The following is a 144,179-nucleotide window of genomic DNA, read 5'->3' as shown; positions in this document are numbered from 1 at the left end:
ATCCTGAATGGAAGCTTCCATGGGACACCAACTGATTGGGTGTTTATGTTCTGCTCCTGGAACATAAGATCCGTATTTCCTGACAGCAGTGGGAGGGGTGGAGGAGCCTGCCCCTTAGTCCCAGCTGTCTTTCACCTTGCTGTGAAATGTGTGGAAATCTTCCCCACCCTTTCTCTCTCAGAATAGGCCCCTTCAGACCTACCAACTGAAGAGAAGGTAGGAAGCCAGGCTGTATTTGTTCAGGTGGATAGAATAGTATCAGACTAGCTTGGAGCTCAAATATTGAATCATAATTCTTCAGGCATCTTTGTATTTAAATCATATCCCTGTCAAACTCACATTTGATATGCACTAATTAATGCTCCCCATGAATTGTACCAGCTTCTCTGGGGTGTGTGTGTGTGTGTGTGTGTGTGTGTGTGTGTAGAGACAGAGAGATTCCTATAAATTGGAGTGATCAAATATCAGCATCTGTCAGAGTCAAATTCAGCAAAGTTGGCTCTTTGTTGCTGATGGGTGCCTTCTGGATGAGAGGGGTGGATACAAGTTATTAGACAAATATGAATCATTTATGAATAAATCACCTACAGCAAATGAAGCTATTTTTTTAATTGTTATTATCCCTCAAAGTAGGATCTCAAGCTGGATTGAAGAGGTAAAGCCAAATTCCCAGTGTGGAATTCCAGATTCCAATTCCAGTAATTCCAATCCTATTGCCCCCTCCCATTCAAAATGGTAGGGACATTACTGGCAAGATATGGCTGGGATTTGGCTGAGGGAGGAGGCAGATGTTGGGTCATTTCAGGTGGGATATTCATAGTTTCCACTGTAAAGAGAATTTTTAAGTACCCCTTTGTGCAATATGGAAAAATGGTTTTGAATAGGGGAGTCGATGAAAGTGGACAACCAGTAGACTGTGCTTATAATTATACCTAGGGGTGAGATGTACAATACATTGCCAGCAGAAGTGGGAATTAAAACCACTTGCAAACTTATTATCCCTAGAGGAAAAGGAATTTGTGAAAGTTTGACTAATTGGAGGAGAAAGCAGATCAGTGGTGAGGACTAAACTAGTTAAACTCGGAGGCTCCTCTTACATTCACATCTGGAGGAAGAGAGGACCTTGGCTTTATAGTTAGAGCAGCCCAGGTTTGAGTCTGAGCCCTGCAGTTTTATATAACATGAAGTTGGGCAAGCCATGCCTCCTCTCTGAGCCTGTTTCCTTGCTTCCTGAATGGGGGATAGGTTATCCCTACAGGGTTCATGGGAAGCTTATATGATATGTTGTATGTATAAAATACCTTCTCCTAGCTCTACTTAGTTCTTTCTTCTTTCCCTCTATAATTCTCTTCTGTTCCTGACACATTATATATTCTACTTTTGCCTCCATCATAAAATTTATTTGAAATTTTTATGAGTTATGCCACATGGTATATAATATGTTAGAGCTGCCCGTGTTTAAATTAAAACCTTTCTTCCAGGACTGTGCAAATCATAGCAAACAAAATACAGATGACAGTAGCCTTATCAGTTATGAAGGATATGTCTAGCTGACCATCAAAATTCAAGCTCAGCCTTTCATAGAAGTAGAATAGAGTATAAACTTGGAAATAGTTTTCGAGTCATCTAGCAGTTATATTTGCCAGCACCCCTGTATTTAGGAAATGCCATATGATTAGTTTTCACCAATGGAATGTAAGAATAAATGTGTTACTTCCACATCAAGGTAATCAGTGGATATGGTTTCTTCATTCTTTTTCCTTTTCTAATGACTTAATGTAAACAAGCTTGGTGTTCTTGGAAACCAAGTGTCAAAGACAGAGGTAACCTATATCCCCAACTCACCAGTTGAAAGAAAGCCACTCACCAATCAGGAACTTGAATAAGAAATAAACTCTCATCCTGTCTGAGGCGTATATACTTCAGATTTCTTTGTTATAGCAGCTACGGTTACCCTTACCAATACATCAGGATAGACCAGGATGACAGATTATATCTACTTATGGAAATATGGTGGTGAAAGCCAACACATCAATGACAGGATCTGGTTACCCAGCAGTGTGAACCGATTTGGGGTTAAACTAGAACGCCTCTAAGTTGTCATAATACCCTAACCTAGTAACACCAATATCTATTTAATAAGTTTGCTATGTTCCAGGCCCAGTGATAAGCACTTCACATCAATTTTCTTCTTCAGACCTTGCAGCAACCCTATGAGATAGCCCCATTTAAGATAAGAATGTTGATGGCTGCTGGTGAATATAAGAGAGTTATATGGTCAGACAGGCCACAAGGAGTGGATTTGTATCTGGATCTTTCAGACTACGGAGCCTGAATTCCTCACCACTGAACCATGCTGCCTACTGAAATCCATGACCTCACATTTTTAAGTGCTTGCCATATGTATCATGCCTTTGTTCCAGGAATTACTCATAAGTTTGGCTGTGGGGAATTAGTTGGAAGACCAATGTGAATAGCTCAGTTTGTATTGCAGCATTTGGTAATTTTTTTGCTCTGTTTAAGAAGGAGAAGGGAGATAAAGGATGGGAGTGAACACTAATAGAGCTTCTACAATGTACCAGGTACACTCACATTCAAATGTTAACTTGTTAAAATCTTCTGAGATTAGTATCACAATCACCGTCTTACAGACGAGGAAGCTAAAAACTAGTTATCAAAAAGTTTGTCTATTTGGTCATTCATTTCTTTAATACATATTTATGAACTTTCCACTATGTTGCCAGGTACTGTGTTGGCCATAGGAAATTCCAAAATGAACAAGGCAAACCTGGTCCCTGACGTGTTAAAACTTATGGTCTAGCTTCTGCCGTAAAAGGGAGCAAGCAAACTGTCACTGAGAGTGATTTAGCAAAATTTGAATGCCTACATATCGGGGAAATAAAGTTCTAGAGGGAACTCTGACATGGAGTAGAAACTGTACTGGGTGATTTCTGGGGCTCCTTCTTGTACTAATTGTCCAGATATACAAGATCTGTTTGGTCAAAAAGAATCACCAGAAATAATCACGGGAGAGAGAAAACAAATGACAGAGAAAAGAAGCAAACAGGCACAAGGGCTTTTTGTCTATCTGAATTCTGGCTTGTAGTAACTGTTCAATAAATGTTAACTATCTTCAGTCACAACTAAAATAATTCCTGTATTCTATAAACAACTTCGAATGCTTCCTTTCAGCTGAGCATCATTGTTTACAGCTCCCAACATATAAAATGAATGATCATTTCTTAAGTTATTTCTGTTTTCCATATTATGTTATTCTTGATGCTATAATACATATTTTCTCATGTAACTCTCACAGTAATTTTACAAGTAGCTCATCAGTAAGGGTAGGGTAGGTTATGGTTCAGTCACCAGCTTTTCTAAAATCTTTGTGGCTTAAAACAACAATTTATCTCTTACTCATGCTACATGTCCGTCATAGGTTGGTGACTCTCTTCAGTGTTTTATTTAATTTTGACCCCGAGACTCACAGTGATAGGACAGCCACTGTAGACACTGAGGCTGTTACAGCAGAGGGAAAAGAGAACATGGTGAAGCACACGCTGGCTCCCAAAGCTCCCTCCTGGAAGTGCCGCCCATCACTTCTCTCCATATTTCATTGAACAAAATAAGTCGGAAGGCCTTGCTGAGCTTATTTGGGATGACAAAGTATGATCCTAACATATGCCCAGAGTAAGAGGATCAAATATTTGTTCACAGCCCTGATGACTGCTTTAGGAAGGTATTATTTATTATACCCAGTTTGCAGAGGAAATTGAGTTTGGGGGAGGAGAGAGAATGCTAAATAACTTGTTGGAGTTTAGAGCACTGGACAGTAGAGTGCAATCCCATCTACTTGATTCTAAATCCGTGTTCCCAAATTCTTCATCTGTACTCCAGAGCTCATCTTCCTGCCTCCTCAGGACCTTGCCCCACCCAGTGTCACCTCTCTCTACATACTCATCTTTCCTTTTTCTCCTGGTTTCTTCCCCTCAGCATGCAGAAGTATCTTTATATTTTAACAAAAGAAAGATTTGCTTCCTGAACTTAGCCTGTACCTCCAGCCACTGCCCTACGTTCCACCTTCCTCCCTACCACACTTTTGGAAAATGCACTACAGTATTGCTCATCTCCCAATCGTCCCCTGCATTCTGGACTCTGCTCTTATCACCCCACTAAAATGACTCTTCATTGACCTACGCACTTGACATCCGATGGTCTTTTGTCAATGTTTATTTCAAGCTTGATCTCTCAATAGCTTGTGGACTGATGACCACTCCCTCCTCCTTAAATCTCCCTTTCCTTTGACTCGCAAACCCTATCCTTCTCCAGGCTTTCCCCTTGCATCTCTGGCTGTGCCTCAGTGCCCTCTCTAAGGCTCTTCCTCTTTTCCTACCCCTTAACTGTTGGTGTTCTAGAGGGCTGAGTTTTAGACTCTTTTCTATTCTTACTCCATCCACTCTCTGAGAAGTCTCATAACTCTCATATATTTAATTACTTCTACAGGTTGATGACTCCTACAATGATAGCTTATGCCCAGAACTAACTCTGGAGCTATAGGCATACAGACCTATTTGCCACTCAGACATCATTGCTTAAATGGTTCATAGTGACCTCAAAATCAACATTTTGGGGAAGTGATGACTCCATGGATGGTTTTGGTAAATTTCATCTGGGGGATGTCTGGGGTATTTAACCTCACTTTAAATTGGGTTTGGAAGCTTGTCTGTGGGTTGTTGTTAGAGTCAGATAGGCATCTTTTTCTTACTCCTGTTTTATAAGAGGAAAATTTTGTCTTTGCATGCACCTGGCCTTTCTTTGCCTTTCTCTGGAAGAAATAAAGTAATTTTTTTTGAATATGAATTTAAGAATAATATCTAGGCATGTTCAGCTCAGATCCTTCTTCCTTCTCTCTCTTAAGAGAGGGTGTCTTCAGAAAGCACTGGTTTCCCTTTGCTCACTCATTCCTCAGGTTTTATCTAGCCAGACATCTAAGGTAAGATAGTTCAGCTCTGCTTTGGACTGGGAGCCATGACTGCCCAGTTTTGGGGTTGAAAATTTACAAGCCTCTTCCACAAGGAGCTTCCCATGAAAGCCTGCCCTCTCTCCCAATGTGCCAAATCACATAAACACATTTCCATCTCTGGATCCTTTGTCTCCGTTCCAGTTTGTTTAAGCTTTTTGCAGTTTTATATTGTACCTCTTCAAGGAAAGAGAAAAGGGGAAGAAAAATAGTACTTTTTAATGCCTACTATGGGCTAGTTTAATCATCTCATTTTCACATCAATTTCACAATCCTGTTAGACCAGCATTGTTATTATCCCATTTAACAATGGAGGAAACCACAGCTCAGAGAAATTAAGCAATTTGTCCAAGGACACACAGTGAGTTTGTTCATTCAGAAACTATTTATTGAGTGTTGGGGCAGAGTCAAAAATTGAACCCAGAATATTTTTCTTTCAAAGTCCTTATCCTGTTAACACAGGACATTGCTGCTTCTCTATCTAGAGGGTTAGATCCCCATGGGCATAACCCTTTCCACAGATCCCCCGGCGCATATGAACTTGCATTAACTAAAAACATCCTTAGACCTGTAAATGTAAAAAGCAGGAATTCAATTAATGCCATCAGAGTTGACAGGGTTTGAGATCTGGGCTCCTTATCTAACTACCAAATCTTCCTCTCTACTGAGTGGCCAGTCCTCTTTCAATACCTGGTGCTCTCCCTGAGTCCAGTTTTGCCGAGAATCATTAAACCAGAGACCACAGAACTTCCAGGAGCTTCAGAATCCACCTAGTCTAATGCCCCATGTTTATGAAGAAGGATCTGATCCCAGAAAGGGCAAGTGCTTGGCCCACAGCCACACAGCGATTTAATAGCAGAGTTCGGAAGGAGAGCCCTGGCTAACTGGTGGCCTTGGAAACCATATTCTGTTCATTTTGCTAGGAAGCCCTTAGCTAGACCTGCAGAATATCTTGGCCAGTTGGTTTAAAGGATTTCTTTTTCACTCTTCTCACTGACTGAACTCCTGAAACAGATTGGACTGAACAACTGAGCAGTAGGGAGGCAAAGTAAACAGAATGGGTCCTTGTGCCCCCGGCATGTCTGTTGTCTGCAGCGACTTGTCACTGCCTGTGAGGCTGACAGACACAGCTGCTCCTTCGCGGGGTTCTCAGACTCCTCCTGGTGTGTGAAGAGACCCACAGTCGCAATGCCAGGACAGGAGAGAGCCTGCACGTCCCTTGCCTGGGGATCCCCTGCATTGTCCTTGGATGCGTGTGTGTGAATGGAGGCGTGTTGGGGTGAGGCCTTCCTGTGACAACAGCATACGTTTAAAATCTGAATCGGCAAATCTTCCCTGGCCCCAGCTAAGCACCACACAGATTCGTGGAGGCCTGGCCAAGCTCCACACTCAAGCAGAAGGGGCCCATGACCTGTTACTTTTCAGAAGCGGAGTTCCAGTTAGCATTGACTTCACCTGTTTGAGTCTTACATTCTAAACTGTCACCTCACATTTGTCACTTCAACTCTCTGAAGTCTAGCTGTCCCCATTGTAAGATTAAGTGGCTAATGTCTATTTTGTAGCATTGTTTAGAGTCAGTCAGAAACTAAAGTTCCTCCAAGTGGAATATGTTTTACAGAGGGATTCCAGTTGGGTAACAATCTATTTAATTGAATTTTAATGCCAACACATACCACAAATAGCTAGGCTGTCCCTTAGCATATGCAATGTTTTTGTGAAAATTTGAAAAAAAAATAGCCCTTTTGGTCAGTCATAGCCTCAGGTGCAGACTTGGCAAGTCGAGGTGCCTTCCAGTGAAAGGAAAATTGTTTCTGCCTACAGCTAGACCTTGCCCTATGCCTGAACGCTCAGCTTGGTGAACACAGGATGGGCAGGACTTCAGCCCATCCTCACTCTCTCATCTGGGCATCTGTGTGTGGGGCACAAGAGGTACAGCCACACGCAGATGCCCTGTCCAAACACATTCACCCCCTCTTAGCAATCAACTCCTTCACCTGTCGCACTTCCTAATGTAGCCCTTAAAGGCATTTGAGTTTGATTTCTTTTGGGACCAATGATATTCCACACTGAGCACAGTGCCTGTGACACACAGCAGGGTCCAAATGAATATCTTCTGGGAGCGGCACCTGGATGGCTCAGTCAGTTAAGCATCTGATTCTTGGTTTCAGCTCAGGTCATGATCTCAGGGTTCGTGAGTTTGAGCCCGGCATCGGGCAGTGCAGAGCTTGCTTGGGATTCTGTCTCATTCCTTTTCTCTCTCCCCCTCCCATGGAGTGCATGCGCTCTCTCTCTCTCTCTCTCTCTCTCTCAAGATGAATAAATAAACTTTAAAAAAATATATCTTTATGGAAAAGGAGGGGAGGTTAAATATGATAACCTATGTAACAATGCCCCATGCATAATTCAAGGAATGCTTATTGCATGAGTGAACGAGCTTACAGCCTAGTTATGAAAACAAGACATAAATCCCCATGTGAAATGTTTGATAACAATAAAAATTTCAAATCATAGCACAACAACTCAAGAGATGGTGCAAGGCAGCATATGAGTGTCAAATTAATTGCGAGGCAATAATTTTTATAGGAGTTCACGAAGGTGGGGGAGATCAATTTGTGGACTCGGAGTCAGAAAACCTGGGTGGGTTCTTGTTTGTGCACTTATAAGGCATGTTTGTTCGCTCATCAAATGTGTCCCAGGCCCATATTAGTGCCAGCCTGTCTGCCAGAGTCTGGGGATGCACAGAGGAACAACACCAACTCTGTAGCCTCAGGGAGCTCACAGGTGGGGGACGACAGCCCGGCACACACACAATATAAATATGATCCTAAAATAGCGTACTGTGGAGACGAGAGGGGAGGGTTCCAGGAGCTAATGCACACAGTAGGTGTGTCATAAATTGCAGCATTGTAGTGGATCCCTCTCGCTACCATCTGAGCGCATTTCTGAATAAATCTCCGCAATTCAACACCTAGTTAAGTGTCTAAAGTTCCCACCTTTTCTCCTCCCCATTTTGCTGCCTCTTTCCTTCGGTCTGCCATTAGCCTTTAAGGGTGCAGCATGCTGGCCCTTGGAGAGGGGACATTCGGCACACAGACTGCAACCAGAGGCTCACAGTTGCAAGGGCTGGCCCACAGCATCTTCAGAACTCTCTGGAGCTTCTGTGGAGCCTGTCCTGCCGAGTCCATCCTCGTGGCAGCCTCTCTAATCACCCTGGCAACCGTGCACCCGTAGATTCTTTGGCATCAATGCCAGTGAGGGTGAAGGGTGTTCTGTTAAACCTTCACTAAACGGGGAGAGAAATGCATGTTCTCCGAACGGTAGCACCTGGCTCTCAGTCCCCTCTCACCTCAGGGAAGGGCCAAGTGGGAAGGGACACCCTTTCCAAAGACCCTGTAGCTGAGCTCTGTGGCCCAAGACCCTGGAGAAGGAGCAGTGATGCAATGGGAAGAGCATGGTCATTGGGGCCAAGAAGTCCCAAAATTGACTCCTACCTGTGTTACCTTTAAACACGGGAGCTTAGACACTTTAATTTAATCTCCTTGGGTCTCAATTCCTCTGTTTGTAAAATGGACATAATAGTACCTACCTTACAGGCTTGTTTTAAGAATGGCATGAAAGTGGAATAAGCATTTGATGAACATTAGCTGAGTACAAAACAGAGGCCCAAATGCAGTTGCCAAGATCACTGAGCAAGTTACCAATCAAAAGTGAACTGGAACCACTCTTGTCTTCTGACTCCCAATTTGGCAACCTCCCCCCACCCCCCGCCGCCCCTCACCTTCCCCCAGCCCTTCGTTTTATGGAGTATTTACCTGCCAGTTGTTGCCATCGGGCATAATGAAGACAAGTACGAGCGAGTGTGAATGGCCCAAGGTAGACTCTGCCTGCATTAGGTTGAGAATGGCAGCCTGCTAGAGGTGGATCAATGCCACTAGGCCACTATGAATTGCACCATGTCCTCTGGCATAGCTGGAAATGCAGTATTCTAAGGAATGACACTTGGTATAAAGCAGCAACATTATGAGGTTACCGGAAGTGATGATCCTGCCGTGTTGAGCCTTGATTAGAGAGCAGGGTCTTCAAACCTGCAGTAAATACAGCCACGATCCACATCCTCCCATGGCCTCCACTGGTCATCAATCCCAGCACTATTTTCTACTGATTCCTGTCCTACCAGGACATCCTTCCATGTCCTGTCAATCAGCTGGTGTTGTCATTCATTCGATAAACATTCACCGGGTGCCTAAAATGTGCTAGGTACTGAAAAATACGTCAGACATTGCCGTGACGTATAAAGCTTATATCATATCATTCGAGATGCAATCTGCTTGCCATGCCAGGCTTCTAATCCTGCTGTGCTCCGTGCTTGGAATCAGTGCAGGATGACACAATAGGCAAAGGCTTTGAAATTAAGGAAGCCAGTGTCTGAATTTGCCTCTGCCACCACAGAAGATGCCTGTTAATGTTGTGTCCCCGGTATTCATTTTTATCTGGTAACGGGATCTTCCTGCTGTAGGGGAACTGCCTCTTCCCTGCTCCATGATGTTTGGCCCTAGGGTTGAGTCTGTGTCAGGCCTGGCTAATCATGGTACGCCTTTACCTTTACCTTTTTACCAGAGTAGAAATTAGACATGTGATCCAATCTGGGACAGGAAGTAACTTTTTTTTTTTTTTTTGGTAGGATTTGTATGCTTGAAACTGGGAGATAGAATATCTCTTTCTTAAGATGACATAAAACGGGAGCTCTCAGTGGCCATTTTCCCACCCTCCACCCCACCCCCACCCCCAGGAAAGCAGCTTTCTGCAGTATGGCAAATGCAGGGAAGGCAAGCTACAGAGGAAAGCAAAGCGGAGAGAGAGAGAGATAGAGAGAGGGAGATAGAGGTAGATCACAGACACAGTGATAGCACTGGAATCAATGAAGACCCTAGGCTGGTTGCACCCTGGACTGCCAGGTGACAACCAGCCAATAAATTCTCTCTGCCGTAAGCTGGTGATCCTGACCTCTCAGACAGAGGCGAGTGGGGTAGAGGGCAGCACTGGAGTAAGGAATAAGCATATTTCTGTACAGAGCAAGAAGCAAAAGCCAAAAGACTTCTGGAGAACAATTCGAACCGTCTCTGTACCAATAAACATTTAAAAGGAGACTGAGCGTACATCTTGTCGCATGTTTTCTTTTGAGCGTCGATCTGAAGGGAGTGTGTTCGGGATGGTCCTGCCTCCCCTGTGATACGCAAGTCCCCACAGGGCCTGGGATTTGTTGCTCCCATATTTTTCCTCCAGCTACTGACTGTAATATTCATCCTTTTATCTTTGTAGGGTGCATTGTGCTTTGAAAAACACTTTCATCTGCATTATCTCATTTGATTCTCAGGGCATCTGTGAAGAAGGCAGGGCTGGGATTACTATTCTTGCCTGTCAGATTGAAAAACGGAGGTTTAGGCTCTGGCATCTCAGCACCTAAAAAGAAAGACACACAGTGATCTCACAGGGAATGAGTGGCACAGATGTGGAAGGATCCCGGGATTTGGAGCCAGAAGGGTCCAGGCATGGGTCCTGGCTCTTTTACTTCCTAGTTGTCTGACTGTGGGCAAATCACTCGGTTCCTCCCAGTCTCAGTTTCCCTGTCTGTCAGATATATAGGGATGACATTTCCCTTCAAGGATTCTTGTGACTGTCTCGGGAGATGATATAGAATAAAGGGTTCGTGAGCTATAAAGTGCTCCTCACCTGTCCGGGGTAGGGTTTTATGGGCAGTGGTGTGCTTAATTCAGCCGGTCTAGGCTCACAAGGACTGTGGGGCACACCTCCCCCAACTCCACATTCAGTGACATCATTTTACTAACTCGAAATCAGACATGGTGAGAATATTTACACCGAGGAAATTGGCAAATGCCACAAATCAGGGCTTCGTTTATTCCTTTGAGAGTTCTTTGTTAACCAGCACAGGGACAGTGGTGGGATGGAAAGGAGGGAGAAGAGAAGGGTGTAAATATTTAAGGTGCATTATGTATTTTGAGTACACCCTTACAGCAGCTCCTATAGTATGCACAACAACTTCTGGGGGCAGATACTGACCCTACTTTATTTGTAGTTTTTTTTTTTAAATGTTTATTTAGTTTTGAGAGAGAGAGAAAGGAGGGGAGGGGCAGAGGGAGAGAGAGAGGGAGACTGAGTCTCCAAAGCAGTCTCTGTGCTATCAGCTCAGATCCGGACAGGGGGTTTGATCTCATGAAACATGATCATGACCCGAGCCGAAATCAAGAGTAGGACGCTTAAACAACTGAGCCATCCATGTGCCCCCTGACTCTACTTTATAGATGAGGTAATTAAAACAGTGCTCATAACAACTTACTCAAGAACACACAATAAATGACAAAGCAGGGACTCAAAGCCAGGTCTCACATTCTTTCTTACAGCCATGCAGCATGTCAAAGATGCACCCGTTATCATCTGTTCTTTCCTTGGTCTCCAACCTGAAATAGTGAGAGAGTACGTCCATTTCTAGGGCCACTTAACATTTGAAATCCGTGTTTGGACTTAAGTATCCTAGTCCCTAAAGAAAACTGTCCTGGAGAATGATGAGGATACAATACATTGAGCTGGGTGCAAGGGAATGAGTTGACTATCTCTGAGACCTACAGTTCTGGGTCTCAGTTGGGTAAATGCTTGAGAGTATTAGAAGCTAGGCAACATTGTTAGGTTGGGGCCACTTAAAGCATTTAGGCATGGAGAGGGAGAAAGTCAAGAGCACCTGGGGCCAAGTGCCAGCTCTGTCACCACCTAGCTGGGGCTCACCTCCTTCGTCTGTCAAAAGGGTAATACCAAAACGTTCCTGTTCCTTTCTGTGTGGTATTGATGGAGAAAAGGATTCTGAAGGCCTCTGGAATCTATTACAATGCATGGATGCAAGAGAATTTTCACGTGTCTCAGCTGAGAACCTTTCCTCCTGTTGCTAAGAGAGAAAGGACTGTTTTCCTTTCCTACCATCTCTTGCTCGACACCCCATCCCAGCCCAGCGCCCCCCTTTTCCCCTTTCTATTTTTATATCTCGAGTGCTTCATATGATGATGTCCTGCATGTTTAAAACTAGATGAGGGTGTCAGGCAGGGAAACAAAAATCAAAAGGACCTAAACAAAATGAAAATTGGTTTCCTGCTTGCAAAGATGATGGATGATGGGTGCAGGGGCCGGTGTTATCAATGCAAGCCTTTCTGCAGGTGTTGAGGGGAACTCTTTCTAGACCCAGCAGGTTACCACTGCAGGCCCTGGGCAAGACAGTTCCAGGATAGGGATGGCCAACCTTCCTTTACCCCAGATGGAGCAGAGGTATTGTAGGAGCACTCTGGAGGCCCCTGGAAGAACCCTCTGGAGGTTCTAGACATGATGGATATAGTGAAGATGAAATTAACACTTATTTAACACCTTAGGTGCCTTTGTCCTCTCATTTAATACAATAATTTAATAAGAATATATATTATTATTTACATTTTCCAGTTGAGGAAAAGGATACTCAGAGTGGTGGGAGAAATTCACATTCAAGCTCCCAGGGTACCTGCCAAGGGGCCCTTCCCCCTACCAGACCTAGTGGAAGAGGAGAGGGCACTGTGGTTGTACTGGCCAAGGAACGGAAGGGGACTTTTATTCACCACTGTAGGAGCCTCTAATTGGTTCACCTGCTTCCACCCATGTCCCTTCCAGTCCATTGTCTGCATAACAGCCCAGGTGAGCCTTTACAAATGCAAGTGGTACTATCTCTAATCCCAGAACAATCACCTCCCTCTGAACTCCAAACTTCTGAGTCTAATCACCTTACTAAATTCCTCCCATAAGACCAGCCTCTTTCTCTACCTCTCCACCTTATCTGATACCACTAATCCCCACTCTTGCTATATTCCAGCCACAGTTGGTTTCCTTCTGCTGCTCAAATGTATTCAATTCACTCCTGCCTCAGGGCCTTTGCACTTGCTCTTCTCTGTCTTTAATGTTTTCCCCTTCAGATCTTTTATGCCTGGCCCCTTATCATATAGGTCTCAGGTCAGTTGCCATCTTTCAGACAGTCCTTTCCTAACTGCCAACCTGATGTCTTATCCTGGTCATTTCCTATCACATGCCACCATCTGACATTAAATTATTGCCATTTATAGTGTCATAGTCGTTATTACTATCTGCTGGTGTCTTGTTAATTTACTGGTTTATTTACTGTGTCCCTGTACTAGAGAGAAAGTGTCAAGAGAGTAAGGATCACTTGCCTATCTTGTTGAAAGTCCTACCCCGACTCCACAAAATAGAGATTGGCACTTAATAAGTAAGCACACAATAAATACTTTTGAATGGGTGAATCGTGACTGATACATGATCATCCCAGGAAAGGTGGATCTGCACTGGATGAAGGAAGAACCCCATCACTCAATGTATGTTAAGCTCCCTGCTTATCTCATTCGATTCTCACAACAATCCTGAGACAGCTCATCTGATTCCCATTTTGCAGATGACGAAATGGAGGCTCCATCATTTAGCAGTTTGCTGATGGTCGCACAACTGAGACTGGAACCCTTGTCTGCCTGCTCCGAGCCCACACCCTGGATCTTGGGGAGAGCAGAAGGGTGTCTCTGGGACACGGAGAGCGTGTGTCTGTTGCTGCAAAGCCTCGTGTGTGTGTGTGTGTGTGTGTGTGTGTGTGTGTGTGTGTGTGTGAAGACTAACGCGAGAAGGAGGCCATGTAGAGCCACGTGCTGCCCAAGACTCCAGCGGCAGCAAGGAGGGCTCCCCCAAAGAGATCGTCATTGCCTGGCCTGAAGTCCAGGCCTCCCTGGGGAAGAGCCATTCCCAGAACGTCTGCAAGTCGTAGGCTTTCCTGTGATCGGAGAGGGGAGGGAGTCTGCCAGTGGGTACTGAGGACCTTCTCCCTCACGGTGCTCACACCCTGGCCGGGTCGGCTTTGCCACTGCTGCGGGCTCCTGCATTCTGCGCTAGGTGGCGAAATGCTGTGGGGCTCCCCTATTCGGGGGAATGCGGTAGTGATGTATAAGGTATGAAAGATGTGGCCTGCAGAGAGCCAGCACTATCTCTACTGCTGCTGCTGCCGCTGCTGCTGCTGCTGCTGCTGCTGCCGCCGCCGCTGCTGCTGCCGCCGCCGCTACTGCTGCCGGCAGAGCTGCTGGGAGTGAGCTGAGCATCCCCCGTCCGGGATACCCAGCTCGGGCGGCAGCTCCCGCGCCCTGGCCCGACACGGACCTGCCAGCCCCAGGGAACAAAAGCGGAGCCCGGTCGCCCTCTCCTGCAGCCAGAGGATGAGTCGAGAGGGCTGAGCGGAGAGTGTGGTCCTCAGCGGCTGGAAGGTAGGAGAAGGTGTTGCGCTCGCCTGCCTCGGAGTGGGAGGCGCGGGGTGGGCGCGCCAGGGTGGGGATGGCCGGGGGACCAGCCTGTCCCGCGGGTGCTACCGGACCCGGCGAGGTGGTCTTCCGGAACACCGCACCCGCACTGCCAGCCCACCGCGGGCAGGGCGCCGTGCTCCCCGCAGCCGCGAGGGAGCCCCCTGGGTGGGAATTGGAGGCAGCGAGGGAAAAGTCTGGAGCCCGACACCGGGCAGCGGCAGCGGCGGCTGCGGAGGGGCTGCCACGGCACTTGGAGGCGTGCGACTCGCTGCGAAAAGCGGGCGGGCGGCGGCTGCAGTGTGCGCAAAGTTTTGGGTGGCGCGCAAAGACGCAGGCGAGGGCCGCCGCGCAGAGCCGCGCAAGTTGTGGCCAGAACAGGAGGGCGACCCCCGGGGGCCCCCACGCGGACTCGCCGACACTGGGACAGGTGGCTTTCGCTCCCCCCACGCTAGCCTCGGCTGGGTTGACGTGCAGCCACTTAACCCTTCCCAGCCCGGGGGAAACAACTTCATCCTGTTGGAGGCGGCTGCACTCAGGCTGGCTGGGGTAGCGTCGAGGTTCCCCGCGCTGTCCTTTTGTGGTCTCGCGCATTTCCCCCCTCATTCTGGGTTTTCTGCGATTTTCCGTCCACTACTGTGTCCAGAAACCAGGCAGAGTGGCTGCGGGTCTTTTCCCCCAGTCTGTAATTTTACCCCTCGCGCCACCTGGACACATGTTTTCTCTCTCCCCCCTCAGTTTGGCTCTTTGATGCTGCCTTGAAAAATGAGATGATTAATCAATTAGGTTAGTGGCCAATTAGGCATAACCTTGTAGCAAAATAATTATGCCCGGCTCTCCGGGCTTTCACTGGAGATGAGATGGGAATCCAGCCCAGGTGGAGGGGCTGTTCCGAAAAGATATGGCTGATCAGGGAATTTCTGGGAATTTAAGATTAAAAAAATCCAAATGTGTGGTAGCGGCAGAGGTTGTGGGGGCTCAGTAGGGGTGTGTGTGCGTATAAATCGCCCCCCCCCCGCCCCTGAGGAAATTAACCCTTGGCTGCACAGTCTGGGTAGACTTTGCAGGCAGCGTGTTTCCAACGGCCCAGAAAAGGTGTGTCCCCTGCCTGCCAGCCCCATCCCCCTCGTCTCTGAGGGGCTCTCGCCTGTAAATCGCCTCACAGTGGCTTTTCTGCTGTTTGGGGAGGCTGAGTTCCGATGAATGCATTTTAGTTTCATGTCCGAGGAATCGCGTCGTTGCAGAAGGAGGTTCTTGTGCTGTGCCTTCCGAGGATGCACATTTCCCCTGCTCTTGTTAAATAAAGCGGTTATTAAATGGGTGCAAATGGGAGACAGTCTGTTTCCAGGGTTGGGAAGTTCTGCCGCTAAGCGGGGCTTCCTTTTTCTTTTTTTGGAATGACTGGCGGGGTTTGGCACTGCGGTATTACAATACAGCCATATTAAAAAGGTCTTCGGAGCTTAGAGCCCTCTACTACCGCAGCCCCATCTTCAACAGACTTCCTTTCTCAAATCCTTCTTGCCAGCAGCTTACAGGGGATTTCTAATGTGTGCCCCGTGCATTTTAATCCCTTTCTGTCTCTATTTTAAGCTTATTCTATCTGTTTATACATCTGGACCCTATATAGTGGATTTCTTTTCAGAAGGCAAACACCTAGAGCCGTTCTCAGGGCAGAGGGATTTTTTGCAACAGGTCCTAGGTCTGGGATTTCTAATAACGAGTCCCCCTGGCATTTGGTGAGCCGGGGCCCTAGTCTCTCTCCCAGTGATGTGACCACGTTGGACCAGGTGGTCTCTGACATCCCCTGCAGTGCTGGCATTAGCTGGTTCTGAATTTTATGGCTTTGCTTCCTTTCTGAGTGGAGAAAGCTGGCTAGGGCTTATGAGCAAATAGGAATCGCCCAGCTGGAAGACTGCCTCATGATACTCGTGTTCAGGGACAACTGGGAGCCATAGGCTCCGCCCGCCTTCCTCAAAACGAAGGGCCACCATTCGGCCCTCTCTCTTTTCCAAGATTTATTTTTTTCTTAAAGCTGGGCTCAGCCATTCACCTTACTGTGATCATATGTGTTGCTCAGATTCTCGTGCTTAGCAAAGGCATTCCTCCTCTTCTGAAATTGAAGCTTTTTCATTATTTTTTTAATTTTCTATTTAAAAATGTTCATTTACTTATTTTGAGAGAGAGAGAACAAGCAGGGGAGGAGCAGAGAGAAAGGGAGAGAGAGAATCCCAAACAGGTTTCATGCTGTCCGTGCAGAGTCCGACAGGGGGCCTGAACCTACAAACCTTTGAGATCATGACCTCATGCTGAAATCAAGAGTCAGATGCTTAACCAACTGAGCCACCCAGGTGCCTTGAAGGTTTTTAACATAGTAGGAAGGGATATGGGAGGAGAAGGAAGGGAGAGAGGAAAGAGGGATACAGAGACAGTTTAAGGCTTCGAACACAGGCAGGCAGTGGGAAAGAGGTAGGAAATATAGAGAATGGAGGAAGAAGAGGAGGGAGAAACACAGGCAGGGGAGGAAATACAGAGAGGAGGAATTCTAGTTCAGAGGAGAGAGAAATGCCCACATAAACCAGTCTTGTTTCATTACATGGCTTGAAAAAATATAGAGGAAAACCCTGAAATGCAAGAGAGTCATTCCAGATAGACTCCCTTGGAACTCAGCTTTGACGTAAGCAGATAATTACTTATGACATAAACATTGCACCACAGAGAGGCATTAACTCTTAGTTCTTGTTTCTTCCTGGACAGGGGGCTGCATTTGTAGGTGCAGGGTGGGAGCTGGCCAGGGATTTGTTTGCTTAGCAGATGTACTTTGCGTAGCCCCCATAGCATACTCTTATTTGGGTCAGATTGGGGTACTTCGTTTGGACAGGCTGGGTGTCCAAACAACTTTGGAGGGGAGGTATTCCTTTGTTTTTAAATCTGTCCTTCATAGAATGGACAACTTTTTAAAAAGTGTATTTCTCATTTATTTAAAGTTGGAAGAAAAAAGATCGTAAACACTTTTTTTTTTACCTGCCATCTAAAACTAAGAGTGATAGGAAAATACTTCCAATTAATTTTCTCTTCTCCAGCCTCCTTGTCCCCAGTCCACACCATCCTCAGAGCCTCTGACTCATCTCCTGGCCTCCAGTGTGGGCCCTCCCCAAAGTTATGACTTGATCTTTCTAAAACATAGCTTTGATCATGTTATTCCCCAGATCAAAAAACAGAAAAGTTTCCATGTTGCCTAAAGCATATTATTCAAATATCTGACCATAGACTTCAGAGCCTTTCATAACCTGGCTTTCTGGTTTTCTTCTACACACACACACACACACACACACACAAATACACACACAAATACACACCCTAACACACAACATCACACACATACACATAGTCTCTCACACATGCACCCTTATACAACCTCACACATATACACACACCTTCTCACACACACACCCTTATAGAGCATCACACACATATACATTCCCTCTCTCACACACTCATATACAGCATTACACACACACATACACCCACCCTCTCTCTCTCTCACACACACACACACCCGTATACAGCATCACACATATATACACAGCCTCTCTCACACACACACACACCCTCATACATCACACACTTACACACACCCTCTCACACATACACTCCTATACAACATCACACATATACACACACCTTCTCTCTCTCTCACATATATATAACCTTATACAGCATCACACAGTCTCACACACACAGCCTTGTACAGCATCACCATCTACATACACACATGCACACATTACTCACATCACATACACACGCTGCAAACATGCCTTCCATATTTTTGCTGGCACATTCTTTATTCCTTGTCTAGTAAATATATTCCTACTCCTTTCCGTGGTGAACTCTCAGAAGGGTCACCTGAAGACTGCGTCTCTTTCAGTTTCCTGGAAATGGAATAACAATATTAACTGCTGTACTTCTTAATATGCTGGTGGGAATAGGAATGTTGGGTTCCTCATAGTTTTAAGCCCCATTTTCAGAGAGTGAGAAGCACCTTGTAAAAGAGAGAATGGAGTGTTTCTCAGGTTGAAATCAACTTAGCTTGGGGTGCCGTGTGACACTGGTTGGTTTGTGAAAGGAGTGACCGTCACCTGGTGACATTTAGACTCTCTCCTTGTTAGTAAGAGCGCAGGAATCCTGTACCATTAATAGTTGCTCACTTGCTGCTTTATGAAACAGCCTTATTGTGGAGGACAGGAGACCCAGTGACACTAGACAACCTTTCAATTTATCTAGCAAAGCACATGAAGTTCCTGTCTCAAAGGGACAAGAATTAAACAAGAATGAATACCAAATAAAGAATTCATTTGTATTCATAGGCTTTTAATAAATAAAAAACGATTTTTTTTCCTGAAATGAACTCTGAGCCATAGGTCTTGAGACTTCTTGTTTAATTAACGTGCAGAATATGACTTCTTCTTGTTTCAAAATGACCATTTTTTTTTTTTTTTGGAAGCTTGAGCTCAGATCTTTAGTGACATTTTTTCTCCAAGCAAATATTTACAGCCGAGCTGGAAACTGACAGGAAGGAGGGTTTAAAATGAAAATGTTACCAAACTGAAGTTTACATCTGAGCGAAACACATGGTGTCACCATGGACAGAGTCCTAAGAACTCAAAATATTTGTCAATCTGTAGAACTTGAAGAAGGCAAGCTGTTTCCTTTGTTAATGTGAACTCTAAAAATGACATTTTTGTGCATGCGTTGTGGTGGCCATTTCTACCTGTCTGTTTGGTTTCTTTATGGTCATGGGACTCCAGCCATTTGTTCCTTTTCTTTATCTTCTATTCAGGATAGGGCAGACTGCCTGAGGGTTAGTCCTCATGTTTATCTCAATGTCCCTACTTGTACTTCTGCTGCTCTTCCTGCCTGGAACACCCTCCTTTTTCAAATCTCTTCCCCACCCAATTGTCTTTTAAAGCTGAGGTCAGGTGCCAAGTTCTGCATGAAGTTTTCTTAGTTAACTCTGCTGAATATTGACCAGCACCGACAGTGGTAGTTTTTCAAATCACTTTATTAATTTTTCAAGTCATATGAATAATACAAGTTACCTAGAAAAATGGGAAAATATAGAAAAATATAAGGAATTAGTAAAGATCATTTGAAATTCCCACCATGTTATCAATAATTTGTGTCTCCTTAGATCTATATCCTAGCATATATAGATGGATATAATTAAAAAAATATATTTTTTAACATTTATTTATTGTTGAGGGACAGAGACAGACAGAGCATGAGCAAGAGAGGGGCAGAGAGAGAGAAAGACAGAATCCCAAGCAGGCTCCTGGCTCTGAGCTGTCAGCATAGAGCCCCATGCGGGGCTCAAACCTATGAACCGTGAAATCATGACCTGAGCCAAAGTCGGACGCTCAACTGACTGAGCCACCCAGGTGCCCCTGGATATAATTTTATATTCTCTGCCTTATTGTGAAAGCCATTTGCTTTTAATACGGTTTTTTGTTTGCTTATTTACTGCCCTTATCCCATAAACTAATCTAATAATTTAGATACCTTATATTTCCTAGGCTCCCATAATATTTATACACATATATTCACACACTGTATATACACGCATATGGGATTTTTGTCATTGACTTAAAAGATGAGATCATATATGTATTCCTTGGCATATTACATTTCTCACTTAAAACACTATGGGAAACTGTCTTCTGCCCCCCGCACCCACCAGTCCTACCTCAATCAGTTGGTATCGATATGTCACTCTTTTCAATGGCTTAGTAAGTTTCAATGATATGTATACACCACAGATTTTTCAAGCACTTCCCTACTGATGAGCATTTACTTTTGTTCCCCCAATTTTTATACACAATGCTGAAATAAGCATCCTGTACATTTATCATTATCTATTGATATACTTGAACTTCTATGAGTAGATTCACAAAATGAAGATTTCTAAGTCAAAGGATATACAGTATTTAAAGTATTAGGAGATGGAAAGTGGATGATGGGCATTGAGGAGGGCACTTGTTGGGATGAGCGCTGAGTGTTGTATGGAAGCCAATTTGATAATAAATTCTATTAAACAAGTAAAGTATTAGGAGATGGTGCCATATATCTTTCCAAAGAGAATGCAACAATTCACATTTCCATCAACATGTACAAAGTAGTCTTTTTCTTACATCTTTGCCTGGAGCAGTGTTATCGTTCACTTTTGCTAACCTGGTTAGATAGCGAGTGATAGCTTATTGCTATGTACTTTGTATTTTTTGTATGTCTACCAAGGAGGAGCATCATTTCATGTTCAATGGGCATTTAGATTTGCTTCTCAGTGGACAGCTAATTCATCTTTGTCCATTTTTCTTTTTGATGGTTTGTCTTTTTCTTATTTTGTAAGGGTTTCTTTCATATTCTAGAAAGCAATCTTTTTTCTTTCATCTACACTGTATATGATTTTCTTTCCTTAGAGGTTTGATCTAGTGTTGTGATGATCTCTTTATTTGTCTGTGCCCAAACTAAACCATGAGTTACTAGACATCAATGATGTGTCTGATTCACTTCTAGGACATCACATCTAGGGCAAGACCTGAAAAAGTGTAGGTTCAGAGAACATGGTTGTAACATTGACTACACGTGTGATCTTCAAATGTATTTCATTTACCATTGAATTGTATGAAATAACATATATGTGGCATTAATAGACTGGAATGTTTCAAATGAGCTAAGCTGCAAGGTCACTAATGTTTTGGAAATATTTGTAAATAAATTACACGTTTCCCTTCTTTTTGAAATGAGTGTGACTTTAGAAATATCATAAGCATCAATTATTGTGGTGGGCTCTATGCTTCGTAATCTTAAGGACTGCTTAGTGATGCAGAACTGTTTGTCCCTGTATACAAGTGGCCTGAGACCTACAGATGTGTGGATTTTAGATTCTAATATCTTTTTAAAAATACCTTTGCAATATTTTTCCTCCGTGTCAGATTGGGCCACTATGTCTTGGTACCGTCAGTTTATCTGCCTCTAAAAGTAGTCCCCTTCCCTTTCTACCCATCTGTGTGTTGGCTGTGAACTAGTATGTCAGGGATCATGCTCATTGGAAATGTGGGTATGATAAGGGTCATTAAGCACCAACCAAGTCTTGGCCTGGGTGCCATTACTAAGAACAAAGTGCATCAGCCTCCAGTGAAAGTGCAACTGTGGCTGCTTAGGGATCTTTTTTGTTTCTTCTTTTAAAAAATTTTAATGTAATTTATTGTCCGATTGGCTCCCATACAGCACCCAGTGCTCATCCCAACAAGGGAATCCCTCCTCAGTGCCCATCACCCACTTTCCCCTCTCCCCCACACCCCCCTTCAACCCTCAGTTTGTTCTCCGTGTTTAAGAGTCTCTAATGGTTTGCCTCCCTCCCTCTCTATGTGTAACTTTTTCCCTCCCTTCCCTTCCCCCGTGCTATACTGTTAAATTTCTCAAGATTAGGGATTTTTTGTTTCTTTGTTTCCACCTGTTTTCTGGGAAGGTGAGATTGCTGGATAAGCAAAGCGGTGGCCTGTCACCTTAATCAATTAGGATGTAGGTATGTAGCCAAGACCCTAAATATGGATTAAAAGATCTTTCGAATGGTAGAAATGGAGGTTTCAGTCTTGTAAAAGTCTGAGTGAATAGGGCAGCTCTATACTGCGAAGTCATGTGGTGTCCAGGCTCCTTCTAGGTTGCTGCTTCTCCATCCCTAAGACATTGCTGTCATCTTCATGACCCATGATGGTATGTCACCACATCCTCATTCAAACTGGAGGGCTGGAAGAGAGAAAAGAGGTCAGAGGAGAACCTGCCATTTCTTTTAAGGGTGTGGCCAGAACTTGCACCCATAATTTCTTTTTGCATCTTCACTCCTGGGAGAAGGGAGGCTAAGGAGTACTGTTTTTATTCTGAGTGACCGTGTGCCAGAATCAGCATGCTGTGTTAGAATATAGAATGGATGTTGGTGGATGCACTAGCAGTGTCTGTCACACCTACTCTCATCAGTCCCCGTGTCCTCTCAGCTTTCTTGCCAGATTGCCAACTCTTGAGTGCAGTTGCCTACTTTTTTCCTCACTACCTGCTGTTGTGTGGCATGTAAAATAGTTGCTCAATAAAGACAGCTGTATTTGTAATCTTTCCTCTCCTTGTTTTAGTGGTGAGAAAATGCAGGGAGGATTGTCGAGCTGGCTGATGCCACAGAGCCCAGGGACTAGAGACGTTGGGGTGTTCTGGTTGCTTTTCTTTAATTTCGCACATGCCCCATGTAGTCCTCTGTGGCCCCACTCAAGGCTAATTATTCCTATTTCTTATCCTTCATTCTCAGCTCTAAGAGGTCCAGGTGAGGAGACCAAATGCTCTGGAAGCAGGTGTGTTGGCAACTCAGTGAGAGTCAAGGGGAAAATCAACCCCCCGCAAATAAGACGAGTGAACTGCCAATAATACAAGTTTGAGACTGTGACCTCCTTTGCAAAAAGGGTCTCCTGGTAATCAACAGATTGCGTCTCAGCCGAAGTTTCTGCACCCCATGGGATCCCATTGCCTCTCTGATTAACACAGAAGCATCTCCTTCCTTATTCCGGACTCACTCTGGAATTGGGTTTATTTCAGCCTAATGGCTATTTCTAATGGGTTTCCCCGCTTCCGAGGCACAAATGTGATTGATCTCTTTTATTTCACTTGGGGGAGGGTTTTGATGGGTGGGGGTAATATTTAAAGATGCCATTTCTCCTTCTGGGTTAAAAACCAAATGGGAGACGAACACTGGGGTTAGACAAAGATGAAGACCGGGTCTTATTTCTGTTAAAGCTTGCTTGGGGATTGTTTGGGTTGTGTAGCCACATGAGGTCTCCTGAACTTTCTTTTTCATTTGGTCTGAGCTGGATATATGCAGGTCTCCGTTTCCGCCTGTAGGGGCTCGAGTGGCCTCGTAGGCTTGTTTCTTGGGTGAGCAGTGCATGACTATCTCTGAGGCCAGGCAGCTTTAAAAGAGAAGGAAAGGAGCTGTTGTATCAATTAGGTTCTTAGTGAGAGATGACACAGTGTAAGCGGAAAGGGACATATTAATGGGTATTGGGTAGCCTACCGCATTCTAGGAGGGACCTGGGAGCCAAGCTTGGATGTGAGGACAGTTACTCAACCACACCATGGAACTGTTAGGGTGGAGATGACACATTGCTAGGGACTCATGGGAGGATCTTTGTCTGAGCTGCCCCAGAAGAGTTACTCTCTGTGCACATGGCAGACGCCGGCTATCTTTCAGATTCTGTCTCCAAGTCTCATGCACGTGTGCCTGCTTGCTGTCCCAGAGCACCCTGTAGTCACTCCTGGGTCTCACGCAGAGTGTAAGGGGCACAGACGTGCAGCTGGGATTGTGCTGACAGGGTGTATGGCCTATCGGCTGTAGCCACATACGATTGAGCTCCTCTCTGGATTTCACCCGAAAGATAAATCGGCTCCTTTCCTTTAAGGAGAGGTGAAGGAAGTGTGGCTGCCCTGCTCTTCCCTTCTGGCACTGGAGGGCAAGTGGGCAGTAAGCCTTCCCCTTGAACACCACGCACTTGCTTACAAACCCTCAGGGGCCACCGTGGCCTTCAGGATAAAACTCAAACTCCTTAGCGTGGCAGAGAAGCCCCTCCTCGGTTTGTACCCTGTCTTTTGGCCTCATTCCTCTCCTGTCCTCTTTCTGTTTGCTATCTGGCTTTCTGTTCTGGGTGCAATCCATTCTGGATTGCTGGGAAGACTCTTGAGCAGTCCTGTGCTCTCCCATGTCTCCACATCTCTCTGCCTGCTGTGTTCCTCTCCCCGCACCATGAGTACAGGGTCCTTCATGCCCCCCTTCATTTAGCAGACTTCTCCCTACTCTACAAGACTGAGGCACCATTTCCTCTGGGAAATCTTTTTTGTCTCCTAGATTGGATGAGGTATCCTTGCTGGATATGCCCAAAGCACCCAGCAAGCACTTCTGTCACTGCACCTAATATGTGGCCCCTCATTTATCTGTCTGCTCATGTGAGTGCAAGCTGCCCAGGAGAATGATCTTTATCTTTTATCTCTGTATCCTAGTAGCTGGCACAAGGCCTGGTACATAGTGGTCATGCAAATGAATAAAAGAACGAAGGATCCCTGTCTGGTGAGGGACATGGGCTTCAAAGTTGTAATCTGACTTTGCCACCGTGTAGTTACGTAGCTTTATTATTACTTTTTTTAACGTTTATTTATTTTTGAGACAGAGAGAGACAGAGCATGAACGGGGGAGGGTCAGAGAGAGGGAGACACAGAATCTGAAACAGGCTCCAGGCTCTGAGCTGTCAGCACAGAACCCGACGCGGGGCTCGAACTCACGGACCGCGAGATCATGACCTGAGCCGAAGTCGGACGCTTAACCGACTGAGCCACCCAGGCGCCCCAGGTAGCTTTAGACAAATTAAACATCACAGAGTTGTTGTACAAAGGCTAAATAAACTAATGCATGTGAGGTGCTTAGAATGAAACACATAGTAGACACTCAATAAAATTTGGCTGTCCTTTTGGTTATATGATAATCATTATAATTGCAGGTGTTCAGTGACCGGTAGTGATCACTAGCACACTTTGTAGACCAAAGTGTAAAGTGGTGATCTGTGACATTTCCTGCCTCCTGTAGAGCAATGCGCCCCCCCCCCCCCCCGCAATACTTTGAAACCTCCAGTGGATTGAGAGGAAGAGTGAAACTAGACAGAAATTAACAGAAGTTACCATCAGGGAGAGTCACTTACAGAGCAGTTCAGTGACAGTGTGAGAGAATGTCTCCTGACAACAGGTTTCAGCAATTGCACTGCCACTAGGATTTTACTAACAGTTCCTCCTCCTTTACATACTTTGCTCTAGAATTTTTTCCTAAAACAAAAAAGACACTGAGGTGACACTGAAAACAGTGTCAAAGCTTCAGTGAAGGTCAAACATTTTCCAAGGGATTGCCTGGAAGCACGCATCCCGCTGTGTTCTCTCTGTGAGTGTGCAGTGTTAAGACAGTCGGAGCATCAAGCTGATGTCGAAAACCAGCTTGGAATATGGCAAATGTCTTCTTTGTGCAAAACTCCTGGCACAGTGTCTTTCTTACACAGAGTAGATACCTTTCCATCTATGTGTGTGCAAAATACCTTCTCTTTCTCTCTTTTCCTTGTGGGTCCACACTCATTCCACACTAAATACAACCCAGCAAACATTTATAGAACCCCTACTGCATGCAGGGAATTCTACTGATTCCCTCTTGCACTTGTTTTATTATTAATATTATTGATTTATTAGGAATAAAGACTTGTGTCAAAAGGAAATGTTTGTCATTGACATCTACTGTTTTTAACAGGACAGCATAAAAGAAAATATTTGTATTGCTCGTTTCTATAGAAATATTTCTTGTAACTGGGCCTGAATGGAAGCAAAGTCAGAAGAACTTTGACCAGGAAGGAGTATGGAGACCAAGGACCTGTCCTACTTTGATGTTTGACCTTGAGTATGTTTTTTTCTGTCTTTGGGTTCTGGGTTTCCAGTGATTATTAAGAACCTTTCCAGCCCTAATACAATACGATTTCTTAAAAAGTGTAAAAGGAACATAACAAAATTTGGATTTGCTGTCCAAATATGGAAAGTGTAGTAGATTTGGAATTAGAAGACTTGGTTTGAACTGTGACATTGACATTTGACTTGTGTGACTTTGAGCTTAATCTCTCAGCCTCCCCAAATTCTTCTCTGTGAAGTGGGGTGCTGTCTCTCACCTTTCTTGCTTCATAGAATTGCCACGAGGCTTCAAAGAGGTGACGCATGTGAAAGAGAATTATGAATGACAAGGGACTGGACGTACACATATAAGCTATTATTACCGTTAATAATCATTTTGATTTCAGTATTTTACTCCAACCAACACTTTTGCATTTTGCCTTCTGGGTTGTTTGAAGGGAACATCATCTTTCATCTTTTTTACCCCCGAAGCAATCAGGGGATTTTTCAAAGGAGTGGGTGCTGTGTCCTCTGCGTGTCTTTCTGACCAACACCCGTCTTGGGCCCCAGAGCTTGTCTGAGTGCATAATGTTTCCTTTATTGGCCTGAAAGGAGGCCATTTGTTCCCTGCTAAATGAGCTGTTACTGTGTGCCTCTGTCCCCTAGACACCTGGGGCTGTGTTCATGGGAGAATCCAGCCGTGGATCTCAGGAGCCTTTTTGAAAAGTTTATTAGAAGAAGGGAGAAAACATTTCTCAGCAGGTTGTACCCTCCGTCACAGGATTCGGCTCATTAGTCAGAGCAGAGTGGGTTACCTGGAGGTGGGAGGGCAGGTCTGCCGGCCTTGGCTCCTGCAGGCACTGCCAGGTTGGGGGGGGGGGTGGTTGGTGGAGCAAAGGGAGGCACAGGCCTCCCGACAGCCCCTCTCTGGCCTTTCTGCCTCCCCTACCCCACAGGTGGCTGATTAGCTCTAATTGGACAGTATACTGCTGTCCGTGGTTTGGAGCAGCTTAACTAAGCTTGCCTCCAGGGGCACTTTGGTCCCAGGTCTGACCCAATCTCTTGACCTCTAAGGCAGAGATCCCTGTCTCAGACTGGCTTTCTGGGTGCTGTCCACCATGAGTGGCCTGGCTCTGAGAGCTGTAGGGACACCTTCTATCCAGACTGTGGTGGCTGGATCCGCTCAATAGGGACCCAGCTGCCCCATCAGTCCTTTATTTGGGTGTCTGGCTGACTCAGGTTAAGTTCACTGGGAGGATGCTGCTGTTTGAACTGTGCCAGGTGTTGCCCATCTCAGTCCTGGGTCGTCTGTGACATCCCATGGGCACAGACTTATTCCCCAGTAAGGGGGGAGGAGTGGGGGGGAGACTGAGAGAGGATTTTGTCACACCCACCTCATCCACCCCTCTGTCTATACACACCCCGCACACTCTCTATGTGGAGGCACGGTTAATGACCCAGGGGGGACTAGAATTCAGGGCCCCCACCCTGGGAAAGAATATGTGTCTGTCCCTGAAGGAACCCTGCCTCCTTATCTCTTCACCCTCACAGCCTAGGTGCTCAGAAAATCCTTGCAAAAAAAAAAAAAAAAAAAATTGACGAGGGCCTCAAAATAGGATGTTTTCATGGCCAAGCCCTTGACATGCTGGGTTCGAATCCTGGTTCTACAAGTTGCTTAAACTATCCAACTCTCATCAGGCTGTGAAGCGTCTCCAAAGTTCAGTTTGCGCTGCCGTAAAATGAGGATGGTCGTAACTGGAACCACTTCACAGGGTGCTTGTGGGCATTGAATCAAGTGAGCACTTAGCCCAGGGTAACATTTCATTGAATGTGGGTGATTGTCGTTTGTAATTAGCTGCCTAACCCTCCAACCCTCACAGAGATGTAGTTGCGGAGGCTTGGGGGAGGGGGCGTAGGCTGGTCCACCAGTAAACAGCTAATTATGGAGACAAGGCCGTCCTTGCTGTCTTCCTATTCCCCTGAGATCCAGATCTGAGAAGCAAGTCTTAGAGTTTTCCTTCAGTCAGATAAACACCTCTTGTCCATTTCTTCGAGGTCTTGGCCCTACAGATTCCAGGAACCCCACAAATATGGGACTTGGTTAAGGTCAGAGGCTCTGGAGTGAGTCATTCAGAGCTCAGGGCCCCGCCTCTGTATCTCACTCTCAGAATGGTACCTGGCAAATCTCCAATCTGAGTGTGTTACTTCCTCTGCCTCAAGCCCTCAGTGGCTCCCCGTTGCCTCGGGATGAAGCGCAAACCTTTCCCATCCCTGGCCTTCTTTGATCAGCCTGGGCCACCGAGGCCCAGGGAATCACTTGCAGGTCCTTGTGTGTGCTATGCTCTTGTGTCCTCCTGAACCGTTGCATATCTGGGACATGTTTTGTTGAATGAATGGTGCTGAGACACTTGAACTTCTTCCAGCTTTCCAGAGCTGTAATTCTAGCACTCCCGGGGAATAGACAGATGGGCCCAGCAGGATGAGGGCCCCTGCCTTCCATGGCTGCCCGGCCCCTGCCCTGACCACCCTTGGCCTTCTCCTGATGGCTGAGCCTGCAGCCTGCTGGGTAGGCTTTTCTGCCCCTTCAGGACTGTTTTCCCCTCAGTGTGAAATTTCAGTTTTTCGGTCCTGTGTCTGTGCCATGCCTCTGAGCACCCTGCATTATCTCCATTATGTCACCTATCACAGGGTACTGCGGCCCTGTTTACTTGTCTGGAAGCAGCAGGAGGCGTGACCGCATCCGTTTTGCTCCCCATTGTAGCTCCAGTCCTTGGCAGTAGGGAACCAATATATATTTGGTACAGGAACGAAAGAGTGAATAGCTGTGGGGTTGGAGCAGTGGCACAGAGGCAGACAGGGAGAATGTGTGGGCCTGAGTCCTGGCACATCTGACGTTTCTAGCTCGGCTGATGGTAAACATCAGCCTAGCCTTTATTTTTCTCATTATGTTTAAAACCCACCAGTTGCCCAATAGTATAATTTTCTAAGTGGTTTCATTTCAGCTCTGCTAATTGAAGAGAACCAAGCTCTTTTTGAAGGCTTACTTTGTGTGTGGCTGTCACTGGTGAGAGTCGAGACTGGTTGTCAATCACTGACAATAGCGTGCCTTTCTGGAATAATTTAAGTTTAGGTCTTTCTTTCACTCAGGCATTCATACCCTGTTACATGTTTTCATACTGAGCTGAGAACAATCTGGGGTGAGAAACTGTCATGTGTTCCAGGAACTGAAATGGAGATTTCTTTTGAGATTTCAAATTCCTCTGGTCTGTGGCTCACAGTAGCTTGGGGGGAAGATCACAGGTTTGGGAGTCAGACCTCCTGGAAGCCAGGTTCCAATATGCTGCTTCCCTACCCGCTTCGCCAGCCAGGTGAAGTGACTCAGTTCCAGAAACTATCTCCTGACACAATTAAAGGGGGTGTGAATACTTTGCACCAGAGATTATTGAGAGAATTAGTGAGATAATGAAAAGACCTGGATAAGAGCAGGCACTTTGGAAGCAGGGGAACTTCCTGCCAGGTCCTCATACTGCACACAGCTTACAGTATCTCATTGCAGACAGGGTTCCAGAGGGGGTTCCGTATGGTCACTGGGCACGCCCCGAGGGATTAGGCAGACGTGTGTTCAAACCCCAGCCCTGCCTCTTCCCTCGGCAGCAGCTGGGAGAATGAGTAAATCACATGCAGCTAGAATTTCTTTACTATAAATTAGGGAGAGCGATACCTACTCAGAAGTTGTTAACGGAGACTGAAATTATGTGAACTATCACCATAGTCAGTACTCAGTAAATGTCAGCTCCTTTCTCCTCCTCCTCTCCACACTTCAATCCATGTATTTTATGTTAGGAGGATGGGGAGAGAAAGAGAGACGTGATTAAGAAAATGGTCCCTTAGGAGCACCTGGGTGGCACAGTCAGTTAAGTGTCCAACTTGGTTTCAACTCAGTTCACAATCTTACAGCTTTGTGGGGTTGAGCCCACATCAGGCTCTGTGGTGGCAGTGCATTGCCTGCTTGAGATTCTCTCTCCCTCTCTCTCTCTCTGCCCCTCCCCCACTTGTGCTGTGTCTGTCTCAATATAAATAAAACTTAAAAAAAAAAAGAGGGGCACCTGGGTGGCTCAGTCAGTTAAGCGGCCGACTTCGGCTCAGGTCATGATCTCGTGGTCCGTGAGTTCGAGCCCCGCATCGGGCTCTGTGCTCACAGCTCAGAGCCTGGAGCCTGTTTCAGATTCTGTGTCTCCCTTTCTCTGACCCTCCCCCGTTCATTCTCTGTCTCTCTCTGTCTCAAAAATAAATAAACGTTAAAAAAAATTTAAAAAAAGAAAAAAGAAAATGGTCCCTAAATCCTGCTTCACATTAAAGATGCAAGAATACAAGCATTTGCATGGCGTTCTTAGCCACACCTACCTACAACTTGCTCATTTGTTCCATAGATATTTATTGAGTACCCACTGGGTGCCACGTATGGTTGTAGGCAGTGGGGTACAGAAACACAGAAAACAGTAAGTCTGCTTTGATGGTGCTTGTATCCAGTGAGAGATGGATAATAAACAAGTAGACGATATAATGTCATAAATAGTATAGGCGAAGAGAAATAAAGCAGGGAACAAAGAATTTGTTATTATATATGAATGGTCGGGGGCAGCTGCTCTGAGGAGGAAACATTTGTGCAGAGCCTTTGTTCGTGCTGTTCCCTGCACCAAATGTAGTGCCATCCCCGTCACTTGTTACTCTCCATCTTTCAGGACCATCCTATTCATCAACATTCCACTCAGACATCACCTTCTCTGAGTGCCGCTTCTGCTCACCTACTGAGGCAGAGTTAGGCTCTCTCTTCTGTGCTCCCGCAACACCTTATACTTCATCAGGCTATACTTCCCATGTTCAACATGCTTCTCCTCCATTGGACTCAAGCTCTTCAGGGTCACAGGCTCTTCTTCCTTTCAGCTTTGATGTGGGGCACAGTGCAGAATGAGTTCCTTGATGGTTCACAAGGGAGTCATGGGGGCAGTGGGTCGACTCAGATGTCAGCACATCTGGCCACGCTCAGGAGTGGCAGGTAGGAGGCTGCAGTTTGTCCTGGGGAAGCCCACTCAGCAAGGGGATGTGCCCTTTGCTCTCCAAGCTAAGCATGCTCTTTCTCAGACAGGGTGGTCATCACATAGCACAAAGTAAACTCTTTCAAACCTTGTGGTTGGAAATCATCTTGCTCAATAATATAATCGTTATACAGTGCCGGTGTAGGACCTCGAGCTCATGGTTTGCACCTCCATCCAGCCTTCCTCTCCTCACACCTCCGTTGCCAAGTCTGCCGTCTTGTTTCTCACCCACTTAACTTGCCCAGTCCCACTCTGCTTCTCCCTTCCCCTCCCTGCTGTGTGGTGGATGGGTGAGCTCTCCTAAGACCCAAGTTCAGTATCTGGCTTTGCCAGTTGTCATATATATGGCCTGGGCCCAATCAGCTCCCTTTGCTAAATCTCAAGTTCATTACCTTTGAAATAGAACTAATCCTCCTGTGCTCTGCCAAAGATACATGATGTTACGGTAATAACGTTATAAATTAAAATATCCTAAGGCAAGGGTGACTGGATAGCTCAGTTGGTTAAGCCTCGGACTCTTGGTTTCAGCTCAAGTCACGGTCTCACAGTTCCTGAGATCGAGTCCCACATCGAATGCAGAGCCTGCTTGGGTCTCTCTCTCTCTCTCTCTCTCTCTCTCTCTCTCTCCATTTCTCTCTGCCCCTCCCCCACTCTCACGCTCTCAAAATAAGTAAAGTAAAACAAATAAAAATATTCTAAGGCAATATATGAGCTGAGCTACAGGTGAAAACCACCCAAATTTCACTTCTAGCCTCTCCAACCAACTGGCTATAGCAGTTCACTCACTGTCTCTGGACTGTTTCCCCAAATACACGATAGAGTTGACAAAGACAACTAACACCTACTGAATCATTGCACGTGCCAGGCACTCTTCTGAGTGTTTGACCCTCCTCACTATAATCCTGTGAACTTGCTACTATAGTCACCCCTGTTACATAGCTGAGGACACACTGGCACAGAGGTTACGTGACTTGCTCACGGTCACACGCTTAATAAGGGACCGAAGTGGGATTCAAACCCAGTCTGTCTGGCTCTGGAGCCCACAGTTTTAACCATCACATCATATTGCCAACCATGATGCTGTAATTCCTACCTGGCAGAGCTGTTGGGAGATGCAGAGAGATTATATGGAGAGGATCTATGCTATTGTAGACATCCAATCAATATTAGCATGATTGTGTCATACCTCTTTGGAGCTTAGCGCAGCCTAAGTTTAATAAACACTTTGTTGCTACATTTGGTTGTATGTCTGCTTCCCATTCAGCTGTGATTCTCAGGATCAGGCACTTACGTGGAGATGCTGCCTTCCTGCAAACCTGGGTGTCATAACATACCAGGACCTTCTTAAGAATCCTTCTAAGAGGGTGCTGCTTTGTCCTTTGTATTGGTTCTTTGTCAGTGGTTGAGGCTTTGGAGGGAGCTGAACGTTAAATAAGGAGTTGGGTTTTGTTGTAGAGGTCAGTCCATTCTGAGCACAAGGAAGGTGGGGTCGGGTCTGCAATTTTCTCTGGCTCCGGGAACAAATACCCCGCCTGCTCCTCTAAGCTGGAGAGTCTCGAGAGATGTGGGGATTGGTGGTGACCTCCAGCCCGCTGGCGATTACACAGAAAGCTGAGAGCAATTTTTAAAGTCTTCTCGCCATTTTGCTCTCCCTTTAAAAATTAAATGCCTGACACCGAGGTGTTTTATTCCCAGTCCAGCTGGCCTTTAAGTGGATGGCTTGGAAGTGAGAATGCCTGATGACCTTCTGACCTTGGGAGTTTCCAAGGGTGGGAAATGGCACCAGAAGGGAGAGTGACCTCATTCTTTTTGTCAACTTAATGAAAAAGAAATGAAAGCATCAGTCTTGATGACTGAGTTCCACAGTGAGGGAGCCACGGGAAGGCTCCAGGAGCAAGGATATGGTGGGGAATTCTGGACCCGGCAGGACTGGGAGGTGTGTAGAGTCTGAACAGCACCACGAAATGGGCCCTGGACCCGGAAGGGGAAGACCTGGGCTCTAATCTCAAGTCTGCCACTAACTGACTCTGTGGTTGTGGGTAAGTTACTGACCCTTTAAATGAAGGTATTATACTCCATGTTTCATATGTAAAGAGTGTAATGAAGTTGTTAAAAGCAAGCCTTGGAGTGAATGCTAGTTGTACCGCTTACTGCCTGGGTGATTTGAATAAGTTAACTTACCTCTCTGAGCCTCGGTTTTCACATCTGTGAAATAAAGATCTCGGAGTCCATGCCGTTGTTCATCCTGTGCTTAATATGCCCCCATAGCTCCCTTTCCACCCTGATCTCTCATCTCTGCCTGGTCACATCCTCCTTTGGAATTCAGTCCTAATTTCCTTTCCAGAGGAAAGCTTTTCTTGATGCCCTGGCTGGTGGAGCTGCCCCCCAGGCCCATCCTGCATTCCTGTCACCTCCAGTGCCTCCCCTGTCCCTGCCCTGATCACCGCCTGTGGAGTCCTCAGGGGCCTGGGGCTGGTTCTTCTCCACCTCCCCAGAGCCCACACAGGGCCCGATTCCCAGATGCAGGCTCTAAATGCCTGCTGATGGAATGAATGAATTTCTTTCCAGCTCTGAAATTCTATGCTTCTAAGTCTATTTGTCCTTATATATGCCTAATTTCCAAAAACAGACATAAAATACGTTTCTTTCCTTTCACAAAAAGGTAATAAATACAATCCTTTACACTGATATAGAAATCTGCACTCGACAAAACATTTTTCACATTTATTACCCAGTAGCCCGCTACCTAGCGGCTTATCAACACTCGAGTTTCAAAGCAATTCAAAGCTACTGTTGGAGCTCATACAAACAGATCTAGCTTTTGAACTATTGGAACCATCTCCTTGCCTTGAACTGACCACACACCCAGGACCGCTGCCCCCCCCCCCCCAGATGGTCTCTTCGCCAAGCCCTGAGGTCTCGGTGACTCCCAGGTAATGAACCAAGTAGGTCTGCAGTTCTCCCTGATCTCAGGAGTCCACTTTCTTAGTCTGGTTTGTATCATTGCAACAATGTCTGTATCAAGTACATGATTTCCAAATTCACAGCCTCACAGAGGAGCCTGCTGTTGACAGAGTTGTCAGCAGGGGGAAAAAAAAGAATGCAAGATTGTCCAACAGAAATAAATCTTGGAGAGTGTTTTGCCAACCCATCCAAGCATTCATACATTTGCTGCTGCATGCAGGAAAAGGGGGAGGGAAGGGAAAAGAAGGGGGAGGGATGAGCAAAGGAAGAACTGAGGCTGGCTGGTGCTTCTCCCTCTCCCTGCCCTGCTTCTCCCATCCTTCCTGAAGGCCCACATGAGATGTGTGTGTTATCTTTTCCTTCTTGGTTTATTTTCTTCCTGTGCCTTTTTTCCATTGCCACTCCTGGTGGGCTGCATGCTAAAGGAGAACAAAGAGATTTCAGTTTGCTGTGGGCGTGGGGCTTAAACACTGTGTTGGACACAAGCTTTAACCCTACAAAATAGGCCTCCTCCACCATTTGCAAATTGCTGTGGCTCCCCTTTGCTACTTGGATCTATTTCTGGACCCCTAACTTCAATTTTTAATATGCTTTTCTGGGATACCTTGCCCATCCAAATCTCCTCCAGGCCTCAAGGCCCACTTGGAGTTCTGCTTCCTCCACAGAGCCTTTCCAGACAAATCCAGTCTTTTGCAAACTCTACTGATTTTGGAGAGCTGTGCAGTTAGAATGCTACAGGCCTTTGGCTCTGTTGCCTCCAGTTTCCTTCTTCGCACCTTTCTCCTTTGTGTATTTCAGATTACTTACTTTTAGGAGGTTTCAGAGTTGTTGAAGGAAGAATGAACATTTCCCCGGGTGTTTCTGTGCTTGAAAATGCTTCTGCTTTTAGCAGGTTCTGCAATCTTAGGCAAACCGTCAACATCTCTTGGCCACGGTTATCCTCCTCTGTAAAATGGGGCAGTAATGTCTACCTTATAGAATGCTTATGAGGATTTAATGAGTAAATATAACTAGCTTTTGAGGGCTGTGTCTGGCAGTTAGTGGCGGTCAGTGAACAATGGGTTTCTCCATAAGACACTGGTCGGAGATTGTGCCGATGATTAAACAAAGGATACTATCGTTAGTGCCTGTGGGGGCCACACTGCCTGAGTTCAAATCCAAACTACACCACCCTGTTCCCAGAGCAAGTTAGTTCACCTCTCGAAGTCTGTTTGTAAAGTAAAGCTGATCATGGAGCCCACCTGTTAAGGATGATACAAAATAGTCCGTGGAAAGCATTTGGCAAAGTGCCTTTGACGGAGCAGGCATTCAATGCATGTCAACTATTTTTGAGGAGGAGATGGAGGGCATTTTCATTTATTCTCTTAACTGTTCACTGCATTCCAGAGTGCTCTGATGAGGGAACTATCGCCCACTGTGTAGATTCTGAGGATTCACATCATACCTGTGATGAGTCAGATGACCGCATGTCAGTAAGAAGAGCCCAAGGCTTGGACTTCTAGACAGCTGCCTTGAGCCTGGCCTCTGTGCTTTACTTCATTTGTGAGTTTGAGAAAGTAAACTTCTCAGAACCTCCTTTTCATCCCCTGTGACATGGGATAATAACATCTACTTTTAACAGTAAAACACACACACACACACACACACACACATATTCACTAGTGTTGGCACATAGGAGAGCACTGTTCGAACTAAAAATTGTGCTACAAAGGAAGGATATTATATATCTGTTGTTATCATCCTTATTATAATCAGCCAAGTAACACTAGGATAGCATGTCTCATATGCCACTCTGGGCTGGGTCTGAGAAGTCTCCAACATTTTTGAACAGAATAATCGTGGGCAGTGGAAATGTCATGAATTCTGAGAGGGCCAGAGCTGGTGTTCTGATCACAGGCCAAGCCAGAGCCATCCCAGAGTGGTTCAGGCCCGAGGACTGGAAATGAGCATTTAGAAGACCTGCTCAACTCTGACTCTGCCTCACGTACGAATTTAGCCAATCCACCCCATCTCTCTGGGCTGCTTCTTCTATCTTGTTTTTTTGTTGTGTTTTGTTGCCTACTAAGTGGGGATTAACAACGCATGTCTTGCCTACTTTGTGCAGTTCCTGGGAGGGTCAAATGAGGTGACTGATGTTAAATTGCTGGGGACATGGTATCATGCACCGTGTGCCGTGACATTGCTCAGTTTCCCCACTGGTCTACAAGGTTTTGGAAGGGAGCGACTGGGCTCCCTTATAAGCATTTTCTCGATGCTTATAACAATGCTTATAACGTCACATTCAGCGGATACTCGGGAGCTGGTAATAGATAAAGTACTGTTGCTGTTCATCTTATTAATAAGCTTCAATGCTTTCAATCCCTAAACTCCTTGCCAAAAGAGAGCTCTTCCTCTAAGAGGTTGCCTTTAAGCTTTTAGCTAACAGAAGCTGCTCGTACCACTGCTGCTGATTGTTATTGCCAGTGAAACACCTCCTGTGTTGTGCTAGGCACTTCATATGCGGTATCTTTAACACACAGGGCACTTCTGTAAGGGGCGTGAGGAATCGTGCTTAGAGAAACATGGGGCAATCTGCTCAAGGAGACATAGCTTATAAATGGAAGAATGAGGATTTGAACCTAGCGTGTGTGATTGCAAATCCTCCGTGTGTTCCCCTGGACCCCATGGCTACTGGGAAGCCCACAAGCAGCCCACTTGTTCCGTAATAGCCCACACTTGGGTGAGGCAGTGATTTCTCCTGTGAGTGGATTAGAAGTAATTCCCACTTTGAGAACGCAGGGGTGGGAGGAGCAGACAGGCCAAGGGAAAAAAGCCAGAGAAGCAATTCTTCTTGCGATGAAAAAAAAAAAAATCTGTATTTGGATTCTTTTTTACACATCCAACCCAGCAGAAAATTGGTTTGCGGAAGATGTAGGTCGTGGCTCTGGCCCCGGCATCTGGACGCCTTATATTGTACACTATATTACCGGAGTAATATCGTGCACTTTATTAGCACCAGCAGGATTTGGGATTCCCATGGGGACTGTTCTTTGCTGTCAGATGTATAAGGCCATTTAATCTCCTTTATCAGATCTGGTTCTGCTCCCCCCCATCCCCACCTCCTCTTGCAGACCAATAAAGAGAATTTCTTCAGATTCATTGGTCTGAAAACTAGCTTTTAAATACTCCTTCATCCTCCTCAACCCCTGTATCTAATAAGCAAGCATACCAGGGAGGTGTCAATGCCTTGAAAATCACTCTGTGCATTTGAGTAGCGATTTTCTCAGCACATTTGTAATTGGAACTTCCTTTTCCTAATGCAGAGACTGGAGGAAGAATTTGCTAATTATTCCTAGCCAGCTCTGGTCTCACCCAGGTACTGTGATCTTTGGGGACAGAGTTGGCATTCTCTTGTTAGAAGGCCAGCTACACCTTTAGGTCTGGTTAGAGAAATGGCTAGAGTCACTTTGGAAAGAAGGACAGTTTTCTCAGGACAGAATCTGGGTTTATGCCTGGCCTGTTTGGGGGCCGTTTTTGATAGAACCAAATAAGATATTCAGGGATCAGAAAGACTTGTGTTCAAAATCCAGTTCTGGGCATATTCTCTGAGCTCTATGATACTTATACACACACATAGTGTGTGTGAGCCCTGGGATTGTTGCAAGCGACCTTGGGATCAGACATAGCTCTGCATTTGGAGAGACCACAGTCGTGGACAGGACACGTGTCTGAACAACTGCTGTCAACACAGTGTGATAGTGCTGTGGGGTCACAAAGCAGATCCTTGGTGCAGACATACCTGTCAACAGCAGGAATCAGGGAGGAGAGGATGTCTAAACCGACGGCAGTTTTGGGTAAGTCTCTTCACCTCTGAGCTTCAGTGTTTTTAGCTGTAAAATGGGGCAGTAATACTAACCTTGAAGGGTTGTTTGGGAAATAAGCTATATACTATATGTAAAATGATTAGCTCAGTATCTACCACATAATAACTAGTAGTGTTTAAAACAGATGAAGGGTTGAGCATCAGCACTAATAGTTCTTTTTATTTGTGGGGCAGAAGTGGAGAGAACTGTAGCTATAGATCTGGGAGACTTGGATTTAACTCAAGTCCCTTCTTGGCTGTGTGACCTCAGGCAAGTTGCTTCGCCCCTCTGAGTCACAAGCTCCTTACTGTCAGATGGGGATAAGGTGGTGAGGATCAAATAAAATAGTTACATGGGAAGGGGTTTCACCAATGGTGAGGTATTGTGTGTCTAGAAGGTATTCATCTTGTTACCATTGTTATTATAACTAATAGGTAGAGACCATGTGGGAAAGTCAGCTCTGCAGACTGGAGGATGTTTGATGCTCAGGAGTTGAACTGGAGGTTAAATAAGCCAGGCTTAGTTCACCGGGTGTCTATATGGAGCGCATAATTTTATTTTTTAAATAATTTTGTTTCAGTTTTTTCATCATGATAAGTGTACTCTTTAATCCCCATCCCCTACTTCCCCCATCCTCCCTCCCCTCTGGCAACCACCAGTTTGTTCTCTATAGTTAAGGGTTTGTTTCTTGGTTTGCCTCTCTCTTTTGCTTTTCTTGCTCACTTGTTTTGTTTCTCACATTCCACGTGAGTAAAATCATATGGTATTTGTCTTTCTCTGACTTATTTTGCTTAGCATTATACTCTCTAGCTCCATCCATGTCATTGCAAAGGGCAAGATTTCATTGTTTTTAAAAAATTTTTCTTTTATATTATACTATTATAATAATAGTATTATATTAGTATTATGTATGTGTTATTATATATACTATATATAATACTCTTTCATTTATGTCACTTCTTTATCCATTCATCGGTTGATGGATACTTGGGCTACTTCCCTAGTATGTAAATAATGTATATGTAAATAATGTGGAGCATATGATGTTAAGCAGGAGTTCTCAACCATGGAGGGATTGGAGGAGAGAGACAATGTAACAATTACCCAGGACATTTTTCCAAAATGCATAAGTACATACACACAGTTCTTCTCCCCAGCATCCCACCCGAATGCCCGAGGCATATCAGAATCTGCAGTAGGCATCAGTGGTTCGCATTTGTCAAAAGCTGATAGCCCCTTCTTCCCTAAAATTGAGCTCTATACTTGTAAAGAGCATTATAAAGCCCACTTTGTGTTAAACCCACATCTCTTGTCATCACCATTTTTTAAAAATTTTAAAATGTTTTTATTTATTTTTGAGACAGAGAGAGACAGAGCACCAGCAGGGAAGGGGCAGAGAGAGAGGGAGACACAGAATCAGAAGCGGGATCTAGGCTCTGAGCTGTCAGCACAGAGCCTGACGTGGGGCTCGAACTCATGGACTGTGAGATCATGACCTGAGCCGAAGTTGGACGCTTAACCGACTAAGCCACCCAGGTGCCCCTTGTCATCACCATTATAACACATTAGCCTGTTTCTATGCCTAAACTGTTCCAGCGGATTAAACACTTGTTCTCTATATTTGGCTTCTTCATTACCACCCTATCTGGTGTATCCAGCCCCCTGGACAGTTTTAAAACCTAGGAAGATTAGATGTTTGAATTATAGGGCTATGGAATGTGTAGGACTAACAAAACAGGGATGTCTTCATGAGGAAACCAGGATTTTGAGAGTCCTGTTAGAACTGAAGATTCCTTGGGGTGCCTGAGTGGCTCAGTAGGTTAAGTAACCAACTGTTGATTTTGGCTCAGGTGATGATCTCTTGGTTCCTGAGATAGAGTCTATATATATATATGCTATATATATATATATATATATATATATATATATATGTGTGTGTGTGTATATATACACACATATACTTGTGTGTATATATATGCTATATATATAGTGTATATATATATGCTATATATATATATAAATGCTATATATATAGCATATATTTATGTGTCTATATATGCTATATATATATGCTATATATATGTGTATATATATGCTATATATATGTGTATATATATATGCTATATATATGTATATATATATTGCTATATATATGTATATATATGCTATATATATGTGTATATATATATGCTATATATATGTATATATAGCAATTCCTTAATGAGGACTTACCTTGTGCTTGGGATTCTCTCTCTCCCTCTCTCTCTCTCTCTGCCCTATCCTGCTCTTGCATGCACTCTCTCAAAATAAATAAACTTAAAAAAAAGGAACTGAAGGTTCCTTAAGACCCCAATGTGTTCAGTCATCATTGGCAATCCTAGCCATCCTTGGCTTGCAATGCCAAAAAAGCATTTGCCTGGAGTCTGTGCTCGTGACCCTCAGGCAGCTTGGGGCGGGGTGGGGGGGCGGTCACCAGAACAAGTATGACTGCTGCATTTCACAGAGTAAGTGCGGGGTTCCAGAAAGGCCAGGGGGCCTGCCTGTAGTCACAGATAGTGAGGGGTGCAGCCAGGCTCAGCTGGTGAGGAGACTCCCTGCGTTGGGCTTGTTTCCTGTGCTGGAGGCTGTGTCAGTGTGGGGAAATGTGACCTGGCTTGCTTGTATGTGTCAGTGACCATTCTTTCAGACAGGACATGCTCAGGAACTGGCATCCTTTTACAAGCCGATACTGAGAATGTGTTTAAAATTTCATTCCTTGCAATGCCGACCCTTGAATCTTTCCCTCCATTGTTTAGGGTCAGGTGTTCAGTTCTGTAAGGACCCTGAGAGCAACGAGTGGGTGGATCATTTCTAGCAATATATATGTGACCCCACACCCTGGAGGAGAGTAGCACAACACCATAAATTCTGATTCATATTTTCTCAGGCATGCTGTCATTCAGTGGGGACTCAGAAAAAAGGAAAAATATATGTATGTGTGTGTGTATGTGTATACACGTGTATGTGTGTGAGTGTGTGTGTGTGTGTGTGTGTGTGTGTGTGTTATTAAGAAGACTTAACCAATACCAGTACACGAGAGAAAACCACAGCCCTCTAAGAATGTTTCTGGGCTAAAAAAAACAGAAAGAAAGAAAGAAAAAATCAATTCCATAGCTTTCCACCTGGGCTGGCCAGTAATCACAACAATAATGCCTTATAACTGCATGTAGGCTTACATAATGTATTCACATCGATAATAAAAGATATATATATACACACACACATATCAATTCCTTACCGAGAACTTACCTTGTGCTAACACTTTCGGGACCCTTTTGTATATCTTACTTTATTGAATTCTTGCAGAATCTCTAATAAGGTTATCCTTATCTCCATTTTAAACTGGGAAAACAAGTTCAGTGAGGCAAGTGATTTACTCTAAATTGCAAGGCTAGAAAGGCCCCAAATTCTTCACTAGAGAGGATCTGAGACTCCAAAGCCAGTGCTCTTTAAATTGCCTTGTGGTTGACTCTAGAATCATACACCTATAGGTTTTTAATTTTTAAATTAAAAACAAAAATGTACTCTGCTGAAGCGTTCTTTTCCTTCTTCTTCCCCTCTCCTCTTTTCTCTCCTTCCCCCTCCTTCTTCCCCTCCCTTTCTCTTGTCCTCCTCCCCCACCTCTTCCTTCCTCACCCTCCTTCTTTCCCTCTCTCAGAAGAAACAGTGGTCTTTTTGCTTTCCTGGAGTGACAGCCTCTCATGGTTAGAAGAAAATTTAAAGATCATCTATTTTAAACCAGTGGTTAGCAAAATGGTTCACATTAGAATTGTCTGGGTTAAAAAATATTCCTGCTTGGATCCCATCCCAGACCAATTAAATCAGGATCTCTGGGGTCATCAGTCATTTTTTTTTGTCTTAATTTTCCAGTTGATTGTAATGTGAAGCCAAGATTGTGCACCACTCATCTAGACTCACTGATCATTCCTTCTACAATATCCCTGCAAAATTTTCATCCATATTAGGTTCAAAGGCCCCTAATGGCAGAAAACTTACAATCCTGGGAGGCAGCTGATTTCATTTTTGAGCTTCTCTATCTAGAAAACAACCAAAAAACAAAAACAAAATCTTATTATGGGTCAGGCAGTGTCACGTCTGTTATCTCATTTAATCCTCATAGGGTTTTTGTTACCTCTACAGATGAGGAAACTAAGGCTCATTTATCCCTTCATTCAACAAATACTTAATTGCATTTATATCTACTAAATGACAAGCCTTTTACAAGCACTGGACACGCGCAAATGTGTAAGACAGGCATGGCCCTCAGGACGCTTTCCTAAGCTGGGGAAGATGGTCATGAAAAACCAGGTTGCATAGCCAACTAATTCCAGGTGCAGTGAGAGTTTGCAAAAGGTGCATCTGGCCTTGTGTGGGTGCAAGGAGATCAGTGGACCACCTCTGAGCTGAGCCCTGAAGGACAAGTAGGAATTGCCTAAGGACAGGGGACAACTTTGTGCAGAAGGCCACAAGGCAGGAAAGTGCTTGATGTTTTTGAGGAGCTAGAAGGTGGCCAGCATGTCATTAACACAGACAGAGGGACCCCAGAAGAATGCAGGAATGGAGGGAGGGCAGACTTGGCTGTATCCACTCATTTAGATCAGGAGATGCCTTTGGAGAATATTAACCCCAGGAGACACATAGACAGGTGTGTGTGTGTGTGTGTGTGTGTGTGTGTGTGTGTGTGTGAGAAAGATCATGTCTAGCTGGGGTCGGGGGAGGGGCGAGATGGATGAGTCTTCTTCCATTACCACATAATTTCCTGCTTTCCTACATGTAAAAAGGATTACAATCCTTTCTTCCTTTATCGATATGCTCTGAGAAGGGAGCTAGAACCAGAGACAGTGCTTCAATAGATTCTAGTGGGTGAAACCTATGTGAGGAGGGAAGGGAATGAGTCTACATAGAAACCCAGAGAAGGAGCCTTTGGGAATCTGAGCCAGGGGTTCAGAGCCTACCTCTCTTGACTCTAGTGGTCATGTTACTGTGTTCTTAAGAATAGTGTGTGTGTGTGTGTGTGTGTGTGTGTGTGTGTGTGTGTGTGTTTAATTTTAACTGAAACAGAGAGAGAATATCCCAGATATAAGTAAAAATGGAATGACCAGGATTATGCGAGCCCAGGGAGAGAAGAACCAACAGATACAGGTACCTGTAGAGACGAAAACACAACACACTCGTGTACAGAAAGTCACTGGCCTCTCTCTTCTGCACATACACATGCACATAAACATACCAAACACCCAAAACTTTGACCTTCAGGAAGGAAAACATGCCTCCTCTGGGCTGCAGGATGGGAGGAGCATGGGCTTTGGAGCCACACGGCCTTGAGTTCAAATCCCTGCCCATCACCTTGATTTGAACCAGTTGTTTCAACCCCCATTTTTTTTTTCATTTGTAATATGCAGACAGGAACATTTAGGGTTGTTCTAAGAATTAAAGGAATTTATATAAAGTACCTGAAAAATATAAGATGCTTATTCTAATTGTTATGTGCTGTTGAAAAACTTGCCATAATAAAACTACTCAGATCACACTTTAGTTCAGGTGATCGAGAATTGAATCCCAATTCTGGAAACCCTGGGAGAATCCATATGAATTTAGTCCCTTTATGTTGTATTATAGAAACCATGAAGGCTTCTGATTTTCTCTCCATCGGATATCCCAAATATCTCTTCAGCCCTTGTTCCTCCTGTGGTCTCTGTCTAGAAAGTCCACAATGAGCATAATCCTCTGTTTCCTTCCTTTTGTGTTGGTTGGCCTATAAGAATTATAGTCCATCCATCTATCCATCCATCCATCCTTCCATCCCAGCATACAGCAAGGTTGGAGTTGTCATAGTAGGATCTATGAGGTATGAGGGGTGTAGGGGCTAAACTATAGAACTGTGTTTTCCAAGAGTGGTTTGCTAGTTTCATCAGGCTCTCCTGCAGAGTACAGAGCCACATTCCAAGCTTTTGATATAGAGTATCTGGGGGGAAGGCCCTGAAACCTAGTATTTTAAACTAGTACCCCGGTATTTCTAATGCAGCCCACATTTGAGAACCACTCACTGGATTATATTCTTTTTTAAATTTTTTTTTCAACGTTTTTTTATTTATTTTTGGGACAGAGAGAGACAGAGCATGAACGGGGGAGGGGCAGAGAGAGAGGGAGACACAGAATCGGAAACAGGCTCCAGGCTCTGAGCCATCAGCCCAGAGCCCGACGCGGGGCTCGAACCCACGGACCGTGAGATCGTGACCTGGCTGAAGTCGGACGCTTAACCGACTGCGCCACCCAGGCGCCCCTGGATTATATTCTTCAGAGGGACAAAGATGCTAGCTTTTTGGAAGCTTTAAGGAGTAATCGAGAGGCCTGATGTGGAGATATGAAGAACTTGGCTTATGCATGAAGATTTGTGGTCATTTGAAAGCCTTCATTCATGCATTCATTTAACAGAGTGCCTAATGTGTTGGGTGCCATTTGGTTCAAGAAGACGTGTCAGTATAGCACTGATCAGCCCCCTGCCTTCAGGAGGCTCACAGTTTAACAGAGATAGACAGTGACCACTCACACACATACAGATCAATGAGGCTATCTCTTGAACATACTAATGCTGTAAAGAAAATACTATGAGTGGGCGGGCCAGAGGTCAACTGGAGTTGAGGGTACCTTGACCATGGTGGTTACAGAAGGTCTGTCTGAGGAAGAGCGCATTTGAGTTGCGATCTGAAGGACAAAAAGGAGGCAGACTTGCAAGGATCTTGGAGAAGAATTTTAGGCAAATGGAACAGCAAGGGCAGAGGCCCAGAGATGCTTAGAGTATTTAAGGGGCACAGAGAAAGCTAGGATGGTTTAGCCTATAGAACCAGGAAGAGGATGACAGGAGAAGAGAGAAGAGAGCAGTCAGCCTCATAGACTCCAGTAAGGCATGCCGTTTTTATGTTAGTGGTCTCAGTAAGACCCATTTCTTCAGCTGTATCAAGGAGCAGAGGGAAACAGAGAATCTGTCTGTTTCAATGGTCTTTGATATATTGGCTTCCCCAACAGAGGCTCTCTGAAACCTGCCCTTGCTGCAAATTTTACTGCTGGAAAGAAAACCCCCATTCTGACTCCCTGCCTATTGTAATTAGATTTTCTATGATCATTTGCTCCAGCTAGAAGCCAAAGAAGCCCTGTTGTGGCCACAGTGGCCTGCCCTGAGAGCAGTCACTTTGAATCTGCTTGTCTGGAAAGGGTGATCTCAGTCAAAAACAGCCTCGCTCCAACATAAGGCATTATCTCACCCTTTATAAAAACTTGCCAACATTTTGCTTCTACAAACCTGTAACTTCTGAAGGCTAGCAAGCTCATAAGCAAGAATTAAGATTAGTTAGGAAATAATCCACACGTTCATTGGTTATTCATCCAAAAACCTGTTTCTAAGAGCACCAAGGATTTCTATGTTGCTCATTCCAACAGAACTCATTTCACTGGATGTTCAAACAGAATTTTATACAGGAGACTAACTCCATGTTTATTTTTTTTCCATTTTTTAATTGTGGTAAAATGCAGCATAAAATTTACAACGTTAATCATTTTTAAGTGCAGAGTTCAGTGGCATAAGTACATTCATGTTATTATGCAAGCATCACCAGCATCTGTCTCCAGAGCTCTTTTCATCTTGTAAAACCGAAACTTTGTACCCATGAAACACAAACTCCCTATTCCCCCTTCCATCAGCCCCTGGCAATCACTAGTTACTTTCTTTCCCTGTGATTTTTACTACTTAGGTACCTTTATAACAGGAATCATATAGTATTAATATTAGGCTTATTTCACTTAGCATAATGAACTTAAGGTTCATCCATGTTGCACTATGTGTCAGAATCTCCTTCTTTTTTAGGGCTAATGTTCCACTGTCTGGGTAGACTACATTTCCTTTTATCCATTTATCCATTGGTGGACACTTAGGTTGCTTCCATGTTTTAGCTATTATGAATAATCTTGCTATGAACAAATCTCTGAGTCCTTGTTTTCATTTCTTTGGATAGATGCCAGAAGTGGAATTTCTGGGTCGTATAGTATTTTTTTTTTTTTTTTTTTTTTAGGAACTGCCATGCTGTTCCTTACAGCAGCAACACCAATTTACATTCCCAGAAACAGTGTACAGGGTTCCAGTTTCTCCACGTTCTCACCAACATTTGTTATTTATTTATTTTTTTGTTACTCTGGTAACACCCATCCTAATGGATATGAGGGGATATCTCATGGGAGTTTTGATTTGCATTTCCCTGACAATAAGTGAGATTGAGCATCTTTTCATGTGCTTATTGGCCCTTTATATATCTTCTTGAGAGAAACGTCTATTCAAGTCCTTTGCCCATTTTTGAATTGCATCATTTGGGGTTTTTTTGTTGTTGTTGAGTGTTAGGAGTTCTTTATATTTTCCCATCTTTCTTAAATCTCTTGTTTTCTTTTGGCTTTTCTACTACCACTATCTCCTGGTCTGCTCATCCTCCCTCATTTATCCTTCTGAGTGTCTGTCACCAGCCCTTATTCTTAGATGTAGCCTCTAAATACTGATGCTACTTATGGCTTACAGATGATTCAGCCAGTAATAAGCAAAAGGTATGCAAAGAATATTACGGAAGCACAAGGTATGGGACTTGTTCCAAACAGGGGGTCATGAAGTCAGCTGGCTCAGAGCGTTTATGAGTAAGAGCCACGGATCTGAAAGAGGAGTGCCGTACATCCCTGGCAGAGAGAACAGCCAAAGCAAAAGCCCAGAGGACTTAGTGCCATGGCACGGCAAGAAGTTAGATGGAAGGCAGTGGAAAGTAAGGCTGGAAATGTAAGCAGAAGCAGGTTGGCAAGGTCTTTTTCTTGTATTTCTTTGGACTGTGATGAGACGTTGACACGGTTTAAACGGGGAAGTGACATGTTTTGCATTTCAGAATGATTCCTTGGGCTGCAGTGTAAAGGATGGAGTTAAGTGGGTGCAAGACTCAGGTAGGGTTACAGTTAACAGGCCCTTGGAATGATCCAGGTAAGGGATGATGGTGGCTCGGTCTAACGTGGTAGCTACAGGAACAGAGGGGGGCATTTGGATTGCGGTGGATGTACATGAGTAACGGTGTGGGGGGTGAAATCATCAGATAGAGAGACTGTTGGAGGAGAGCAGGGGTTGCAGCTTTGATTCAGGAATGGACTCCAGAATACAGACTCTTCAGCAGTTCGACAGAGTAACTTGGCTGTAGCCAAACTTATATGGCCTTTCCCTTTGATCCTCAGCCTTAGAGTTTCTCTCTGTGAAACGTCTGGGTGAGGAAAGGCCTCAATGGTTCTTTAAATTCCTCCTCTTAGACATATGGAAATTGAGACTGACAACACGGTAACTCACTGCCTTATCAATTCTCGCCTCTAAAAACGTCCAGATCACTGCAGGTTCTTCTTGCCTAACATCAGATACTTACCTGAGGATACTGATATTAAAAATAATTTCAGCGATACGTAAATTTTGTGTGTTTTTTCCTTTTTCTGTAATTGACTCCAGGAGCCATCGTTCAAAAGCAACAAAAATACCAGGTGAGGTCTGAGGTTTTCTTAACCATGTTGGATCTGAAACAGCAATAATCCTACTACCTCTAAGCAGCTTTGTTTCTCTTATTTGACTAAGAGTTTTCAACAACTAGCTGATGTGTACCTGAATGGAACTTGAATCAGTGGAGTTCAGAAATCATTCGAATGCAAGTACTCTGGCTCACTCCTTCTATCTTCATGATGAAGTTTCCTTCCTAATTTGTGGGCACGATGGGAAGAAATAAAAGCCTTGAGGTGTTGTACTCCAGTAAATTAAAATTAGGTGGGATGGGTTTAAGTTTCTGCTCACCAGCTGCATTTATCTCAATTTTAAGGAGTTGCAAGAGTGGGGGAGATGGTATTTCTGTAACCCTTGATGTACCTAAGAGAAGAGGCAATAAACGTAGTAAGGGTTTTGCAGTCTTCTCAGGGCAAACCAACCAAATGACCTCAGTGTCAGGGCTTAAAGCAGAATTGCCTAAGGGTGTCAATACTGGTGGTTACAAATGTGAGTCTTGAAGTTCATGCCCATGGATTCAAATCCTGGCTCTTTTATTTACTAACTGTATGGTCTTTGCCTATCAGCTTACCCTGACTCACTTTGCTCATCTGTAAAATGGGGACAATACTGGCTACACCACAGGACAATTTTCAGATTAAGTGAGCTGTCAACAAGATAATGCATACAAAGCACACACTCCAGTGCTTCGCACCTAGTGGGTGTCTCAGTCTGCTCTCTGGCTCTAAAACATGATGCTGCTGTGAAAGACATACATTGGAACCAGAGAACGAAGAAGTGGTTCATTAACAACTGGCCTAGGGAGACTACACTCCACAGGAAACTGCAGGGTCGTTAAGCACCAATGGTGGTAACAAGGCCATTAATGTCCCAGGGTTTTCTTTATCGAGCCACACAGTGAGGTGATGCTTAACCCAGCAGGAGGGAAGGGGTTCAGTGGGATCTGGGGGTGGGAGATCATAGCTATTTTGTAAGGTAGACCAGCTGTGAGATGCCAGAAGGATTGTGCACTCGCTGTGTCTGCACTGTGGAGCATCCCAAAGGACAGAGCATCTGAAAATCATTTCTGTGTGTTCATTGCAGGCGGTGAGGTTTAAAGAGCATTGACTTTGGTGTCTTAGACCTGACTGGGAATCCCATTTCCATCACAACTAGCAATGAGACCACAGGCAAGTTACTCTCATCTTTCATTGCCTCAGTTTCCTCATCCACAAAATGGGGAGAATCCTGAGCCGCAATGAGGCAAAACTAGTGAAGTACCAGAAAACATATGGAGAGTATTTTTTAAACCTCAAAGTCGTAGGCAATGGGAAGTATTATCTTATTACAATTGTAGTGATTTAAACTTGTGTCTTTTCTCACTTCCTTGTATTAACCTTCCCTTTCCTCTTCATTTGGTTGCTTGGGCTAGTAGACATATGACTTATTTCTAGCAATGTCAACTACTCATGCTTGGGCTACAATCCATCGCAAAACTCACAAAGAGCAGGTGCAGCATGGGCTTCAGAGTAAGTTATTTCATTAGAATGAATTTCTGAATGTGAAAAATCGGCATCACTTCAGAAGAAATTTCTGGAAGAACCGAATAGACCCACATATCACCGTATCGATTTGAATGGAATGTCTAAAATAATTTTAGCTCTGATTTTTTTAGCAACTAGGACAAAAGAAAAAGAATCTAGAAGTTATATAGATAACTGTGTCAGACAGTGGAGATGTTTCTTTTTTAGGACAAATCCTAAATGTAGAAACAACTCTTAAGTTTTTACAAGGCTCCAGACATAGCAGTGTCCTTACCATTGCTTATAAGGCCCTACATGACTTGGTTCCCACCTGCCTTTCTGGCCTCATCTTCAATATTCCCCACCCCGCTTTCTCTGTTCCAGGCTTCTATTTCTCCATCAAATCATGATACTCCTACCACAGGACTACTGCACAATCAGTTCCCTCTGCCTAGATGCTCTTGTCCTTAATTTCACCCCTTAATAAACATTTCCTTAAAGAAAGCATTGAAGCCCCAAATTCCTAATGCTTAACTCTTCACCGTACCCTTCCTTTCTTGGAACTTATCTCAATTGGTGATTAAGCATTTGGTCATTGTTTATTTTCTGTCTCATCTGCACATGAGCTCCTGAGAACAGAAACCGTGTTTGTTGTGCTCACCAGCAATTCCATGTACGTAGTATATGATAGGTGCTAAGAAACAGCTGGAATAAAAACAAACACTAAATCAGTGAACACATGGATTCTCTATAGCAACACAGCTTCACAAACACAGACTTTTGGACCAGAGCATTCTTTTTTTTTTTTTAATTCTTTTTTAATGTTTATTTATTTTTTGAGAGAGAGAGAGACAGAGTGTGAGAGGGGGAGGGGCAGAGAGAGAGAGAGGGAGACACAGAACCCGAAGCAGGCTCCAGGCTCTGAGCTGTCATCACAGAGCCTGACGTGGGGCTCAAACTCACAAACCACGAAATCGTGACCTGAGCCGAAGTTGGACGCTTAACTCACTGAGCCACCCAGGTGCCCCATGGACCAGAGCATTCTGAGGTTGCTCATCTTCCTCCTGGCAGTGGAGGTAATCTGGATAAGGATTACAATACATTTTCTCAGCTCAGAAAGAAAAGATCAATGTGTGAGATAAAGTCCAGACTATTTCTCATGACATACCAAAAGTTCCATGATGTCGCTTTTCTTTTGCCATTTTCTAATTAAATTTTTTTTATTTTTTTAAAAAGTTTTTGTATATTTATTTTTGAGAGAGACAGAGACATTGTGAGTGGGGAGGGGTAGAGGGAGAGGGAGAGAAGGAAAGAATCCCAAGCAGACCTCACACTCAGCACAGAGCCCGATGCGGGGCTTGAACTCACAAAACCGTGAGATCATGACCTGAGCCAAAAGCAAGAGTCGGATGCCCTACCAGTTGATCCACCCAGGCCTTCCCACCATTTTCTTTTTTTCTTTTTTTTTTCCAACGTTTATTTATTTTTGGGACAGAGAGAGACAGAGCATGAACGGGGGAGGGGCAGAGAGAGAGGGAGACACAGAATCGGAAACAGGCTCCAGGCTCTGAGCCATCAGCCCAGAGCCGGACGCGGGGCTCGAACTCACGGACCGCGAGATCGTGACCTGGCTGAAGTCGGACGCTTAACCGACTGCGCCACCCAGGCGCCCCACCATTTTCTATTCATAGCCTGTGCTTCTACCGTGCATTCCTGCTGACAGTTTCATGAACATGCTGTGCCAGTCCCAGCCTCCATGCCTTTGCCTGTTCTCTTCCCCCATCCTGGAATGCCTTTCCCTAAGTAGGAAAACATAACAATAGATGGTCAAGAACTCCAGCTCTGGACTCAGGCAGATACCAATCTAAATCCTGGTTCTACTGCTTAGCTGCCAGATCTTGGACTTCCTAAAACTCAGTTTTCCCGTTTAAAAAGTTGGCATGGGGAGCCTGGGTGGCTCAGTCAGTTAAGCGTCTGACTTCAGCTCAGGTCATGGTCTCACTGCTCTTGAGTTCAAGCCCTGCATCTGGCTCTGTGCTGATAGTGCGGAGCCTGGAGCTCCCTCCCCCGCTTCTGCTCGCTCTCTCTCTCTCTCTCTCTCTCTCTCTCTCTCTCTCTTTCACTCAAAAATAAACATTTAAAATTTTTTTTTTTTTAAATTGCCATAGGGGCGCCCGGGTGGCGCAGTCGGTTAAGCGTCCGACTTCAGCCAGGTCACGATCTCGCGGTCCGTGAGTTCGAGCCCCGCGTCGGGCTCTGGGCTGATGGCTCAGAGCCTGGAGCCTGTTTCCGATTCTGTGTCTCCCTCTCTCTCTGCCCCTCCCCCGTTCATGCTCTGTCTCTCTCTGTCCCAAAAATAAATAAACGTTGAAAAAAATTGCCATAATAATAAAAAAGAATGAGGGGCACCTGTATGGCTTAGTCAGCTAAGCGTCTGACTCTTGATTGGCTCAGGTCATGATCTCACATTTCGTGGGTTCTAGCCCCACATCAGGCTCTGTGCACTGCCTGCCCAGAGCCTGCTTCGGATTCTCCCTCTCTCCTTCTCCCTCTGCTCCTCCCCCATTCATGCTCTGTTTATCTCTCTCAAAATAAGTAAATAATAATATATATTTAAAACTTTTAAAATTTGGAGTGCCTAGATGGCTCAGTTGGTTAAGTGCTGACTATGGCTCATGTTATGATCTCGCGGTTGGTGAGTTCAAGCCCTGTGTCGGGTTCTGTGCTGACAGCTCAGAGTCTGGAGCCTGCTTTGGATCCTGTGTCTCCCTCTCTCTCTGTCCTCCACACCCCTGCTCATGCTCTGTCTGTCTCTCTCTCTCTCTCAAACATAAAATAAACATTTAAAAAGTTGAAAACTTTTTAAATTTAGTATTCAAAAAAATAATAAAGAATGAAATCTTGCCATTTGCAACAACACGCATGGAGCTAGAGAGTATTATGCTAAGTGAAATAAATCATAGAAAGACAAAGCCTATATGATTTCACTCATATGTGGAATTTAAGAAATAAAACATGAATGTATGAAAAAAAAAGAGACAGACCAGTAAACAGACTCTTATCTATAGAGAAGAAACTGAGAATTACTGGAGGGGAAGTGGGCAGGGACGGGTTAAATGGGTGATGGGTTAAGGAGGGCACTAGTGGTGATGAGCCTAGGGTGTTGTAATTGATGCATCAGTGTATTATGCACCTGAAACTAATGTTACATTGTTAACTAACTGGAATTGAAACACAAACTTGAAAGAAAGTTGGCATAATGATATTTACCTTGTAGAGCTGTTGCCAGGATGAAATTGATCATGCATATAAAGGGTTTATTGCTAAGTTTCTCAAGAAGACCATGGGGGGAGGGAAGGGGAAAAAGTAGTCACAGAGAGGCAGGGAGGCAAACCAAAAGAGACTCTTAAATACAGAGAACAAACTGATGGTGGTTGGGCGGGGTGGGGGAGAGGGGAAAATGGGACATGGGCATTGAGGAGGGCACCTGTTGCGATGAGCACTGGGTGTTGTGTGTAAGCCAATTTGACAATAAATTACATTAAAAATAGGGTTTATTGCTTTGAGGGGGATATAAGTTACATTGTTACACTGAGGGGACACTGTTACATTCCTATGAAAAAAATCTTCTTCTTAAGACTCAGGTCAAAGGTCATTTGAAGCCTTTTTTTTTTTTCCCCACTCTGCTGGCCAGACAGACTAAAGGAAACTTTCTCACTGCACATCACATACACCTCTGTTGTAGCATTACCCTCTAATTGCATATCCACTTTCTCATTAGGTAGCAATGTCTTTAAAGACATGGTTCAAATGTGCTTTCATTCTGAGGACAGTACCAAATGCAGTACTAGGTGTTTGATAAATATCTCTCAGTGCAGAAATAAATGAATTAATTCTACACCAGCTAGAAAAAGTACATTCAATATAGCAAGTAAAATTGAACCGGACATTTTTATTGGCTCTTTAATTTGCTCACATATCTTGCATATACGTCACTCAAACATATTTAGCCTTTTTGTGGAAAGGTCCACACAGTGTTGACATTCCTGGTCTTTAAGAAAACATTATGCCCTGGCTAAATGGTGGCTTTATTTCATTCTCGTCAGTATTTGCATTGGAAAACAGCTACTTAGCACATTTGCCAATGACTTTTCATAAGGTAGACTTTTTTTTTTCCTTTTTTTATTTTTTTCTGTTAGCCTCAGGTTCTGAGCATGTGATACTACAATGTTTCTGCTCCAGATTCGCAAGGGTGCTGGCGTTCTCAAATGAGTTTGTCACATGGAACATGTTCTACAACAAAGAAGGATTAATTGTTTTTCTCCTGTAAACGGTTTGAGGTGGAAGAAAGCCCATCTCTCATTGGATTCTGGTTGGCTTTAACTCCTGGGACCCCAGCCTGCCCCTATGTCTACTGCCTCATTTCCCAGCAAACTCCAGCTCACACTCCATACCACAGGAGAACTGATCAGCCTACAGTCTCACACATATCCCATGTAGTTTAAGGCTTCTGGGCTTTTGTCCAGGCTCTTCTCGCTAGCTGCACTGTCTCACCCCACTTATCTCCTGGCAAACACCCACTTATCTCTTAATACTGACTTTAGGTATCCCTTCCTCCAGGAAGCCTTCTTGGCATGGCCTAATCTGATTTGGGTTCCTCCCCCTTATTCTCTCTGCCAGTCCTGTTCTTTGCATTTATGGGAGTATGTATGTGGTGGGGAAATTTCACCTTCATGTTTAAGAAAGTAAGTTTTGGAGGTGCCTGGGTGGCTAAGACCGTCACGCATCTGACTTCAGCTCAGGTCATGATCTCACAGTATGTGAGTTTGAGTCCCGCATTGGGCTGTGTACTGGCAGTAAAGAGCCTGCTTGGGATTCTCCCTCTCTCCCTCTCTCTCTGCCCCTCCCCTGCTTGCTCTTTCAAAAATAAATAAACTTAATAAATTAAAAAAGAGAAAGGTTTAGTTAGCCTGAGGCTGGGATTGAGCTTCAAAATCTTGGTCAAGTTACTGACTTTGAGATTTCACTGTCTTCCATGACATGAGAGGACTATAGAACGGATGTGACTATTAACGAGTAACTCTATATTGAGCACTTTAAACCATGTGTAACACGTAAGAACCATTCCATATGTGCTGGACATGATTTTACTGCTGGTAGTAATCAGCTACAACTATCAATATCAAAACACTTAGAACACCATGCCAAAACTATCTGCTCACACGTGTGCCTCTCCTATTGGACCTAGAGCAACCAACTGTCTCACGTTGCCCAGCCCTAGGAAGATTCCTGGAATATGGGGTTTTCGGTGTTAAAACCAGGATGGTCCCAGGAAACCAGGATGAGGGGCCACAGTCACCCTCAACTAGACCATAAACAGCTTAGAGTTAGAGACTCTGACGTCTCATCTTTATATCCTAGTGCTGAACACATTGCTTTCGAAGCAGCAACTTGTAGTGGTAGAATAAGTTAATGGGGGCTTTCTTTTTGCAGCCACACATGCATGTTTCTCTACCCTGTGGATGGCTTTATACTTTCCATCTGTATTAGTCTGCTAGGACTGCCATAATAAGACGCCATAGAATAGGTAGCTTAAACAGTGTAAGTTTATTTTCTCACAGTTCTGGAGGCTAGAAGTCCAACATCAAGGTTTCTGCTGATTGGTTTCTGTTGAGAGTTCTCTTCCTGGATGGCAGAGGGCCACCTTCTCACTATGTCCCCACACAGCCCTTGTTCAGCGTATACACACAGGAAGAAAGGGCAAATTTTCTGTGTCTCTTCTTACAAGGACACTAAGCCTGTCAGACCAAGGCCCCATCCTTATGACCTCATTTAACCCTAATTACTTCCTTAGAGGCCCCATTTCCGAATATAGCCACATTGGGGGTTAGGGCTTCAACACACAAATTATGGTAGGGACACAAACATTCAGTCCATCATACCACCCTAACCTCCATCTGTATCACAGAAAAATCACTGCATCAGTTAGTTATAGCTGCATAACAAACCACTCCAAAACTTAGTGGCTTATAACAACAAGTATTTAATTAGCTCATAAATCTGCAAGTCAGCTGAGAGGCTTGACTCATCTGAGATGGCCTTCCTCATATATCTGTGGGGTTAGTTGACAGATCAGCTAAGGCTTTTCTAATCTTGGCTGGTTTCTCTCACATGTTTGGGACCCAGCTGTAATGAACTGTCTAACTCAGCTCTGCTTTACATGGTGCCTTTATTCTCCAGTAGGCTAGTTCAAGCTTATTCACATGGTAGAGACCAGGTCTTGGGAGAGAGCGGACATGTGCAAAGCCTTTAGAACCTGGGCTGGGAATTGGCTCCTTGTCACTTCTTTGGTATTCTTTTGGTCAATTGTAGGCACAATGCCAACCCAGATTTTAGAGGAAGGAAAATAGATGTCACCACTTGAGCTGCAGAATCACATAGCAAAGGGCACAAATACATGAATGAGTCGTGGTCATGTTTAAAGTCTACCATAATTACCAATCTAGCACAAAGCTATGATGGTAAATATATGTTTAAGCTTAAAGAAGACATTATGAATCACATAAAACAGCAAGCTCTGGGAGATGTAGTGTCTAGAAGTTAAGGAAAGTTTGTGCTGCAGGTGGATGTATTATTTATGGGAAGTTACAACACCATCTTAATACAATGATGAGGCGTTCTTCCTGGACAGTGATGTATCCAAATAATACCCAGGTGGGTATTAGGAAAATTGTCAGGAAAATACTCAGGTAGCCAGTTTTAGAAAGTTTCACAAATTGACCTCACAAAATGATATCATCCTGACATTGAGTATCTGGGTTCCTCCCGAGAGTCTAATTACATACTGGGTGGACTCTGCATTAGAGGAGGAAGCGTCAGAGAGAGGGTTCCAGAACATTGAGGGAAGGACAGCTCCTTACAACTACATACCGTCTTGGTGTTTTTATGCTACTTCTAACAACTAGTGTTCATCAGATTTTCTGGTACTTACATCATTCCACTGAAGAATTTTAATGACAACATTGGGGAAATCATATCATTTGGCCCCAATAGCTGATGAAGTGGAAAACAGTGAAAACAAAAGCACTAGGCTAAAAAGGAGCCATTTAATTTGATATTTTTTTGAGTTCAATGAACTAAACAGCTGAATTAATTAAAGCCTACTTTAGGGCCACTTTATATAGTTAACTAGCACAAACAGGATCTCGAGGCCTCCAGGGGCTTTGGGGGAGAAGACCTCAGACAAACACTAGCAGCACTCTGCAGTTTTAGGAACACATGTTGTCTGAAAATCACACGCCCTTGCAGGGGAGCGATGGGGTTTATTGTGGATGTGGGAATAAAGCAGGTCATAAGCTATGGAGTAAAAAGGCCTGGGAGGGTGGTGATTTGAGGGAGGCAGATGAATTAAGCTCAGGCAGTCTCCGCAGAACAGAACAGTGCTATTATTAGATGAGAGCCTGTGAGAGGAAAAAAAAAATAAGGCTTGCCAGAAGGAGTTGTCCAGAAGGAACCTCATTCAGATGAAGTCTGTCTGTGTGCTGAGAAGTCAGGGTGCTCAGTGTGTGCTGTTGGGTCGTAGAGCAGAGAGCCTCAGATGGAAACTAGGCAGGTTCCTGTGTAATCCTTGTTCTAGTTCCAACCTGCTGCGTGACCTTGGGCAAGTCACTTCAGTAATCTCGGCCTCAGTTTTTTCATCGGTTACATAGATAATGTTTTTATAATAGTACCTCTTATAGGGCTGCTAACAGACTAATAAGGTCACATACATACTACAGGCTGATGTTAGTTGTTTGCATTACCATGGTAACCTTAGAATCTCATGGCTAGTACTCAGGAACCCTTAGTTATTAGTTGGAATTTCATCACAGGTGATGACTTATATCTACCTTTTCCTCTTTCGTAAGCACTTTTTGCAGTATAAGTGTAGTACATGCTTTTGGTGCTCCACCCATGTCCATTGGCATTCTTCATTTTGCTAGAAGCATCTTGGTGCTTCTCCTACTACAAATGCAGCAGGCTGAAAGTACCTGGCAATTTATGTCCCCGGGAGTAGTCCTCAACCAACTGCAAAGGGGAGGTGGTGGGTAAATACCTTGTCTTTGTCACTCCTCAGGTGGGACACTTCTGAAGCAGTCTTCATCACCTCCTGGAGGTCCCCAGTGGGACTGAGCTGTAGTTGTCCATCCAGAGAAATCATTTGTGGACAATCACCCATGACATTGGCTTCCTTCCCTCTCATGCTTCACGTCTTAATCCCCTAGGTGCCACCTAGGGGATTAAGCACCTCCTTCTGGCACCACCTTCCAAATAAGCCAACATACTGCATTTAACTGTTTGTCTCATGAGACTGTAGAGACTGTGTCAGATTCATTTCTGGATGCTAGCACTTCGATCGTGGGGGCATTGATGAAGTTCACTGAACAACGTATGGGTTCAGTTCCACCCTCTGAGGCTCCACCAATAAGTCAATTCTAGTCTTCTCATGACACTTCTTTGTCTCAGCTTACCTTTAACTCCATTCATTCCTGACCAACCTCCCTCCCCCACCCCAATTTTATCCTGTCCAAAAGCTTCATTTTCAATTAAAAAACATTCTCTGTTGTGATTTGGCTTCAGGTTTGCCCTCCATCCTGGGTTCTATAGTTACATGACATACTCAAACAGTGACAGTTAGAACCCGAGCCCCATAATGAACTTGGCATTTGCTCTGTAGCAGCATGATGTGGTAATTGTTGCAGGTGATGTTTTAAATCCTTAAGTATAACACATGTACAGCCATGCTCTATATCTGCTGGCTAAACCCTTGAGTCTTTCTCAAATGTCTTATGTATGTATGGCCTTTGACCTCAACCTGTAACATTCATTTAGTCATTTGCTTAGCAAACACTCAGCAAGTCTACCACATGTCAGGCTTTGGGTTAGGCTCCGGGCTTCTAAAAGTGAGGAAGACAAATGGCTGTACCTGCCAAGTCCAACATAGTCTCCTGGGAGACACAATAGACCATTAATACATCCTTTTAGACTGAGGGAGACATGCAAAAGATGATCGCAGTGCAGTGTGGCCAATGATAATGTGACACAGCAGTAGTCTCATAGGGTGGTCTTTGCACCTGCAGCGTGAGCATCAGCTGGAAACTTGGACCTGCACATTTTTAGGCCCCACCCATTCACAACTACTGAGAAACTCTGGCTGTGGGGACAGAAATCTGTATTTTGACAACCCCCGTGATTCACATATTCCCTAGAATGGAGAGCCACTGTGCCAGAGAGCAGCAGAGACTTTCAGGGCAGAAGAGTGAAGGGTCTGGGTATATCTGAGTGTGTGTTTCTATGTTGTGTGTGGAAAGGGTGGGGTGTATATAAGAAGAGCAATCAAAGAAGGCTTCCTGGATTGGGTGAACCCTGAGCTAAGTCTTAAAGGGACACTTTTTGACATGATAGAAGACCCTCTGTTTTACCCAAGGATCTACTGAAGTTTCCCTCATACAGTGCTGCCCCCTCTCTGATAGTCCTCCAGCATGATTTTAAACCTCCTGAGGGAAGGACCTTCTTGACTTGATTTTCCTTTTTAAAAATAGGACCTAAAGCACAATGCTCAGTGCATAGGTGGTCAGCAAGTATTTATTGATTTGATTACCCAGAAACACATCCTGCAAGGCACGTCTGCCTCTGTTCTTTTCTTTTGGCCCACATGCCCCTGAAGAATTGGTTTAGATGACTTGAAAGGAAAATGGCTGGATTGAACTGAACAGATGTTTTGCTGTTGCAGAGAAATAATCTACCTACGGAGAACAATTTGGAGGTGTGGGTGTTACATGTTGTTCTTTAGGGTCCCCAGAGTCTAAATTACACATATTGACAAAGCAACCCTATAGTGCAAGTGATTTTTTATTGTTATGTAATAATATAGAGTATAATTAGCTTGTACAAATGATAGTAATTCTTATGCCTATATAGTGCTTTCTGCTTTACAAAACACATTCATTCACCCTTTAACTCACCCGATCCCCGCAACTTTGCGGAGCAGGCATGGCAGATATTATTAGGATCCTTATTTCTCAGGTGAGGGGAAGCTATGGGTGGGACTGGTATAACCTCACTTCTGTTGTGCGCTGTTGGCCACAGCAATCACAGACAAGCCCAGCTTCAAGAGGAGGGGAAATAAAATCCGACATCTCATGGGAGGCTGTCCAAGAAGTTGCACTAACTTTAATCCACTACAGTGACCTTGGTACTTAACCTCTCTGAGCCTCAGTACCATTTGTTAAATGCAGATAATATTGACATCATAAGGGTCATAGTAGGTACCCAGATAATGGCAATTATTATCAGTAACCATGGGGAAATAATTTGATTCACTTTCAGAAGAGAATAACTGATCATAATATATGGCTACATGGAAAGACAGACAATAAAAGTAAGAAGGCAAGGCTTAAGTAAGAGCTTTGACTGCCAAGGTCTTAAACACTATGATCTAATATGCAGGGGCTTGTTTTCCCTTTAAAACTAACACTTATAAGGCATTAGTAATATGCCAAACACTGTTTTAGGTTCTTACATTTATTGGCTTACTTGGCCTTCACAATAAACCTCTGAGGTTGTTGGGATTGTTGTCATTCCCATTTCACAGCTGGGTAAACTGAGGCATCAGGGGGTTGAAGAACTTGATTAAGTGAATGGTAGAAGTAGAGTTTGGCGTGTTTATCCAGATGCTGTGTTCTTTACTCTCACATTCTGCTACCTTTCCAGTACGTTACCTGTACATCAAGTCACTCCTTCCTTTGTAGGGCAGGGGTACTTATCTTGAAAACAAATAACCGAATCATAATTTGTACAAGGTTTAAAAATAGAGTAAGTTTGGACTCCCTGGGGAAATGCTAAACAAATTTAAAAATTGAGAATTTGGGGAAAGCAGGAGATCAGTTATCTGCTCAGGGTCCTTGTGGACCTCTGCCAGGAGCTCCTTACTGCTTTCTAAGAGGTAATTAATTGCCTTTTTCTGGAAAACCTCCTCTGGTACTAGAGCTAACAATGGACATAGAATATTGAACAGTTCTCTCTGTGAAACCCTGAGAATTGGTGTTCTTCATCGACTTTTAAGTATACATGTGTCAGCTTCCAGAATTATAGACATCCTTGAAAGGTTTTCCTAATATTTTCTCCCCATGGGGTGAGGAGCATTGAGATGGGGAGGCAGTGGAGTTATTCATTAACTCTGTTCATGGACCTTTGGTATTCAGCAAGTTGCCGGCAAAAACTGGGAAAGATCAACATGTCCAGAGAATCAGTATTCTAAAAGGGCACTTGTCAAGTGGCATTTCTAGTTTGCTGCCTGAATTTTCAGAAGAGACAACTGAGTTAATTAATTAAATAAAATAGAATACCTCATTCATAGGTACTGATTGGTAGTGACGAAGGCTACACATCTAATAAGGACTAAGTCAAACTGACCAGAAAAGAAATTGGCAACATCCTAAATTGTGGATCTGTTTGAGTTCTTTGAGTTGTGCTAACTATTAGTTAATTTTAATAGACTTCGTGTTTTGGTTGTATGCATCAGCGGGTGAATGTATTTAGTGGAACTTGAGTGAAATGCTAGATTTGCTAAATGGAAACACGGGTCATTTATTCATTGCCTCTGAAGAACCCACCACTTAAAGCAAGACTATGTGAAAAGAATAGTCAATAGAATCGCACTTCCAGATATGCCAAATATCTTCACCACTAAAGACAGTCTGTGTTTTGCCTTACTTGTGCCATCTATGTAGTCACTATGATGGCAAATGTATGCACAGTAAGTAACCTCTATGCTGACCTCCTGACCTTCAAACCCCTGTGTTATGAAAGGAGGCAGATGGCATAAAGCTATAATAAGGTACTTGGGTAAGAAATCTATGTGAAAAGAGTAGTAAATTATCTCCCAAAGACAAACAGCTAGCTACACCAGTGAGCAAAAAGGCAATGCGATTTGGAAAGGACAACTTACGGAGGACGTGATTGAGTGGACAAAAGAACAAGAAGCTAGTGAGAAGTGGGTTGTAGATACAGCTCTGCCAATATGTAGCTATGTGACCTTGGAAAAGTTCGTATACGGAGCTGGTTGGACTTGAAAATCTCTTAGGGGCTTTTTGTCTCTCATAATGCCATCATTTTGAGTCCTAGCAGCATGTTCCTGAGAGATTCTCATCAGCTACTCTGAATCCTTCCCAGATACAGCAGGAGTGGCTGGGGCTCTTCAGTGTCTCTGGTCTCCTTTGCATCTAGGCACAGAGCTAGACTTAAGTTCTCCGTCTTTCCTTATAGAGCCATGGTTCTAAGTCCTGACCAATGGAACATGAAGGGAAGTGATGTAAGGCCTCCAGGCCTAGCCCATGAAAACTTTCACTCCACTCCTTGCTGCCTTTCCCCATCATTTGGCTGAATGAAGAGCATCCCGAGGGCTTAGAGGAAGGCAGAGCCATAGAAGGAAGGAGTCTGGATCCCTGCATGACCTAAGGGAGCAGAGCTCTCTCCATCCCACTGACTTTAATTATATTGCGCAAGAAATATAATTATATAATTATAATATAATATATAATATTATAATATTATAATATAATATAATATTATAATAATATAATATAATATTATAATATATATATAATATAATTATATTGCACAGCAAGAAATACTGTGTGGTGTGAACTCACTGATAATTTGGGGTTATGCATTATAACAATCAATATACCCTGATTAGTGTAAGGAGATGAGAAAAATCAATATTTCTCAATGCAGCTGTAATTACCGGTAAGTTCCTTTCTTATAATAACATTATTTGTTATTAAATAAAATTTATTTAATACATTATCAGTTGTATTGGCATTATAGTAAATACTTAAATGGTATTTATTTACTTTTCTAAGAACTAGACATACTTCAACTCATTTAATCTTCAGAACAACTCTATGAGCTGGTCCTGTTATCCCCATTTTAGAGATAAGGGAACTAAAACCCACACAGCTATATGGGCCGAGTCTATCTTATTAAGTCTTCTGAAATTAGGCAGTTCTGCGTTGTTATTTCTGTCAATTTATAAATGAGGAATGTATCAATTAGGACACTTCTTACTGAGGACTGGAAGAAACCTGACTCATTGATTGAAGCCAAAATGGTAATGAAGGGTTCACATAACTAAAAAAACCCTAGAAGTTGCTCTCTGTGGCATCAGGCACTTTTCAGGCCAGGACTTCAAAAGACATCACCAGGACCGGTCTTTCTCACATTGTTGGCTCACTTCTTCGGGTTGGCTTTTTTACAGAACTTCTTATGGGATCACTAAGAATGCTGGCAGCTCCAGACGTACAGTTTCTTTCTTCCAAGTTGCGAGAAATAGAGAGCTTCTGATTTCTTTATAGTAAAAACAAAGGTCCTGCCTCTCATTGGACTGCGTCTTACACTCAATATTGAATTAATCACTGTAACTAAGGAATGCTAATACCCCAATTGGCCATGATGAGTCACTTGTCCCAACTCAGAGCCAGAGGTCTGAGCCATTTCTACCAGAAGTGCATGACTGATAATGTAGAGGTTTTTGGTTACAAGAGGAAAATGTACTGATATTACCAAAAGAGGGCATGGACAGTGGACAGCCAAAATATAGTTAATAGTCTTGGTATGGAACCCAAGGACCAGAGAAGTTAAGGGACTTGCCTGAAGTCACACAGCGAATGTACTGGATGAAATCACCTATATTTAGTGTATCTGTGTTATTCACCTTTACATCTTCACTACCTGGTACAGTGACACTGGCAAAGCCACTTTTTAAGTGAAGAAATGAATGAACATTATATGACAGAGAATAGAACCCATGTCTTCTGCCTCTACCTCTTAGTACTTTTTCCATGGGGTATCTGCAGAGACAGCAAAGAGCTCCTTACACTGTTGGAAGATTAATAAGCAATTGCTGTTTGCTGTAGGAAGCAGCTTTGAGTTTCTCAAGGGAAATGCTGCTCTGAATGTTGGGACAGCATTGGCTTTCGCTCCCCTGGATGTACTTCTCGCCACTTCTTGATTAAGTGTCTCTGCAAAAATAGGGAGTTCAGTAAAATGTTGGCATTGCTGACTAGTCCTGTCTGCCATGATGGGAAACAGACAGATCCTTCTTTGAAGAGTCACTCCATGGCTGGTAGTATTGGAACTGAAAATCTGATGCAGTGTGAACCACTATACTTGGGAACCTCAATCAAATTTGTGACGATGGGAATAGATTTACATTTACAGCTTTCAAGTACAAAGCAGCATTAATGCACTCGTGTTGAGCTAACATTATGCTTGGGGTTTAATTTCCAAGTGAGATTTTGCCACACAATTATTTTCTCAGAAGCTGTTATGTAGAAATTAAGGAAGAGGTAATTTTGAATGTAATTTTGAATTTTTCTAGGACCTTGATCATGCCTTTCTTGTGTGTCCCTATCTCTGTCATCAAAAGATGAGTAATTCTTCTACTGAACTTTTTTTTTTTTAACTTCTGAAGGCCGTAAAGAGAAAGGGACTATCTTAGACCCTGTCTGTGGCTAAGTCATGTCTAGAGAACCTCTGTATGTCTCTTATTTCCAACCCTTGCTCTGTTCCAATTCTAATTGCCTTCAGCAGATCTTGTCATGGTTTATTTTGAGTTAACATAATAAAATCTTACTTCCCACTCATGTTGTAGGTCAGTATAGGTTGCAGGGCTGCTCTGCTCTGTATCGTCATTCAGGGATCCAGGCACCTTCCATTGTGTGAGTCCACCATTACCGAGGGCCTTTTTCTCCTCTACGTGTGGCAAGAAGATGGAAAGAGAAGAAGAGAGAGCCTGAGAATCTCACGGGAGGTTTTCAGGGGCCAGACCTGGAAGTAATGTGCTTCGTTCCCATCCTCCTTTATTAGAACTCAGTCATATGGGCTTCATGTAAAAGGAGGCTGGGAAGTGTAGTCTAGCTGTGTGCTCAGGGTCAAAGGAGGCATCTTCACCGCGCTTGGTATATTGCAGTAATCATCAAACTAACTGGTCCCTTATTCTATGGTGTGGCCACACTGTCACAAGAGTTCTCTAAAACACATTTGTCTTCTTGTTGTTCCCCAGCTATTTCTCCATTTAGAATTACCTTATGCTTGTAAGAGAAAACCCAAATTATCTAGCAAGGCACACAGAAGCCTTCTTAAGGAAGGCTTCTTGATCTTTCCCAGATTCTCCAGCCTACTTTATTTAAAAAAAAATTGTTTTTAATGTTTATTTATTTTTGAGAGACAGAGACAGAGTGTGAGCGGGGTAGGGGCAGAGAGGGAGGGAGACACAGAATCCAAAGCAGGCTCCAGGCTCTGAGCTGTCAGTGCAGAGCCCGACGCGGGGCTCGAACTCACAAGCTGTGAGGTCATGACCTGAATTGGAGTCGGACACTTAACCCTCTGAGCCACCCGGGCGACCCTCCAGCCTACTTTCACATAGAGCCCTCCCGCACACCTGCTGTTCATACCTCCTCTCAATTTCTTGTGGTTCCAGAAGAACTGCTTTTTCACTTTCTATGGTTGCACATGCTGCTTCCTACCTTAGGGTTGGGCTGATAAGTCATTAATAGACCTCATGTTTTGTTTGTATGTGTCAGCAGGTGCAGGTATTAATGGGGCTAGATTTCTTGGGTGAAGTGCTAGATTTGCTGAATGGAAACATGTTTCATTTTCTCATTGCCACTGATGAACCGACAACTTAAAGCAAGAAGACATAAAAAAATAGTCTGTCTTTCCTGTCTGCAGGTTGAACGGCCATCTACCTCTTTTGAGATTCAGCTAAGTTTCTCTGTGAAGACTTTTACAATGTCCACTGTCCCTGGTAGAAGTGGCCACTCATGCCTTTGTTTTTCCCTTTGTCCATTGTGCTCTGTAAAGAACATCCTACTGTTTTGGGGGCATAACTGCATAATCCTAATAGTAAAGGAGTTAGCTTCTGAGTTTGAATTTGAATCTCAGCTTCACTACATGCTAGAAAACTTGGGCAAGTTACTGTATGTTATTCGTCCATAATATCTGTATGTTATTTGAAGCTTTTGTTTTCTCATATTAATAGAGATAACTATAATGCTTACTCTAGGATGATTGTACGTGACACATAATAAACAATAAATGTTGGGTCTTAATATTGTCTTTGTTGTTCCATATCTTTCTCACGTTACAGATTCCAAGTGACTTGGAGACAGGCACTGTATTTTCCTATTCATCCTTTATATATTCTAGCACTGTACTGTATGCTTAGAGAAGACTTTTGAATAAATGAATAAATTAATGAATGACTTATTGCCATTGTTCCAAAAAAAACTACCTCTTAATTTTTAAGGAGAGAAAAAAATCTCTTCATAGTTTGGGCATGTACTTTGTCCTATGTCTGTCCCAAACTACTCCTTCCCTTTTCTTCTATCCTTTCTTCTTCCTATTATTGTCTCCAGATTCCATTCCTTTAAAAGACTCTTTTCTCTATGTCCCTTTGTCACTGTGCCTCATTGGTTTTGAACTCACTGTAGTGATCCCTGGAATTCCATTCTAATGTCTCTGAGAGCAAATCCTGTTCATCCTCAAGTCAGTTATCTTTTTTCTGGAGGTTTTCTCAAATTCCACTCCCGCTAGCCAAAAGTGTTTTTCATTGTTTTAATTTTACAGGTGCCACAAATGCAACAGCTATCATGCTTTGAGCATTTACCATATGCTAGGCAACAAGGTAAACATTTCATGATCTCTCCCTCCCCTGGCCCTTGTAACTTTCCTTTCATCTTACATCTATTTATGCCTTTGTCTATTTCTACCGTTAGCATATAGGCTCCTAAAGGACAGGAGTCAAGTGAGAGTTGTAATTTTATTCTCCGTGATATCTTATACTTAGTGTATTCAATAGCTAAATGAAAGACAAAGACGCAGAGAGTAAATCATTACTTCCTTTTTACTGAGAACGGTGTTTACTCCTATATTGGAAGAATTAGAATGATAAAAGAAGAAAAGGATCTTGACTAGTGTGGACCACAGGTTGGACAGCATTCTAGGCTGTGTTTGGACAATTATCAGGCCAGTATTTGAGTTCAGTATAATTTTCGGATTCCATTTAGCCCCAGTCAGATCCTCAGGGTTCTGTTTGCACCAACACCATGCCTCGAGTGATGCTGTGGAATGTGGAGGTGGATGCATGGAGTTGGAATTATTCAGCTTGAGGAATGAAGGGTTGCAGGAAGAAGATACCCAGAATCTACACCTGGACTTTCAGCATAGGAAATTTAGTTAGCCACCAGCAGTAGATTTAATGCTCCAATGCAATGAAGATGGCGAAGTATTTAATACAGTTGCAGATTTAAATAGAGTTAGGTACATTTGACTAATCTCCAGCTTCTGTTCTGGCAGCAAATTCCTTATTAAAATGTCTTCCCTTTGCTCATTTATTATAATGAGTGGAAGCAGACTCCTTGGGTTTGGTTCTTGGGTTACTAGCTATGTGACTTTGGCTGAGATACTTTACCTCTTTGCTACTCAGTTTTCCCATTTGTAAATAGAGATAATAAGCATTTAGCTGGTAGGGTTGTGAGGATTAAAGGAGATGAAGTTGTTGAAAATCACGCTGACATAGAGCAAATGCATAATAAAGGCTAGCTACCAATTTTTAAAATCGTTTTAATTGTGGTAAAATACGAATAACACAGGGCGTACCATTTTAATCATTTTTAAGTGTGCAGTTCAATAGCATTAAGTTCATTCACATTCTTTTGCTTTCATTACCACCATCCATCCACAGAGCTCTTTTCATTTGGCAAAACAATCTCTGTACTCATTAAATAGCAGCACCCCATTCCCCCACCCCAGCCCCTGGCAACCATCACCCTACTTCCTCTTTTGATGAGTTTGACTACTCTAGGTACCTCATTTGTCCTTAGTAATGATTTTTAAGAGTCAGAAGACCTAAGTGCAGTCTTAGCTCTTCTTCTTCCTAGCTGTGTGTCCTTGGAAAAGAAACCTCCCCTTAGGTGCTGAGGTCTTTTATCTCTGAAATTGGAATATTAATACCCTTTCTCAGCTGGTACTGAAAACTAAAGAGGATGAGGCACAGAATGCTTTGTATTCTCCACAGTATTATTTTTTTCTAGCACATTAAAAGGTGCTCACGTGTGCATCCATTCACTCCTCTGTCCATCAAAACATCTGTTTGTTTGATAAACTTTACTGAGTTCCCGTTGTGTGCTAGTTTCTGTGATAACCCCCTGGGGAGCTGCAAAGGTTAAACAGGCATAGTCTCTGCTCCCAAGGACCTTATGAGTGAATTAGGAGGCAGAAGGTATAGTAGGTGCTACATGCACAGAACCAAGTTCTCGGTACAGTGATGACTCAAGGGGGACACGAACTTTTCATGAGGTGGTCCCTCAACTGGGAAGTACAGTGCTGGAAAGAGCAGCGTGGTGGGCTCCAGGAGACCTGTGTTCCCCGGTTTCACTGTTAGTTGGTTCAGGTGACCTTGGACAATGCTGTTTCCCTCTGTGGTCCTCTGCTTGTGCTCAGGGAATGGTTTTCCAGTTGAGCTTTGCATGATGCTGGAATTCTGTGGTCCAGGATCCTTTTTGCCATCACTCGGCTTTCATCTGTTTTCATTATTAGGGTTCTAAGTTTCTCAAAAGGGAAAATGTTCCATTATTTCAAAAAGTTTGCAGTTAGAAGTGGAACCACGTGCAAACTACCTAGTCTTTCTACCTCAGTTTCCCCTCCTGTAAAATGGAGGTTGTAATAGTACTTTCCTTAAGGGAGTTTTTTGGAGGAGTCAATGTGCTCATAATCAGTAAGTCCTCAATAAACATTAGCCGATGTTATTAGTATCATTATTATATGGAAAACACTAAATAAGAGTATCTCTTAGTTCCCTCCCATGATGATTCGTGTCCTGGATTGTCTTCCTTGTATCCCGTGTTTCTGTTTGCTTTCTGGCATCAGACTCCTTGAGTTCCTTCTCATGTTTCATGTTTCATATATACTCAGTCCTTGGGCTCCTGCCTCCCCATACTTCTGTGGGCTATTGCTTATACACTGGCATGGGGACTATGGGGCTTGGGTATCATGTGTTTCTTCTCTCAGTCTGTGCAGTGATTCGATTTTCCTTTCCTCCCCATCCCTTGGCCTCATCAGCTGGAACACAGTCCTCAGCCTTGGAATAGTCAACTTGCTCAGTAAGTGAACTAATTACACTGGCTGTGCTTGTCTTTTGTTCCCCGATCCTGCCAGTTTGCTATATATAGCATTTCTGAAGATGTTTGCTAGCAGTGTCCCTTTTAATCCAGCTTCAAAGATATGATATTAAGGGTGAGAACTATGAGAAAGCACCAGAGACTGCTAGTTCCCAGTCACTTTTGGGGCAAAAGGGCTCCGCCTTATTTATTTATTTATTTATTTATTTATTTATTTATTTATTATTATTTAACATAATATTTTCCCGACAATGAAGCAATGGATGGTAATTAGGGTCTTTCGGGTTGGAGTGGTTTATGAAAGAAAGAGGAAGGAGGGATAGAAAGAAGGAAGGGAGGGAGGAAAGAAAGGAAAAGAGTGTGTGTGAGCGGGCTAGAGAGAGCGAGAGACAGGATCCGAGAATTATGTCTCACTGTCAGCCAGGAAAGAAGACAGAGCGGAGCCTATCTGACATCACAAATTAGGGCAGGCGTGACAGGGTGGACCAGATGCCTGGATGGACAGGTGAGTTGGTGGGAGCAGGTACTGTCAGGTGTCAGGAGCCACTTAGTAGCCCCTGGAAACATGGGGTAGATGTGGTGCAGCCTGTCAGGGGTTTCTCTCCCTCCTTGACTCAGCATAAGAACAATAGCATTGTCTTTCTTTTATCCAGCATATGTTAAGATGGAAAGATCACAGGGCGCCTGGGGGGCTCAATTGCTTGAGCATCTGACTTTGGCTCAGGTCACGATCTCGCAGTTCATGAGTTCGAGCCCCACGCTGGGCTGTGTGCTGACAGCTTGGAGTCTGGAGCCTGCTTCGGATTCTGTGTTTCCCTCTTTCTGGCTCTCCCCTGCTCACACTCTTTCTCTCTGTCTCAAAAATAAACATTAAAGAAACATTAAAAAAATAAATATTATGGGGGTTAGAGTCCTTTGCACTGGGGTTGACATTCTAGATCCAGTGGTCCTCAGATTGTAGGGTGCCTGAAAATCATCTGGGGAGCTTAATAAAATGTCCTACTCTCAGGTATTCTAACTCAGGAATATCTCTCCTGGGTCCTCAAAAGCAAAGCCTGGGGCAAAAACTTGTATCCTACTACTTAATTTGGAACTAGAATTCTAGAAAAGTACCAGGAGAGCAATGGGAGTGAGAAGCAGAAGGTAGGAGTACCAGGCAAGGATATGTTATTGATCCGTCAGGTGAAACCAGTTCCTCACAATTTTGTCTTCCAGTAGCTTATGGACCCACCATGTCTCAGGATGGTCAGACCAGAGGGAGGAACAGGGAAGAATTGCTCCACTGTCTCCAATTCCCGTAGGTTAAAGTCTTGACTCATGGAGCATGAACTCTCTTGTACTTGCAGATTCAAAATGCCTGGGTGACAAGTGGATCTTGTGAAGTCTTATGCCTCATCCAGGGCAGAACATGGGAGATGAAGACACAGGCCATTGGCATAATCAAAGTGTTGTCAGATTACACTCACAGGAAGTCAGTAGGGGCATGGGAGAGTCGGTGTTTACAGAGATGCCTGGGGTGGAACAGAGGAGAGGCAAAGCCAAGTATATCTTTAGTGATGCATACAAGGTATCTGGTATAAACCCTAAATGATACCAATCAGAGTGGTCTAAGGAACATATTCTGAGAAACCTTATCCAGGACTGAGTGATGTAGGGCAAACCACTTAACCCCTGTTCATGTCAGTTTCTTCATTTGTAAAATGGGGAGAGGGACATTTAAACCCACTTTCCTAAAGATAAAACTAAATAAACCTTATGGGAAAACTGCTTAAGTGATAGCTAACCATACAAATCTGTACCGTTATTTTGCAATGGAACATCTGAAGTATGACCAAGAATAAAAATATCCTTTTCCTCTCTTTCAGTAACACTCCCAGAATGTGCTTGTGGTTGATATACTTGGACAGTGTAATTAAGCAAATATGATAAAGTTGAATTCTGTAGAAGACAAGCAAGCAATTCATTCAATATTTAACAAATTTTAGTGATTAATTTTGTGTTAAAATGCTGGGAGGTGCAAAGGCAAATAAAATAGTGCTCCATGGACATGTAAAAAAACCAATGAGCAATTTGGGAATTGTACTTCTGTTTACCCTTCTAATTATAAGGCTAATTAAACCCTGATTAGTGGTCCTAGTGTATAAATACTTTTGCTGTGCTTGGTTCCCTTGTGGAACATTCAAGACCCATGAAATTCAGGTATACAAGCAAACTTCCATTTACTGAAAGCTCAGCTACCTTCAGCTCTGGTCATACATGTGCATACAGGGAAAAACAAAAGTGAATTAACACTTTTGATGGTGACAGGTATATATGACCACCACCTGTAATTTTTAACATGTTAATGATATAATTGAATAATTCCAAGTTGTTCAGGTACCATGGCTTGATTGTTCGTTTACTTTTGGACTGTGATATTTCCACTGAAGAGACTGTTTTGTCTTTGGGCCATTGAATCTTCTAGTAATGCATCAAATCCTAGATCCGTGATATGGAATCATGGGATCTTAGCATTAGACAGGCCTTTGGGGTTCTCTGGTTTTACTCCTATTCAAAGCAGAAATGTTCTATTTCTTACGAATGCTCACTTTATCCTTGAATATTTACATTATTGAGAAACCCAGTACATGAAGACTCAGCCCCTTCTGTTTGAGGACAATTGTTATTAATAGAGAGATTCTTATAAGTTCTACATATTGGTCCAAAGTGCAGCCTCTGGATCAACAAGTCATATGTTGAGTCCATTCTCTAGCAAACTTTTTTCTGTGAAAGACCATATAACAAATATTTTAGGCTTTTCAGGCAGTCACATGTAGTCTCTGTTGCGTGTGTGTATGTGTGTGTGTGTGTGTGTGTGTGTGTGTGTGTGTATTCTGTTTTACTTTACAAACTTTGAAAATATAAAGTCCATTGTTATCTCACAGGTCATAAGAATTAAAAAAAAAGTGTAGCTAGATTTGGCCTGTGAGCCCTTGATCTGTATGTCTACTAAAGAAGGGTTAATACCTATTCTTCTCAAACTAGTTCAGGAAATAGAAGAGGAAAGAAAGATTCCAAATTCATTTTATGAAACCAGCATTATCCTGATACAAAAACCAGGAAAAAACACAATAAAAAAAAAGACAACTTTAGGCCAATATCTCTGATGAACATAAATGCAAAAATCCTCAACAAAATACTAGCAAACCGAATCTAATAATACATTTAAAAAATCATTCATCACGGGGCGCCTGGGTGGCGCAGTCGGTTAGGCGTCCGACTTCAGCCAGGTCACGATCTCGCGGTCCGTGGGTTTGAGCCCCGCGTCGGGCTCTGGGCTGATGGCTCAGAGCCTGGAGCCTGTTTCCGATTCTGTGTCTCCCTCTCTCTCTGCCCCTCCCCCGTTCATGCTCTGTCTCTCTCTGTCCCCCAAAAAATAAATAAACGTTGAAAAAAAAAATTAAAAAAAAAATCATTCATCACAATCAAGTGGGATTTATTCCAGGGATGCAAATATGATTCAATATTCTTAAACCAATCAATGTATACATCATATCAACAAGAGAAAGGATAAACACTATATGATCATCTTAGTAGTACAGAAAAATCATTTGACAAATACAACATCCAATCATGATAATAATTCTCAACAAAGTAGGTTTAGAGGGAACAATACTGAACATAATAAAGGCCATATATGAAAAACCCACAGCTAACATCATGCTCAATGGTAAAAAATTGAAAGCTTTTCCTAGAAGATAATAAGACTGCATTTATTCAACATAGTACTGAAAACCCTCGCTACAGCAATTAGACAAGGAAAATAAATAAAAAGCATCCAAATTGGTAAAGAAAAAGTAAAAGTTTCACTATTTGCAGATGATATAATACTATATGTGGAAAGCCATAAAGACTCCACCAAAAAACTACTAGAACTGATAAACAAATTCAGTGAAGTTGCAGGATAGAAGTTAAAATACAGAAATACGTTCCATTTCTATGCACTGATAATGAAAGAGAAATTAAGAAAACAACCCTATTTATAATTGCAAAAATAACAAATACCTAGGAATAAACTTTACCAAGGAGGTGAAAGATCTGTACTCTGAAAACTATAAAACATTGATGAAAGAAGATGAAGATGACAGAAACAAATGGAAAGCTACTCCATGATCATGGACTGGAAGAAACAATATTGTTAAAATGTTCATACTACTCAAAGCAATTTACAGATTTAATGTGACCCCTATCAAAATACTAACAACATTTTTCACAGAACTAGAACAAATAATCCTAAAATGTAGATGGGGCCACAAAAGATTCCAAATAACAAAAGCAATCTTTTTTTTTTTTAATTGTTTTTTTTCTTAAGTTTATTTATTTTTGAGACAGAGAGAGACAGAGCATGAACGGGGGAGGGGCAGAGAGAGAGGGAGACACAGAATCGGAAGCAGGCTCCAGGCTCTGAGCCGTCAGCCCAGAGCCCGACACGGGGCTCGAACTCACGGACCGTGAGATCATGACCTGAGCTGAAGTCGGACGCTTAACCGACTGAGCCACCCAGGCGCCCCAACAAAAGCAATCTTGAGAAGGAAGAAAGCAGGAGGTATCACAATTCCAGATTTCAACATATACTACAAAGCTGTAGTAATCCAAACAGTATGGTACTGGCACAAAAGCAGAGACATAGATCAATAAAACAGAGAGTCCAGAAATAGACCCACACTTTTATGGCCAATCAATTTACAATAAAGGAGGCAAGAATATTCACTGGGAAAAAGACAGACTCTTCAACAAATGGTGATAGGAAAATTGGATAGCTACATACAAAAGAATGGAATTTGACCACTTTCTTAAACCATACACAAAAAATAAACTCAAGATGGACTAAAGACCTAAATGTGAGACCTGAAACCAAAAAAATTTTAGAAGAAAACATAAGCAATAGTTTCTTTGATATTGACCATAGAAACAGTTTTTTTCTGGATATGTCCCTGCTGCAAGGGAAACAAGAGAAAAATTAAAATATTGAGACTACACCAACATTAAATTAATAGCTTCTGCACAGTGAAGGAAATCAAACAAACAAAAAGCAACCTACTGAATGGGAGAAGATAATTGCAAATGATATATCTGGTAAGGGGCTAAAATCTAAAATATATAAAGAACTTACACAACTCAACACCAAAAAACCCAAATAATCCAGTTAAAATGGGCAGGGGTCCTAAATAGATATTTTTCAAAGACGACATACAGATGGCCAACAGACACATGAAAGGATGTTCAATATCACTAGTTATCAGGGAAATGCAAATTAAAACCACAATGAGATATGACTTTACACCTGTCACAATTGCTAAAATAAAAAAAAAAAAAAAAGAAATAAAAAGTGTTGGAAGGGTTGTGGAGTAAAAGAAACCTTTGTGCACTGTTGATGGGAATGCAAACCGGTGCAGCCAATGTGGCAAACAATATGGACGTTCTTCAAAAAATTAAAAACAGAATTATCATATGATCCATTAATTACACTACTGGGTATTTACCCAAAGACAATGAAAACACTAATTCAAAAATATATATGCACTCCTATGTTTGTTGCAGCATTATTTACAATAATCAACATATGGAAGCAACCTAAGGGTCCACCAATAGATGACTGGAGGGACTCAGCCATATAAAAATAGTGTAGTCATGCCATTTGCAACAACATGGATGGAACTGGAGTATAATGTTAAGTGAGTAAGTCAGTCAGAGAAAGACAAATACCATGATTTCATTCATGTGTGGAATTTAAGAAACAAAAGAACAAAGAAAAAAAGATACAAACAAAAAACAGACTCTTAAATACAAAGAGCAAACTGGTGGTTGCCAGAGGGGAGGTGGGGGGGGATGGGAAAAATAGATAAAGGGGATTAAGGGTGGCTTTATCTTGATGAACGTTGAGAAATGTATAGAATTATTGAGTCATACTGTACACTTGAAACTAATATAACACTGTATATTAATCATATTTGAATAAATTTTTTTTTAAAGAACAAGTCTCTGCCACTGAGATTGCCAAAAGATTTGCTCTCCCTTTGTGGCCATTGCCTCCTATTGCTCTTTGTCTGTATAGACATCTAGTGTGACTGTGTATAAATGGAGGAAATTACGTCACATGATTGTGCCCTTGCTATAAAAGAGTACAGGAAATGAGGTTTTTGCCTGTAGAACAGAATGCAAGCTGGAAGGGGTTTATATGGTTGCTGTGTGAGCTAAAGCAGAGTCTCTGCCACCCAAATTCTGGGGTCCGTGACTCTATCCGTGCTTCACAGATGAGCAACCTGGGGTTCAGAAAGATTCAATGACTTGCCCAGAGTCATAGGTTTTAAAGGGAAGCCCAACTCAAACATAAGCCTTCCCTTACCAAGAGCTCTTATCTTTCTATAATACAAGAGCTTCCCCCATCTCTTGGAGGATGGCCTAGTCTAGGTGCTGTGAACACTGCCAGCTGGGAAAGGGAGAGGTGCAGCTGGCTTGGTCTGAGCTTCCAGGAGATTGAAGTTCCAGCGTGAAGCCACTTTGCAAGAAGTATTGGCAGAGGGAAACCATACAGTAGAGATTCAAATTCTTCAACGAGGCTGTGGTAGGCCTCAGGAAGCAGCAGGAAACAGGACCTTATAGCCTGGCCAGTTGCCCGATTAGAAGAGCATCCCAGGCTCCTGAATCCTCAGTAGGGCTTCAGTCTAGAAGAATTCAATCTGTGTGACCTCCATATTATATGGTAGCAGGATGCTTGCCCAGCATATATTTCCTGCAGGCGCTCAAGTCAGGAAAATACAGCTTGGGGTTTCATTTATGTGTTTCCTCAACACAACGGGAAACTACAGATCTCTGCAGGTAATGAGTTTATAAACCCATGGCACTTGATCCATCCTTCTCTTCTGGTTCCCTCTCATTTTTGAGACCAGTATGATGGGTTAAGTCTGAGACTGATGAGTTGGACCAGAACTGGAATATGGTGATGAGGTAGAAATTCTCATCAAACGAGCAAGTTTCTCCTACATTATAACCAGGGAGTAGAAAAGATAACGGACTTTTTTTTTTTAATCAGAATATGGAATAAGAGGATTTATCCATCTGAGAAGGCAATAAGGAGCCGTTTCCATTCCTTAGTGTAACAGGCTGATTTGAGTGCTGTCTGCTTTTCTTCATGCTAAACATGACCAATCTCTTTGACTGTTCCCATAGACACAGCCTCAGTCATATTATCTTCTATGTGTCCCCATGCCTGAGCTGTTAAAGCCTCAACCAATGTAGCCTTCAGAGAGGCAAAATGCATTCTGACTTAGAGTAAAGGGCTTTTCATTTATTCTTTGAGATCTATTATGCATAATAACAAAGAGCAACTTTGACTTACTTCTAAATGTCAGCTAGCAAAACATCTGCTAGCCAGAGAAAACATGGCCTTCCCCAGAACATGAGCTCACCTTAGCACCTGCTGTGAACAACTAGTGATTTCTTAGAATTCATGCTCCAGCCAGTTGGAATGAGCATCAAATTGGATTAAAAACAGAGCATTGTTTTTAGCTGATGTTCCTGTGTTTCAAGTGGTTTATATCAAGTAGCTTTTCCATGTATTTGGATGGTGGACTTAGAGACCAGGAAGCCCTTGTTTTTGTTTTGTTTTGTTTTGTTTTTCCCCATTTTGTTTGTTGTTATTATCACTCAAAATAAGAAACTTGAATCAGAGGGGCGCCTGGGTGGCTCAGTCGGTTGAGCGTCCGACTTCGGCTCAGGTCATGATCTCGCGGTCCGTGAGTTCGAGCCCTGCGTTGGGCTCTGGGCTGATGGCTCAGAGCCTGGAGCCTGCTTCCGATTCTGTGTCTCCCTCTCTCTCTGACCCTCCCCCGTTCATGCTCTGTCTCTGTCTCAAAAATAAATGTTAAAAAAAAAAATTAAAAAAACAAACAAACAAACAAACTTGAATCAGAGACAGAGTGTTCTATTTGGAGGGTTTTGATCCAGAATTCAGAGGCCTGAATTTTGAGTCCGAACTCTTGGGAATGCTTCTCCATATAATATTTAATGAATTCTGAGATTAGTTTATATGGGAAAAGAACATGTTACATTTAAAAAAAAATGTTTATATTTTGAGAGACAGAGAGAGAGAGAGAGAGAGAGCGAGAGCGGGAGAGGGACAGAGAGAGAGGGAGAGAGAGAATCCCAATCTCAAGCAGGCTCTGTGCTCAGTGTACCTGTCGTGGGGATATATCTCACGACAGTGAGATTACAACCTGAGCCAATATCAAGAGTCGGATGCTTAACCAAATGAGCCACCCAGGTGCCCCACATGTTACATTAAAAAAAAATTATTTATTTTTAATAAAACTAATGTTGGTGAATGTGATTTATATCTATAGACAAGTGGGTTTCTTCATAATGAATTACTGAATAAGACAGACTTTCCCTTTATAATCCTAGCAGTACCAGGACAGGGCAGGTCTTTCCTACTCCTGTAAGAGCAAAGACTCTCCCTACAAAACTTATGGGGTGGTTTTACAATGGTAGAGCAAACTGGAAGGTAGTATCACTGTTACTAGAGGAGGCTAGACTGATTTGGAGCAGTGTGCATATCCAAGGGCATTGTTAAAACAATAGCAGTTTCAGTGGCAAACATTTAGAAAGCCAATTTGCAATACTGGTTGTGGCGAGCCATAGGTCAAAGGATGAGCCAGACATTTAACGGGAAGTTCTGGGGAATGACATAGCCATAATGGACCTTGATAAGCTGCCACATGTCCCTGTTGTTCTGGAAGGCTATCCATACATGTATGACTGTATACAAACTCAGAAGACACTAGAGAGGGCCCTAACTAACCATTCATCCATGGATGAATATGAGGCAGAGAGAACACACGGAGGAGGTGCAAGGAAAACCCATCAAAATGCAAACAGATTTCAGGGCATTAGGTGGCTCAATTGTTAAGCATCCAACTCTTGATTTCAGCTCAGGTCATGATCTCATGGTTCATGAGTTTGAGTCCCACATGAGGCTCTGCACTGACAGCAGGGAGCCTGCTTGGGGTTCTCTGTCTCCCTCTCTCTCTGCCCCTCCCCTACTCTCCCTTACTCTCAAAAATAAATAAATACACATTAAAAAAATGTAAACAGATTTGTATACTACTTGAATTTTGAATGTGTTCTCCAATCCACATAAAGATCCATTGGCAAAGGACAAAAATCTTTTTTTAATTATTATTTTTTTTTAATTCTGGCATAATTCTGATTCAGGGTTATACTGGTTTCAGGTGCACAATGTAATGATTCAACAATTCTATATATTTCTCAGGGCTCATCAAGATAAATGTACTCTTAATCTCTTTTATCTATTTCTCCCATCCCCCATCCACCTCCCCTCTGGCAACCCCCAGTTTGTTCTCTCTATTTAAGAGTTTACTTTTGTTTTTTCTTGTCTGTTTTTTCTTTGTTCATTTGTTTTGTTTTGTTTTTTTATGTTTATTTTTGAGAGAGAGAGAGGGAGAGAGAGAGCGAGCACAGGTACAAGTAGGGTAGGGGCAGAGAGAAGGAGAGACGAGAATCCCAGCGAGGCTCCACACCATCAGTGCAGAGCCCAAAGCCGGGTTCGAACCCATGAACTGTGAGATCATGACCTGAGTCAAGATCAAGAGTCAGACAGACATTCAACCGACTGCACCACCCAGGTGCCCCTGTTTTGTGTCTTAAATTCCACATATGAGTGAAATCATACAGAATTTGTCTTTCTCTGGCTGACTTATTGCACTTAGAATTATATCATCTAGTTCCATTCATGTCGTTGCAAATGGCAAAATTTCAGTCTTTTTTTATGGCTGAGTAGTATCCCATTATATATGCATACCAATCTACTTTATTCATTCATCTATCATTAGACACAAAGGGGTGCTGCTCTATCTTGGCTATTGTAAATAATACAGAAGTAAACATAGAGGTGCATTATATTTTTAGTGTTTTCATTTTCTTTTGGTAAATACCTAGCAGTGAAATTACTGGATCATTTGATAATTTTATTTTTAATTTTTTGAGGAACATTCATACTGTTTTGACATTGGCTGCACCAGTTTGCATTTGACAGAGGGCAGAAGTCTTACTGGATCATGATATTTAAATACTACTTTTGACAAATCACTGGCTGATCTCTAAGCTATGCCAACTGGGGCAAGCTCTAGCAAGCTAGCCTGGGTTGGAAATGGAAATGGAAATAAAAGAAAAACCAAGAAGAAACATTAGCAGGTGCACAATTTGGGGGAGACAAATTCTGTAGAATTAGTCCAGTAAAATCACTAAAAAAATAAACACAACAAAAACCCTGGCAACAAAACAACCTCTGGGGGTAATTGGAATCAAGAATAACATTCATCCAATTTGAACAGAGAGAAAAATGAAGGGAAAAGAACAATGCCTCAGAGACCGGTGGATGACTATTAAACACATTGATATGCATTTAATGGGAGTCCCAGAAAAAAGGTGATAGATGGAAAGGGGAGCAAAAAACATTTGAAGAAATCATAGCCAAAAACTTTCCAAATTTAGTTTAAAAAGTTATTCTGTACATCCAAGAACCTCAGTGAACTACCAGTAAGATACATACAAAGAAATCTGTATCTAGACAAACCATGGTCAAATAGTTGAAAACCAAAGCCAGAGACAATTTAAGAGCAGCAAGAGTAAAACAACTCATTACATACTGAAGAATTGTAGTAGGGTTTAGTAACTGACTTCTCATCAAAGACAATAGAGGCCAGGGGCAGTCTATTCAAAGTGCTAAAAGACAAAACCTATCAACAAAGAATTCTATACACAGCAAAATTGTTCTTCCTAAAAGAAAGTGAAAGAAAGACATTCTCAGGTAAACAAAGGCTGAGAAAATTTATTGCCCACACACTTACCTTAGAAGAAATAGTAAAGAAAATCCTTTGGATTAGGAAGAAATGACACCAGCTGATAACCTGAATTCACATGAAGAAACAGAGTACCTGTGATTAATTATGTAGGCAAATACAAAAGACAGTCAATATATATTTTTCTTCCAACTGACTTTAAAGACAGTTGCTGAAAACAGTAATTATAAAACTAAAAACAAACAAACAAACTATATTTGGGGGCTTATAATGTAAACAATGTAATATTTATGATCATAATAGAACAAAGGGGGAAAAAGAAAATGGAGATACGTTGGAACAAAGTTGCTGTATTTTATTGTAATTCAATTAATATTAATCTTTTTTTTTAATGTTTATTTTTGAGAGATAGAGCAACAGAGACAGAGACAGAGTATGAGTGTGGAAGGGGCAGAGAAAGAGGGAGACACAGAATCTGAAGCAGGCTCCAGGCTCTGAGCTGTCAGCAGAGTCCGATGCGGGGCTTGAACCCACGAACCGTGAGATCATGACCTGAGCCGAAGTCGGACACCCAACTGAGTGAGCCACCCAGGCACCCCTCAATTAATTTTAATCTTAAGTATATTCTGATAGATGCATGTTGAAATTCTGAAAAAAAAAACATTAAAAGTTTACAGTAAAGTTACAGTAAAAAAGTTACAGTAAAAAAGTTACAGTAAAAGTTACAGTAAAAAAATAAAACAAGTAATTGAAATATCTACTTTACAAAAAAGAAGGAAATAAAGGAGGCACAAAAGTCATGAGACATATAGTAAAAAATATTCAAAGTGCAGATATAAATCCAACCATATTAATAATTACATTGATATCCCATAGAATGTAAAGTACTCTCTTAAATGCAAATAGCATTTTAATTAAAAAAGCAGATTATCAAAGTGGATTATAAAAGAGGATCCAACTGTATGCTATCTACAAGACATACCCTTTAGATTCAAAAAGTGAAATAGGCCTAAAGTAAAAGGATAGAAAAACATATGCCATGTGGATAACCAAAAGATAGCTGGGGTCACTATACTAACATTAAACAGAATAGGTTTTATGGAAAAAAGTATTACCAGAGGCAAAGAGGGACAATTTATCAGGAGAATATAGCAATTAGAAACATGTATGCCCCTAAAAACAGAGTCCCAAAATACATGAAACAAAAATGGAAATAACTAAAAGGAGAAATAAGCAATTCAATAACAAAGTTGAAGACTTCAGTATTCCTACTCTCAATAATTGATGGACCAAGTAGGCAGAAAAATCAGCAAGTATATAGGTGAGTTGAACAATTCTATCAACCAATTTGACCTAACTGGTATCTATACACTCCATCCAGCAATGGCAGAATACATATTGTTTTGAGCACACATAGAACATTCTCCAGGATGAACATGGCCAGGCCATAAAACAAGTCTTAATAAATTTAAAAGATTCAAAATCATGCAAAATACATTCTCTAACAATAATGGTACCAAATTAAAAATCAAGAACAGAAAGAAATTTGAAAAATCAACAAATATTTGGAAATTAGTCAAAGAATAAATCACAGAAGAAATTGGAAAATGATTTCCAGTGAATGAAAATGAAAACAAAACATACCAAAAATTTGTGTGATACAGCTATAGCAGTACCTATAGGAAAATGTATAGCTTCCAAATCGATATTAGAAAAAAAAGAAGAAAGATCTCAAATCAGTGACTTACGTGTTTACTTAAAAAACACTAGAAATAAGGGAATAAACCAAACCCAAAGCAAGCAAAAGGAAGGAAATAAAAAATAGAGTATAAAACAATACAATAGAAAACAGAAAAATAATAGCAAAAACTACAAAACCAAAAGTTTAGTGAAGTTATCAACATTTACAAACCTTTCACTAGGTTTGTCAAGAAAAAAGAACACAAATGCAACATCTGAAATGAAGGAGGTAGTTAGTTGGTTCTGTCTTAATTGGTGCAGGCTGCTACAACAAAATACCATAAAGTAGCTAACTTATAAATAACAGAAATTTATTTCTCCCACTTCTGGTACCTAAGAAGTCCAAGATCAAGGTGCTAGCAGACTCAGTGTGTAGTGAGGACCTTCTTTCTGGTTCACACATAGCAGTTAGCACTGTGTCCTCACATGGAAAAAGAGGTTTATTAGGGAGCTCTCGATGGTCTCTATCATCTCTTATGTACGGGCACTAATCCCATCCATGAGGGCTCCATCCTCATAACCTAATCACCTTCTAGAGGCCTCACCTCCAAACACCATTACATTAAGCGTTAAGTTTTAACATGAAATTTCCAAGAAGGGGGCCAACAAATATTCAGCAATTACTAACGAGCTTACGTAAATTAAAAGGTTTATAAGGGGATTCTATGAACAACTTTATGCCAATAAAACAAACTTAGATAAAATAGACAAATTCCTAGAAAGACACAAATTAACAGAATAGTTCAAAGTGAGTTTAAAAATATGACTGGACTTTGACAAATAAAGTGAATGAGTAAAATTCTCCCACAAAAGAAAGCCTAGACACAGATAGCTTTATTGGAAAATTATAACAAACATTTAAAGAATTAACAGCATCATTCACCATCTCTTCCAAAATATATGTGAAGATGAGATACCTCTAAACTTGCTCTGTGAGGCTAGTATTTACCAGATACTAAAGTTAAGCAGAGATATCACAAGAAAATAAAACTACATATCAATATTTCACACTAATAAAGATGCAAAAATCCTAAAGAAAATATTAGGAAATTGAATTCAGAAACATATAAAAGAGATTATACATCACAACCAAATGAAATTTATTCCAGGAATGCAAGCTTGGTTTGACATCTAAAAATCAATTAATGTAACATGCCAAATTAATAGAATAAAATACAAAAACTATGATCATCTCAAAAGAGGCCAAAATAGTGTCTGACAAAATCAAACAACTTTCATGACAAAAGCTCCCAAAAATTAGGTACAGAAAGAAAGAACTTCTAGCTGATAAACTGTATCTAAGAAAAACCTAACAGTAACATTATACTTAATGGTGAAATACTGAAATCTTTCACCCTGAGAGTAAGAAAAAGACAAGATATCTGGTCTCACAGTTTCTGTTCAACGTTGTATTAGAGGTTCTAGCTTAGGAAATGGCAAGGGTTAAATTTGGTCCTCATGCTGTTTGAGTATGGCCCATGCTGTTTGAGTATGTAAGAATGCATTTTACATTTTAAAAAAATATTTATTTATCTTTGAGAGAGAGGGAGAGAGAGTGTAAGCTGGGGAGGGGCAGAGAAAGAGGAGACAGAATCTGAAGCAGGCTCCAGGCTCTGAGCTGTCAGCACAGAGCCCAATGCAGGGCTTGAAACCACAAACTGTGAGATCATGACCTGAGCCAAAGTCAGACACTTAACTGACTGAGCTAGCGTCTGACTTCAGTTCAGGTCGTGATCTCACCACTTGGGGTTGGAGCCCTGCATCGGGCTCTGTGCTGATGGCTCGGAGCCTGGAGCCTGCCTCCGATTCTGTGTCTCCCTCTGTCTATGCCCCTCCTCTGCTCTTGCTCTCGCTCTCGCTCTCTCTCTCTCTCTCTCTCTCTCAAATAAAATAAAAACATAAAAAAAATTCTAGCATGTGTTTGTTTTGGGAAAGCAAATTTAGTCTGTGAACATTTATTCAGTCTTTGTTATATGCCTGGAATTGCATTAAGTATTCATGTACAGTGTTGAGCAGGAGAGACAATATCCCTGTTCTCATAGGTTTAGAGAGACATTAGATAAGAAATGATATAATGCACAATTGCAAAATATGGTAAATGCTATAAAGGAAATAATAAGAGTTCTATGACAGAAAAATAGGTGAGTGGGTAGGCTCTACTTTTGGTTGAGTGATCAAGGAATGTCTCTTTAGGAAAATGTTTAAACCGAGACTTGTAAGACTACAAGCAATCAGCTATGAAAGAAGGGATGTGGTGGAGAGCTCCAAGAAGAGGGAACAGCATGCATCTGAGACTTAGAAGAAAAACGTAGAGAGAATATCAAGTACCACTTAAGAGAGCTAACCCTGGATCACAATGCAAACACAATTATTTAATGAAGATAAACTTTGGCTCATCAATTCCACCTCAAGGAATTTATCCTTGGCAGAATATCAGACAAATGTTCACCCCAGCATTGCTTATGACAATAAAATATTGGAAATATAATACATGTCTAGGATGCAGGGGACTCATGACAGATTTTCTCTTGCTAGTCAGATTTTTCTCTTTGTCTTTGCCATTCAACAATTTGACTATGATATACGTACGTGTGGATCTCTTTGTATTTATCTTCCTTGGGATCCATTAAGCTTCTTGAAGCTTATAAATTAAATTTGTAGATTTTCACCAATTTGGGGAAAATTTTTCGCCAGTATTTCTTTAAATATTTTTTCTGCTCGTTCTGTCTTTCCTGTATTGTTTATACAGTTCACCAATTTTAGACCCTTCCAAGCCAACTTTGCAAAACAGAGAAGAAATTCAATGTAAATAGTATTTATACTGTTATTTAGAGATGTGTTACAAAGTTTTAAGATTTGTTAATTCTTGAACCATTTATAATTTCTGCTTTGAAGTCTTATTCTTCTTAATCCAACGTCTAAGAACCTCACAGATAGTTTTTATTGACTGCTTTTTTTCCTCCCAAATTTGGGTTCTACTTTCCTGTTGCTTTGCTCATCTCCTAATTTTGTTGTTGTTGTTGAAATATTGACATTTAAATAGTATATCTTATCAACTCTAAATTCTGCATTTTTGTTGTTATTTTTTGCCTTTTTATTTGCTTCTTTTTTAGTTGCTTGCGTGGGCTTAATCTGTGAAATCTGCCTTCCATAATGTACAGCCACTGATGTCTATGCTCATTTTTTTGTTTATTTTCTGTTTTCATTCTTGTTTTTACTTTTAGGGCTAAGACTTGCCCTATCTTTATATAGCTTAGTGGTCATCCAATGATTGGACAGAAGCTGTACTCAAACACTTCAAGCCAGGAAAGCTTCCTTGGAACTGTGTGTGGGGAGAAGAGCACATTCAAAGTTCAGGGATTTTTCAAAGTCTCACTGGCTTTGACTTTCTACTTTGCCCTTGCTGGTGACTCATGTATATGTGTTCAGTCTCAAGATCACCAAAGAGTATGTGAATAGCTGGGCCATGTGAACAGTGTCAGACAGAATATGCTGTCTCAACAATGACTTCAATGTCAGATTATGGGTACCACTGACTGTTCCTGCTGGCTGTCTCACAGGACATTGCTACCGTTGAAAACTCCCGTGAGCATCGGTTATATGTAACCCCTTCAAAACTTGTGAGCCCCATTCTGCCTGGCAGAGAAGCCACTGATGTTTGAGACTTGCCCTACCCTCCTAGAACTTCCATAATAACTGATCCTGAGGTGTGGCAGGAATGGGGACAGTTCCAAATAAGAATGCAACGAATTCCCATTCTTATGATTCAAAGTTCAGGAGAATATTTTCAAGCATAAATGCTTCTCAGGTTGTTACGTGATGTTAGAAAATTGGCAGACTGCTTTAAATGGTTGATTTTGTTAATTCTGTCCAGTTTTATTGATGCTTTGGAGAGAAAGGATTTGTCCATTTCCTCACTTGGGCCATCATTAGAACTCAGATTATGGAACATAGAAACAATGAAATACTGCCTAGCCACTGGAAAATATGACTTAGCTCCATATTCATTGACTTTGAAATATTTCCATAGTAGTGTAAGTGAAAAAAGCAAGTTTCCAAAATAAAAATAAGAGTTGCAATGCATGTGAGTATGTGAATGTGTGTTCATGCATATACTATACAGGCATGAATGCCTGGAAAGCCTTTAACTAAGGTGTTAATGGTGATGGGATTTCAGGCAAGTTTTATTCTTTTTGTATCTTTCTGTATTGCTTGAATTTTCTGCATGTGTGTTTGTTATTTTACATTAAAAAAACAATATGGTTGCACTCATTTGAAAGAAAGAAAAAGAGAAAAGGACAGTGGGGAGGAGAAAGAAGAAAGAAGAAAGAAGACAGCATCATCTTGGGGCTGACAGCCTGTTTAAAGATCAGTCTTCTGAATTCACACATCTGGTTTCAGAGACTTAACAAGAATGTCATCAGTCTTGTATAACTCTGTTCTTTGCCATGGGAAGACTATCTTCTTTTCTCATTACTTTAAGGGCAGGATCTACCTGTCAAGGCTGAATCTGTGCTTTGAAGGGTCATCCTTTACACCCCCCTCTCTCTTATGCCCTGCATCATGTCTGTCACTAAGTGACATTACTTACTCACTTTAAATAGCTTTCCTTAGCCCCTCTGTACCCGTTGATACTTCCTACCTCCTTTTTTTTTTTTTAATTCAAGTATAATTAACATACAGTGTTGTATTAGTTTCAGGTGATAAGGAGAGAAGTTTAAAAGCAGCAAGAGAAAAGAAAATAGTTACATACAAGGGAAAACTCCATAAATCTGTCAGCTGCGTTTTCAGCAGAAACTTTGCAAGCCCAAAGGGAGTGGCGTGATATATTCAAAGTGCTTGAAGGAAAAAAACCTGCAACCCAAAATATTCTACCCAGCAAGGCTCGCGTTCAGAATAGAAGGAGGGATAAAGTGATCCCTCTTACCTTTGGATCCTCAGCTCCTCTTCCCTGAACCATTGTAAGGCCTTCTAACTGGTCATCATGCTTTTGATTCTGTACCCCTTGAATCTGATTCTGCATTTTGCAGCCAGCCCAATATTTCTAAAATGTAAGTCTGATTGTGTCATTTCCCAGCTTAAAAGCATTAAATGGATCCCTGTGGCCAAATAAATGGAGTCAACAGTCTTGAACCTAGCCTCCAGATTCTTAGTCACTATGCAGTGCTTAAGGTACTAATTCTAAGTTCATATTCTAGCTTTACTACTTACTAACTGAGTGACCTTGAGTAAGTTACTTAACCTTCTCATTTTCTGTTTTGTGAAATAGAGATGATGAGAATATTTACTCATACGATTACTGAGAAGATACATATTATACTCACTGAAAATAGTGTTTGGCACTCAGTAAGTATTCAATAAATGTTAGCTTTTATTACTGCCTCTCTTCCAATTCTGCATTAGTTACTCTGTGCTCTAACTATACCACAGTTTTCTAAAGTAACCTGATGTTCTAAACTTCTGTGATTCTGAATAAAACTGCTTCTATTGTTTAAAACGCAAGGTAGGCCCTTGTCTTCTATACCTTAAAACATTGCTTTATTTTTTTTTGTATTTTATTTTATTATTTGGTCTGTTTACAAGTACTTCGCCCTCTATTGGACTTGAACTCCCTAAGGCAGAGGTCTTGGCCTCCTTACCACTGTACCCGTTAAGTACTTGGCCTGTGGTTGGCATTCAGTAAATGTCTCTTAAGTACTTGATTCTTTGAGACTCACTGAGCATTCTGATACTACTTCTGGTGGTAAAACCTGTTTCTAGCTTGCATCCTATCTTCTTGCCTAGGTTATAAATCTTTCGTTATACTTGGGCAATGGACAACCCTTATGTATTCTTTCATTGGCTCAGGACCACGGATATACCCTACATTAGGTTGGCACTTTTGATATACTGCAGTTACCAGCACTTCCTCTGTTGTACTGTTGTAGCCGTGCGTGTGACTAGTCCATCTATTCACTTGTGTCTTTTTTTTCAAAGGCAGAAGCTGTCTTATCCTTTGTTTCTCCGTCGCTCTGCACATATTAGTGACATGACAGAAAAAGCACTGGGTAGTATTGGCAGGAGCCTAGGGGCCTAGGCACTAGAAGCATATACCCTTTTATAAAGAGGCATTCTCCCTTCAGTGTGATAACTGTGCTCTCAGTTGTTTGAAGCCTGTAGGACCTATGCCATAACAAAGTGATAGAACTTTCTCCTAGCCCACTGATTTGGATTTAGGTGCAAGTGGTGTGTTTAGGTGATAGAGCATGATTAATGTTCAGTGATGTCGTTAGAGAGGGTGGGAGGAAAACTTTTTCTGTGAGACCCAATTCTTGTACATCTGGCTGCTCCCCATGGGAACTGTAAGTCTCCCCAACTTGACCCTATGGAAGGTTACTGTTTGAATATCAACTTGTTGGAGAAAGTTTCTCTGAATGCCCTGTATACTTAGCCTTACCATCACCCTCCATCCTTCACCCGCTGCATTTTTATTTATTCCACTTAATTGTACCACCTTCTCCCTGTTAGGTTATTTTACTTATTAACTATCCATGTTCTAATGAACGTCAATCTGATAAGGACAGTATCTACCTCTCTTTGGGGCGCTGCTGTGTACCCTGACCTCCTTTAATAGTGCTAGGTACAATGTAGAAGGTCCCAGAATTTTGTTTTGTCCAGAGCAGCCAGAGGTCGCAAGGGAACTACCCTTCTTTGCTCTTAGAACCAAGTCTTTTCCCTTCCAGAGCTTTTCAGAGACCAGAGATAACTCCGACCACCACTCCTGTCCCCATGGCCCTACCTGCTGCTGCACCTGCCTGGGGAGGTGTAGGGACTGTGACACTGGCCATGCCTCAGACCCCAGACTCGCTTGTTTCTATGGCCACTGGATGTCATGGAGGCTGCAGGTGGCAATTAAGCTTAGTTTTGTTCATTCATAATTGGAAGGTCTATTTCTCTGTGGAAGAACTCCTTCAAGATTAAAAAAAAAAAAAGAACCTTCTTTTATGTCTTCTTTCGGGACTAGGGAATGAATCTCTAAGTAGTTTGAAAGAAATTCTTGAAACAGGTTGAAATATCTTAGTGTGTGAAGACTTGCCTTCTATTCTAGACTCTGCCTCCACCAGCTGTATTCATGGACAAATGACCTCACCCCCACAGCGCCTTCACTGCCCTCAGCTGAGAGCCTTTCCTGCGTAGCTCCTGGGAAGAATTAGCCTGAGTCCTACTTGAAAGAATTAGAATTCTATAACCACCCTCTAGATACAATGCCTTACAGAACGCATAAGCCAACACATGCCCTACATGCAAACCGGTTTTCTTCACTCCCTGCAGCGGCTGTCACATATGGTGATGACCCTTAGGCTCTGTCATGTTGCTACTACTGGTGATGATGATTATGACGATGCTCTCTTTTGACTCATTTTTCAGGTGAGATTAACACTATCGAATACTTCCTCTGGGCCAGACATTGTGTTAGGCACTCTGCAGACCTTTTCACCTTTTCTTTAAAAAACAACTTTTTCAAGTGTGTCGTAAAAACAGTAGAGTGCTTAAAAAGCATGACTGTTAAGTGCCTAGCACAGCCAGTTTCTGTGGATGTATACACTCCTATAACCAGCATGTCAACACAGACTACACTTCCGGCACCCCAGCAGCCTTACCCATGGCCCTTCCTAGTCAGCACTCCCAAAGGTCTCCACTATTCTGATCACCAGGTCGTTCTGTCTCTTCTTGAGCCTCATGTAAATGATACTATACAGTGTGTCCTCTTTGTCTCTGGCTTCTTGTGGTCAACATGACATCTCTGGGATTCCTTCCAGAATGTGCATGTGTGTCCCTCCTGGTTCATTTTTATCTGTTGACTTGAATGAGTCCTTAGAATGAGCCAGACACTTGTCTGAAGTGTTTTGTGTGTATTATCTCACTTAATTCTTTCCACTCCCCTGAGGGAAGGACTATTATCTTCCTTCCACAGATACGGCCCAGGGAAGTTAAGTAACTTGCCTTAAGCCACAGAGCTATTACTTGGTGGCGAATCCATTCTGGTGGCAGAGCTGGAGCTCCCTAGGAAGGGCCAGAGCTTGGCATGTTTTCAGAATTAGATTGAATCAGATTTGTTCCCAGTGCAAACCGAAGGTCATATGATTTTTTTGTGTGTGGTTCTCCACAGAGGGGTTTCTATGGGAACTCTCATTCCACGTGACTATTCCATCAGAATATTTTCTCTCCCTCGTTAATTGTCAGGGCTTCTTACTTACATATGTTCCGATTTGACTTGCTTTGCCCTGCCTGTGGCTCCACTGCTTGTGGACCCAGACCGGGCTTCTTTGGGCCTCTACAGGAGACTGCTTACTCAAGGTCTCGCTTGAAAGATTAAGCTGCTTGAGGATGTCTTCTTCCTCCCTTCAGGGTGTGATCTTTGATGAGGGAATCACAAGTACTGCTGTCTGACTGTGTGACTACTTCCCCAGTCTCAACTTGGGGGGGGGGGGTTGGGTTCTAAGGAAACACAGCTGAAGAAGATTTCTCTCTCTACCCTGGTATAGCCTGAGTCACGGTCCTCCCACCCTCGAGTCTCCCTTTATCCCCCTGATGATAGATGGCCCTCATCTGGGGTGAGCTTGGGGGTGGGGCAGCCTTTGGAGAGCGCGGGGTCGTGGGGGGTACTGTGTGAGGTGTGCGTGGAATCACCACTCTGGACCGCCTGGCCCATCCCCTGGAGCTCACAGGGGTTGCCTGTAAACTTATGTGACTTTTCTCTTTTATATATTCATCCTCTGAATTTATATCTCCGCTCTGTGTAGCTTTCCTTCTAAACACAGGTTCCACGCCTTTCCCCCCAGGCTCTGAACTAATCCATTACCGTTTGGCTAAGACACAGACAATGGGTAAATGCCCCCTTGCAGGCTAGAGAATTAAATAGATAATCTGAGCTCTGTTTGGGTCTGTGGCTCAGTGCATGGGGTCATTGGTAAGAGGCTTTGGTTTTCCTTCCTCCATGCAAATGAAGAGAATAAGTAAAAGCAAAAAGAAATGGAGGTGGAACCTTTTTGAATACTGGCATTAGAGTCACTAGGACAGGCAGAATAAGGCTTTTCATTTAACCCCTTGTGGGGCTGTTGTCCCTTAGCAACTTCTCTTAATCAGTCGAGAAATTAGCATTTGCATTGATGGCACAATTCACTCCTTCCCCAGTGTAAGATCCATGCACGATAAATTGCGCCTTGTTCATCACTGTATCCCCAGTGCCTACAAGTGTTAGCTCAGAGTGGGCATTTAATAAATAGCTCTCAAATGGTTGCATTAATTAGCAGTGTAGAGAGCTATTGTAATGCAGTGGAAAGATCAGGAGTAAAAAAGATGATGCAAACCATTAGCCCTGGTGATTTGAAGGCCCTGCTGGATTTGGTGCTGGATTCCAGCAACTCGGAGTTCATACATGTGGTCCAGATGACCGAGTTCTGGGTCTCTTGCGTCCCACTTCCCCCAAGCCATTCTCCATCCTGGGACACCTCAATTTCAGTTTGCCTCATTTTTTTTTTTTTTTTTTTTTTTTTTTTTTTCAGAGCACTCAAACGAGGTGAGTGCTGGTCCCTGTGCCCACGGCTTCTTGGGGTCAGCCACCAAAACACAGTGGCTTGAGCCAAATGAACCCACAGAGGAGGAAGCCACAGATCTTCACAAAGTCTGGGCCTGTTGTCAATTGCCATTTCCTCGTACTGGCCTCAGCATGGCCTCCGAGAGTACAATATACACAAAATTATAATGTTATCACACAGGCTGGCGCCCACGGTGAGGACAGCCACTTAGGAAGGCGCACACCAGGGGCAGGCAGGCACAAAGGCCAGTCGGAGGCTGAAGTCACATGTATTTATATTTTTAGCAGAGGGGGGCTGAAATACAATTTCAATGAAGATTGCATTATGGATTATTGCTTAAGAAAGCTTTGGCAAAGGACTAAGGAGAGTCTTTCTTTTCCAAAGGGGGCTTTTTCCTCCACAGGGGTTGAGGGAAATGGGAGGAAAGAGAAGGCTGCTGCTTCTATTTTCTGAAGCTGACTTGGGATGCTGTAGTGATAATGTGTGACAGTTTCCTAAGCAAATCTCCATGTGATGTGTGTGTGTGTGTGTGTATGTGTGTGTGCATGTATTTTATTTGAACAACTCAGACCCCGTTTGGTAGGCAGAACAGATGCTGTTACTACTGTTTTACACAGTAGAGACCGAAACTCAAAGAAGATAAATGGTGTGTTTACATAATTAGCTGGACCATTTTAAAGTCCACATTTCTTCACAGAACTTACAGATTCCTTGTTGTGCTGGCTCTTACCTATCACTCCAGTGTCCTCCCACTACATTGCTTTCTTCTCCCCTAAACTCCTTCCATAGCTTTCAGACCCTAATGTATCATGTTGTTTCTTTTTTTTTTAATTTTTTTTTTTCAACGTTTATTTATTTTTTTGGGACAGAGAGAGACAGAGCATGAACGGGGGAGGGGCAGAGAGAGAGACAGACACAGAATCGGAAACAGGCTCCAGGCTCCGAGCCATCAGCCCAGAGCCTGACGCGGGGCTCGAACTCACGGACCGCGAGATCGTGACCTGGCTGAAGTCGGGCGCTTAACCGACTGCGCCACCCAGGCGCCCCATCTTTTTTTTTTTTTAATTTTTAAAAATGTTTTATTTATTTTTGATAGAGACACAGCACAAGTGGGGGAGGGGCAGAGAGAGAGTGAGACACAGAATCCGAAGCAGGCTCCAGGCTCTGAGCTGTCAGCACAGAGCCCGACGTGGGGCTCGAACTCACAAACTGTGAGATCATGACCTGAGCCGAAGTTGGACGCTTAACCGACTGGGCCACCCAGGTGCCCCTGTGTCATGTTGTTTCTTACCTGTACGCTTTGCACATTCTATTCCTTCCTGTGCAGCCTGTCCTCTCCTTCCTCTTTTTCAGATCTCATCAGAGAAAGGCTTCCCTGACCTCTCAGGACTGGGTTCCCTGCCTTAGTCTGTATGGCACTGTGCACCCTGCATCTATCCATAAACTCTTTTGTCTTTCTCACTAGATGACAGTTCTTTGCTGAAAAACTAACACCCTGAATTGCTCCACTGATTCTGCAAGTGAGTGGGGACAGAAAGTATGGGAGGAAAAGGTAAAGGTTTTACCACGCTCTAAGAACCTAGCTGCATTCTAAGAACCTAGCTGCACTTGAAACATGCCCAGGTTGGGAAGGGCTAAGTGACACGGTGAATCAGCTACCTCAAAGCAATTCAAGCACAAACCACTTTTCTGCCACCTGTATGGGTTCTAATTTTGCTCACCCACTTAAGGTGCTACTTGGGACAAATCTCTTTACCCCTTCTGATCTTTGGCTTTCTCACCCAAAACTAGGTGAGAAGGTGGCAGATAAAAGGGAACAAGAGTGGTAAAGTACCCTGTCAGGTATAACTAGCACTAAATAAACCTTTATTATCGTTATGCAAAAATATCCAGGATAGTATGGATGAGTGGAAGTCACATGATCTCCTTTGTGTCAAAAAGATAGTTATGAGACAAAAAGGTAACTAACACCTTTGAGACGCTCTAGAACTGAGTTTCAGGAAGCACTCTATTCCTCATAGGACAACAGACAAACAGAAAGCAAAAGACTAAGGTCACGGAAGGAAGAAATTTCACCATCAGGAGGCCTTGTGCTCATTCAGTGTGCTCATTGTACATGCTTGGAAATCTTTCATCTAGAAGTCACTCACTGAATAAAAGTTCGCTGCATCCCACTCTTGGCTGGGTGACTACCACGTGCTAGGCATTGCTGTAATGCCATTCCTACATCCGCTGTCATGGCTTTGCTTGTTCTGAGGACCTGGCCTGCAATGCTTGTGCCAGTTATTAACCTACTGGCAAACCCACCCCTTCTGTACTTGACTCTGTGCTGCTGGGGCTGGGACAGATCCCTGTTTCTGCTTGGTCCGCTGGCTCCTTCTTAGGCTCTGCCGATAGGGGGTGCTAGAGGAAGATGCCATGGCTGGGTGGGAGAAGATGAGACTTGCTCCTTCTTTTTTGCTTCCTGTTCCTCTCACTGTTAGCCTAGAATGGGCTTCTCAACTCTGGCACTATTGATTTTGGACTTGGTAATTCTTTGTTGAGAGGGGGGCTGTCTTATGCTTTGTACAGAGTTTAGCAGCACCCCTGTCCTCCACCTGCTAAATTCCTGTAGCAAGCCCCCACTTGTGACTATTAAGAATATATCCAGACATTGACAGATGTGCCCTAAAGGGCAAAATCGCCCTTGGATTTGAACCACTGACCTAGTGTCTAGGAATCTGGGCAGCTGTAATTTCTTCCTGTAGTTGCGGCTGAATCCAGGCCGCAGACCCAACACTTGCAGACCCAGCTGTAGGTTCTGCCTCAGGAGACAGTAGGACCAGCTGGCCTGTGCCTGTCTTCAGAAGTCAAGGCCAGCCCATGGGGCCCCTCCCCCAAGCTCAGAGACCCCAGCCTCAGCTGAGTAGTGCCCCTCCCTGGAGATCTGAGTTTTCAACCACCATCCACCAATGGGCTTTCTCCTCTAAGTTTCTAAGTGTTTCCCTTATTTTCTTCATGTAGGAGAGGTAGCTGCTTCTTGCAACTGCTACCTTCGTGATGGCTTAGGGTTCCTTTTATCTCTCAGTCACTTAGTTAATAATTTTGTAACTAAACATCTTTTATAATGTTAAGGTCTCTATGTTAAAATAATTGAGGTAGTTATTTTCTCCTGACTGGACTGACTGATAACAATATTCTTTCTCCCTCTCTTCCCCTCCTCCCCTCCTCTTCTTTTTCGCTTCTCCATCCAGTAAACTCCGACTCCCTTCTAGAGCTCTGACAAATATCACACTTCCCTGGAGCTTACCTGGTCTCAGCTAGACAGAGCCATTCTCAGTCCTCTTGTTCCCTAGCCCTTGGAACAGTGCTTCTCATTTGTGGTAGAGCCTTGTGTATACATCTTTGTCTCTCCTATCAGAATGTAAACTCCTGATGGTAATAACCACATAACATTCATTTCTACATTCCTAGTACAGTGCTGTGCAAATATTCAGGCTTGATAAATGTCTGTTGAGTGAATGAATGAATGAATGAATGAAGAACTGCATGACTCAAGACTTCTGTCTGTTTCAAGTCGTTTGGTGCTGTTTTCCCCCTCCTCACTTTCTGCCAGATTACAGACTCAGTGAGGATCACGATGGACCCTTGTGCATTCCTTCCAGTGGCCAGCCCCTTGTTTTGCAATGACATCATTACAGCACTCTCACCGTGTTGAGTTTCTCTTAGCTGGGTCTCTTTTTCCCAGTGAATATTAAGCTTTTTGAAAATAGGGTTTGTTGGGCGTAAAGGAGTTTCTTACTAAATAGTTGTTGAATGAATTGCTGGAGGGAACTATTTAAGGAGGTTTCAAGGAAAAGCCCTCTAAGGGATAGGTAGAATGTTTTGGAACTGGAGCCTTCATCCTTGGTAGTGGTGATGGGATGGGGATGGTGTGGGGGAATGCAGAGAAGTTGGTCAAGGGATCATTAACTGTTCTAGTCTGGTGATTGCAAGGCACCTGGAGAGGAAATTTGGGAGATAAGGCTGCAAATGCAAGTAGGGTACAGAGTTTGGATACCCTGAGAAACCTTGTAGGCAATGCGTGCGGTACAGTAAAACCTTGGATTGTGAGTAACTTGTTCTGTGAGTGTTCCACGCGATGAGCAAACATTTCTAACAAATTTTAACTTGATAAACAAGTGATGTCTTGCAATGCGAGTAGTACAGGATGCCGAAAGTCACATGATCACAAGCCAATGGTTCTTGAAATGTGCTTTGATATACGAGTGCTTTGAATTGTAGGCATGTATCTGCAATGAATTATGCTCCCAAACCAAGGTTTTACTGTACTTATTGGGGAAGTTCAGTGGTCCTGGTATAGGAGAATGGCATCATCAGACTCCACTTTTGGGAGAAGGCCTCAGGACACTAGAGGAGAGACTGATGGTAGAGGCCACTCAGGAAAAGCTGTGTACTGTACGGCCAGACAGGAAGGGTTAACGCAAGAGAGCAAGCCTCCCACAATCCTGACAGTTGTATTCTGTAGGAAGTGGATTCTTTTTGTGGAGGAAGATGAATATTCCACACTATAGACAATAGAGACCAGAGGAGGTGAGAAAGGGAAAGAATAGGAATGTAACAATTATTCCTGGTTGAATGATACAGCCCTAACCCCATCCCCACCCCCACCCCCTTTTTCTCTTTTCGGTCTAATTATCACAGAGTTTTTCAGAATTTGATGTATTTTGTTAAGATATGAAAGATAACAAAACAGCATCTCTCTTGGCTTTTAAGCAGATTTCCGTGCCAGGGCCAATAGCAGTGTGTGGAATACAGCCGAGTTCGGCTCTAGGAGGGAGTACGAGTCCATTATAATTTTGAAAAGAAAGAAAATAACAGCAGCTTTGGTGTGACCTGCATGTCGTCATCAGTTAAATGAAAATAATGGTATCAGCTTTCCTTTATGTTGCAGAGCTTTTTGGAAAATCAAATAACAAGATGAAGGATGTAGGAGAACTGTATAAATCATTAAGCGCCTACAAAATCCATCCACACATCCAGCAAACATGCATTGAGCTTGTCTGATATGACAGGAATGGTGGTAGCACTTGTTGCTACAGGCACGAAAAAGACCTGGTCTCTATCCTGAGACTCTCCAGGTGGACTGTGGAGCCTGACAAAAGCACTTGCCAGGCCTGGGGAGAAGGTTAACGTAAGCTATAAGGGATTGTTACTAATATCACGTTTAGTAAGGTGGGCTTTGTTCTAATATTTTTGGTCTTTCGAGAAGAATACTCAGAGAGGCAATGCTCTGCAGTCAAAAGGAACTGGGCATTGTAGACAAAAGATGAGCCTGCACCTTATCCTGTGCCATGTGATGACTGTGTGAATTTGGGCGAATCACTTGTGTCCATACCTGTATCACTGACATAACTACTTCGATCTAACTAGGAAGGTTAATGAGATCACTGTATCTGTTAACAGACGTTAAAGTGCTTTGAAAACAGGGGTGCCTGCATAAAAAGATGCTCAGCGTCGCTCCTCATCAGGGACACACAAATCAAAACCACACTGAGATACCACCTTACGCCGGTCAGAGTGGCTGAAATGAACAAATCAGGAGACTATAGATGCTGGCGAGGATGTGGAGAAACGGGAACCCTCTTCCACTCTTGGTGGGAATGCCAACTGGTGCAGCTGCTCTGGAAAACAGTGTGGAGGTTCCTCAAAAAATTAAAAATAGATCTACCCTATTACCCATCAACAGCACTGCTAGGAATTTACCCAAGGGATACAGGAGCGCTGATGCATAGGGGCACTTGTACCCCAATGTTTATAGCAGCACTTTCAACACTAGCCAAATTATGGAAAGAGCCTAAATGTCCATCAACTGATGAATGGATAAAGAAATTGTGGTTTATATACACAATGGAATACTATGTGGCAATGAGAAAGAATGAAATCTGGCCTTTTGTAGCAACGTGGACGGCACTGGAGAGTGTTATGCTAAGTGAAATAAGTCATACAGAGAAAGACAGATACCATATGTTTTCACTCTTATGTGGATCCTGAGAAACTTAACAGAATACCATGGGGGAGGAGAAGGGGAAAAAAAAAGTTACAGAGAGGGAAGGAGGCAAACCATAAGAGACTCTTAAATACTGAGAACAGAGGATTGATGGAGGGTGGGGGAGAGGGGAAAGTGGGTGACGGGCATTGAGGAGCGTACCTGTTGGGATGAGCACTGGGTGTTGTATGGAAACCAATTTGACAATAAATTTCATATAAAAAAAAGAATAATAGGAGACATTGACAACATTGTCTTGCATGGCCATTGCCATGAATAGTGGTTTAATTAAGGAGAAGGGAAGGGAGACTAACGTGTATAACAAAGAAATGCTTGTGTCATGCACTATATAATAGGCATGAACATGATTGTTGGTGTTGTGTATTTTTAATGATAAACGGTGTGCGATAAGCATCATTCTCCCGCACTTTACGTGCAAAGATTTTCTACATGTTCCTAAGGTACTTAGATGGTACCTGAGAGCCAAGAGCTGTGCCTGATGTGGCCATAGGTGGTATCATTCTTCAAGTCTCCACTTTTCCCTCCCGCTCCCAATGGCTTTGTTTGGGATTCAGATTCACTGTGACACTTCTCTCACCTCTCTCTCTGATGAAGCATCTCATTAGGCAAATGCCTCCCCAAGATTCAGTCAGTCCATATACGTGGTCAGGAATCGAGGATGCTGAAATTCTACCTAGTGGACTGGGGATTGCATTGTGTCCCTCTGTGGCCTGGTGAGAATTTCCCTTTCCACGTGTGTCCTTTTCAGTGCCGCACTGCGTGGCAAGGAAATGGGTAGAAAAACACTGATGTATGTGGCCTTCCCCTATTCCCACCGTGAATCTTTTCACTGTGAGTCATTTTTACCCTGGAATCAACCCTGTTCCTGATTTCCAGACCTCTGTATACCCTGTTCTCTCCATGTGGGATATTTCCTGCTTCTCACATCCCTGATGAAGACCTATTTGGTATTTAAAACCCAGCTGGAGAAATCCTGTCTCTCCACAGACACGGTTGTTTGCTTCTTTGTTCAACTGGTCCTCCAATATCCCTCTTTTTATGGTTTATCCAGCTATATTTAACTGTGCGTTTGCTTGTCTGTCTTCCTTACTGGAATGAACTCTCTGGGGAAAGGGGTTGCAAATTATTTCCTTCCTTATCCTCAGTATCTATTAGATGCCTTGCATGTAGTAGGCATTCAGGAAGCATTGGCTGAATGAATGCACAAATGAGTGAATGAGCTTGTATGGCAGACAGGGTGTTCTGGCCAGGGCGTGTCGACTCAGGACAGCCACTGTTCTGATGGCCTTGTAGGCATTTTCATTTGTCTCCTACACAGATTGTCAAGAGAACTGGTACTTTCTCGTTGACTTACAGAGAAATGCCTCGCAAACACTGGTCTCACTCAAGAGCTGGTGATGCTTATCTTGGGCCTGTTTGGTGCAGCAAAGCAGGCCTCCCAGCAGTCCTTCCACCCTGGATACCTACCCCCCCCCCACCTTTTTTTTCTTCCCCCTTAACTGTACTTGCCTGTATTTTTACCTGAAGGCAAATGCACTGTCTTGGAGAGTGTGAGTCCAGGAGGAAATCCCTTTGGGCAACTTGCCACATTTTATCTGTGCTCCTTTTTCCATTTTGGCCTGTCATGGAGTTATTTTGGGTAAAGTACTGCTCTGGGGGGAGAAGCTTGGCTGTGAACAGAGAATAGAAAAAGCTGTGGAGGTACCTTGTTCAGACAAAGCGGACAGTTCCCCAACTGCTGCCTTCTTTAATTTGGCCATGGCCTTTATATGCTCATATAGAGGCTGTGAGTTCAAGATCTGAGCCCTTAGAAGTTTAGTGGTTACTGCAGTCTGAATGTTTGTGTCCCCCTCACCCCCACATTCATGTGTTGGAATCCTAATTCTCACAGGTGATGGTAGTAGTAGGTGGGGCCTTTGGGAGATGCTTACGTGAAGAAAGTTCCTCCCCGTGAAGAGTATTAGCGCCTCATAAGGGCAGCGCCACAGAGTTTCCACGTGTGAGGATACGATGATGAGAGGCCTGTGGCCCTGACCCAACTGTGCTGACACCCTGATACTGGACTTCCAGCCTCCAGAACTGCGAGCACCAAATTTGTGGTGCCTCACCTACCCGTCTGTGGCATTTTGCTATAGCAGCCTGAATGGACCAAGACAGGGGGGCATAGTAGCAAATACAGGGGCCCTGGGGCCATGCATACCTGGATTGAAAATCTTGGCTCTGCAACTCCCAAGCTATTAGGCATGGGGAAGTTTATTAGCCTCTCTGCAGCTCTCTTTGTTCATCTGTAAAATGGGGATACTGCTACTTCTTTTACAGGGATCCCTGTAAAATTAGAGATGATGCATTTCAAATGCCTGGCCTATAGCAGGCCTTCAATAAATGGAAGCTTTGGTCATTGGAAGCTTTGGTCCTTGCCTCTGTCCCCTGATATCTGAGTAACCATTTTTCCCTGAGGAGTGTTTAACCTTTCTTTGTGGCTGAAAGCCTAACCAGTGGGTGGTTGACTCAGTAGTGCTATATAAGGAGTTGTTCTTGTTTCTATTATCCTTTATGGTAGCTACTTTGATTTCAAAACTATTTTCAGATTCCATCCATACTGAACAGTAAAAGCCTGCAAAAATAACGGTGAGTGTAGGGTGGGAAGAGAAGCTGAGGGGTAGGCTTCATGGAAACTCTCTCTTTGGTACAGATCACCTCCCACCTTGTAGCAAAGCGTGTGCATGCACTCAGCTGTCGGTTTCAACACCCTCCCATCAACCCAAGGTTCCACAGGTGCTGTTTTGCCCTGGGGAACTGTTTGAGCTATGTCAGGTTGATGGTTCAGGGCCTGAGTACGACTCTTGTCAAGTTCGGGATCCGAAGCCCTGTATGAACCCAGTTTAGTATTCAGGAAATGTATCCATAGCAGCTGCTGTCAGGGTAACTATCACCAAGGGTAGACAGTCGATGGCTCCCTCCCTGCTCTGTGTCTCTCCTAAACACTATTAAAAATAGCACCCTCCCCCATCACCACCCATTTGCAAGACAGAGGGAAGAAAGTCTCTCTTCTCTCTGTAGAGAGTAGCGCTCATCTCCCCCAGCCATAATTATGCGATGCTAATGAGCACCCGCGTTCCTCCTCCTCCGTGGAGGCAGCCACTGTTGTAATCTCTTGTTTGCATCCATTTATTCATAAAACTTAAAACTCTAGGTGCTTACTGCCTGCTGACCAGGGAGAGAGAATAAATAAGCAGACAAAGAGACGAGATGCTGTTAGTTAGTGAGAAACGCTATGAAGAAAATGAAAGAAGTGATGTCATGGGGAGTGACCGGAAGGAGGCTGCTACTGTTATAGCGATTGGGGCAGAAGTCTCTGTGGAAGGGACATTTGTGCTGTGACCTAAATGATGAGAAGCAGCAGCCAGGTGAACAAGTGGTGGGGAGGAGCACTGCAAGCCCTGGAGCACCTGGCACCCCGAGACAGGAGAGAGCGAGGTGCCTTTGATGATCAGAAGGAAGGTTGGCGGTCCAAGTGTCAAGCACAGGGAGAAATAGGCAGAAAATGAAGTCGGAGAGCCAGGTAGAGGTCAAGTCTTGTAGGAGCCTGAATGGCTGTGATACAGAGTTCACAATTTATTCTAAGAGAGTGGGAGACCACCGGCAGGCTTAAGCAGGGGCACAGTATCGTTTGATGTATGTTTTGAAAAGATCACTCTGGCCACCATGTGGAGAATACCCTATATTTTATGGGTGAGAGAGTAAAACAAAGAGACCAGGGAGGAGACAGGTAATAGTCCTGGCAAAAGGCAGTTGGAGCAGATGCGTGTGGCTGGTGATGGGGTAGGCGTGTGGCAGGTAGGAGGTCAGACTGCAGATAAGCTTGGAATCAGGAGCCTTACCTGTGCTGGTGAGGCCACTTTATGGATGTGATGACTCCATAATACTTTCCCTGGCTTCCTGAACTTCGCAGTCTACTTGTGCTGGGAACAAAAAGAATAGTGGCTTTCTCTGGCACTTTAGAATTGACTTTTTTTGTCTCCAGCTATAGGCGTTCTTAGTGAACGTTCCTGGGCTTTGGAGTGAGTTAGACCTGGATCGGAATCCTTATTCCAGCACCTCCTAGATGGCTGACTGGGTAGTTTTTTATTTTGGTATCTCCAGCCCTCGGTTTCCTCAGCTGCAAAATGGACTTAATAATAATGCCTGCATTTTGCACTCTTATGCTGAGCATCAGAATGAGATAGTATTTGTGAAAATATCTAGCACATAATAGGTTCTAAGTGAAAGTGGTTTGCCTTTGATTCTGAATCATGTCCTTTAACCCTCTGCCCTCCCAGACCAGAGATAGGAGGCCAGATGTTTCCACCTCAACTCCTCCCCTTCTGTCAGTGAAGCGCTTGTCGGTGGAAACAGTCATTGCTCCAGGATGCAGTAGGTAGACTTGGTTTTCTATTTCCCTCCTTGCTAAACACTGAGTGTCTTTGAATGAGCCCCTGTCTCTCTCTGGGCCTCAGTTCCTCATCTGTAAAGTGAGTAAACTGGTCTAGATAGCCTACGTGATCATAGTGGATAGTGACCTGACTTCATTTGATGCCAGTATTAAGAGCAACAGCTGTCAGTTATGGAGCACCCACTTGGGGCCAGACAATGCGGTATATGCTTTATAGACACATCATATGTAATCTTTAAGGCATCCTGTAAAGAGGGTGCTATTATTATCCCCATTTTACAGATGAAAAACTGAGGCAGGGAAATGAAAGCATCACGTCTTACTGACAAGACCAGCTAGATTCTGCGGTGTTCCATTCAGTACAACTCTCTGGGACCTCCAGATGGGCCAGGCACTGTGCAAGGCCCTGCGCCTGGAGGCAGAGACCCTGCCCTCAAAAAGCCCCTACTCCATGAGGTCAGGGGAGCCATGCAAAAGTCGGGTTGTTCTTACACCCTCCCACAGGACACGTTGCTGTAAAGGGAATGTCTGCAATGGCATTCCTTGGCACGGGAAGCTAGTTTGGGCCAGCTCTGTTCCTCAGGACTATGTGACCCTTCTGGATTTAGCAAGTACAGAAGGTCCCGTCTCCTGTCTGTAATCTCACGCTCCACTCTGAGCCCCCACCTCCTCACTGGCCATCGCTTTGCTTCTTTTCGTGTTTTTGTTTTCAGCAGCACTTATTTCTGTTCACAATTTTGCCTCCTTTTGCTTTTTCTGTGTTAATGCTGGAAGGAAAGGTTGACTAGAAACAAGGCGCTCTGCCAGCAGAGCAGACTGGCAACGAGGACCCTTGTCCTGGCTTGGGCCTGTTTGCAGACAATGTGTGAAGGGGTTGCAGGGTCTTTCCCAGAACTGGGAATCGGGACACTTGGGTTCTTACTTCCAGGCTCTGCTACTTACTGCTGGTGACCCTGGGCAGATCACCTACCTTAGCTGAGCCTGAATTTCGTTCTCATAAGATGCTGCTGTTAATACTCGTGGCATCAGCGTGCTTGGGTTTGCATAGTAGATTTACCACTTACTAGCTGTGTGACCTAGTGAAGCCACCTAACCTAAGTCTTAGTTTATGTAAAACGAGGGCCTACATGAGGGTTGTTATGAATGCTGAGTTACATAATCCGTGTTAGGTGTTGGGCACAATGCCTGGCAAATCGTAAGCTGTGTATAACTCTTAGCTGTTTGGTAATGACCATGCTGGTTAAGTGACTGAATTGGATGTGGAAGCATTTGATACACTGTAAAGCACTATACAAATGTTAGTTATTATTTGGTAATGGTTGTTATTCTGAAATAAGAGAGACAGGACTTTTGATAATCTTCTCTTGCCAAGTCAGTTTTCTCTTTAAAATTTGGGTTTTATATTTATCTCCCTCAATAATGTGCTGTTCATATTATCTGAACTCCTTCTAGGGCATTATTGTTCCAGAATCCAGGGCATCAAAGGCCATCCCATGCCTTTCTATACCCAGCAATGGGAAATCAGCCAAAAGGCTGTGTAATTTCATTTTACCCTTTGCTTCTCTCACTGAACTTGGTAGTTCACGTCTAAATGAGCTGAGTGGCTGAGCTTTGAGTTCTTTCATCGATAGCTCTAGCAAGCCAGTATACATTGTGATTAAAATGCACTGACCCTCCTTAAAGAAGTAAAATGCAACTAGACGGAAGGAAGGAAGGAATTAAATGGGAAAAAAAAAAAAAAAGCAGTAAGGAGGAAAAAAATGCTCTGGCAAGACAGCATTCTATTTGTTTGATTAAAAGCTGGTTGTGTGAAAAAATGCGTATATAGAGACATAGCACTGTGAGGGGAAACCTGCAATAGAGAGGCTCTGGGTTGGGGACTCTTTGTTACCTTTTGTTTTGAAGGTATGAGTCTTTCACGAGGCAGGGAGCTAAGTGAAACCCTTTGCAGTGTTGATGTTGGAGGAAAATAATAATAGCTTCTGGGACAGCTATGGTATTTCAGGCTCTTATTCTAGGTAGTTTTTGTGTTCCTGGGAACAAGATTCTGACCTGCTTTATATTGGATCCATACAATAATAATTGGGTCCATACTGTTGTTGCCTGCCTCCTCTGCCCGGGCTCTGGGATGCAGCCGCCTCCAGCCTCAGTCTGTCGGACAGCTTCCAGGCACACAGAAGTCTCAGAACAGTCCACCCTTAATAATAAAGAACTGCTGGCAATCAACATTCCAGGGAAGTCTCAGGACCAAAGCAGTTATCAACTGATTTGGAATGAACACCTGCTGTTATCCGGAATGATCTTCCAATGCATTTTATGCTGGTTTAAGATGCACTCATGGCGTGGAGAGTGGGCCGGTTCCATGCACTTGGCTCATTTCAATCTTCACATTATCTTCTTTTCCACTGTAGATTATAAGTAGCGGCATGTCAGGGGTTGTATTATTAAATAACTCCATTTAACAAAACATTTATTGAAGGCATACTGTGTGTGTGGGATTGGGGGGGAGGGGTGTAGGTATTCTGCCAGGGTCTGACAGTTCCCTAGTCCTACCCCGAAAGCAGTGGTCCTCAAACTTTAGCATGCTTTCAAATCTCCTGGGGGGCTTGCTAAAACCCAGATTGCTAGGCCCACTCCCAGAGTTTCTGACTCAGGAGGTTTGGTTAGGAGTTGGTTTGAGAATGGAAAACAGCGAGAATTTACATTTCCAACAAATTTCCCAAGTGAGGCCGAAGTTGCACATCCAGGGACCACTTGGAGAACCCCTGTCTTAAAGAACTCACAGAAGTACAGACAGTGGAGTTATAAGAAGCTCAGACGGGCAGAGGTGTTAAGATGGAGGTGTAAGGAAAAGGCTCTGGCTGAAGAGGGATGGGGGCGATTTATGCACAGATGAGCAACTAGGAAAAGTAAAGAGAGATGGGAGCACGAGAAGGAATTAGGCAGACAGAGGAAGTTTCTCTGAAACTGAGCAGTTGGGGGGGCAGAAAAAGATGTTTCAAGGTTACCTGTGGGGCACCTGGGTGGCTCAGTAGTTTAAGCATGCGACTTTGGCTCAGGTCATGATCTCATGTTTCGTGAGTTCGAGTCCTGCGTCGGGCTCTGTACTGATAGCTCGGAGCCTGGAGCCTGCTTCAGTCTCCCTCTCTCTCTGCCCTTCCCCCTTTTGTGTTCTCTCTCTCTCTCTCTCTCTCTCTCAAAAAATAAAATAAACATTAAAAAAAAAAAAAAAGATTACCTACTATTCATTTTCTTCCTTGACCCAGGGAATAAAAGAGAACAAAGGGTTAGATCCAAAGAAATGTCCCCTTTTGCATTGAAAAACTCCAATTTCTGCTCTCATGTGGACCATAAATGAGAGACTGATTTTAATGGCAATGCCCATCTCCCCTAGATCAAGGAGGAAGGAACTACATTTCCTGTAGGAAAAAAAAAATATCGCTTGGTCCCAGAGGGAACCTCAAAGAAATTAAAAATGGAATTAACAGTTCGTCTGGAAGCCTTCCTTTTAAAAATCATATGCTTAGCTCACTGTTCCATGAAAACTGTTTTCTGAAACACCAGCTTAATGTTCCTGGTATCATAGCTCTTTTTCATCCACATGTGACTGCAAGACGAAGGGTGGCAGGGGGAGAGATGAGATGTGGTGGGAGTGTGGCAGGGAAGAGGAAGAGAGTGAGCAGCTCTCTAAGGACTAGTCAACTGTGTGAAGGAGGTATCTATGCCACCCTGTTCAGGGGATGGAGCCGACAGAGGGAGCTCCAGGCGGGAATGGTGATAGCATTGGCTTGTGCAGGTTGGTCAAGATGTAGACAGGCAGACAGAGGTAGAGGGACATAAGCAATGATATGGTGATGGACAAGAGCTAACCATGTTTTGAGAACTGAGCAGAGGTGTTTTCAACTGGAGTTGTGTGAAACCAAGTAGGAAAGCCAATCAAGGAAAGAGGGTGGAAGGTACTTTCTTGAGTTCAAACAAATTGTAACTCTCTGATTGTGCATGTTATATATATCACACCTCTACACCTTTGTGCAAGCTGTTCCTTCTGCCTAGAATACCTTTCCATTACCATTCCATATCATTCCAATGACTCTCTGCTGGGCTCCCATGGTGCTATTTCCTTCTACCATGGCATTTAACATTGGCATTATCTGCTTACTTAATTGTTTCCTTCATGAATCACTTTTCCATTCATTTGGTCAATCATGTTTTTGTTTATTTAACAAATACATGCTGAGGACTTGACTGTGTGCCACAAATTCTGCTAGACCTTGGGCATGTGGGACAAGCAAAATAAACACCATTTCCTCCTTGGTGGATTCATAGGCCAACAGGGAAGATAGGTACTAAATAGGGAAACACAAAAATGGGGATATAATTAGAAGTTTTTTCAGTTCTCCTGTGAACTCCTGAAGGGAACCAGAGGAATAGCATCTGATCAGAGGGAAGAGCATGAGCAAAGGGGAGCAGTTTCACTTTGTCTATGCTGCCTTCCTATTGCCATATTTTAAGGTTGTTCCATGCTTTTCATTATTGTGGTGTTCTTCAGAATGTTTGAGGACGACAAATATTGCAAATGCCAGCCCTTTGCAGACACAAAGATGCCTGGGTATGGCACTGCCTCCAGCAGACTCTGCTAACTATGGTACTTCCCTTTGATATCAGTGCCAGGGATACAGTCATGACCTAATTCCTTGTAGAATACTTGGGGAAGCTAGAGAGTATAATTCTTCTTTTGAGAGTTATGTGGCATCTTAACCAAACAATGAGAACTTGCCTGAGTAGAGAAAGAACTGGAGGTGGGAGGGGTCAAAAATTGAAAAAAAAAGGGGGGGCATTAAATTTGTGGATATGTGTTAGAGTGTGTGCACTCTAGAGGGGATGCACTAATCTTTCAGATGTACAAAATATGCCAGCCCAGGAGGAATCTCTGTTTAAGAGAACCCAGGAACCAAATGATCCTTGAGAAAAAAGAAGGTGTTAACAAGAGCTCCATTATAGGCATCAGAAGATTTTATTTAATAGTATAGTTTCCATTTATTGAGCATGTACTATGTATTGATCACCTTCTGTATCTCCACTCATTTAATTCCTGTAACATCCCTGTGAATTAGAGTGTTATCACCATGTGATAGATAAGCTTGAATGCAACTAAGTTATTTGTCCGAGATCACACAGTGAAGTGGTTTTGCCACGGTCAAACCAAATTAAGCCTGATGGCAAAGTTTAGGCTTTTCATAGATGACAGAAACATCATACTCTTATTACAGTGCTCAGCAAATGTCATGAATGACAGCACAAATAACATATTTATCATGTTGGCAATGGGGGGAAACATGATGAAATCATGGTTTTGACAGAAGAATTTCAAGATGATACCACATTGCCAAGTGGAGATGTTTCCATGTTTTGGCCTTTCTACCCATAAAATGTAAGGAAGCGGAAGCTGCCAGGTCTACACTTACTGGTTGTTATTGAGGTATCACTAGGGGAAGAGCCCAACAAGTAACTTTCCTTTCATTCATCCACCTATCCATCCACCCATTCATATATCAACCCACCCATCCATTCATCCCCCCACCCATCCATCCACCCAACCATTCATCCATACACCCATCCATCTAGCCATTCATCTATCCATCCATCTACCCACCCACCCCTGTATCCAAACTCTTTAGCATTTTTCACGTTTTTCTTTAACTCCATCATTCCCTCTTTTCTTTCAAACATTCCCCTCTTAAATGGTCTTCTTTCTTCAAATTTCAAACTTTTTAACCAGCAGACTGAATGTCCTAAAAACACAGATTTTATTGCATCACATTCCTGCTCAAACATTTAGTGACACCACCATTGCCCATAGGAATTAAAATCTTGTACAACATGACCCTAGCCTACTTCTTCCAAGCTTGGTGCTCCATCACCACACCCCATTTATTTCCTGAACCTGGCCCATGCTTCCTTGTTTTTGTACCTTTGATCAAACTTTATCTCTTCCTGGAGATGCCCTTTTTGTTTTTTTTCCACATTCAGACCTCCACCTTTTCTGGTGGCAATTCTGTTCTGTGAGCCCTTCTCTAAACCCCATAGCAAGGAGTTATTCCTTCTTCCTTTGGAGTGTAAATTGTTTGGGGAAGCAGCTTAGGCTAGTATGCACTCTGAATTCCTAGAGTCCTGAGTTAAAGTCTTGGCTCTTCTACTTACTATCTGTGTGACATTGGGAAAGTTACAAAGCTGTTTGAGCTCAGTTTCTGCACCCATAAAGTGAAGGTGGAGGAGATGTTAATATCTACCTTCAAAACATATCACAAGCATTAAGTGCAAAACATATAAAAATGTATCATTGGTGCTCAGCAAATATTTGTGAATGGCTAAATATAATCAGGCCAAAAATTTTGCCACATTCAGCATTATATGTATTTTAAGTTTATTTATTTGTTTTGAGAGAGAGAGAGAGAGAGAGATAGCGAGCATGGGAGGGGCAGAGAGAAACAGAGAAAGAGAGAATCCCAAACAGGTTCCACACTGTTGGTGTAGAGCCCAATGTGGGCCTTGAACTCACAAACTATGAGATCATGACCTAAGTCAAAACCAAGAGTCAGATGCTCAACCAGCTGAGCCACTGAGGCACCCCATCACTGTTATATATTTTAAATGAAATCATAATGTTATTTTCATGAGGATTTTTTTTTTCAGGCAGCTAGGCTACAGGTCGTGACCAGCCTACCAAATATGAGTTGAGACCATCACTTCCCATAACCCCTGGCTCATATACCTACATATGCCATTAGCTTAACACCAGAATGCCTCTGGAGGTACCTCAGGCCGAAAATGATGGCAAGTCTAGCCCTGGAGAACCTCCTCTCATCTGGTGTATTGTTCGCTTTTTGTTTGTTTGTTGTTTGTTTGTTTGTTGTTTTAATAGACTTGGATATATAGCCTCCTAATATGGAGTAGAATTCTTGGTCCAGGTTCACTCTTACATTGTGTCTAGAGGTAAGAACATGCCTACTGGAACAGGCGGAACCTGGAGTACTTGCGCTATGGTTTGGGACCTTGGCTTAGGATAGTACTATCTAGAGTTGGCTAAAGGAGATGATAAATCAATTGAATAGATTGATAGGGCGTGGATGAAGCCAGTTGGATGATGGGTGAATGGATGAAAGATGAATGTATAGATGGACAGTGATAGGCGGATGGACTGTGTGGATGAATAGAATGAGACACTCTCTTTGGGTTCATTAAAATTTGAGAAGCAGTGCACTGAGAAATGTGGTAGACCAGGAAAGCAGGACACAGGTTCTAGGCCAACTTTTGTGGTATACCCTATTGCTATATGACATAGGCGGATTTAAGTTTTCTGAGGATCCCCTTTTCTTATATGTAAACAGTGGACTTAGACAAAATGACCTATATGGCCCCTTGTAAAATCATATTCTGAAGTTCTATGATTCTCTGAAGTAGAAAATAGATCAGCATATGTATTTTAAGGTGATCTTAAAAACAGAAATAGGTATACAAACATTTGGCTTTATTGTTTTCTCAAAGTAGACAAACCACACATGGTTTTGATTCTCAGTTCTTGTGTATCTCTCACCATTCGCCTTATCTGTCCTGTGTACCCTCTATACCCTCATCAACTTATGAGCATCATAACAGTTCCTTATCTCCATCTATAACTAGAAAGGTAGCTTGGTTTTAGTGGAAATAGACAGATATTAGGATCAAATTCTGGATTCTCTATTTATTTGTGATACAGACCCAGTTACTTCTCAGGCCCCCTTGCCTGTCAAAGGGTATCACCAAATGCCTCATAGTAAGGATTAAAGAGAACAGCTATGTCAGGAACGTTAACAGGTCTTGATAACTCTGATGAATGGAAGTCTTCCCTTACCTTCTGCTCTGTGCAGAGAAGCTACCAGTTGACCTCCTAGATGTTGTGAAAGCACTTGTTGAATCAAATGGATTTGAATTCCATCCAGCCTCTGGGTTTTTCCCTGCTTTGCAGCTAATGCTTTCAATCTATCATTGGTAGAAAATGCAAATGTGAAACTTTGGGAAAGGTTCCACACATTATAAATCTGATATTTCGAGAGCATGGCTATACTAGTGAGCTCAGCTTTTTCTCTGTGCGGGTCCATTGTTAATGTAGCCCTGATGATTGGGAGGCCATCGGACACCGACCTCCCCAGTGTCCTGATAGGGACAGTTGGCTGGCAGGTGTGGGGTGTGGGGGACACAATGAAACACCGAGGCAAGCCTGGAAGTAGACCCCAGCTTCAGAATAAGTGATGTTTATTCATACTTTGAAGTGCTAGAGTAAAATGGTAGCTAGCTGAGAGGGCACCTCCCCACCAGCCGTCTTCTTGCATAGGCTGCTCGCATGCTTACATCAGTTTCTACTGTCTTGGGCACTATTACCAGTGAACCTTGAGTTCCAGTATGACCTGCTCCCAAATCAGTATCTGAGAGCTGGCACAACTATGATTTTTTGTGTGTGTGTGACATCAAATATGCATGCTGCCTTGTTCTTCCTTCTCTTTTCCCCTCAGGAAAACTTTGTTCAGTGATCACTGCTAATCTGACTGGTCTCTGGTGGTCCTCACGCTCCTGCTATCCAGCCCTGCATTTTACACATGAGCAAACTGAGCCTCAGAGAATGGCCCAGGGTCACATGGGGAGATGGTGACAGAGCTAGGGTTGCAACCCAGGGGTACTGATTCTAAGTCAGAACATCCCTCAGCACTCCGCATCTTATGACTGTCTTCCCAAAGGGTTGGGGGCAGAGCTGGAAACAAGCTGAAAGCTCCTCTCATCTGCCCGAGTATCTCCTCTGAATTCCCTAGCAGCATCTAAAATTCTCATGTCATCATCATTCCTTTCGTTTAACACAGAATTTCCCAAAATATCTCCATCGTGCTCTATAAAGCAAAAGGGGTCTGTGGCCAAAAGAGATCAGGAAACCTTGCAAACATATGTTCCTTTTTTTAGGCTTGCAGTGCATGGTAGCTAGTCAAAGCAGAGCCCTCCTCAGTAGAGAAACCTCATTTGACTTCGTTATCCCATTGTTCCTTAAATTGATTTGTCCACAGAACCTTACTTTCCCTCCTCCTTCACCCGTTAAGTCCTGTAAATACCTCACAGAACCAGATGCATGGAATGCGCTTTAGTAAATGATGATTTAGGACATTGAACACCCTCATTTGATATGTATGGTTTGCTTTAGAGAGATGGTAATGATTGTGGAACTTCAGTTCCCAGAGCTCTTTCAGACACATTATCCCTTTTGATTTACAACAGCCCCATCAGGGAGATAATGTATTGTCCTCAACAGAGAAAAAGACTTAGACGATTGACAGGGCTGAAGATGGGAAAAGATATTGGACTACAGGTTTCAGACAGCACATTTCATGTCCCCTGACTTTTCCAGGCCTCCACTTTACATTAAGCCAGCTCCTTAAGTCCTTAGCTCCCTGCTCTACTGGCCAGGATCCTAGGCATTGATTCAATGCTAGACTGTCGTTTTCCATCCTACCTTATTTGACAATGAAGGAAAATGAGGCTCAGAGAGGGAAAGTGATATTGCCAAGGTCACACAGCTAGTCATAGAGCTGGAAGCAGAGACCCAGGGTTCTGAGAAGCCAGATGGGGTTGAGAGCCCTGAAGTGCATTAAGGATAAGAAAGTAAGCTTGGAAAGAAGTGCAGAGCATGAAGAAAGGGGGAATTGAAAGGTCGGAAGGATTACATTGGAATGTTGCTTATTACCAGCCCTGTGAAGAATAATGGCATTCCCGGGAGCCACCAAGCCAGCTGTCCTGCTGCAGAATCTGTCTGCCAAGTGTGGATGGATCAAAGTAGAACCCTTGGAACCTTGACAGAGTGACCTACACTTATGTGGAGGTTCCACATTTGTCCAGCAACTTCATCATTTCAAAAAGCACTTGACAGCCTTGAATGAAGATAAAAGGTCTCCGAACAGAAAGAGATCAATCAACTAATTGCTCATTTACTCAATAAATGAATCAGTGGAAGAAAACATCTGACATACCTACTATACACAGGCCCTGGAAATCTGCTGAGAAGCAGAGCTAAGACGAGATCTCCATCTTCCTGGAGCCAGAGCCAAGAATGGGAGAGGGGCAGGTAGGCAAATAGGTAGAACCTTGTGACAGAGGCCACGAAAGAAAACTGAGTACATCTAAAGCAGACAGGTCAGACTAGGCATTAGGAAGAAAGTCCCAAAACCTGTAATCTTTGAGTGGAGTTTTGAAGGATGGATAGCAGTTTGCCAGTTGATGAAGAAAATAAGTGAAGGCAGTATAGCCTTTGTAAGAAAAAAAAAAAAAAACACAGAGGCATAAGATAGCAAGTAACCTAGATGTCTCTCCCGGAGGTGACATTGACAGATTAAGATTATGCTTTTCATGCAGACTGCAAGCAGATCCTCACAGATCTCTGTGTGCATGAGAGGGAGAGGAGCAAGAAAACTCCTAGAAGAAAACGTAAGGGGTAAGCTATCTTGGCAATGACTTTTTAGATTTGACACAAAAAGCAAAGGCAGCAAAAGCAAAAGTAGGCAATCCACTTTTAAGACCCATGTTTTGAAAAAGATGGGTCCCTTCCAGATGAGTAGCCATGGAACTGCTGTGTGCTGTTTTCTCACTGTGGAAAGCTTATGAGCTCAAGGTGAACCTCAATGGACTTCTCCTGTCCCCATCTTGTAGGGAGTCTGGGGGATTGACTTGTTTGTGGGGTGCTCAGGAGTACCCAGGGGCTGGTGTATTCCATTCTTCACTTCTTGTTACCTCAACGGGAATCTTGGCCCTGATCTAGTGAAGGGGAACAGCAGGACATCTATGCCAAGAAAATCCTTTGAGGCTTTTTCTTTCTGTGTAGCATGTTCTGTAGGAAAAGGCCAGACTGATTTCGTTCCAGGACCAAATTAATTTGATGCTTGAAAGCTCTTTTTTTTTTTTTTTATAGAGATATAGAATGTTACAGGAAGGTCTTAGATAATTGAGTTTAGTGTTTTGTAAGCACCTCTGGTGCCTCTGGCTCCTCCATGGGGGTGGCCGGTCCCCTCCTCTTTCCTCAGTTTATTGGCCTCCCTCATAGCTTGGGTTAGTAATGCTATCATAAGCCATCTTTGCCTCTCTGTATGCCTTCGCCTCTAAAGTGTTCCCATCTATACCGTGTGCTGAGTGCACCAGACTCATGTACCTTATGGGCATCGGTAGAAAAAAATGTAGTTAGAGTTCTATGAAAAGTGTGAAAGCACATACATATCATTGCTATTTTATTGCTAACATTATCATGTGTATGCTATTCATTGATATTTCTTTAAAACAATGAAAGGAACTTCTATAAACCAGAAATTGAATTAAGCTCCGGATTAAATATGTTGAATTTCATATGGGACTAAAATGTGTATGTTTTCAACACTGAGCTAACGAAAACACAAACAAATAAGTAAAGCCCATCCAACACAATTAACTCGTGCCCAATAGTACTGAACCTCCGTACTGTTTAAGACTGTTGAATTTACTACTAAATGTGCCTTGATTAAATTAATATTTCATTCGATGCAAGTCCCTCATAAAATACCTCGATCTATACTTTTTATAATTTTTATATTTTTTATCACATGAAGATAACAGAAAAATGAGAAAATCAGGTCTTGAATCCCCCTTGGTTCCGATAGAGTCGTCGTGGTTGTCATAGTAGTAATGGACAGTGACATGTTGAACCTAGATCCAGAGCCATTGTCACTATATTTTCCACCTTATACAATAGCAGTGATCTTATTCTAACTGCTTAGCATGTGACGGGCGTATTGCTAATTCCATGTGAACGATCTCACTTAACTTTTCGAATACACTTCTATGAGGAAGGTGCCATTATTACCCTTGTGTTAGAGATAGGGAAAATAAGATTCAGAGCGGTGAAGACACTTGCCTAAGCACACAGGATTCAAAAAGTGGCAGTTGGCATCTGAGTCCACAGTATACAGTTCGTTTTTTTAATGTTTATTTTATTTTTTGACAGAGAGACAGAGAGAGAGAGAGAGCACAAGCAGGGGAGGGGCAGAGTGAGAGGGAGGCACAGAATCCGAAGCAGGCTCCAGGTTCTGAGCTGTCAGCACAGAGCCCGACCTGGGGCTTGAACTCACGAACTGTGAGATCATGACCCGAGCCGAAGTCGGACGCTTAACCAACTGATCCACCCAGACGCCCGCACAGTAAACAGTCTTAAAATACTATGCTAGATTGCTTCCTTGTATAAAATGTGAGAAGATTACATGGAGTAATCAAGTGTCCAATATTCAATCATTTATCTGGTGGCTCTTCATTTCTAGCGCATTGCCTATAATTAATCAAAAGTATGCAAGTTGAAAAGAGCAGATATCCCAATATTATTCGGGTAGACATGTGTCCTGACAAAGCATAGTCATGTAGACACAGGTAGCTTATCACTTCTCTAACACAGTACAGCCTCAAACTCAGCACTGCAATACAGCCCCACGTAGGAGCTGATGTCGATAATGATGGCTTGACTTTTTAAACCATATTTTAGGAAGTAGGAATGAGAGTAACATATTGTAGAAAGAACTGTTTTTAAGGTACCTTTTTAGAGTGCTGCTGCTTAATTGCATTCCCCATGCTACTGGGCTATAAGTTGATGCCACATAAACACACAAATATTTACGTGTGTGTGTGTGTGTGTGTGCGTGTGCATGCACACTCACAATCTATATACATATGTATATCCACAGAAACTGAGATGTTGAGTTGACAAGTTACTATGAAATCCTAGATGTTTATACTACGTATCTTAAAATAGTCTATAGCATTTCTACCATTCAAATAATGCTCATGACACTGTCTTGCACCAAAGTCATGTGTGTATGTGTATGTACATGGCTTCGTGTAGTAGAGTGGGAAGAGAATGGAATTTGGTAGACCTGAGCACAAACCCTGGCCCTGCCCCTTACTAGCTGGGTCACCTTGGATAGTTTTTTTTTTTTTTTTTTTACCCCACGGAGATCCTATAAATATGACTCACTAATCATAGTTTTGGAGGGACTGCTTATCCTGTATGAAGGCCCCCATTTCCATAGATAAAGAAGCTTCTAGAACATCATCAGGAAAGGAAAAGTAGGAGCAGAAAACTCCTGCTTTATCTCTACTCATTTCTTTGAGCCTCTGGAAGGACCAGGAGTGCCTTACCTGCTTACTGAGTGTGGGCGAAGGGACTGTCCCAGAGAGTTCAGCCTTGTTTGGGAGTTTATTTTTGCATCTGCTTGCTTAAAGGACACACTTGTGCTTCATGTGCCTTTGTGGAGAAGGCTCCTCTGCAAGGGAATTAGGCAAAGGGAAAGTTGTAGGAAGTTTGATTCTGGTCACGTACTGATATTGTCTCTAATCCAGCTTCATCACCAGTAAAGTTGAGAGTTTAATCTCTCTATCTGGTTTTTGTATGGCTCTCTCAACTGGTTCTGGACTTGGAGGTCTGCCAGGGATTGGTCATCACCTGATAATACTCCAGTGCTGCCTAGGGCTGGTGTGATGGCTAGAATGGATATTAAGAATCTGGCACAGTGTGTGGTACATGGTAGATGTTTGGTGACTGTCAGATGTCTCCTCCCAAGAATGACTGCAAACTGAACATGGCCCAACCTGTGCCTTACAAATGGCTCTTTCCTCCTTCTTCCCCAGTGCATCACACAGAGTCTCAGACATGAGCTGAATAAGACATTTAAGAGCCAGAAGAGACTTAATGAATTAAATTCCTTCATTTTCAAGATAGGAGATTTGAGGACCAGAGATGCTAAATGCCTTGCCAGAGATTACACAGCTAGTAAGGGCAAACCTGGGCTCTAAGCATGTCCTCTCACTCAACACTGCATGATTCCATAGAACAAAGGGGAACTGTATCTTCTATAGAGGGTAAATTACAAGGCTGTCTAAAACCTAAGAGCTTTGTCAAGGTAGAACGTTTCCATTTTGATAGAAGAACAAGAGAGCTCCCAAAATACATTCCTTTTGACCTACTTAGCTATTATTCATCTCCCTCCATCCCCCACTCCTATCACCAATTGCGTCTGCTTGGAAAATTTAGTTATAGTTTATAATTCTATCTGTGGTTCTGTTTTTAAAGATGTTCTCAGGTGGAGTAGGGGCTTAAGAAAACTTGCCCACAGGAAGACTGAGAGATAATGAGACCATGCTATACCTGTACCTTACCTCTCTGAATGTCTTGAGATATCCTAATCCATATGATGAGGCAACTGAGGCCAGTGGAAGAATGATAGAAATTTTTCCAACCTTACGGAGTCCTTTCTGTATGCGCCTAAATGATGTCATGGCGATTACTTGTCCTTGTGGTTACCAGTTCTAGGGAGAGATGATGATCATATTGAGTGTATAATTCTTCTTGCCTTGGGTGAATTGTGTTATGAATTCATGATCTCATACACCTTCAGAATATCTCAGAAAAATAGGACAAAGGCAGCCATTTCTATTCTCATTTTATATATAGGAAAGCAGAATGAAGAGAAACCAAGATTTCAAGACATTCTTGTTTCTGCCATCTACTGCACTTACTGTTCTCTTTTTCCTTGAATATTATTCCCCCACCTGAATTTCCTGGAAAATCTCTATTTGTTCTCCAAAACCAGCTCCTTGACGAAACTTGCTCCCTCCCTGATGCTATTGCTGCAATTTATGTGTTACATTTGGTATAATATTTAAGTTATTTTCTACAATTAATCATTTATATGTCTCTATCTTTCTGAAACACATTAGTCTTTAATAATGATCACAAAAATCCTATCATCCCCATTTTATAGATATGAACATCAGAGCGGTTTCGTGTAAGATCACCTGGCAGGACGCGATGGGGCCAATTCTTAAACACAGGGAGGTCAGCCTCCAAAGCACATTCTCTCTACCACCGTATGAAAATGCCTTTTTTATAACAAATGACCCTAATGTGAGAATGCATTTTACCTTTAGCTAAGTCCTAATACCAGTAATTAAGTACTAAATGCCATTGATAGAGCAATTTATGATTTACAAAGCGCTTCTCTATATGCATTGTCTCATTCAACCCATATAACAATGCTGCAAGGTAGGGATTGCTCTACGGTTTTAAAGTCTATTGCTTTACAGTTGAGGAATGGGGTCTCAAAGAGGAGACTTGCCAAACGCCATCCAGCAGTTTTGCAACAGTTAGCAATGTGCAGGAAATTAAAACCCACATCTCTTAACTCCAAATACCTTTGCCGTACAGGAGCAATTAATTCAGGTCCACAGTTGGTTTAACATGCAGAAGTGGAAGAATCTCCAAATAAATAAATTGTGCATAGTACTTAGGAAACTAAGACATTCTCTTTGTTTCCAAATGTCTTCAGACTTTTCTTCCTTTGGTCATGGTTTGGTGTAGATGCACATCAGAGGCAAGTAAACGAACCCCAGACCTCAGAATGTGATCAGGAACAGGTATTTGTTTTCTGTGTATTTATCATAGCATTTCATGACTTAACTTGGTGTTTTGGGCAGCACTTTTCAACCCTTTTTGTTTTTAGTCCAACATACGCAAGACTCACACCTTTGGGACAATTGAGTGATATGCCAATTCCCCGTGTTCTAACTTTAACTTGATCTTTTTGTCTTCTACTCAAGAGAGCAAGGAAAGGAGTGAGAGGATATTGTTAGGAGAAAATGTTGAATCTTTTATTTATTTTAGAAAATTATATATTCATTTACTTTTTTTTTTGCCATATTTGGTATCTTGGAGGAGACTTCTGACACATCTCACAACTCGTTGGGACCTGCCTTGTCTTGTGTTGCAGTAGTAGAGAATAGAAGGTCACTACAGCAGGGATCTGTCCTCAAGGAGCTCACAGTTGGCTGGGGCAGACAGACATGGACCGCTGAACATCATTCAAGACAGAAAGTCCTAGTACTGAGAATCTTCGTATTGGCAGTGCAAAGAAGGAGTGAATGGGAGGTTTTCTGATTGGGAAAAACAAGTAAACTTTGGTTGAAAGCTGAATCTTTGAATTGAATTTTTAGGGGATGGGTGATATTTTCATAGGTAGTGAGGAAAATTGAGAAAGAAGATGGAGGCAAGCTGAACATCATGATATTTTTCAGTTGGGCCTGGGAAATGACAAGTAGCCCCATTATAACCAGAATAGACGTTCTGAAAGAAGAAGGAAGGAAATGAGGTCTGAAAAGTAGGTGGCCCTTCAATGCCACGCTGTGGTGTTTGGATGTGATCCTATAGGCAGTGGGTAACCTTTAAAGTTCTGGAGCAGGGGCACGACATGAGCCAGCTCAGGTTTTTGGAAGATTACTCTGGCAGCTCTGATCCTATGTCAATTATCATAACCTGAGAAAGAACCTTGCAGTTCAAAGTAAGGACCCAGAAGTGCTGGTTGATGAGCTGAAAAAAAAAAAAAAAATCAAAGATCCCATTTTCCTACTTGTGTCAAGTCAAATAAATGGAGCCAGATAAACGTGGAAAAAAATTGAGATAGTAGCAAAATTGCCTGGAAGCAGAATGTTTTTCAAAGTCCCTAATGAGGTGTCAGTGAACCTAACGAGATGAAACTCCCTACCCCACACCTAGTTTTTCACGCTGTCCTTTTCATTCAGTCATAATTAAGTTGTGAAATTGGAATTATATCCTATCATTAAAGACGGAGGCCAGCTCTGCCAGGCTCTTGCTTCTCTGAAGAAGGTAACTCTGAAAAGCACTCTGTTCCATAGCTTCTTCTCCCACTTAACGCTTCCCCTGATATGGCTGCAGGCAATGGCATCATCATTTTAGATTTTGATTAAGAAGGGCCACGTGACTCTTCTTCATTGATTTTGGTATTGAATTCCGTCATTCTTAGTTAGGAATTATTAGGCCACTGAGTTGAAAGGAAAATGTCAGTTTTTTTAGCGCCATTGGCTTGTTAGTGGAAGGGAAGGGTAGGCAAGGGGAGAGAAGCATCTACGATGGGCCAGATACTGTCTGGGGCTTCTAAATATGTTGGAACCCCTTTGACTCTTTCAGGGTGCTACCATGAGAGGGAAACCTTATTCCTATTTGTACAGATGTGGAAACCGAGGCTCACGGGGGTTGTAGGCCTTGTATAAGGTCTCCTAGGCTTATTCTAAAGCCATGTTTTTCCTTCTCTACTGTCACAAAGATGGTGACTACATTTGTATGAAATGAGGTCCATTGACAGGAGGCTGAGATCCTTCAGCCACCACTCAGTGAGTGTTTTACAGTACCCCATGCACTTTGCTAGGACTCCTTGAGGTGCGATATTCATTTCTATAAAAACCCTTTGAGCGAGTATTGCTGCTTCTTTTTATGAATGAGGTAATTGTGTTGAGAGAGTCTAAGTGACTTGCCCCAAATCACACAGTTAAGAGGTACAGATTATACCTGACTACATTACCTTTCAAGCCGAGGTCTCTATAGTCTCAAAGGATGAGGCCAGCAGGGGACATTTGCAGTACTGGAGACAGCTAGCAATATGAGAGAGAGAGAGAGAGAGAGAGAGCTGTGTAAGGTAGGCCCATTTTGTGTGAACCCCTGCTGTTCTGGAATGTAGGGGTAGTATGGGGGGATGGGGGTGAGGAGAAAGAACCAGAGGCTGGCTCTGTACAAGGGGCAGTAGAGTAGCTCTGTGCAGCACCAGCCTGGGGTCCCAGAGGAGCTTCTATAATAGCTAACTTAATAAATAAATAAGAACCTCATGCCCCATTCCCTGCAGGACTATTTACATAAACTTACTGAGCAGATTCATAAAGCAATGACTGGAAAGGTGGCTGCCCGGGAAGAGCATTGCTGTGGGTGTTCCTTGTCCTATCGTTGCATGTTGCAGGCCCACCTCTGCTTCAGTTTGCCTGGGAATGACTGCTTCCCTTTGCCTACAGCAGCACTAGCAAGGACCCAGGCCTCCAGGTCAAGCCCATTCTCTCTGCTGTGACCATCCCGGCTAGCCCCATATAGAAATGCAAATGCGGGTCCCTGACCTGCTATTTAAAATGTTAGGGGCCAGAGGTGTGTCAGAAATTTAGAATGTTTCAGATCTGAGAGAGCCAATATGATATGTATAATACAGGTTATGTAACACCCCCTGCCAGGCTTGGGGCAGCACCCATAATCAAACACATTAATATTTCAGCAGTAAAATGTGTAATAAATAAAAGGAATAAACACTATAAGCAGTGTTCTGTCAGTTCAGGTCAATTTGTACCACTGAATTAATTCAGATCAGCTTAGATTTGCTTCCAATGAGTTATACACACACACACACACACACACACACACACACACACACACACAGTTTGGTTTTCAGGGCTTTTTGGATTTTAAAATTCAGATGAGAGATTACAGATAAATATTTGTTTGATGCCTATTACTGCTAAAATAGTAGCTCACACAGATTGGGTGCCTATTATGTACCAGAACTGTACCGAGCAGTTTATAGACATTTACTGCACAAAAGCCTCCAAGCCTATGACGAATACAGCATTACTATCTGCATTTTGCAGTGTAGAGCTGTGCTGTGTAATCGATAGCTACTAGCCACGTATGGTTATTTATACCTAAGTTAATTAAATTAATTGAAACTAATTTAAATAAAATGAAACAAAACAAAATAATTCAGTTCCTTGGTTGTCCTATCAAGAGCTTGATAGCCACATATGGCAAATGGCTATGTATGGGACTAGCTGTATGTGCCTAGTACCTACCATATTGAGCAGTTCCATCAGAGCAGAAAGTTCTACTGGGCAAAATGGGCTACATATTTTGTACTGTAGTGGTCATGAGCATGGATGCTGAAGCTGTACTGCCCAGAGTCACCATTTCTCAGAGATGTGGACTTGGCCAAGATTCTTTACCTCTTGGCACCTCAGTTTTCTCATCTGTAAGTAAAAAGTAGATAAAAATAGTGCCTACCTACTATTTGTTGTGTGAATTAAGTGAGTTAATACATTTAAAGCACTCAGAGCAGTGCCTGGCATAAGGTGATTTCCCAGGAAGTATTACCCATTATGATTATCATTAAAGATGGGGAAGTCAAGGCACAGAAAGATATTTTAATCTCTGCCTCCTAAGTCCTTGCTCTCAAACTGAATGTGTTACAGTGTCTCCAGACAAGTGTCTCTTCCATTTCTGTTCCTGCATTGCTGAATGAGAGAATGAGTGAAGGAGTAAATGAATGGGAGAGTGTGAGAGTGGTGAGCTGGAAGCCAAGAGCAAGGAGCAGCTATGTGATAGTTTGGTCTTTAGGGTCAGGCCCAGACCTAGAGACCCAGACAGAATGAAACATAGTTATCCATTATTGATTCCCCAGACCAAGACTTCATATCTTTTATTTCCACTTTGTTTCATTTTCCTGTTTCCAATCTTAATTTTTTTAAATCAGCTATAACTAGGCTATTGTAAGGCATTGAACCTGCTATCAAGGCTATATATTTGAGATAATACGTTGATGCTTCATTGATTCTGTTTGACAATGGTCGAAACAGAAATAGAGTGGAGCTGCTGCCTGGAAGTCGCCCAGTGAGGCATTGGATCACTCTGGAGAGAATCACCTGCTGGATGTGACTGGATACACCTCACATCTAATACGGACAAGGTGGTCGTGTTCATGACCTCCCAGCATGGAGTCAAAAGGGATGGGGTTCAGTTTCAGTCCTGAATCGAACCTGGGCAGCCATGTCATATCGCTTAGGCTTTTTGAGCCTCAGTTTTTATCATGTGCAACGTGGGGTAATTATTCTGATTCTGTACTCTTCACGTGTTTTCATGAAGACCAAATGCAAAGTAGATTAAAACACTCAATTATAAAGTACTGAGCGCAGGAGTTACTTGTATAGACATTGTGTTTCTTTAGGTAGGAAAGAAAGCCTCTGAGCTTTGGGAGAGGCAAATAGAGATATCTGATGTGCATTAGTGGCTGACATTGTTTATTAAATGTTGGCCATTATTTTTGTCTTAATGGAGAAAAAGAAAATTGTAACATACATGTTACTCATATCAACTGATAGATGAACAGACCATCGTCAAGGAGCCAATAAGTCTGCTAATGTCGGTGCCGCTCTTTTGGGGTTTCCTGAAAAGAAGGCTTAGGAGCCCGCCACAGCAGGCACTGTCCTTTACATGGTCTTTCATCTTCTTTATAAGTTTTAAATCTTATATTATGAATTTTCCATTCGTAAGAGCTGTCCTCTTTTAAGCTTCCAATTTTTCTTTTATCAAACAGTGAGTTACGTTATCATCCCCTCCCACAAGCCAGGAAGCTCGTGATTATTTTAATGTCCATTTACAATTGTCACATTCTTCATTTATGCATTTTTAGAATTAAAAGTTGAATTATAGAATGAGAGAACAGGTGGAAAGAGTAAAGACTGAAGTCTAGCCTGTTTAAAGTTGAAAATCTCGGAAGAGCAAGAAGGATGCTCAGGGATTGAGAGCCAGTCAGTGGCAGAACCAGCACTAGACCTGCTATCTCTGACTCACAGCCCGTTCATCAGGCAAGTTCTAACCAAACGTTATGTGGTGAGCACTGAAGCAGATCCAGGGAGTTAGATGAGTCTAACGGATATTGGAAGAGCTTGATGTAGCCATCACCCATAGGGATGACCTTGCTCATGGGACCTAAAATACTTGAGGCCTGTGGTGGCTGCATCAGTGGGAATGTGTGGCACCAATCATGGCTCCTAAATAATAGTGGCTCAAACAAATATAATTTTATATTTCTCAATTAGAAATAAACTTGGATATAGGCCGTTGTTAGCATTGGTTCATTTGTTCAAAGATGCCCCCAAGGACTTAGATCTTTCTATCTTTTTACCTCTTGTGCACAAGATGGTTGCCTCAGTACCAGGCATCATATCACTGTCTCGGAAGGAAGAAGGGGGAAAAGCCAGAACTTTCCCAGAATTCATTCTGGATATTTCCTGATTTCCAGTTCCATTTAATTGTTTAGAACTGTGTCACCTGTCTGCATCTAACTTCAAGAAAGTTTGGGAAACTGAACATTTACCTTTTTTGCCTCTCTCATTGGGATTATATATATCTTTCGGTTGGGGGAGCACCTTCCTGTAGTCCCCAAATGCTGTCATCATACAAGGCATGAACATAAACCAATTACAATTGCTGCCACCCATGAACAACTGGCATAGTTGTAACAAAAGAGACAGACCAAATATTACCCTTGCCTATTGTAGTGGCGACCAGGGAGAAGAATGTTAAGAATGGGTGTTCAGTAAGTTTCAATGGTATGTGGTGCTGTACCATGTTCTACATCAGCAAAGGTTGTATTTTAGAGTTTATGGCTTTATGATATCTCTTAGAGTTACTCGACTCTGCCGTCATTGTGTGCAAGCAGCCATAGGCAATACATAAATGAATAGGCATGGCTGTGTTTCAATAAAAGTTTATTGACAGAAACAGGCAAGAGGCCAGACTTGGCCTGTGGGTTCTACTTGGTTGACCCCTGTTCTGCATCCGTCTCCACATTAGGGATATCCTGGCAATGAGACTGGAATACTAGATGTTGGTTACCTGTAGTTATCGCTCTCTGGATGGTTTCCAAAGGGGCATTGTAAACATTTTTCATTCTGGACTATAGATAATCTTCCTTCCTGCCCTAATGGATGGAAGCCGTTGTTTTTCTCCTTCAGGCTCAACATACCTTTACCACATACCTTCTGTGAATAATGACATGGGAATACGATGTATGTCTTTCAGTTTGGGGAGCACCTTCCTGTACTCCCCAAATCTTGTCATCTTGAGTGGCCATAATGCTTGGGAGATTCAATAATGTAATGATTATGAAAGTGCTTTGTCAGCTCCAAAGCAGTATATGAAAACTCCTACTCAGAACAGCCTTCTTATCTATTGATGCTCCCCGTGCTTCAAGGACCTTCTATACTTTCCAAGGACTGTTCAAATTTCCTGGCATCACATCTGCCCCTATTTGAGCACAGCTTATCTTTCCTCCAGCAGCACAGTCTGCTTAGGGAGTGTATTAATTACCATGATAGGGTCATTGAAGTGAGCTCCTCGTTTACAAGAACCCCCCAGGGATTCCTGTACACAACCACATACCCACACTCATACACTCTCATTAGACTGAAGTTTTTGCTGTTCACGCTCAGCTTTTGGCAACAGATACTTTATGATGGCAGAGTGGATGATGCAGAGAAAAGCTGGGACTTCTCAAGAGTCGGAAAATTGCTAAAGGCAGATTATGCAGGGCTGATACTAGTCATATAGCCCAGCCAGTCATGTGGAGGAGTTTGGAAGGCCCATCATTCAGCTGGGCAGTACAAACCACAGGATTTCCCAAACCAGACTCCTTTGCATTATTCCTAACATGTCCCTTTCTCATGTACCTTGCAACCAATCAACAACTGGGTCCTTTTTTACCACAATCCTACCCATCCCCTCTTTTTGCTGAGTTTTTCTCATTCTTCTCTCTTGGTTAGGGCATCAGTCCTTCCAGGAAGCATTTCTTAATTCCTACATCTGTTTGGAACACCCCTCCTCTGTGCTAGGATGGCATCTCCCTATAGCACTCGTCCTCCTGTACTGTAACTGCATGTTTGTGTGTTTCTCCCAGTGGGCTATGGGTCTGTGAGGACAGGGAGCGTGTGTGTTGCTTGCTTTTAATGCCTGGAGTGGGTACTGGGACTTAACTGGAAGTCAGTCACCATTTCATCCATTCTTCCTATGGCTGTATCTCAGAGCAGTGGCTTCTCCCCTACTTTTTAAGAGTTTCAGGGGAAGAGTAGCCCATAACCTTCCAGAGGCTTTTATTCTCTGTTTAGGGCATGAAATTTGAATCATACCACTCATTTGGAGAGATCGTGGCAGACTTTGAGAGCATGTGTGTGGTGCTTCATATATCTGATTGGCTGGGGCATTGTTAGAAAAATAATTCATTTCATTCATTCATTCATTCATTCAGTGAACAGTTATTAAGAGTCTACTCTGTGCTGGGCACTGCCTTAGAAACTGTGGATTCCATGAACAATGACATGGAAATAAATGATCATCCATATTTGGATCAGCTATATTTGTCAGACATATTTGCTAGGAACATATTAAAAATTCCACTTAATTTTCATCATACACCTGTGTGATACCTACTCTTATCTCCATTTTACAGAAGAGAAAATAGCCTCAGAAAGGTTTGGGATTACATAGTAGGGTCTCGGAAGAGGATAAAACACACCTCTGTTTTCAAGGAACTCAGTGTCTACTGGGGAAATGTCCATTGATGCATTCATTCATTCATTCATTCATACAAAAAGTATTTATTGAGTGTCAGGTGTGTGGTCAGTACCGTTATAGATTCTTGGGATACAGCCATGAACAAGGCAGACAAGGGCCTTGCTCTTAAGGAATTTTTATTCCTTCAGAGAGGATGTAGGCAAAAAATATGTCAACAGTTATGTGAGGAAGACACTGGAGCACGTAAAAGAGCACCTGAGGAGTGTGTGGACGTTCCAGTTGGAGAGTTGAGGGAGATAATGCTTGAGTTGAGATCTACAGATGGCACGTAGCGTGAGGATGTCAGGAAAGTGCCGGACGAAGGAGACAGTGTGTAGCAAAACATTGTGGCTTCAGGATAGGGAGAGGTTGCAACTGGCATGAACGGATCGGGGGGTGGGGCAGGTCCAGATTTGTGTAAAGCCTAGTAGGTCATAAGGCCTTGAGATTTATGTCAAGTGCAGTGGGACACTACTGTAGCATCTTAAGCCATCAAGGACTTGGCTAGCCTCCTAAAGACCTTTGACTGCTTTGTGGGACCAGGATGATAGTTAGGCCAAGAGGGGAAATATGGAGAGTAGTTAAGAGGGAGGGACACAGAGAGGGAGGGAGGCAAAAGGATGGGGAGGGAAAGAGAATGGAGAGGGTAGGAGAAGAGGAGGGTAGGGGAGACAGAACGGTGGGGCTTGCATTAGGGAAGCCACAGTAGAAATGAAGAGAAGTGAATAGATCCAGGATGGTACCAGAAAAATAGAATTTCGTGAGACAAGGGCAGGCACTGAGGTAAGGAGCAGGGCTTTCTGGGGTACACACGAAAGCATAGAGGAACATTTACTCATCCTCTGATCCAGGGTTTCCCAAACTGTGTTCCAAGAAAATGCCATGTCCTGTGGGATGTTGAAAGTTGTTTTTAGATAAAAGATCAGATTCTTTCATTATCAAAGGGGAGAGAAAGAGTCTGGAAAATAATACAGCCTTTGTTGCAGAGTAGTGGTGAGCAAATAGTATTCAAGCCTCCAGGAAGCTGTTAGTAATACAGTAAAGCTAATTTAACTTGAATGTGGCTTTTCTCAAGTTTATTTGATTCCAGAACTCCTTTTTCACAGATCGTCTTGTGCTATGCCAGCATTTCATGGAGAGGGTTTGATGGGACAGGATGATAGAAGACAGCCTTCTTATTTTTTTCATGGCAAGATGGTGGCCCAGAGAGGGGAAGTGACTTGCTCAAGGTCACACAGCTGGGTAGAGGCAGAGCCTGGCAGGAATCGTACATTCTCTGACTTGAGACACGCTGTTTCTTCCACCCCTGGGTACCATCTGCATCTGCAGAGAAGACTGTACTGTGGTGGTGATACGGCCTGACTACAAATAACATGCATCCCTGCCTGCTGCACAAGCAAAGCACTCTGCCCCCCACTCCACCCTCCCAGAAGGGCCCTAACTCAGAAATAGTGATGCGCCGTTCCCTGACCAAGGTGTCAGGCTTATAAATTCTTACCCTAATGAACAATAGAGAGTTGTAAAAACCGCACACAGGGAGAAATGCAACAGTCATGGTGGCCTGAGGGGTCGAAGTGCTATTGAAATATGTTTGCAAACCTCACTCCCCAGTAATATCCTAAATAACAATGGGCTATATAATGAGGTGATAATTAACATCAAATGTAGACTCAGCAAAAACAATCTTGAAAATATGCATATTTTAAGGAGGCAGTGATGCCACTTGATTGTAATTTTGGATAAATTCCTGGGGGCCCTGTCCATTGTTGGAAAGAATAGAGTGCTTCTGTGCTTCTGCTGCAGGGCAAAGAAAGTACGTATCAGGGTCAGATTTAAATCCAGATTTTGCCATTTGGCAATTTTGTGTGAGTTGCTTAACTTCTCTGGCCTCAATTCCTTACCTAGGAGATGAAGATAATATGACCTTGCAGGAGGAATACAAAAAGTAAACTAAATAATAGCTGTCAGGTACCTAGCATGCCTGACTTAATCTAGGTGCTTGGACAATGAGAACTAATAGATTATGCATGTGGTTTGCCACTCTTCTAAAGACCAGATCATTCTGAAGTCATTTGTCCCAAAGATGCCTTGGTGTTCAGCTATTTATTCACTTAGATTGCTGAGGATGCTTTTGAGGGCAAATAATAGACTTCCACTTTGAACTAACTTAGACCAAGAAAAAATATTGTGTTTTACTTATTTGTTGTTGAGTATATTAGATTATCTTATATCATAGTGTTAAAGTCAGGAGTCTGATTTAGCCTCAGGGACAATAAAGCCTGAGGCTCAAATAAAACCACACTTCTCTCTGTCTCACAACTCTGTCTTCCTTCTCTGTGACTGGCTTCCTGAATGTGGAGGGGAACGCCTGCCAGTGATCCTTGAGGACTCATTTGAAAGTTTACATATCCTGAGAGTCTCTGACTGGCCTAGGACGCATAAGGTGCTCACCCAAGGACCAATTGCCTCCACCAGGGAAATGAATGTACCAGCCACCATGAGCATAGCAGTCATCCCAGGTTGGGAACATCTATTCAAGTTACAGTTAGAGTGGGAAAGAAGGATTACTAGACAGAAAGCTTTAGACATGGGAGATGTTGGGCAGAACAAAAAAATATGTATCTTCAATACCTCCCCTTTGAAACTAAGTAAGCTCTTCGTGGAAGTCTAGTGGATACCTGCTCTATTAGCTTGTTCAGCTTCTGTCCCACCTTCAGCACTACCCACCTTTGGCATTGGAGTGGCACCCTAGTGCTCCCCATGTGCTTTGCTTGGGAGTATAGTCCATCCTTTCTCAAATCTACTCTGCTGCCCGTCCTTCTATATTTCCACATTTTTGGCCTAGGTGGGCATCATGCAAATGGGGCCAATCAGACTCTAGCTTTTCCCTGAAAGTTTGGTTCTTGAGAGAAATGGCTTACTGATTAGAGAAGAATCATTCTTTTGATAGTCTTAAGAAGTCTGTCTACAAGCTCTCCCTGCTTTGATCCTTAGAGCTTCATGGCTCTTGCCCTACCTAAAAGTCTGATTGTTCAATTATCTGATTCATTCTAGAGCTACCCTAAGTAATCTAGGAAATCTACTCATTTAAGTTAGCTGGAATTGATTTCTGTTGCTTGCAACCAAAGATCCTTAATGGGTGCAGGCAGAGGCTATGTGTTATTCTTAGTATCTTCCATCCAGCACTGGTTCCACCTGGTACACAAATGCTCAGAAAGCACGTGGGGACTTGCCAACTGTATAAGATCCTTTCTTTTACTTTTCCCATCTCTATTATCCCCTTCCTTCAAAGAGAATTCTAGTTCAAACCCACTATATAGAGAGGTTAATAGAGAGTTAATAGTTAATAGAGAGGTTAATAGAGAGGTGATAGTTAATAGAGGTAATAGTTAATAGAGAGGTTGGGGAAAAGCCAAACCCAGAATGTTCAGCTTCTACCTTGCTCCTTGGGGATGTTTAAAAAACCCTACGGGTCTCTAGAATACAGTTTGAAAACCTTTGGACTTGAAGGTGCCTCAGGTCCCTTCCAGTGGTAAGGTGAGAGAGTCTGACCATATGCCAGGGCCTCCTTTGAATCCTGGGTGGGTCAACCCAGAACCATGTTCTGTATCTGAAGCCTGTTCCATTCAGGGCCCCCAAAGATACCTTTCTCTAAAGTAGTATCTCTGCCAGACTCACTCTCAGTTAAATGTTTTATGTACTTGTCACTGGGGTATTTCATGCTATTTGGGGCGTTTATATGTCATTAAGCACAAGGCAGCCCAGGTTAATTGAAATTGTTATTTTTGGAATTGAAATTATTATTTTTTTTTCATTAATTGAAACCGTCCCCCAGAATAAAAATGTCACATGCTTTGGAGTTCACAGTAGCATCTCTGAAGATTTAGAAGCACATTAAGATTGCTGGATCTCAAATAAAGCTTTCTGGGCACCACCTCTGAAAATTTGGGTTTGGTATGCCTCCAGTGGGTCCTAGGAATCTATATTTGTGAAATAGGAAGAATAACTGTGCCAACACCAATTTTGTTTTTATTCTTAAAGGCAGTAATGTATTTAAACTTCTTAGCCCCTGCCTAGCTTTATGGTAAGGACTTGGTAAGTCAAACCATTAACATCATTAGTTTATGATAGAGTCTCCAAAGGACTTATCCAGGACTGATTTAGGCAAGTGTTGAAATGAACACCCCTCCCAAGAGTGGTACCCCTCAATTCTGTCTATTCCCCGTCTGTACTACAGTAGTTCAAGTTCACTATCATCTCACACCTGTGCTACTACCACAGCTCTAACTCCAACTGATTTCCTTGACTTTTGTCTCCTTGTTTCGCTTCATTCTCAAAAGAACAGTCGGAGTTATTTTACTAAACATCAAATCTGCTCGTACCACCTTCTGCTGAAAACCCAAGTCTAAACTTCTGGCACAATCTCGCTTGTGGGCTCCTCTCTAACAGCAGCTTTGTCTCTGTCGCATCTCTTGCTCTGCACACTCTAGCCACCCTGAACGAACCGTGGATCCTCCAATGCCTCATGCTCACTCTTCTCCTCTGGCTTTGCCCATTTGGTTTCCTCTGCCTGAAACATGCTAGACCCCCTTTGGCCTGGCCAAATGCATTCCAGCTCTCCTTTTGGCCACTAATGTACTGTGAAACCCTCCCTGGCTCCCCCAAAAGCTGGGTTGGATTCCTTTTTATGTGCTGTCCCTGAATCCCATATCTCTACTGTCACAGCACTTATCACACTGTGTTGAAATTATCTGGGTACTTTTCTGTGTCCTCTACTAGGTATTGAGCTTCAGGAGTCAGGGACCATGTCTTTAAGACTTACACACCCTTTAGTCTCCGAGGCCCAGCACAATGCTTAGCACATAGTGGGCGCAGGTGCTCAGTGAATGCTTGGGAAGGGAGGGAGGGACGGGGGTAGGTAGAAAGGAGGGGAGAGGAAAGACAAGAGGGAAGGAAGGGAGGGAGGAAGGAAGGGAGGGAGGAAGGGAGGCTGGAAGGAAAAAAAAGAAGAAAATTTATTTCAGCTGGTCCCTAGTCAATGATGGAAGGCACAAAGACCAGGATCCAGCTGGCTCTACAGAGGAAAGAACTTAGAGGAGTTAAGTGGAGTCATGGTGAGACCATTTCAACGTTGCTCCATCACTGAAAGCTCTGTGGGGTTGGCTGAGTCTTTAGTGTCCTCATTCATCAAATGGAACTAATAATGCCTGCTCCAAATAGGATGTTTGGAGGATGAGATAAGAAACTATCTAAAGTGCTTTGCAAATTGCAAAGTCATGTTCTTCTGTGACAGGCTGTGAGCTCCTTGATTTGATGTGGTTCATCTCTGTTTCCCCAGTGCCAGGTACATTGAAAATGCTAGGCAAAGTTTTGTTGAACGAATGGGCCACTTAATAAAAGGATGACTAAATAAGTGAATGGATGGGGTAAGTCTGGAGCGCTAGGTTGCCTAAGCAGGAAATGATGAAGAGGCTGAGAATAGCTTTGCTGAGATGAGTTACGTACACATGTTTATTCCTTCCTTTTCCATGGAAAGTTCCTTGAAGTGGGGACTGTTCCTTAACTCTCCCCACCACTCTTAATTGAATGCCTTGTATACCCTTAGACACTATTAAAGAAACACTTGGGAGCTTGAGGTCAATTTGTCTACCATGTGACAGTTTTCCAATGATCTGAGGTAGGCATATACCATCAGCCCCATTTTACAGATGAAGAAACTGAGAGTCAGATGTTTAAGTGAACTGTCCAAGTTTGCGTGGCTGGCAAGGACCAATCCAGGACGAGAACCCATAGTTTCTCGCTCTATATCCAGTGTTTTTCTTCCCCCAGTGAGTTTGTCTCTTTGCCCCCTGGCCTCCCCAGTCAACTGTATCCAATATGAAATGGTGCATGCACACACCCAGATGTCCTGGGCCCTAGAGCAATGGCAGCCCCATGTTAACGAGTAGTAAAGAAGTTCAGGAAAGAAGATCCTTCTAATGGCTGCTGATGAATGTTTACAGATGGAGTCTTGCTTTTAACTGAATGAAATCTAATTTTAAAATGCACTCAATTATTTTTAAGCCCGGGGGGCATTTAGAAATGACCATTACTAAACACCAAAACTAGGAATGTTCCGTGACCTTAGGACTCTTCCTTCTTCACCAGTCATCTTTTTCAGGGCTTGATCTCACACGGGAGTGCCAAAGCACAAAATTTATAGAGTCCTCAGAGTTTTTGTGGGCGCAAATCACAGGACTTTATCAAACAGAAAGGGAAGCTTGCCTTGGAGGGTGAGAACATACTTTTCAGACATAGCGATGGGAATACAAACAGGCCAATTCAATTTCTTTTGGGGTCATGGTTTGTAGCTTTATTGAATGTGTGACATTCCTTTTTGAAAGTCCATGGAATGTTTGCACTTCAGAGAATAATTTCTACATCCCATTCGACACCAAGAAATGGGTAATTATTATATCACTTGGTGGTTATTTATCACAGTTCGAATGGAAATAAATTACTTCAAAGTGAAATCATGCTACATGGTTACCTGTCTGCCCTATTAATCTTTCATTTAATTTTCTTTATTTTAATGTGCATACCAATGTTTGGACCTGTCTCATCTGTCTCCCTCAAAAATGCCCTCCAATGGATTTAAATATGTTAAGAGAAATTAAATAAATGGGCTAAAGGAAGTCTCGGGATTTGGGGAACGGGGGCTTAGCTGAGAGCAGTAATTTATTTCTGAATTGGCCCTCTCACTTTCCCATGGAATAGGGTCACACTGGAAATCAAAAGTGGGTAAAACACATGGATATTCTGCAATAGACCAGCTACGTAGGGCCTGTGCCATGGTGACTACATTTTCTGGGTCCAGTACTATCAATGAGGCCTACTTTGGCTATTTTACCCAGTGATTTCATTTCACCCATTGAAATTCACAAATAAGGCTGCTTTTGACTCACTTTAAGAACATGAAATTAGTCTTCTCCAAGCCTTCCTCCTTCTGGCCTTCTCATGTAAACTAAAAGTCTAGATGAAAGGGCTTGTCTACTTCAATTTGATGAAAATGAATTGAAGGCCCACTGCATCCTAGATATTGGGGTATGGAGGTCCTTTCACTGTCCAGTGAGGGGGACTTCTCTCTTGCATTTCCCTCTCTCTACCTACCACACTGAGGAAAGGAGAGGTCTGCTGTATTAGGAATATTTCTAGATAAGACTTCTCGAAGCAGAAGCTGGTGCTTTGAAGGGTCTGAAGGTGAGAACAGCCCGACATGCGATGTGGGAAGAGATTTGTTGTTGTTCCCAAGTAGGAGAAAAAGTGAGAGGGTGAAGGAGCCAAGACATGACCCCCAGTATGAAAATATATAGCAAGACACTGGGACCCAACTTTACAACGAGTGGGGCCATTGGGAAAATGGATAAAGGGAGCAGCTCAAGGAAGAATGGAGACAGGGGTATAGGTTTGGGAGCATGAGGCAGGACCCAAACTAGGGACATGATAGAGAGGAATGGCCTCAATAGCTTAAGTTTAAGGAGAGCGCCAATAACTCAGTAATTAAGTAATATTTGAATGAAATATTTTTAAAATCACAATTAATGCCAAAAGTTCCATGATGAGCACATCATCAAAACTTAAAATGGTGACAAGATCAGCAACAGTGTTGTGTGGAGCCATATTGGAGCCTGAGGCAAAAAAAAAAAAAAAGAAAAAATCAGTAACACTGATCCTGCCTTTATTTAAATATTTCACATTTATTTAAGTGTGTTTGTAAGTAGTTTTATTGGGCCACAGTGATGCCCATTCAGGTGCATATTGTTTTTGGATGCCTTTGAACTACAAGACAGAGTCTGAATGGTTGCAATAGAGGTTGTATGAACCACAAAACCAAAAAGGTTTACATGAGGCCCTTTAAAGAAGAGGCGTGCCACCTCCTGGACTAGATGATCACTGGGCTCCCTTCTGGTTCCCATATTTGCAGATTATGTTTTTAGTTGATTTAATTAGTTGCTTAAAGTGTTTTTTCATGTTTATTTTTGAGAGAGACAGAGAGATACAGAGTATGAGTGGGGAGTGGGTTGGGTGGGGGGGCGGTGGGCAGAGAGCGAGGGAGACACAGAATCTGAAGCAGGCTCCAGGCTCTGATCCGTCAGCACAGAGCCTGACATGGGTCTCAAACTTATAAACCATGAGATCATGACCTGAGCTGAAGTCAGACAATTAGCTAACTGAGCCACCCAAATGCCCCAAATTAGGCACTTTTGATGCAAGATCGACTCTAGCCTTTGAGAGTATTTCATTTTATGTTTTTGAAGCCATTGCATGTTGTGTCACATTAGATAAACTTGAACAGAAGGCTCAGCTGTCACATGAGGTCTTGGGTGATAGTTTGGTACATTCAGTTCTGTCTCTGCTTCCCCTGTACTAGAATTGTGGGCTGCTTGAGGTATCCATGAGGGTTTCCTGAATTTACCTGGATTGATCACCAGTGGTTATCAGCCTGGGTAAGCACTTTCCTGCTAGGAGGCATCTGGAAACATGTTAGGTGGTTTTGGTGGCTACAAGGACTTTAACTCTCTACTGGAAAAGTGGGCAGGGATCAGGGATGCTGAATAACTGGCAATATGCAGAACGGTTCCATCCAGTCGAAAATTATCCCTCCCCAAATGGCAGTGGAATGGCTAAAAAATACTGAGCAACTCTTTTTTTTCCTGCGGGTAACCCCTGTCCTTTACCTTTATCTATTGCCAAGTTTTGCATCCTTTTCCTGAGGATACCGCAAAATTCTAATTTTGCATAATGATGTACCACTTTAATGGAAACGCTGGCTTCAGGAAGTATGAAAATGACTGGTTGAAAGGCTTTGAATGATACTTACCAGGCTTTTCAGTTCTATTTTTATTGAGTTGTATGTATTCTGATTCATTAAATTCATTAAAGGGGGGAAAAAGCCTATAGAAGTATGGGCAGCTTTCTATTTCCTATCATTATTCATGAATCACAGAATTGTCTTGTTCCAGGAAAAAAAAAAGTCCTTTTGGTAAATTGACATCTCCCATTTTTCTGGAAAAATCTTCTTAAAGAATGTGTTCCTCTTACGATATTTCTGTAAAAATAGGAGTTTACCATCTCTGGATTAGAAATTGTGCGGCCAAGAGACACCATCTCATCTGAGGTGGTCCCAGGACTTTGGGGAAGGCAACAGATTGGTTCCTGGTACCTGCACCTGGAAGCCAGTGTCACCCTCCAGCTGCTAACCCTCTAGGGAGTCAAGTGCTTTCTGGGGTCCAACTTGATCACACTCTCTTCTTCCATCTTTATCTTTTCTTTCCTCTTTCTATCAAACCACTCCTTCCTCAGTTGCATTAAAATCACCCAAGTGCATTCTGTGCCCCACTGTGGGACGCACACAGAGTTGTAGGTAAAAGCCTGGGCCTCAGAGCCTGATAACTGGGTCTGATCGCAGCCTTCGCCACTGACTAGCCGTGTAGCTTTGGGGAAGCCACCTAAACAATCTAAGCCTCAATATCCTCTTTTCTGAATTGGAGATTAAATAAGTCAGGACACGAAAAGCACTAGGAAAAGCATCTGCCAAATGTTAAGTGTGAAATGAAGATCTGCCGTTGCTGTCTGGAAGGGCCTGTGGTAGGCGTGATGGGGATGCAGGTCAGAGTGGAATGGACCTCCTGGGTCACATAGCCCGGGGCCTTCAAACGTTGCTGCAGATTCCTGGAGCATGTGGAGACCAACACTCAGCCACTGTGAAGTGCAGGGCTCATAGGCAGGGCTTTAGACCTCCAGCTGCCCTCTCATAAACCCACTGTGTTTACTCTTTGGTCTGCGATTCTCTTAAAAAAATATTTAATCCACTGATCTATGTATATTCACTATATTTACAGATATTCTCTATCTGTTGCACAAAAGGAAAGTGACTTGCCTCAGTCATATATCAAGTTAATGATAAGTTGTCAATATTTGTTAATGCTTAATGTGTGCCAGAAACTGTCCTGGGTCTCAAGTTCAAAACATTGTATAGGCACCTCCACGTTTTGGTCTGTTTTGTTTTGTTTTTTAAATCAAGCAGGCCCTCCTATTCACTATTCAGCTAATCCTACTTTTTTAAAAAAAATATTTATTTATTCATTCATTCATTTATTTATTTATTTTAAATATAATTTATTGTCAAATTGGCTTCCATACAACACCCAGTGCTCATCCCAACAGGTGCCCTCCTCAGTGCCCATCACCCACCCTCCCCACCCTCCCAGCCCCCATCAACCCTCAGTTTGTTCTCTGTATTTAAGAGTCTCTTATGGTTTGCCTCCCTCTGTCTCTTTTTGTAACTATTTTTTTCCCCTTCCCTTCCCATGGTCTTCTGTTAAGCTTCTCAAGATCCACATATGAGTGAAAACATATGGTATCTGTCTTTCTCAGCTAATCCCACCTTAAGGCCCTCCTGGCAGTACCGTTTTTGTCTCACTCTCTGGTCTGAGATGTTCACCTTATTTCATCCTGAATGCCTCTTCCCATACTGATTGGATCCCCAGTAGCTACTGGCCTGTTGACGGATTTTCCTGTCTGCAGCCTCACACAGAGCCAATCCTTGCTATTATTTTCCCTGTTCTGATCTCTCATTTCCATCCTCCACCTAAGTCGTTTCTGCCTCTTTGATGTTATTGCTTTTCATACCACAGACAAAGACCTTACTCCGCTCTTTTGGCTCCCAGAGACCCTTAACCTTAAGGTCAGAGCCCACACTAAATATGTTCATTCACTCAGTAAATATTTATTGTGCACCTAGTTTGTGCCAGACATGTGCAAAGTATGGAGGATATAATAGTGAATCAAACACGGCAAAATCCCTGCCTTTACTGGAGCTTATATCTTTGTGGGTGGTGACATTCAATAATCAAAATAAATTGGTAAAACATATAGTATGACAGATGGCTATAAATGTTATAGAGATGGAAACAGTTTGGTAGATCCTCAAAAAGTTAAACATAGAATTGCCATATGATCCAGCAATTTCAATCCTAGGTATATACCCAAAAGAATTGAAAGCTGAGATTCAAATAGATACTTGTACACACATGTTTATAGCAGCATTATTCACAAGAGCCAAAAGGCTAAAATAACTCAAATGTCCTTTGGAAGATGAATGGATAAATACTACACACACACACACACACACACACACACACACACACGCACACACTGGAATATTATTCAGCCTTAAAAAGGAATGAAAATCTGACACATGCTACAGTATGGATGAACTCCAAGGATATTATATTAAATGAAATAAGCCATACACAAAAAGACAAACATCATATGATTCCCCTTATATGAGACATCTAGAATTGGCAAATTCATAGAGAAAGAAAGTAGAATAATGGTTGCCAGGGGTCAGGGGAGAGGAAATAGGGATTTATTGTTTCATGGGTACAGAGTTTCTGTTTGGGATCATAAAAAAAGTTCTAGAAGTGGATAGCAGTAAGGATTTCCCAACATTGTGAATGCACTTAATATCCCTGACTTGTATATTTTATTTTATTTTATTTTATTTTATTTTATTTTATTTTATTTATTTTATTTTATTTTATTTTATTTATTTTATTTATTTTATTTTATTTATTTTATTTTATTTATTTATTTTATTTATTTTATTTTATTTATTTAATTTAATTTAATTTATTTTATTTTTATTTTTATTTTAGAGAGAGAGAGTGTGAGGTGGGGAGAGGGGCAGAGGGAGAGAGGGAGAGAGAGAGAGAATCCCAAGCAGGCTCTATGCTTATTGTGGAGTCTGACATGGAGCTTGATCCCACAACCCTGAGATCATGACCTGAGCTGAAATCAAGAGTCAGACGCTTAACCCACTGAGCCACCCAGGTGCTCCAGATGCTTAAGAAAAGATTAAAATAGTAAATTCTATGTTAAATACCTTTTACCACAAGGAATGTAAAAAAAAAAAAAGAAAAGAAAAAAAAACTACAGAGAAAAACAAAGCTTGAAAGGGAGATGGGTGTGGGGGGGTTAATTTTAGAAAGGAAGGAATTGCTGAGGTGATGGCACTTTCATACTGGAAGAAGCGAGCCCTGCAGCTCTCCAGGAGAAGTGTGTCCCAAGGAAAGGGACCCCGTGTGAAGGGACAGCATGGTAAGACTGACCAGTCTGATCCGGGTGTGAACCTAGGTGTGGGTTCCAATTCCACACTTATTTTCTGCATGACCTTGCACCCAACAGACCTCGTTTTTTTGTGCCTCAAGTTTCTGGGTTTTGTGATGGGGATCATAAAACCTATCTTAATTGGTATTATGAGGACCCAGTGAAATAATGCACAAGAGATTACTCAGCACGAGGGCCGGGTGCCAAGCTGATCCTCAGCCCTGGTGTGAGCCCAACCATCCCTGGGTTTATGGCCAATATCTGCTCTGATATGTTTGGCGCTGTTCTGCATGGGTTGTTAAGTATTTTGCCATCACCCCTGCCCGGCCTATAGTAAGTGCCAAATAAATGTTAATTTTTTCCTGGCTCCTTGATCTTGAATGGGCAGTGTTAAAAAATGTGAAAACACTGCACATGATACTTGGCACATTGATGGTAATCAATAACTGTTAGCTTTCTCCATTCAACCATTGGTCGTTCTTTCATTTATCAGAAATAAATAAGACAGTCCCTTCTCTGGGGATGTGCGTTCTCTTACTGCCAGACAGTCTAGCCAAACATGCAGGTGTGGGTTTAGACCATCCCCGGAGACCCGGGAGGGAGAAGGTGTGGTCACAAGTGCCTGGAAAGGTCTCTCAGAGGACCAGAACTCCAGCTATGCCTCTCAGGCGGGCTGGGATGGGGATAAGTGGTCAGGGAAGGAAGGAGACACCAGCTTTCTGGGAGGGGGGGCTCTGCTTTGTGGCCGGATAGAGGGGGGCACGGCTGTGGGCAAGTATTGCTCCAGTGGAATTTCGCCAGCCTTGTTGATGTTGTTCTAGCACCTTGTGAAATACCCATTTCTGAGGGCCCTGAGCCGGAGTTGTGCTGTGTCTCTCTCATTTACTCCTCCATAGTCTCTCTTCTCCCTTCTTGACCCTGCTCTGTGGCTTGGGGGTCGACCTGGGTGGACCACATCACACAGCAACCTTGCCCTCTGTGTTAGTTTGCTTGGGCCTCCATAACAAAGCACCACAGAGTGGGTGACTTACCAGCAGCAAGGTATTTTCTTACAGCTCTGGAGGCTGAAAGTCCAAGATCAAAATGTGACAGGATTGGTTTCTCCAGGGGCCTCTGTCTCCTTGGCTTGTACATGGGTGTCTTCTCTGTGTCTTCATGCAGCCTTCCTTCTGTACATGTCCATGTCCAGATTTCCTCTTTTTATAAAGACAACAGTCATTGTGGATCAAGATCCACCCTAATGACCTCACTTTAATGTAATGATCGCTTTAAAGATCGTCTCCACTTTGGACACATTCTGAGGTTCTGGGGGTCAGAACTTCCATATGTGAATAGCAGGGGACACGATTCAGCCCCTAACACCTTCAAACTTTGCTTTGGTTTGGCCAATGGGGAGAATTAACCAGAGGTTGGAGGGTTGGAGGCTTGGAGGGGAGTGAGTGAGTGTGGGTATTTATTTCCCTGGCTGCTGTCCTGTGGTGTCACTAAGGACTGAACACCACAATCCTGTCAGGCAGCCCTCTCTGTATGCCTCCCCCTCCTCCAACCGTGTCCTCTCCAGGGTCCCATAACCACTCTCTCTCCTTGTTCCTTCAGAAGGAGGCGGAGGATGCTGCCCAGTAATTACTATCCCTGGTGATTATCCTTTACCCGCCCTACACCTTTGTAAGTAGGCCTTTTTATTAAACACTCCTCCAGTTGTCCAATTTGAGTGTGCCATCTGTTTCCCTCTGAGACTCTGCCTGTGGGGCAAAGGGGGAACACAGGGAGAGAAGATTTCACACTAGTGCTCACGCTGAACTCATGAGTGAAGGATGTGGCTTCTGTGTACTCTCTTAGACTTTGATTTCTTGGAGTTTTTTGTGGCATCCTCTACTGATTGCCCTCTCCACTTACCCCAGCAGTGGCATGAAGCAGTGGAAGGAGCAGAAGAGTCTGAATAGAAAAACTCCAGCCCGAGAGCCAGCTCCTTCCCACACCGTGGTATGAGAGCAGGCAGGTCCCTCTGATCCTTTCATTTCCTTAATTGTAAAGTATAATAAAAGCCTCAAACATTTTGTTGTGAGGGATTGACTAAATTGCATCAAATGAAAGAGCAAATGTTTAATAAATGTCTCATTTTCTTTCCTAAATGGAAAGAGTTCCTGGTGCAACTCTATTCTGGAAACGCCTGTGGGTATCCTAACTGAATGGAGGCAGCAAGGAAAGAGAGCCAGACTCAGGTGCGAGGGACAGGAAGGGTTCCATGTAGGCTTATGGTTGGGTGGCTTTCCGGTCATTTCTCTGTTCTCTGCCCTGCTTCCCCATGCCATCGTTGTTACTGGGGTGCCAACATTGGCCACCTCTTCAGCCTCATCTGGTGCCTTGCCCCCCCCCCCCCGCCACGTCCACCACACTGGCTTCTTGCAGTTTCTTTCACCTTCCATGCTCCTGTTTGCCTCGAGGTCTCTACCCTCATCTCCTTTTGTCTGGGAGACTCACCTCTCCCTCTACTTGGTGAACTCCTGCTTATCCTTGGGAACTCAATGTCAACAGTTTTTCCCCAGGAAAAGCCTCCCTGACACCCCCTCCTTCCCCACAAGGATTAGATCTCCTATTATATGTTTTCTAACCTCCTGAAACTTCTTTTTCATATAGTTAACAGAATTGTGATAATGGCTTGCCCTGTATTTCCCATTATGTGGAAGCTCCATTAGGGCAGAGGTTGTGTCTTTCTTGTAACAGTCATGATGTGTAAAGAGTAAATTGCCTGGGTGTCACTTCGGCTCCAGCCCTGGTCAACTGTGTGACCTTGGGCATGTTAATATCTGTACCTCAGCCTCCCCATTTGTAATATGGGGATGGGAATAGTAGCTACTTCGTAGGGTTATAGTGAATGTTAAATTTGTTAATAAATGTAAAACTTGCATTATAAGGCCTGGCACCCATATGTTAGCAATGCCTCTGAATTCTGAATTCTCAGTTGGCCCTTAATAAATATCTGTCAGATCAAAAAAGATTAAGAGTGGATTGTGGGACAAGACTAGCCACTTCAGTGTGGTCTCTATGGTATGAAACAGTCCCAGATTCCCATGACGAGGGAGGCTCCTTGGCAACACTTATTATGTTAGTGGACAGTGCCCTTGAGCATCCCAGAAGTGTAAGGGCATCTCGGCAGTAGGAAGGCTGGCAGTCATCCCTGGCTGGGTTGCTCGATTGATCAGAAGGAAAATGGCGCATTTAACTTATTTGTGATCTCAACCTTATGATACAAGGCAGCCTTGAAGAGAGGGCAGCAGAGATGTTGGGGCTGTTTGCCTTTAAGACCTAGGCAACTTGGGGAATGGGTGGAAACCACACATTCTTGTGATGTTCTGTGATTAGAAATCAGGAGACCTAGTTTTGGGGTATGTATCCTGATGGAAGTTGTCCAACCATCTCAATTTCCTCATACAGTAAGTGCGGACAGTAACACAGAATCACCGTCTTACTGATTACTTTTATCTAGTGTCTGGTGACTTTATCAGTAGATATGTAAATAAGTGTGTAAACACATATGCGTGCACACACACAAGCACAACATGTGCGCACACACACACATTCAAGCATTCTCATGCTACAGACAAAATAGTCATCACAAAGCACATGCATTAAATCTAGTCTTTATTAGGGAAGTCTTTAAGACTATTAGCTATGATCAATTGTCACCTCCTCTACAAACCATTATAGTAATCCTGATTATCTGGTTTCTTGGTTTGAGACAAATTAGAAATTGGCTGGTGGGGTGGACCAACAGGAGGCCATAGAAAAGAGAAAATACTGCCACAGGGACACCAACCACATAAAAGTGACATTCATTTTTTTAAACTTTATTTATTTATTTTGAGAGAGGGAGAGGACACATGTGCACATGCAAGTGGGAAGGGACAGAGAGAGAGGGAGAGATTGAGAATCCCAAGCAGGCTCCACGCTTTAACCCACGAACCGTAATGTGGGGCTTTAACCCATGAACTATAAGACCATGACCTGAGCCCAAACCAAGAGTTGGATGCTTTACCAATTAAGCCACCCAGGTGCCTTGAAGTGACATTAATTTTTTAATTCTTGTAGTTTCTGGTCATTTTCTTTAAAAGCCAACACTCTTCAAAATGTCTTCGATGGTATCATTGTGTTTTCAAGCAATAGCATTTTAAAACCCAAAGAACCTAAATGATGCTCTAGTCCAAAGCTCTTGTCTTCTGATAAGAAAGTTCAGGTCTGGGGTAATGAAGACACAAAGCTAACCCGAGGCAGAGCCACTCCTCTGTTCTTCCAGCTGTATTACTTTGCTTCTCATTTTATCGGTCAAACATACATAGTAAACACCATAAAATGCCCAGGTCTCTACTGGACCCAGAGCCTCTGACCTCCAGAGACTTATAGACTGTCAGGAATCTTTCCCCACAGGAATTTCACTGCTAAATTATTAATACCACTTTAGGCATTTTTAGATATGATAATCAGTACCTTCAGGCTCAACTTCTACTACTACTATAATGCTGAGGAAACAGAGATCTTCAGGATGTTTTTCTCGTGACCCAGACTCACAGCAATGTGTATTAAGGGTAGGATAGTTTAAAATACCAATCAGGAACACTTTGGTAAGTGCTTACTCTGTGCCCAACACTATTATGGGAATTTCAAGTGATAGGGAAAAGAAAACGACTGATACTATTCTCTAGAAGAATTTCTAGAAGAAATGGTGGGAGGAAGTTTCCAGGGCAAACGGACTGCTGAGAGAGCACAGTGTGAGAAATCTGCCCTGTCCTGAAACCTGGCTTTCCTGTGTCCTAGATACACAGGTCTGACCTCTATGTACTTTATCTGGAAAATGGGGGTAAGAGTAACACCTACTTCTTAAGGCGGTTGTGAGCATCAAAGAAAACAATGTCCATCAAGTGGACTTCGAATATTTTCTGGAGCATGGTAAACATTCAGTAAACACTGGCTTTCAAGTTTCAGGTTCTACAGTAGAGACTGAGGATACCCTAGGTGTCTGTTCAGAGGCACATCAAACATTTATTGAGCGCTGCTCCCTGCTAGGCTCTGTGCTGGGTGATGAGAATAAGGTGCTCAGTAAAACAGACAATGTCCTGAGACAGTTTACAGCCTAGAGCAGGGGTTGGCAAGCTCCAGCCCTAGGGCCGTGTTTTTTGTAAATAAAGTTCTATGGGCAGAATTGAAAAGTTGCAACAGAGCTCCCAGTGCCTTAAATAATTACTCTGTGGATCTTTGCAGGAAATGTCTGCCAACCCGTAGCCCAGAGATCTGCTATTCCACGTGTGGTTCCCTCCTGGACCATAGTATTACCATCAGCTGGGGGCAGTGATAGAAATGCAAAATCTCAGGCCCCACCTCCCCCGTTCTGAATCAGAATTTGCATTTTACATACAGCCCCTCATTGAGTTCTAACAAGGGTTAAGAACGGGTTGCTACCTTTCACCTCAGTTGAAAAAGCCTTGACTTAAAGGGCTAAGCAATTTTAACCAAGCCTTTCCGTTAGTGAGAGTCAGGGCTGGAGTTTGAAGTCTGGTCTACCAGACTGCCAGCCATTTGTTCTTCATCATCATATTGTTCTGCTTCCTGAAAGCGACGCAAAGGAGAGAGTAAGAGATTTCGCAGAGAAATCATACAGAGTTGGCTCAGTGCCTACATTAGTAAGGGTCCAATCAGGAAAACAAAACCCACTCAAAGAATGTAAAACAGAGGAAATTTAATTCAGAGTATTGGTTACACAGTGATGGAGGAGCTGGAAAGCCATCAGGAGATGGAAAGGCATTCTGCCTCTAGTAACAGTAGGAAGTTGCCACCACTCTCAGGCTGGAGAGACACGGTGAGGGGGTGATGTCCCTGGAGCCCAGCAGCCAGAGTCACCAGGGAGAGGCCGAGCCCCAGTGGGCTGGCTCTCCAGCTGGAGATCCAGCCACAGGAGGAGGGAGTAGTGTGCTTCTCCCTCTTCTCCCTCCCCCCCTCTGTTTCTCCTTCAGCTAGAAGCCGGCTGATGTAGGAGCCCAGAAGATGTGGCCTGCAGGGATCAAGATTCTGCAGTAGAGAGCAGAGCAGGTAAAGGGCAAGCAACGGACCTGAGAGCAAAAGGGCCAGGAGGGACCTGCTGATACCCTGTAATTTCCTCCCCTTGCCCCAGGAAAAGGCCCCAGGCACTATCATAAGGTCCCTTCTTCAGAGTTTCGGGTTGTATCTCTTTTCATGCCCCGTATTTCTGTCCTTAGATTGGTGTTCTTGTGCTTCGTGTCTAGTTTGTCTTTTCTTTTAATTTTAACCCCTTGGATGCACCCTTTATTTAAACTGTCATATTCCCAAATCCCCTAGCTCTGGTTTCTCAGCTTTCCTAGTTACATACTCAGCTGCCTTTGGGTCAGTTCATCATAACTGACCCCCACCCCCACCCCGCCACGCCCACAATTAGATTCAGTACTTTGGGCCTGAGTTGTCCGGGAGCTTGAACAGAAACTCTTGGATGGGGTCCTAAGTGATGATGGGGAGAGCTCCTCAGACAGAAAAGGGTGATCTGGCATTCCTAGTGAGGTAGGATGGCATAAAATGGGAGGCAGATAAATCTCAAGACCTAGGGGTGAGTTTATATGCCACCTTGTAGTATTCGGACTTTGTTCTGGGAGGGAGCCGTTGAAATATTTAAATAAGATTAGATACAATTGTATTTGTATTATGTAAACTTTACTCTGGTTGTTGCTTTCAAAGAAATCAAACTGGGAGTATAGAGTCTGGTTAGAAACCTGTTGCAGGAATCTAGGTGAGGGATGATGGTTGGTTGATCTGTGGAATGTCTGAGTGGAAGAGGAAGGCAGGGATTTGAGAGACTGCCAAATCTATCCTTCTCCCCTCTTCTCTTGCCGACAGAGGCCTGTTTTTGCTCAGGTGCTTACTCTTCATGTAGTCATTACTCTAGTATAGGACCCTCCCCAGATCAGGGAGTGACTCTTGATAAATTCAGTCGTGGCCACTGTCTTTCTTTTACCTGTGTTTTGATTTGGGGACATGTGATGCAATGCTGGCTGATAAAAGGCACTGCATGTCTGCGGGAGGCTGAGGGCAAAGCGTGGTTCCAGGAAGAGATTTCTTACTCTTAAAAAGAGATGGGCGAGGAGAAATTCATCTTTTTGCTTCTGATTGTGACTGAGGGAAGGAAACAGGTGTGGCAGCTCTCTTGGATCTGTGAGGGGTCAGTAGAAGGAGACAAGCCAGCCCTCTGGGGATGGAAACCGGTTGCCTTGGAAGTACCACTGAATCTCTTAATTACCCAACTCTGGAACTGTCTTACCTCTGGAAATCTGTGCTATGAAACAATAAACCACTTAAAGTTTAAGCTACTTTTAGTCACATTAAAAAAAAAAAATAACTCGAGGCCATAAAGTGTCTTAATAGATATGGAAAAAAAAATAGGAGGTCATAGGACTTGGTGGCTTGATTGGTTGTGGGTGGTCGGGAGAGAAATGTAAGATGAGTCATTAGTTTTGAGCTTGGGTCATTAGGTAGAAAATGGTACTCGTTACCAAGATGAAAACCCTAGGAGTTGGTTTTAGCAGAATGGTGTGAATAAGAATATGCATGTTTTGAAAAAAATGAAAGTTTGAGTGGTGTACATGATATGTAAGGGGATTATGATGAGCTGGGGCTGGAAGGGATCACTGTGGTCATATGTTATGTCCTTTAGTGATGCCACATGGATGGAGCTTGGGTTTGTTATTTACCATCTCTGTGACATTGAGTGTATTGCTTAGCTTTTCTGAGCTTCAGTTTCTTAATCACTAAAATAGAATGAATACTGCCTAACTCATAGGGTAATCATCGTAAGAATGAAATGCAATGTACAATCTCCCCTTCCACTTTTACATGAGTAACTCCAAAGGGGGGTCCCAAGGAATCTGTAGATCTCTATGGGAAGCAGACTGAAAGTTGCTAATAC

The sequence above is a fragment of the Lynx canadensis genome, chromosome C1 (assembly GCF_007474595.2).
Source record: "Lynx canadensis isolate LIC74 chromosome C1, mLynCan4.pri.v2, whole genome shotgun sequence".
Classification (NCBI taxonomy): Eukaryota; Metazoa; Chordata; class Mammalia; order Carnivora; family Felidae; genus Lynx; species Lynx canadensis.
Note: the sequence above shows the minus strand (reverse complement) of the source record.